Source organism: Macaca fascicularis, chromosome 5 (genome assembly GCF_037993035.2).
Source record: "Macaca fascicularis isolate 582-1 chromosome 5, T2T-MFA8v1.1".
NCBI classification, from domain to species: domain Eukaryota; kingdom Metazoa; phylum Chordata; class Mammalia; order Primates; family Cercopithecidae; genus Macaca; species Macaca fascicularis.
Window position 1 is genome coordinate 156,805,646 of NC_088379.1, and position 144,179 is coordinate 156,949,824.

Sequence of the window (144,179 nt, forward strand, 5' to 3'; positions counted from 1 at the left end):
GAGGAACAGGGGGAGTGGAGGAGAGCAGCCTTGCTTTGCTGCTAGAGACCAGCAAGGGCCATTCAGTAAACAAAGCAAAGTAAAGCAAATGACAACAGCAAAGCAAGATGTGAAAGGGAGAAGGGAGGATTTCTGTGGAGTCTCTGGCAGGTTGAGGTGCTGCCTTGCCCAGAGAAAGGCTGTAAGGTGCTGGCATTTCCATGATGCTAAACAGGTGGGGACTGTCACAGGAGAGGCCGCAGACTGCCCTGAGCCTTGGGCGATTGGCCCTTCTCATCACGGTCCTCTTCAGTCATTACCACTGCCTCGTTAGCTTCAGCAGACCTCTGGCTTCAAAAGTGGGAGTTAGCTTGAATCACAGATGTTGGAGAGAACAGAAGATGGGCAGTGTGGAGAAACACCTAGGGAAATACACCTGAGAATCCCACTGCCATCCTCCCCAAGCCTGAATCTGTCTCCTTGCTCAATCATGTAAGGGAATGTTCCACCTACTTCATCGTTTGGCTTTGAGAACTTCCTGTCCTGCTTTCTTTGAGAACACTCCAGGCTTCCTCTTGTTCTTTTGTTCTTTGTATCTCCCCTAATTTCCCAGGCATTCCCATACCTCAATGCTTCTCAGAACATGGTTCCCCAGCCCTAAGCTGCCCTGAGAATCCTGACTGGAAGCTTCCTGCTCATCCGTTTGAGGACCCGTTACTTCAGTGGACTGTTCTGAAGAAAAAAGAGAAAGCAACAGGGTTTACTGCCTATCAGTGTAGAGTTACAGAGCAATTCCAATCAGCCTGTGGTGTGGCACAGTTCTTCCTATGGGTGGCTGTGCAGCAAAGCAAGACTCTCCATGGAGACAACTGCAAGGGATGAGGAGGAGGCCAAGGGAATCCAAGACCTTCCTGACTTCCTTTGCCTTTTTTTTAGCTTCTCAGAGGCTTTTAGGGAGAAGTCCTGTCCCTGCTTTTCAGATAATTCAGTAGCTGTTCTTAGATGGCCACCTTAAAATAAAAAAGAAAGGTGATGGTTCTCCACATTTATGTAGTGTTTTACAGTTCTGAGAGCACTTTTTATCTCCCTACCTAAACTGTATCACTTTAGGCCTAGGATGGAAATTAACAGGAGGAATCACAAAATTTAGTTATTCCAATCACAAATTTCAGGTGAGAATGTTTGTCTTGTCCTGGTCGGAGCTAATGTTGACCTCTCTGTTAGCATATTTTAGATCGGATTCCAGTGCACCTTTTTGCATGTAGAACTGAATGAATTCTGTGCTATTAGCCTGATGCAACCATTGGCTTGCTCCCCACACCAACCCTAACCCCTGTCAGTTCCCATTGAAGCTGGTGATTTCACAGAATTCTGCACCCAAATGTGACATGCACTTCTTTCTTCTCTCTCTCTCTCCTGTTGCCCCCTTAGCTCTCTTCTCTTTCTTTCCCTCCTTTTTCTTCTCTTCCCTTTCCTTTCCATTTCCTTCCCTTTCTCTCTCTGTTTCTGTCTGTCTTCCTCTCTGCTAGATATTGTTTCCTGTCAATCAGCATTCATCAGCAATTGCACGTATACCCTTCTTCGTATCTCAGGGGCTGGAAACCTGGAGTTCATATTTCTCAGGCTTCCTTGATTCCAGGAAGGTAGAGAATAGGATCTTCTTCCTCTGGCAGGAAGAGGTATGGCAAAGATATGGGCTGTACTGGATATGAGTTTTTGTAGCAGACTCCATATTCTACTGTCAGTCACAACTTCAGGGCCAAGAGGCAGCTATGAAGCCAGCAGAGTTTTCCTGCAGTTTTCTGACCCTGAGATATTAGTATATCCCAACTTCATAATCTCTGGATCATGAGATTACAGGTTACAGGTTTCAGGTTACAGTGGTGTAACCTGAAAACTAGTGGCAACTCCTCTAAATTACCTTCCTGTAGCACAGCCAATAATTTTGCTGACATTTTATCCTCTTCCTGCATTGCTTAAAAGTCAGCCTTTATGCATAAAATACTTAGAGTAATGGTTCTCAAAGACTGGCCCTGGACCAGCATTATCATCGTCATCATCATCATCCGGGAACCTGTTAGAAATGCACATTATTGGGCCCCATACCAGACCTACTGAATCAAAAGCCCTAGGGATGGTGCCAAGCAATCCAGGTTAACAAACCCTACAGGCGATTCTGATGTAAACTAGAGTTTGAGAACCACTGACCTATTGAGATGTTTATTTTCTTATCATAAACCGTGACTGATATACACACACCTTCTCAATGTGTGCTGCTTTTTGTGTGATTATAAAATACTATGTTTCATGTAGAAAATTTAGAAAACTACAAAAAGTGTGAACAAGAAACCAACCCCCACAAAATCTCACACTGAAAGTTAACTGGGCCAAGCATGATGGCTCACGCCTGTAATCCCAGCACTTTGGGAGGCCGAGGCAGGTGGATCACGAGGTCAGGAGTTCAAGACCAGCCTGGTCAAGATGGTGAAACCCCGTCTCTACTAAAACTACAAAAATGAGCCTGGTGCAGTGGCAGGTGTCTGTATTCCCAGCTACTTGGGAGGCTGAGGCAAGAGAATTGCTTGAACCTGGGCAACAGAGGTTGTAGTGAGCCAAGATTGCGCCACTGCACTCCAGCCTGGGCAACAGAGTAAGACTCTGTCTCAAAAAAAAAGAAAGTTAACTATTATTACCCTTATTTTGCTTCTAGCCATTTCTCCATGTATACACATTTATACATATAGTTACATAACTGGTTCATCAGTTTTTATCTGATTTTTTCCCCCACATAACATTATATTAGGAGCATTTCTCTGTGCCATTATATACTCTTATTTAAAATTTACTTAATGTTCCATGTTATGTAAGTACCATAATTAATTACCTACTTTTCCAATGATAAATATTCATGTTATTTCTGGGGTTTGCTGGTATAAGTGAATGCTACACTAGATATCCTTATATAAAATATTTCTCCAATCCTGATTGCTCCATTAGCATCAAAGGATAAATGAGGATATGGAAGAGAAGAGAGATTTAGGCAGGACAGTGCTGGACCCTTTCAGAGCAGTGGCTCCTTGTGTGTAGGGGTAAGCAGAGAACTCATGAAACTTACCAGTTAGGAATCAAGGTGGGAAAGAAGAGAGGAACTTAAGAAAGGTGCTTTCTATTTCTGAGCTTAAATAACAGTTGTGAGAGTAGAGGCATCTCAGAAGGAAGGACAAACAAAATGAAGCAAAGCAAGTGATTCTTCTTTTGACACCCTAGATATTCACCCAAAAGGTAGTAGCATTTGAGGCCAGTGCACACTTGTTGTTTACGAAGACACAAAGACTTCAGTTTTTTCCCCCCGATTCAAGACATCAGCCTGGGGAGGCTGAGTCCATTCTCATGTTATGGTGGCATTTCCATCTATGATAGATGGGCTGAGGTCACCCCAAAAAGTCCAAGCCTTGTTGTGCTAAATCCCTATCAACCTCAATGGGGACGGCACCAGGATTAAGAAGCCAAAGAAGGGACCCAGAGCCAGCAAATGAGACATGCCGTTTTATTGGGAGCTTACATACAGGGGAGAGAGTGCAGCGGTGGAGATCTGTGCAGAAGAACCACATCCACTTGCAAAAAGCATGCAGTTTATACAGTATTTTCACTTTGGACTCTCCCCCTAAAAACCTCCACCTGGCAATTTTCATTTAACCCCAAACTCAGGGCCTGAATCCTCTGTAAGGCCAGTGTTTCACAGGCTGGGCTGGGGGCTCAGATGTTTTTCATAGATAAGGAATTAATTTCTTAACACACATTCAGGTGCATCTGCCATACAGGGTCACTCTCAGGGTATGCTGAAGTCGCTGCTGTCAGGTGAATTTATTGTACGCTCCACCCCAAAATGCCCTTGAATGGCCCTCATGTTCTTATCATCTATTTTTCTGCAATTTCCCTGGGGCCAGGCACGCAGAGGAACATTGCGGCCAGATGCCACGCTGCAATACAAACTACAGAAACAAAAAGTCCTTCCGTGTGCTGAGAGTTGATCCTGGATGCCCATAGCAGTCCCACTGTGGAGGAGAGGGGCTGGCTCTCCACAGACCCAACAATCTGTTTTGTTCTGGAGAGAGGCCACCATCTGTGCCCAGTTGGTGAAGAGGTTTGCTGCACATCATCTATGGGCATAAGATGAGATGTTTAGTGGGTACAAAAAAGGGCAAGTCATAACCATTTAACAAGACACAGGAAGTCGTGTCATTGAAAGGGCACTGCCCTTGGCAAGGACCTGGTACCTGGTTTACAATATCAATGGATTGGCTCCCCTCTGCGACATGTGGTGGGAGGCCGGAGCAAGACACCAGGGACCCAATGTTTCACAGTAAGAGGGTAATCGTCCCCTTGCCCAAGGAAGGACCAGGACTCACCATTCTAGAAGTACAAGAGGGAATAGGGTGCAAAATAGGTGTGACCTGTGTATCCTGTTCCAGTCCCTTCCCCCATGGAGTGGGAAAAGTGAACCATCATGGGCTAATTTGTCATTTCTAGAGCCACATAATGATGTGCTCCCTAGACGGTAGGTCCTGAGGCAAGGGCAATAGCAGGTTGTCTCCAATTCCATGCTAGTGCAAAGTCATGTTAGGAATGGGGTCCTGTCCCTCCTGTATGTGGGAATCTATGGAGGTCCAGCAGCGTCTGTCAAAGACTGCTTCAGCTCAGGTGGCAGGGCCAAGCACTGAATGGAGCTCAGTGCTCAAGGGGCTACCAGTCAATGTGCTCCCCTGTTGGAGGCATGCATGCCATGTGGCCACAGTCTGCATCCAGGGATTCCCAGACCTCAGTCTCTGGAAGGTATCCTGTAGCCAACCTGCCACGGGATACTGGGCAAGCACCAGCACTGGGACCCCCTCTGCAATGTCCTCCACCTGTTGCAAGGCACAATATGCAGTGCAGAACCACTGCTCCATGACGCTATCATCCACCTTCAGCCTCCTGCCATAATTGGGACCCGAATCCTAAAGGCACATATTCATTTCCTTGCCCTTGCCACAGGCCCTACATAAACCCCTCAGGGTAACCAGCTATATCCAATTCACAAGGCTGTACCTGCACAAGAGTCCCCGCATCCTGTGTTTCACTGCAACTTTAGTTTATTCAAAGGCCTCATCCTTCCTTGTGGACCCATCCCAGTGGGCCCCCTTTTTGACTAAGTGGTATGGGGGCCTAAGACATTGGGCCAAACGGGGAATAAAAGACCATAGAAGGCCTAGGAAGATTTGCAGCTGCTTTGGTGTGCTACGACATGGGTAGACCTGCACCCTATCCATAACGGCAGATGGAATGACTTTAGTCTTACCCAACAAGATGACATCCAAGTATTTGACTGCCAAGCCTAGACCCTGGACTTTGTCTGTACCAACCCGATTGAGACAGCAGAGTGTGGGCTGTAGTTTGTAAACTGGAAAAAGACTCAGAAGTTAACTATCTCTGGGGCAGATGGTAAAGGTCCATTATTCTCTTTCCCAGGTGAATGCAAATTGGCCTTGACGCTCTGGGGCAATGGGAATGCTTAAGAAGGCACTGGCTAAATCGATAACAAAATGGTACAGGCCAAGTACCTCTCCTACCCTCATCTGTAGGGAGATGATACTCAGAGGAGGAACAGCTGCATACGCTCTGGGAAGACCACCTTATTTAGTTTCCAGTAATCCACTGCCATTCTCTGTGTCCATCAGGCTTCCACACAAGCCATACAGTGATACTGTATGGGCTGTGCACTGGCCTTATAATGCCTACCCAGGCCAACTCCTCAACAGTCCTGTGATTATATCACATCCCTCTGCCCCAAGGCAGGTGGTATTGCTTCAGGACTACTTTTTGCTGCAGGGCTGGCAACTGTGCTGGTGCCCATTTCACGTTCCCCTGATCACATGCTTCACTGCCCCAACTCTCAGTCAGAATTCCCTGGCAGTTGTTTGGGGGCTCATAAGATATCCATTCCCAAGATGTATTCTGGGATTGGAGCTATGTATATTAGTAGGGTTTTGGTGGCAGTCTCTCAACTGGTAATACTAATTTAACCTGTTTGACTTTCATGGCCCCCTGGCCCCATAACCATCTATTGTTATCACAGGCCCTTGGAACACATGAATGTTACCATATGTATTAGTCCATTCTCACATTGCTATAAAGAAATACCTGAGACTGGGTAATTTATGAGGAAAAGAGGTTTAACTGGCTCATGGTTCTGCAAGCAGTATAGGAAGCATAGAAGCTTCTGCTTCTGAGGAGGCCTCAGGAAACTTCCAATCATGGCAGAAGGCAAACAGGGAGTGAGATATCTCACATGGCAGGCGCAGGAGCAAGAGGAGAGGGGCAGGTGCCATACACTTTTAAACAACAAGATCCCATGAGAACTCAACGATGCCAAGGACAGTACCAAGAGGATGGTGCTAAACCATTCATGAGAAATCCACTTCCATGATCCAATAACCTCCCCCCAGGCCCCACCTACAACATTGAGGATTACATTTCAACATGAGATTTGGTGGGTATATAGATCCAAACTATATCACCATATATGAGAGTGCATTGGCACCAGTATCCATGAGGCATGCACAGTTTGTTATTTTTAGGTGACCAAAATATAGCTCTACATGTGGCCTCTGGTCCCTGGACAGCCTGGTCATTATTGCTCTTATTGGGATCCTGGGGCTTTGGCCTGCATCCTAGTTAAAGAGGTTGGTGCTTGCCATCTCTCTGTAGGAGGGGCAGTGGGATGCACCTGAGGCTCCTTAGTGGAGCTGTTCCAACTTGAGCTTCTGCCCCAGTCTGACCAGAACAGCATTAGACTTTTTATCTGTTTTCACAGCAGATGTCCCTGCCCCTAAGAGGTTGTGCCACATTTGATGGTGGGTCACTGTGATGGGCCCCATTGCTGTTTCCTTTCCTTTCATTCCAGCAGTGTGTACCCTTCACCCATGTAGCACCCCACCCCTGCCACCATTTCCTCCAACTCAGTGTCTTGGGCCACAAGAGACACTGGCTGTGCTACCAAGGGGCTCAGGATAGACACTAGTGTGCCATACCATTGACTGGTGCCAACTATAAGATGGTATCTTTCATGCCAGCACTGAAAAGCTCATCATTGGGACCTCTGTAATGCCCAGCATAGACAACATGCTTCATCCCTAATTCCTAGAGGATGTCCTGCAATTCTTCCACAGTTTGTCATTGCAAAGGAGATGTGGGAACATCTCCCATACTTGGCAAAGCTGCCTTGCAGCCTACAATCACCCAGCCAACGGCACAGCCTGATCCACATTACCAGCACCACAGAGGTGCTGCCTTGAGACCCAGTGGTCTATAATGGATGCCATTTCACTCACGGAGTATACAACACCCTCTGCCCCCATGTCCCAGAGACAAAGAAGCCACTCCACAGTCACCTCTCTCCCTTTCTGCCTGAATCTATTTTCCATTTCCACCAGTTCCACAGCTGTGTGGTCCCACATGGTGGTGCACTGTGGTCTTCCAGGCAGAGGCAAGTCCTGCAGGGCTACCTGCTATGGGCACACTTGGTTTGCTTTTATCTTGGTGGTGACCATCAGATGCACAGAGGGGATGGGAACCTCTAAAAGTTCATCCCAGTCTTCACTCTCCTCCCCACTAGAGCTCTCCACAGGGTCTCAGGCCTTAGGGTCTCAGGAGGATTTAGTCATGATAGCTCAGACTCATTGATGTGGCAGCTGGTGACTGTTCAAGTGGGCTACCTGACAATCCAGGGTCTCCATCTTGTCATCCTGTGCCTGCAGGACAGTAAGATCCCCAATGTTTCAGCCTGAGCTAACCTGGCATCTCTTTCCAATTGCGGTTCATCCTGTAACTGACAAACACTTGCCTGCAATGTGAACTGAGCTTCAGTGGCTACTCTGCAGAGCAACCAGCCAATTGCAGCTGCCACCACTTGGGCATCTAACCCTTGTTTAGTCAGATCCATCTCCTGTAACAACTCTTCCAGATCCTTCAGAATTTTGGGGCATCCCTGTGCTCACATGTTGGACCCCATCCATCATGGATAGTGGCTTTCAGGTCCCACATAGATGTGGACAGCCAGCTCAGAATTTCTGCTGTGGATTCCCCTTCCCTGATCCCATCATGTTGGTGCTCACAGGATTTTCTCCAGCCTTCTGGATAGCTCACCAATTGTGCTGAATCCCTATCAACTCCAATGAGGATGGCACCAGGTTCAAGAGGACAAATTAGACACCCAGAGACAGCAACTGAGATATGGGGTTATTGGGGGTTCACATGCAGGGGAGAGAGTCCAGTGGTGGCAGGCTGGCAGGAGAACTGCTGGTCCAGTGGTGGTGGGCTGGACTGAAGAACCACACAGCCCAGTGGCAGCAGCCTGGACAGGAGAACTGCATGGCCCAGTGACAGAAAGCTGGGCAGAAGAACCACAACCACTTGCAAAAAGCATGCAGTTTATATAGCATTTTCACTTAGCACCCTTCCCCTAACAGTCTCCACCTGGCAATCTTCATCCAACCCTAAACTCAGAGCCTTGATTCTCTGTACAGTCCATGTTCCACAGGATGGGCTGGGGGCTCAGCTGTTCCTCATAGATATGGAATGAATCCCCTCCAAACACACATTCAGGTGTGTTAGCCATACGGGATCATTCTCAGGGTATGCGCAAGTCATTGCTATCAGAGGTGTTTACCATACATGTCTGGGCACATTATAAGTGTTTCGGCAATACTTGCTGACTGAATAAAAATAAATTAAAAAAAATAGATGGATAGAATATTTCTGAAAACCCAGGCATATATAATATTAGCTCAAATGTCCCAGATTTAGTGATTCCCTATAAAATCCCTGCCTAGAAATGAATCCACTTCCCAGCCTGCATGGCACAAATAGGCATTCTTCCCTCTTCTGCTCTTGCCAGTTAACAAATATTTATCATCTGCCACATGTCTAGCACTATTCTTGTGCAGGAAATAACAAAGTTCTCACTGCCTTCAAGGAGCTTATAGTTTATTTTTTACTTTTTATTTTTAATTGACAAAAAAATTGTGCATATTTAAGGGATAAAATGTGATGATGTGATGTTTTGATCAATGTATACACTGTATTAGAAAGACTCAGTCAAGCCAATTAATATATCCATTTTCTCACCAACTTATTTTTTGTGGTGAAAATGTTAAAAATCTATTCTTTTAGCAGTTTTGAAACATGTAATACATTATTATTAATTGTGGTCACCATGCAGTGCAATAGATCACTAAAGCTTGTTACTCCAGCCTGAGACTTTGTACCCTTTGATCAACATCTTTTTCCATCTCTATCACTCTCCCCTAGCCTCTGGTAACCACCTTTCTACTCTATTTCTTCATGGAATATCTTTTTCTATCCTTTCACTTTCAGTCTATTCGTATCCCTAGAGGTGAGATGAGTTTTTCTGGGCAGCATAGAGTTGGGCCTTATATTTTTATCCATTCAGCCACTCAATATCTTTTGATTGGATAATTTAATCCACTTACATTCAAAGTAGTTATTGACATGTAAGAGCTTATGATTGCCATTTTGTTAAATTTTTTTCTGGTTGATTTGTAGATCTTTTGTTTTCTCTTTCCTTGTGGTTTGACGATTTTCTGTAGTGGTATGTCTTAAATTCTTTTTAACTTTTGTGTATTTACTAAAGGTTTTGCTTTGTGGTTACCATGAGACTAACATAAAACATCTTATACTAATAACAGGTTATTTTAAGCTGATAATAATTTTGATCACTTGCACAAATTTTACACTTTTACTCCCTCCTAATTTGTTTTTGGTCACATATTTTGTGTCTTTTATAATTTGTGTCCCTGAACAAATTACTGTAGCTATAGTTGTTTTTAATAGTTGTCTTTTAACCTTCATCCTAGAGACATAATTGATTTTCAGATGACTATTATAGTATGAGTGTTCTGAGTTTGACCATATATTTACTTTTACCAATGAGTTTATATTTTTATATATTTTTATGTTACTACTTAGCAACTCTCCCCCTTTTTAAGTCTGAGAAAGTGATTATCTCCTTTTCATTTTTGAAGAGTGGGATTTCCAAGTATAGTATTCTTGGTTGGCAGGCTTATTTGTTTTCTAATCTTTCAGCTTTTTGAATATATCATCCCATTCCTTTCTGGCCTGCAGGATTTCTGCTGAAAACCCTCAGAGAGTCTTGTTAGAGTCTCCTTATATGTAACTGTCGTGTGTGTCTGTGTGAAGAGACCACCAAACAGGCTTTGTGTGAGCAACAAGGCTTCGTATTTCACCTGGGTGCAGGTGGGCTGAGTCCAAAAAAGGAGTCAGGGAAGGGAGATAGGGGTGGGGCCATTTTATAGGATTTGAGTAGGTAGTGGAAAATTACAGTCAAAGGGGGTTGTTCTCTGGCGGTTAGGGCAGGGGCAGGTCACAAGGTGCTCAGCGGGGGAGCTTCTGAGCCAGGAGGAATTTCACAAGGTAATGTCATCAGTTAAGGCAGAAATTGGCCATTTTCACTTTCTTTTGTGATTCTTCAGTTACTTCAGGCCATCTGGATGTATACATGCAGGCTTGGGCTCAGAAGCCTGACAGTAACTGTCACTTTTCTCTTGCAGCTTTCAATATTCTCTCTTTGTCTTTATGTGTCTTGATGTGAGTCTCTTTGGACTCATTCTATTAGGTGTATGTTGAGTTTATTGGATTTAGGTTTTTATTTCCTTCCCCAGAAGTAGGAAGTTTTTGCCATTATTTGTTTGAATATGTGCTCTGTCCCTTTCTCTTTCTCCTCATCTTTTGATACTCTGATAATGCACATGTCATTCCACCTGATGATGTCCCATAGTCCCTTAGGTCGTCTTCACTTGTTTTCATTCTTTTTTCTCCTCATATTATATGATTTTCTATAACCCATCTTTATGTTCACTACTTCTTTCTTCTGCTTGATCTAGTCATTGTTAAAGCCTTCTATTGAATTTTTGAATTCAGTTATTCTTCAGCTCGATGATTTCGGTTTGTTTGCTGCTGCTGCTTCTTCTTCTTCTTCTTCTTCTTCTTCTTCTTCTTCTTCTTCTTCTTCTTCTTCTTCCTTAACATTTTTCTAACTCTCTGTTGAAGTTGTCAGTTTTTTCACACATTGTTCTTACCCTAGTGAACATCTTTATGACTGTCCTTTTGAATTCCCTGTCAGGTAAATCACATATCTCCATTCCATTGAGTCAGTTTCTGGAGATTTATCTTGTTGTTTTATTCATAACATGTTTTCTTCATTTTCCTGTTTTTTCATTTTCCTTCACTCTCTGCATTGGTCTCTGCACATTAGATTTAAAAAACTACCTTCTCTAATCTTGTTATACTGCTCTCTTGTGGGAGCTGCTCCTGCCCCATTTGCCTGGCCAGACATTCCAGGTGCCTCTAAACTGTTCGTGCATGTCCCCAACCCGATGTTTTTGTTCTTAGTGGCTTCCAAGAAATTAAAGTGTCAGGTTGGCGTGGTGGCACACACCTGTAGTCCTAGCTACTTGCAGGGCTGAGGCGGGGGGATCACCTGAGCCCGGGAGGTTGAGGTTGCAGTGGGCGATGACCATGATCATGCCACTGCATTCCAGCTTGGGTGACAGCATGAGACCCTGTTTTTTTTTTTTTTTTTAAAAAAATAGGGAATTAATGTGTCAAGTTGTGCTATTGTCTTAAGAGAGGTGGGATAGAAGCCAGTCCTTTGAGATGCAGATGGAGACATTTGGGTGTTAGATGTGTGTTCTAGTTCCTTCTTCCTTTGCAGAGAAACTGAGAGCTAGAGTTTATCTCCACTCATTCTACTCTACATCAGGGAAAGAGTCTGAAGCAGATGCTTGTACTCTTGATCAGACTACTCACTTTGAGATGACTGCTGAACATTTACAAGTTTAAAAGTCACCTTTTTGTTCTCAGTGGTCTAGGACACTCGGGAGTGCAGAGTCTGTCAACTCCCATAGTGAGGTGATTTAGGAGCTAGTCCTTCAGGTGAAAGCTGTAAAAGTTGGGGCATGCAGAAATTGCTTCCAGGGAGAGTCTGCAGATTTGAATTCATTTCTGGAGCAAGCCAGGGAAGAAGGTGTGGGGAGTTTCCACTCTCCTGTTTGAGCAAGCAGAAGTTTCACACCTTCCTAGCAAGGGGAGACTTCTGGTCTTATCACTGAAACAAGCCAGAGAGGAAGGTGCAGGGAGTACTCACACCCTCTTTCAGGCATGGAGAGGTCCCCCAACATCCTCCCAATGACAGATTCCAAGACTTCAACTTTAGAGTAAGCCAGGGAAGATGGCACAGGGAGGGCTGTCATTCTTGCCAGTACAGTTCTCCAACCTCTTTCTACAGAGAGATAGCAGGGCTGGGATTTTCACTGGAGCAAGCTGGGGAAGCAAGTGCAGAAGGTGCTCACTCTCCTGTTCAAGAAAGAAGAAGTCTCAGACCCTCCTTGCAGAGGGAGCATCCTGGCCTGGAGTTATATGCAGCAAGCCAGGGAAGAAGCCACCAGGGAATGCTCACTTTCCCTTTCGGGCATGGAGAGGTCCACCAGCCTCCCTTTAACAGAGATTGTAGAGATTTGCAGCTTATTTTTTTGAAGACAGACAATAGATATCTATAGTTCTATGAGAAAATTAAAAGAGTTTAGCTTGACACGCAATGACCAGGTTTAACCAAACTCAGACCTGGCTGCTTGCTGCTTGGAAGCCAAAACACGAGAAGCAAGATGGAATGGAGGAAAGCAGTTTTATTCAAATGCTAGCCATTGAAAAGAATGGCTGGACTTAGGTCTCAAAGAACCATCTCCAATTTTTAGACTGAGTGAAGGGGGTTGAGAAGGGAAACTTGGTATGCAAAGCATGTGGGAGTGTGCAGGATGGAGGCTGGCATATCTTTCTCCAATGGCTATCTTGAGTTGTTGTCCACCTGAAGTGTGGACTGGAACCATTTTGACAATGGTTGGGTTGTAGATTAACCACCTTGGGGCAATTTCTAGTTGAGGGAGACTTCCGCAACTGGATCTCTATGCCTGCTTTATTTCAAGATTAGCCCCTGGAACTTCTAAGCAAGTGCATTATTAGACAAGCAAATATGGTGCAAGGGAGTGTCTGGAATAGAAAGAGGAAGAAAGGTTTTCTTGAGATTAAGAAGAGAGAAAATGAAACTTCAAAATACATTTTGAGGTTAAGATATTGAGTTACATATAATGTGAAGAGTGTATGCTACTTTCGTCATTTTATAGTTCCAGCTATAGCAGTGGAGGCTTACCGGGGGATGGTAGATGGCCTGTCTTAGATTCATTTGCAAACCAATAGTCCAGGCTCAGCATAGATTTCTAATCACACCCAGCAGAGGGTGTGGCAGGTCTGGATAGGGTTTATTTTTTAATTAAAAAAAAAAATTTTTTTTGAGACAGGGCTTTGCTCTGGAGTGCAGTGGTGCAGTCATGGTTCACTGCAGCCTTGACCTCCTGGGCTCAAGTGATCCTCAGCCTCCCAAGTAGTTAGGACTACACACATGAACCACCACACCTGGTTAATTTTTTATTTTTATTTTTTGTAGAGACGAGATCTTGCTATGTTGCTAAGGCTAGTCTCAAACTCCTGGCCTCAAGCAATCCTCCCACCTTGGCCTCCCAAAGTGCTGGGATAACAGGTATGAACCACTGAGCTCGGCCAGTTTTATGCCCTGAGAGGCTTCACGTGTTAGTGTCCTGATTCTAGTGATGAGGAGTAGTGGTTAGCACTTGTCATGACTTGATTAGGAATGAAATAATATAGTGACTATATAGTAACCAATGTAATCAAAAACAGTTTCCTCAAAAATACCTGGCTGGGGTGGAAGCTAGCTTCTTCTCTCATGCTGATTCTGGTGTAGGAAAGTTTAAATTTCTCCCCTGAAGTTTCGATAATTTGAATCTATAAAACAAATTGATAATAGATGAAAGAAAAAAGGCATACACATTTATTGACATGCATATGGGCATGAGAATCATACACAAAATATGAGGCTTAAAGGTCGGGGGTTGATGATTGAAGTTTTTATGCCATCCTGAGATTACGGAAAAAATAGAGGCTTGGAGCATGGCAAGACAGGTTACAAGAGGGAGAGAAGAGAAAAAGGCTAGCATAAGACCACTAGCCTGGCTAGTGAGGATGGTCTTGTCATGCAGATAAACCTCACAGGTAGCAACCCTTAAAGAATAGATAGATAGTAACCTGTAATAACAGCTTCTCTGTCAGACCTTCAAAGGTGTCAGACTCTGAGTCTGACTCTCTCTCTTTCTCTCTCTCCCCATCAGTTAATCTTTCCTAGATCTGGACAAGGGGTTACCTCAGAAAAGGCCTATTTACATGTCCTAGTTACTTCACTTTATTTCCTCCACAGATGCAAATCTCCTTTTCCCCCAAAAGGGAGGAAATTGCAAGGCTATTCTTGTGCTTGCAGCCTCTCTGAATAGCCATATCAAATTATGCCAAAGAAGTATATTTGGCTGGGCTCAGTGGCTCATGCCTGTAATTCCAGAACTTTGGGAGGTCAAGGTGGGTAGATCACTTGAGGTCAGGAGTTCGAGACCAGCCTGACCAATATGGTGAAACCCCTTGTCTACTAAAAATACAAAAATTAGGAGGGCGTGGTGGCGGGCACCTGTAATCCCAGCTACTCGGGAGGCTGAGGCAGAAGAATCGCTTGAACCCAGGAGGTGGAGGTTGCAGTGAGTCAAGATCATACCATTGCATTCCAGCCTGGGAGATAGAGCAAGAGTGATACTCTGTCTTAAAAAAATAAAAAATAAAAGAAATATAAATATTTTTTGTTTCCTTCACTGGTCAATTAGTAGAGGCTGTTTAAATCACTGTCTTGAGAAGAATTCTTCAATGGGAATTCCAATTTCAGAAGGAGTTAGAAGCAAGCTAAAGAAAAGCGAGTGATTCTTCTTTTTTTTTTTTTTTTTTTTTTTTAGATGGAGTTTCACTCTTGTTGCCCAGGCTGGAGTGCAATGGTGCAATCTCAGCTCACTGCAACCTCTGCCTTCCAGGTTCAAGCGATTCTCCTGCCTCAGCCTCCCAAGTAGCTGGGATTACAGGCACATGCCACCACGCCTGGCTAATTTTTGTATTTTTAGTAGAGACGGGGTGTCATCATATTGGTCAGGCTGGTCTTGAACTCCTGACCTCAGGTGATCCGCCCGCCTCAGCCTCCCAAAGTGCTGGGATTACAGGCGTGAGCCACCGCGCCCAGCCGCAAGTGATTATTCTTTTGGCACCCTTGGAATCAAAGAACAGTATGTTCTGAAGCAAATCATGCTTGTGTTTTCTGAGGACACAAGGACTTCACCTAACTTCTTTTTTGATCTGATCTGAGCCATTTGCCAATGAGAAAGGCAACTGAATGGTGATGTCTTCCATGAGTCCAGTAATAAGTATGCTTGCGTCCATCTGTGATGGTGCTTAGTCCTATCCAGGCCCAAATCCACAATGGGGCATAACTTTTCAGTAACTGCCTGAGGCTTAGGAAATTAAGTATTATACTAAAATGTCCAAAACACAGGAGCATGAACCTGTAGTGGATGGTAAGACTTAGTGGCTTCCAAATGCAGCGTAGATTAGAAGGACTGCTGGACTACTGGATAGCATAATCCTCAGAGTCTAGGTTTGTTTGTTTGTTTGTTTGTTTGTTTTTTGGAACACTCACAAACTGCACGAACTTGAGAAGGTCAGTTTCTTTCCTAAGCATCAGTTTCTCCATTTATTTTTAAAAAAAAAAAAAAGCCCAATAATTTCTGTTCTTCCTACTTCACAGGGATTTCATGACAATCAAATGAGCTCATACTTGGGAGAGCACTCCACTCGGTGCTAGACAAGAACAAGCTATCATCGTTAGTTCGCTGGTGACAGGGAAAGCTGCTACTTCCTTTCCCTACCTTCTTTTTTCTTTTTCTTTCTTTCTTTCTTTTTTTTTTTTTTTAACAGAGGTAGTCATTTATGCACCAGAAAGAACAGTTAAATTCCTGTGCTGTGTGCTTCTCTTAGTGAAATGATTTAGAGCCATGTGTAAATAGCACATAAATTTATTATGACTCAGGTCCAAACTGGGGAATGTGTCTGTATATACACACACATGCAATGACCTCTCAACATCTAACCATGAAAAATATTGCAGCCTTGTAAAAAACAAAGCCACCCTCTTGCTGACTCCTGACAGCTAAAATGTCCTTAAAATAAATGGGAAAGAAAGTTTACTCCACACACCTGTGCAATGGAGTTTTTATGAATCAGACAAATTTTGAGTCTCGCAGGTAACGTCAGACCCGAGAGTGATGTTTACACTCCTGGTATTTCAAGCCTAACTACTTGCTGCTGATTCACCCAGATGGCTCTCCAGGCACAAGGATGTGGAACCTCTATTTATTTACTCCGAAGAAACAAACAAACAAAAGGTTGACCGTTGGACCAAGATAATCAAAAAGTTTTTAATAGAGTCAATGAAGGAGCAAGGCAAATGCTTGGAGCCATAAACAGGTGGCACAAATCATTTTTAGTCTTGTTAGAGAATGCGGAGCGGGCTGCTGCAGGGAGATGATTTCCTGCCTAATTAATCTGCATGTTGCCACCCTGGAACTTATTCATTTGGGGGCATGAATCCCATCTGTAAGGCCAGTTGTTAGAATTGGTGAGAAAAGACTTTCTTTTTTCCTTATTTATTAGAGGAGAGAGGAAGAGAGAGAGAGAGCTCATGTAGTTATATTTCAGCTTGAAGCAAATCAAATACTCTGAGTCTTCAGTATTTGAAAGCAGCCAAATGGCTGATGCAGGATGGCCTGTTCCTTTCGTATTTATGAAGGAATTTATATGTATGTGTGTATATATATCACGTTTCCTTCATAAATGTATATATTACAAAAACCATGTACATACTACAAAAACCATGTATATACTACATTATATATATGTGTGTGTGTATATATACACACATATATAGACACATTTTTATATATACATATGTATACATTTATATATACATATATATAAAAAACTTTTTTGTTTTTAGTGGCAACATCTTAATCGGACAGAGCTGCCAGTCACTAAGGGTGAAGTGAGATGTTTTGATTAGCCACTCAGGCAATGCACTACTCTCAATAATGTCTTTGTGAAAGTTAGAAAAGGCACCCTTGCTCAAGACATTTTACTTCTATTTTCTGGGAAATTGTCATACTACATTGAATATGTTAGAGTAAGACACTTTACTCCCACCTGCCAGAAAGCTGTCATTATACAAACTGAAACCTACAGTGTCTTCAATGCGAAGACTATCTTTTTAGATGCATTGCTCTTGCGTACCACATGGCCTAAACAATTGTGCACCCGGCACCACCACTGATGCAGCATTTAGCAAGCTGCTGGGGAAGGCTGGCTGGCTTATAAGGTCCCTGCCCTCAGGCAGCTCAGTCTAGCTGGGAAGACAGACATTAGTCAAAATAATCATCCAAATACATGTACGATGACAAAATGGGGAAGTGCTTTGAAGCAAACCTTCGGGATGCTAGAAGTGTTCTCAAATGCGACGATAAATGTGTATCTAGTGTTTAAAATAGTTCTTGGCGACACGGTGAGTGCTCAACTGATGTTTATAGGAGGAAAATTTCACAAATTACAACCATCCACAAAATGGAGGTGTGTGGAAATAGAGCTTTCTTTGTACAACTGATTTTAATATTTGATTCCAAGATCCACCAAGCGGACAGTATCAAACAGTGATGTTTGGGTAAATCAGTTTAATCTAGTGACTTCTGGTCAAATTCAATCCCCATGCTCTTGCAAGCTCTGTCTGTAGCCAGTTTAAGTCTTCAGAGAGAGACAGATGATTCCCTCACTCTTCGTAGTTGGGTCACAGGCGGCCCGTGGCTGCTCCTTCCCTCACCCCTCCAGGCAGCCTATTCAAACTGGGATGCCAATGTGCCTGCTTATATGTGGGCCTCTTTCTGAATGCTGAAACCCTTGTTGGTCCCCTCCAAGCCATTTTTAAGGTAGGGCCCATCACGACCAAGGGCAGCCAGCTGCTGTTCCTCCAGCTTGTCCTGTGCCCATGTGTAGGGTGGGTCTTTGGTGCTTCCCCTCCCAAGCTGCAGCCAGGGGACAGATTGGTTTAATGCTCTACTGTCACCATCTTGAAATTCATAATCATTTTATATTTGAATTTGTCTTTTGTGAAGTAGTGCACACACCTGAGCAGAGGAGAGGTGTGCATAATGCATGTTGCCATTTCTTCCTGTCCCATTTGCACATAGCATTTGTATTAATGCCTTGTATTGACCAACCACTTAAGTGAAAATGGTGACATAGAAGGAAAGAGAAAGAGAGAGACTTTTGTCTTCAGTCCTTCCTTAACTCATCAGTTAGTCAAAGGTAGAGAATGTCAGTAGAATGTGTATATGTCACAAAGGGAAATAAAGACAGCATCTCCCCTGTTCTGGAAAGGACAAAATACATATGCACACTCAAGCTATGAAATACAAATTGTGCAATGTCAGGGCTTCTGCATATGAGTTAAATGCTCTTAAATTTGCATTGAAAGCTGGCATTGCACAATATAAATAGAATGGTAAAATTCAGGCTAATAATTTTAAATTCTAATTTTTCTTTACTTAGAACAACATTAAATAGCAAATAAAAAGCTCCATGACAAGTTGAGCGAGAGAGAAAGACTGCAGAAGAAAGTGAAAAGCTTTCAATTTTATGCTTTGTCCTGCTTTTTGAACAAGGAGCCTTACGTTTTCGTTGCACTATGTCCTGCAAATGATGTAGCTGGCCTTGCTCAAGCTCCACACGTTGGGTAGAGCTCCTTCCCTGCTTTTCCCACACCCAGCAAAATGCAAGGAGGTGGGGAGGGAGGGCAAAAGTTACACAGCTTTGTGCACTTTATTTTACTTTTTTCCTAAAACTACAACCCTTTGTGTCTTCCCAGCATGTGTTTCTAGCTCCTCCAAAGGCAAAGCATTGACAGCCAGGTTTAGTTGTCTCTTTACACTTCTGGGAAAACGGCTGTGGCCTCTAGCTGGGAGCCGTGTCTTCTGAACGTAGTAAGAGTCTGGTCTTAGCTTTCGGGCTGGCCTGCCTCCACAGCTATTTATTACAGTTCACACTTAGTTGGGGCTTTTGGGAAAGAGGGAGAAGCTGGAGCCAACAAGAATGCAGAAGGGAGAATGCAGGAAGACAGGGCACAGTGCTTCTGCATCTCTCCTGATGTGGACGGTAGAAACTTCCGGCCGGGCGCGGTGGCACAAGCCTGTAATCCCAGCACTTTGGGAGGCCGAGACGGGCAGATCACGAGGTCGGGAGATCAAGACTCATCCTGGCTAACACGGTGAAACCCCGTCTCTACTAAAAAATACAAAAAACTAGCCGGGCGAGGTGGCGGCGCCTGTAGTCCCAGCTACTCGGGAGGCTGAGGCAGGAGAATGGCGTGAACCCGGGAGGCGGAGCTTGCAGTGAGCTGAGATCCAGCCACTGCACTCCAGCCTGGGCGGCAGAGCGAGACTCCGTCTCAAAAAAAAAAAAAAAAAAAAAAAAAAAAAAGAAGAAACTTCCTGAGCACCTTCTGCGTAGGGCATGGCTCTGTTGGGGCTCAGAAAACAGTACCCCAAAAGGAAGGCCTCAGCAGCAGCCTCAGAAGCAAACGTTTCTCTCTGACCTTCTCCTGCCCTCCTCTCAGTCCCGTTTTCTCCTAAGGTCAGCCACTGAAACTAGAATCCCTCTTTCTCGAGGCAGGTTATAGAAACCAGAACCCCTTTTCCCCAAAGCCAGCCATAAAATCTGAAAATATTATCTGTGAAAACTGACCATGAAGAACGTATCTGACCTACCTGGTTTGACTGTGGGTCACAAGACCCCCATTCCAGAGAGGCCCTGCCCCACACCCAGAAGGCAGGAATGCTTTAGAGAGGCCGAGAAGAATCTAGACAGGTCTTGCTGGGTTTTCTGACTCAGTCTATTAATATTAGACCATCCCCACTTTTGTCAAATCAGACTCCTACCTGGCTGTCCACACTCTGTTAAGCCTAAACATAAAAACAGACAATCTCCCCCGTGTCTTGGGGTCTTCATTCTGAAGCCTCCGTGGACACACATTGAATGAATTAGTATGCTTTCTCTCCTATTACTTGGTTGGCCTCATGTCAGTGAGTTTTCAGTGAACGCAGTCCCCTCGTTAGTGGGCTGCCGTGTCAGGCAGGCAAGCGCAGTGGACTCTAGGAAGGAAGAGGCAAGGACCTTTGGGGAAGGAGCATCACTCAGCGGCAGAGACAGGAAGCCGCAGAGCGGGGTTTTTCAGTCCTCTGCTCCACAGTGCACAGGTTTCAGAATCCTTCCTGAGAATTCTCCATTACCACCACACTTTTTAATTTTAGGAAATCAGCATGTTTTATTCATTAAAAAGATAAAATATCTTTGTGCAAGGGAGGCCCCAGAGGAGAGCAGTGCTCAGAGTGGCTAATGGATTTCTTTATAATGCGGTTTAATGCAACAAGGCAACTCATGTCTTTATGGTTGGGAGAGTTTTCTCCTTGGATGGGGAACGAGGGGCTGAGAGCCTGAGACCGGGCGTACTCCAGAATCCACACCCAGTCCCTGGCTGGAGGCAGCCGCTCTTTGCCTGAGCTACAGTCCTGAGGCTGAGCCATTACCCTGAGTGACCCATCCCTGAGAGACCAAGAGGCAGTGGGGCTGAGCCATGCTTTAGATGTCACCCCTCAGTCCCAGAAGGGATACCCTGCAGGTCACCAAACAAGAGTCGAATTGTTCTCTGTGAAAAAGTCAACCTCTTGAGCATGAAAAAGCCCTAGCACTGGTGGTAGAAACCAGCTGAAGCAGGGGTGGCTAAGCCTTCTGTGAGGAGGAAATTCTTTTTATTTTCTAGAATCTGCGATTCCGGAGGAGACTGTGGAGGGAAGGCCTCCTCTTCTGAGAGTGGGGTGGTGAAATAAGGATCCTGTGAAGCCGAGGCTCTTCTCACTGGGAGCCCTGACTAATCAAGAACAGCCAGGGCAGCAGCTCCGTCTGTGGCCAGCAGAAATCTTTCTGATGCCCCCTGGCTTAGAGGAAAGAGAAACTGTGGGATTATAGCTATCCCAGAAAAAAAGCAAAATTCATCTTTTTCACTTTCATCTGTGGGTCAGAAAATAGACAGTGAGGGCTGAACGTCCTTCCACAACGGGTTGGCCAGGATAGCGTCTGGTGTCTAAGGGCCAGAGGCAGGTGAGGGGAGTGGAGGCTGAGAGCGGCTCTGAGGGAGGAGGGCCCCACTGTTGGCGGCTGCTTCCCCTCCTCGTATTTTCTCCCTCTTCTCTCTGTTTCGATCTACTAATACTTCCGCGTTTCTGTTTCTCCTCCTAGCCTGGCTTTTCTACTCTTGGAGAGGCACTCAAAGAAGGCTCACAGCAGGTGAGCAGAAGGCAAGAGATACGAAAGGAAGCCAGGCGGTGGGGTAATCAGGAGGTCATGTTGTGGAGCCAGAGGTCAGAGCACGTTGAGGTCAGTGTTTCTGGTATGGGGGATCCTATCTCTGCTAGAGCATAAAGACACAGAAGATGTTTTCTGAAATCGTTCTTTCCTCCAGAGCTTTCTAGTCTGGTTGAAAACAAAGCTATGAAAAAGCTCCTAGAGGAGAAAATAATTTCACCTTCCACTTTACAATTTCAGCTTTTATTTTAGATTCAGGGGGTACATGTGCACATTTGTGACATGGGTATACTGCGTGATGCCGAGGTTTGGGATATGATTGATCTGTGATATCATCACCCAGGTAGTGAATATAGTACCCAATAGTTTGTTTTCAAACACTTTCTCCCCTCCCTCCCTCCCACCTGTACTAGTTCCCAGTATCTATCATTGCCATCTTTATGTCCATGAGTACACAATGTTTAGCTCCTACTTATAAGTAAGAACACGCAGTATTTGGATTTCTGTTCCTGAGTTAATTCGTTGAGGTTGATGGCCTTCAGCTGCATCCATTGGATTTCCTAGGTTTTCTTCTAGGATTCATATAGGACATGATTTTGTTCTTTTTATGGCTGCATAGTTTCCATGGTGTATATGTACCAGTTCTTTATCCAGTTCACCATTAATGGACACCTAGGTTAATTCCATGCCCTTGCTATTGTGAATAGCGCTGCAATGAACTTGCGAAGTGCATGTGCATTTTTGGAAGAACGATTTATTTTCTTTTGGATATATACCTAGTAATGGGATTTCTGGGTCAAATGGTAGTTCTGTTTTATGTTTTCTGAGAAATCTTCAAACTGCTTTCCACAGTGGCTGAACTAATTTACCTTCCCACCAGCAGTGTATGTGGTTCCTTTTCTCTGCAGCCTCACCAGCATCTGTTGTCTTTTTGACTTTTTAATAACAGCCATTCTGACTGGTGTGAAATGATATGTCATTGTGGTTTTGATTCACACTTCTCTGATTGTTAGTGATACTGAACATTTTTTTCATATATTTGTTGGCTGCTTGTATGTCTTCTTTTGAGAAGTGTCTGCTCATGTCTTTTGCCCTTTAATGGGGTTGTTTGGTTTTTGTTTGTTCAATTGTTTAAGTTTCTTATAGATTCTGAATATCAGATCTTTGTGGGATGCATAGTTTGCAAATATTTTCTACCATTCTGTGGGTTGTCTATTTACTCTGTTGATGGTATTGTTTTGTTTTGTTTGTTTGTTTTGCTGTGCAGAAGCTCTTTAGTTTAATTAGGTCTCACTTGTTAATTTTGTCTTTGTTGCAATGGCTTTTGAGGACTTAGTCATAAATTTTTTCCCAAGGCCAATGTCCAAAATGGTGTTTCCCAGGTTTTCTTCTAGGATTCTTATAGTTTGAGGTCTTACCTTTAAATCTTGAGTCCATCTTGAGTTAATACAGTGCAAGGTAGAGGTCCAGTTTCATTCTTTTGCATGTGGCTAATCAGCTATACCAGCACCATTTATTGAATAGGGAGTCCTTTCCACATTCCTTATTTCTATCAACTTTGTCAAAGGTCACATGGCTATAGGTGTGCAGCTTTATTTCTGGGTTCTCTGTTCTGTTTCACTGGGTTTTGTAGCAGTGCAATGCTGTTTTGGTTACCATAGCCTTATAATATAGTTGGAAGTTGGGTAATGTGAAGCCTCCAGCTTTTTTCTTTTTTCTTAGAATGCTTTGGCTATTGAGGCTCTTTTTTTGTTCCATATGAAGGGATAGTTTTTTCTAGTTCTGTGAAAAATGATATTGATAGTTTGATAGGAATAACATTGAATCTGTGGTTGCTTTGGGCAGTATGGCCATTTTAACAATATGAATTCTTCCAACCCATGAGCATGGAACATTTTTCCATTTGTTTGTGTCATCTCTGATTTCTTTCAGCAGTGTTTTGTAGCTCTTCTCATAGAGATCTTTAATCTCCTTGGTTAGATGTATTCCTGGGCAGTTTTTTATGTGTATGGTTATGGAAATGGAATTGCATTCTTGATCTGGTTCTCAGCTTAAACATTATAGGTGTATAGAAATGCTACTGATTTTTTTACATTGATTTTGTATCCTGAACTTTACTGAATTTGTTCATCAGTTCAGGAGGCTTTTGACGGGGTCTTTAAAGTTTTCTAGTTATAGAGTCATATCATCAAACTTATTTCTTTCTCTTGAGTGATTGCTCTAGCTAGGACTTCCTGTCTTTGCTTTACCCTTTGCACAGTTTTTTGCTTTCTGTTCTCTACCTTGTCTTCTTTTTTAAGCGTAGATAGTTGTTGGGGCTGGAAAACTAGACTTGGGAGCCAAGGCAGTGGCTAAGTTGCATAAAGAAAAGACACAGATATCTAATGAAGTAAATCTATAAAGACAATACGAAAAAAACTGAGGATGATAATAATGGTTGTTATAGATTCAGAATCCAATATATTCAAAGAACTTTCTATATATCACCTCATTTAATCATCTCAATAATTTTTGACCCCATTAGGGGCCAAGAAGAAATCATGTGCCCAAGTAGAGAAAGAATAAAAGGAGAAACCAAAGAGAATAAGAGAAATCAAGATGTGGGGTATAAGAAGGTGAATGCCTAGAATATGTGCCACTTCTCTCTTTTTCAGGCCTGTGACAGGCATGTTAATCAGTCACAGCGTCCTAGATGTAACTTGAATTTTCTTCTCCACACAACACTCCAAGCAACCATTACTAACTGGTAGAAGCAAGCACTCAATTTTAAATGTATTTGCTATGCTTAGTGTTCTAAGAAAATCAGACAAAGTTCTAAAAGGGGAAAGGTTGGGAGATGCCAGCTGCTTCAGAGGGCCATGCTGAATAGCCCTGATTGTCCGGGTAGTACCTGGTAGTACCTGCAGTGAGGGTGTTTTCTGTCAAGGGGCGGGAGGGTAGTGGGATCCGTGCTGCGAGAGGTTAAGAAGGTAAAGGAAAGAGAAGTAGAGGCTGCGGGTGCTGGCCACCTGTTCCTTGAATTTGCAAGCAAAATAGGTTCAAAAGTTGCTCTGACAGGTAGTAGGGTCCAGCAAGAGAGAGGAACTGGGTATTCATGACAGAGGCCATAAGGAGAGAGAAGCTGAGAAGCCTAGAGACCACAAATGTGAAAATGCTTCAAAGACTATGAAGTGCTTTACAAACATGCAGAAAAGAACATAAAATAGTAAAACATTTGACTCTTACCTTTTCCTAATTAAAAATAATAGGTGGATAAACCATTTTCTCCCAATGTCATACACATCAGGTACTTAGTCTCCATTGAACTGATAGGATCAATGGCATTAAGCAGCCAGGATGTGGGATGTGTGTTCCAAAGGCCTGTTTCTTATTGTCTCAGTTGTCATTTTTATATTTTAAGGACAGATCTTGCTGTGAGTAATTGGAAAGCGTGGGCTCTCTCATAACCACGGTTCCATCACTGCCTCTCAACTTGACCACGAAGTCCATACAGACCCCGCTCCACCTTGGCTCCTTCAGAGCTCAGCTTCGATGTACTCCCCAAATTGCTGCAACCACCTCCTCCCTGTCCTGCTGGTAAATAACACCCGCCTCCCACCCACCCGAGGCATTTTTTCACAAACACTATCACTACAAAATATTTCTACTAAATGCTCACAAAACAAACAAAATCCATCTGCTATTACTTTCAGAAAATCGTGCCACAAACAGGCTTCCCACATCACACTCTACAGCTGTGTTATCTTGTAGTTAAGGTGAGTTTCAGCATCATTCAGCCACAGACAGGAGGGGAGAAATTGTTTTAAGGTCCCACTAACATGGATGATATTTTCCTCGAGACACATCCTCCAGGAGTTACCACGACATTTTTCCTACCCATGCTCTGTGTTGAATAACAAAAGCTACAATTTATTGTGCAGCTAATTTGTGCCAAATACTTACAAAAGTTATTTCGAATCCTTCTAAGTTGAGCAGGGGAGGATCCTGTGGTAGACATAGAGAGATGTTACTCAGGATTTGTTCACCAGCAGGGGGGTGCAGCCAGCAAATGACCTCAAGCTGTCAGCAACTTTTGGGTCTTCCTCAGTTGCAGAGGACTGCCTGTCTTTCTCAGGGCAGCCTGCATCCTTGTAATTGCCCAGCCATTGTAGCCCGAAGTGGAACATTCCATCAGACAATTCTCATGCCCCAAAGCTCTGGGGTCAAGGCTTTGTTTGGTCTTCATCAAAGTTCAGCTTCTTCCTCTGCCCAATCTTGTGTCTTCCTGCTTTTTTTCAAAAGTTCCGATCCCTAGTAAACATCTTTTACTGCAAACTCAGTGTTTGCTTTGAATTCTGTTCCCAGTCTATAAAAGGAGATAGCACCTCCTATGGTTATTATAAAGACAAAACAAGATCATGCATAGTAGAGTGCTTTTCACCATGTCTGGGATATAGAACACACTCAGTAAATAATTGGCCATGTCCAAAGTCACACAGCTAGAAATTGTCAGATCCAGGACTCCAACCTCTCTGCCTAACCCCTTGGCCCCAAGGTTGGTTTGGAACTCTCTCGTGATACTTCTCTTCTGCTGCTTTGTTTCATGGTTATTTGCCTGTTATTATATCCCTGCCATCTAGCTGCTAAGTTCTTGGAACAGAGATTATGCTGTATCCACCTGCGACCCCAAGGCCTAGCAGGGGCCTTACACAGTGGGTGATGCTCCATTGTTGTTTAATGAGTGAATGACTGTATGCCTGACTAAATTGCCAACTCTTTTAAACTTCCTGTGGGGCCTGGAAAAAAAAATTAGATCATTTAAGATGCCCAGGTTTTACTTGGTGTTTCTGGGTTTCCCAGTCTTCCCTACGCCTATTTTATGGGAACCTCTAAACTAATAAACCTAAACACCAACCTGAACAGGACAAGGGAGTGACTGTGTTGGACCAGGTTGCAGGGTTTTGAGTGAGAGGCTAGAGCTGGAATCACACTGGGGAACTGCCATGTGCACAGCCCAGACCCCTCTGGGGCTGTTGGCCGGGCAGGGGACACTGAGCTGGCCCTGCTGCTGCTCTCAGCATGGGCCCCTGTTCTGGGGTAAGGGATAGGCAGAGAAACCTCCCTACCCTAGCAACTTCTGTCTATCAAAACAGGCTTCCTGATGGGTTTTCTCACTCACTTTCATGAGCCAAGTACTTGGATGTAAGACTAAAAGGATTTGTCCAAATTCTGAAAACTTGGATGTAATAGTTTCTACAGAACACTCTGGCAGAATAATCTGAAAAAGTCTTTCTTAGTAGAAAGTAACACCAGCATATCATGAAACAAGTCCGCTTGGGTGAGCCAATCTCCTTTCTGATCTTCCCAGGATTCTTCCTTGCCACGAGAAGAGCTGGGAATTCACTGCAAGGTGGGCCTAGTCCCAGAGTACGTAAAACTGTTTTTCCTTTGTCTACTTCCTCCACTCCTTTTCACTGTGAGGGAGATTTTAAACAGAATTCTTTGCTGTTTAATTACCTTCGAGCAGAATTAAATCTTTAAAGAGGAACCCAGAGAGGAAAATGCTTAACCTAAAGGTTTTAAGGGTGGAATTGGAGACCATATGACACTGTCCCATCCCAGCAACTGCCTCCACTGTGTGTTAAAGGCAGGTCTTCCTCACAATGTCTCTGCCATGCTCTCTGCCAAGGACCGTGGCAGTGTGGGATGCCACATGTTTAAGTAAAGGTGATAATCTAGGTTCTATTGGGCCAAAACACCACATGATTGGATGAGATAGGTAGAGGAAACAGAGCAGGAGAAATTAAGACATACACTACGAAGAAATGGAGGAAAAATTTTTTTTTCCGATGAGAATTGAAGTAAGATGGAACTAATGGGGCAGAAAGCAGTTTGGATTGGCAAGAACTCTCAGGCTAGTTAGAATGCCTCCTCAAGGAGGTGGGAGGTAAGGTAGAGATGCTGGATGGGTCTGGGTTTCTTTTTGTTTGTTTGTTTAAAACATTTCTCCCCTCAATTATAAGTAGTACATGCCTATTGTAGAAATTTTGTAAAACAGATAATTATCGAGATGAAAGTTAAAAGCCATATATGAAGATTCTACTGCCTAGAGTCAGCCATTCTTGACATTTTGGAATGTTCCCGAATGGTCTTTAGAAATTATACACACGTGTATTAATTTTTTTCCCAGAAATGTTTTGGTTTAATAGACTGTCCATGTTAGTATGTAAATCATAGTAAATTTCATATCTACTATCTTTTGATTTCCAGGCCTGCTCTAACAATGTGACATGATGTGTCCTTCTAGACATGGGCAATATTAATGATGACATGTGAGTTTGCATTTGTATGGTGGCTGTATTTAACATAGTTGCTGAAATCTTTCCTAATTCTGATAGTCCATATGGAAATTTTCAAGGATTTTCCACATCAAGAAATCACAGTACTTGTGAATAATGCCAGTGCTGTCTCTTCTTTTTTAGTCCATTTACCTCTGAATTTTTTTCTTGATGTACTCTGTTGGGTAAGATCTCCTGTAGAACAATGTTGAATAGAACTTGGGACAAAGGACCAGGTACCCTGTAAAGCTTCTAATGTTTTAAAAGTGTAAAATTAAAGAGTTGTTCATAATAAAAACTGTTCACCAACTATAAATGAAAAATATTTTTCAAAACTTGATGACAAACATCTACCAAAAATCTAATGAGAATATTCTACTTTTGACACATATTGCCCATGTCTAGGAGGATAAATGCATATTAATAATTGAATATGTATGTGAATGCATATTAGTTAGGAAACCTAGAAATCAAAAGGTAATGAATATGATATCAATATTATGCACATATTAAAATGGGCATCCTTCTAAATCAAAGCCTTTCTGGAAAAAATGTAACATGTTTATGTAATTTCTTTAAGGCCAGTAGGGAACATTCTAACATGTTAAAAATGGTTGACTCAAGATACTGAAATTTATATTTATAAAAGACAAACAAGTTTTAAGACAAAAATAATTTATAGGGAAAAAGATAAAGCATGAAATAATGATCAAATGAAAAATTCACTAGGAAGATAAGGCATATATATATATATATATATATATATATATTTTTTTTTTTTTTTTTTGAGACAGAGTCTTGCTCTGTCACCCAGGCTGGAGTGCAGTGGCGCAATCTTGGCTCACTGCAAGCTCCACCTCCCGGTTCATACCATTCTCCTGCCTCAGCCTCCCGAGTAGCTGGGACTACAGGCACCCGCCACCACGCCCAGCTAATTTTTTTGTATTTTTAGTAGAGATGGGGTTTCACCATGTTAGCCAGGTTGGTCTCGATCTTCTGACCTTGTGATCCGCCCGCCTCGGTCTCTCAAAGTGCTGGGATTACAGGCATGAGCCACCGGCCAATAAGGCATATTTTTAAGAAACAATTTTATAAGCTCTGTCTTTTAGTGGGTAAACTTAATATAATTATATTTATTTTGAATATTTATATTTTTAGAAGTACATATTCAATTTTTATTCTTTTAGCGGTTACCCTTGAATTTTTAGCCTACATACTTGATTTAAGAAATCTAACATTAAATCAACACATCCACCCTCCATGGAGCAATACCAGAGCCTTAGAATGTTTTAAATCTGGTGACTCTCACTTATGATCCACGTCATTATCTAAAATTTTGGTTCTGTTTTGTTTTTAAATGCCCTGAAATTAGTCATTGTATTATGTATAGAGTTTTTGTTTTGTGTTTCTTTCGTTTCTACAGTTGGTACTTATTTGGACTTCCCTTTGTATGTACCAACTTATTTGCTCCACAATGTTTTATGTGTTCCTCTTCTACTTTATGGGTTCAATTTATTTCTAAATAAATAACTATCTTCAGTAGTTCTTTCGGCAATGACCTGTGAGTGATAAACTCTCTTTGCTTTGTTTTGCCCTCACTCTTGAGTGATGGTTTCTCTAGGTATACAATTCCTTGTTGATGATTATATTCCTGAGTACCTTGAGGATAGCATTCCACTGTATCTGGGCTCTATTTTTTCTGATGAAACATCAGTCCATTTATTGTTTCTTTTTTTTTTTTAGATATCTGTCTTCCCTATCCTCCAAATTCTTAAAATTTTTGTATCATTTTTCATCTCTTTATTTTTCACTGCTGTAAACACAACTCTTAATGGCAATGTGTTTAATTTTATAAACATGCATAATTTACTCAATTGTCTCCTTAACTGAATATTTATATTTGTTTGCTTCTTAAAATTAACTGTTCATGCTGGGACTGACATTGAGTATACATATATTTTTCCATACATTGCATATTAAAAGTTACATGCAATACAAAGTAATGAATTGAGTTAGGAGGAAGGGAAATTATTCATAAGAAAACAATAAAACAAAGTACAGGGTAAGCACAGAAAAATTAATTCTACTTTTTCCTTGAGGTAAGCAATGAACCTAAGGTGCTTAAGGGGAGATGGGAACATGGTTTAAATATGTTTTACATTGTCCATAAAATAAAATTGAATGAATCACTCAGGAGAAGCAAACTATTTTCCTAACACTGTTATAGGTGAAGAAGAGACCCATGGCATGATACTGACATGCAATTCAGTCATGGTGATTCTAAGAGGGGTTGAAACAATGTGTTTCATATATACAGCTTCCTGAGAGTCTGGCTTCCTCTATGGGTAATGTTCTAAATATTTCCTGCAGGGTCTTTTTTTTTTTTTTTTTTGAGACAGAGTCTCGCTCTCACCCAGGCTGGAGTGCAGTGGTGCCATCTCAGCTCACTGCAAGCTCCGCCTCCTGGGTTCACGCCATTCTCCCGCCTCAGCCTCCCAAGTAGCTGAGACCACAGGCGCCCGCCACCCACGCCCGGCTAATTTTTTGTATTTTTAGTAGAGATGGGGTTTCACCGTGTTAGCCAGGATGGTCTCGATCTTCTGACCTCGTGGTCCGCCTGCCTCGGGCTTCCAAAGTGCTGGGATTACAGGCGTGAGCCACCGCGCCCGGCTTCCTACAGGGTCTTAATCAGCAGACTGTGAAACTTCTGGAATTGTCTGCCAAGTTTGCATGTTGCATTTTGGGGTACAGGGATTTGGGGCTGTTGCTGTTAGTCCTGTCTGATTTTGTATAGGGATCCACTTCAGCATGAGACCTGAGTTAGCTCAGCAATTATCATATGGTGAAGCTTGTATATGCTCTGTCTCTTTCTAGATCTGCACAGGAAGCACAAAGCTCTGGTTACCACTGGAAGCCATCTCACCCCCATAAACCAGCCTTAGGATGCCACTGATGCTGGATGGCAGAATGGAGTAACAGAGAGAAGTAAGTTGTTGATGACACCATTCACTGCTGATTGTACCATGTCTGGAATCTGGTCTACATCTTGATTTCAGCTATTTCCAGATATTTTAATCGAATGTAAGCCAATGTGAATCATGTTTTTATGACTTGCATCAGTAAGCATTGTAACTGAGATGCATAAGTTGCCATTGAAGAAACTATGACTAAACGGATGTAAGAATCAGTTAGCTATAAAAATGGATGACAGACTGGGTGTGGTGGGTCATGCCTGTAATCTTAATGCTTTTGGAGGCTGAGGTAGGAGGATCACTTGAGGCCCAGAATTCAAGGTTACAGTGAATTTCGATCGTGCCACTGTACTGCCGCCTGGGCCACAGAGCAAGACTCTGTCTCAAAAAGGAAAAAGAAAAGAAAGAAATAAAAAGGAAAAGAGAAAGAAATGGATGACAGGTCATAAGAGTTGTCACATAATGTTTTCTAAGCACTAGGCAGTGGTCTTCGTATTCTATGTACGTTAATTTATCATCATAAGAACTCAGTAAGATTGGTATTATCATCCCCGTCATTATCTCATTATCGTTTCCATTTACAGAAGTAGAAAGTGAGTCACAAAGGTTAAATAACTTGGCTAAGTTCACTCAGCTGCTGAGCTCAAGCAGCCTGGCCCCAGACCCTGGGTGCTTAACCACAATACTATACGGCCTCTCAGTGAAGTGCATGGACCACCTACAGAGGTCACATTTCTTCCAACCTGGGATTTTGTGTAAACATTGGACAACACAGAGGTCATGATTTTAATCCTTGGCAAGAACCTGGAGGACAGCTATTCTGAGTTGCCAAGGAATTGGCAGATATACAACTTTAGTAGTCAGTGGGGAAGGGAGGACAGCATACGGGTTAAGAGCAGGAATTGGTACTCAGCCTGAGTTGAATCTAGCTCTGCTGCTTACCAGCATTGTGATCTAATCTGCGGGAGTTTTATTTTCTGCAGCTAAAAGGTGGGGGATAGTAATCTCCAGCTTGCAAGGTTTTATAAGGTTTAAATAAGGTGATGTGTACAGAGGATGGACTTCCTGCGGAGAGACCACAACTTAGAATGGACGGTCTCTGGCCTCTGTATGAGTGTGGGGAGGCCTGGTGGTCAGTCTCTATATAGCAGGGTATCAAGGCACAGTGCCTGATTTGGAGAGTAGAATAAAAAGCAGATGCTGCTGGGCGCGGTGACTCACGCCTGTCATCCCTGCACTTTGGGAGGCCGAGGTGGGTGGGTCACGACGTCAGGAGACCAAGACCATCCTGGCCAACATGGTAAAACCCGGTCTCTACTAAAAATACAAAAAATTAGCTGGGCGTGGTGACGTGTGCCTGTAGTCCCAGCTATCTGGGATGCTGAGGTAGAAGTATTGTTTGAACCTGGGAGGCGGAGGTTGCAGTGAGCCAAGATCACACCACTGCACTCCAGTCTGGCGACAGAACGAGACTCTGTCAAAAAAAAAAAAAAAAAAAAGGATGCTTTATTGGTATGAGACACCTGGAATAGCAAATTCACACAGACACAAAGTAGAATAGGGGTTACCAGGGACTGGGGTAAACGGGAAAAGGGAGTTTGTGTTTAATGGGCACAGTGTTTCTGTTTGGGGGGGCATGGATGGGGTGATGGTTGCACAACAATGTGAAGTATTTAATGCCACTGAAGTGTACACTTAAAAAATAAACTGACAAATTTTATGCTGTGTATATTTTACTACAATAAAAGAATGAGGAAAAAAAAAGCAAGAGCTCATGATAGTTATTGGTTGAGGGACAGTTGAGATGATGATCACTGGCTATGAACACCATGAACAGAAACTCTGGTATGAAAATTTAAAACCCATAAAAATAATGAGATTATATTTTTAGAGCACTTTTTATACATAATATCTATTTGATCACAATCATTAGTTTGCATAATAAAAAAAGTAAAAAAAATCATGAGGTAGCGAGGATAGCAAAAGGTCATTTTCCATTGCCTTGCTGTTTGGAAACATTATATTTCAACCCCCGCCATGGACTTGCTCTGTGGTGAAAGGGCTCTGACCCACACATATTACCAGGAGGCAAGAAGCTCATAACATGTGTCCCTCCAGCTCTACAGACGGAGGTGAGGCTTTCCTCGGAGGCCCCATTCAGTTCCCATAGTTCTCACTGAGCATACTGTGAAGCCTCAGCCTTAAAAATAAGAAGTGTCTAATAAAGAAAAGTGCATGACCTCCTGTGACTAACAGAAGGAAAAAAAATCCAGCTCCAAACTTTTAAAAGAAAGTGCATTTTTATAATAACAATAAAATCCTCCCAATCAAGCCTTTAAGAGGCAGACTGCATCCCCATCTTTGCCTGGGGCCCATAACTATCCTTAGCTAATCTTTCTCTGACAGATAAAGAGCTGCTATATCCGTTCTTATAGCTCAATTTTAAACTTTATTCAGAGAAGTGGGGAGAAGCAGCCCTGGATGAGAATAAAGAATGAGTGTTTGAGAGTGGGCAAGGGGAAGAGAAAGATGGGATTACTTATTTGCAGAATAGATGCTTGTAGAAAAAGCAAATCTAAGATCCAAAGCCCTGTGGTTTGTTCAGGGATACTTTAGACAAATCTTTGAGGCTGCAGGGTCATATCTAGGACAGTTATCTACAGAATTCCATATTTACTCCAATCCAGCCTTGCTGGAGGTGTACCATCAGGGAGGGTTATTCTGACAGATAGAATGGGTGCCCAAATGACTGCCTTCCGAATGAGGAGAGAACAAGAGGAGCTTTTCACAGGCTGTGACAAGTGCAAAGGTGAGAAACAAGCAGAAAGCATTTGTGAGAATTCTAAGTCCCCACCAATGGTCCCCAAGGAAAGCTATGAAATCTTCTGTGCAAGATATCTCAAAAAATAAGAAACATATTTATCAGCCCAAGATGGCTTCCATTTAACTCTGTACTAGAGGTAGATCATTCTAAAGGGCCATTCGAGTCCTACGGTGCTGTATCTCCATGAAAGTGATATTCTTAGTCAATATGGACCTTGTTAGAAGGCTCTGGGAGGGTGTCCCCCCAGCTCACATAGACCCCTTTCTCTATGACCTGCCCTTTTCTCATGGATGGGCAGAGGCAGCCATGTTTGTACTCTTTGGTTTCATCTTCCTGGCTATAGCTGATTGGACCCTGACCCAGGAAAAGCTAGTTAAATTCTTACTCCCAGGGGGTTAAGGGTATCTAGATTGGTATTGTTTGTTTGCTAGAAGTAAAATGAACTCAGAATCCTTGAAGATACCGTCATTTGTCATATCTATGGAAAAGTGAAAAAAGTGATAGAGAAAAAGAGCTAAGACTATTGGTGGTTCCTGTAATCTTTCTAGTCCTCAGTTCTAGTCCTTTTAAAAGATCTGCCTATACTTGGGTTCTATGAGCTGTGTCAATCCTTCCAGTAAATTATTATGTCTTAAACTAGTCAGAGTTGGTTTCTGTTACATGCAACTAAAATAATCTTAAGTATTTTCAGCTCAAATGTGGGGCATGAAATCTGTGTCTATACAGAAGACTATTAGACTGACATTTGTGGTATGCATCATCTCTGAGTTTGCTATCTCACGGGTAGTTTCTTATGTCAGGGATGTCCCAATCTCCTTCCATGGGGCCCACCTCCTGTTTCTTCAGATCCCATCTAGATATCTGGAGAAATCACCGAAGGACCCCAAACTAGGCGTTACCTTAATATTCTTTTCTCAACCTCTCTCCCAATCATCCAATCCCTCCTCAAATCTTTTTGGTTCTACTTCCAAAATCGATCCCAAATCTATTCACTTCTTTTTATTTGTAGAGTGGCTACCCTAAGCCATCAATGCCTTTAGTTTGGATTACTGCAATGGCTTCTGAGCTGGCCTCTGGCCTCCCTGTTCGTTCTCTCTCCTCTCCCAATACATTATCTACATGGCGGCTAGATTGATCTATTTGAAATGTAAATTAGATCATGTCACCTTCCTACCTGAAACGTCCTGTATTAGTTAGGATGCAGGCTGAGTTGATATAACAAAGAAACCAAAAATGCAATTGCTCAAGCAAAGGAAGGCAGATGATTCAGGGCAGGCAGGTGACCAAGTTGTGTACAGCCATGAAGGGAACCAGAGTCCTTCCATCTTGGTGCTCACCATGTCATAAGGTGCTACCCTGCACTCTCCAAAGTCAAAGCTGGCTCTCTAGCTAGATGCATGCACCAACCACTGAGATGAGGAAAAGAGAAAGTGGAGGGCACATGCTCAAACATTTCAAGAACTAGGTCTGGAAGCAGCATACATCACTTCTGCACACGTCTTGTTGACAGGAGCATAATCCTATGGCCACACATATATGCAAAAAAGACTGGAAAATGGACTTTCTAATCGTGTGGGCATTTGCTGGCTAAAACTCAAGCATTCTAGGACTAAAAAAAAAGGAGAGACTGGATGGGTGGGGGCAGAGAGAGACAACTAATAGTCTTTTCCACACTCCCTAATGGCTGCCCATGCTTGCACAGTGAAGTCTAAACATTTCATGATGGCCGCCAAGGGCATCTGGCCTTTCCCTATGTCCTCTTGCCGCTCTTTCCTTTGCTCGTGGGGTGACACAAGGACCTCTCTTCTTTCTGCTCCTGGAACATGCCAAGCCTGCTCTTGCCCTGGAGTATTTGCACTTGCTATTCCTTCTGCCTAGAAAGTTCTGAAATCATGTCACCCCATGCCTAGCTCCTTCTCATCCTTTGGATCTCAGCTCAAATGCACCTTCCTTGGAGAAGCCTTCCCTGCTCTTTCTGTCTGCATTGTCCAGGCTCCCATGGCTTACCCTTCTCCATCACTTTCCATCATTGTTCTTTGTTCTGTTGACTTTGTATCATTTTAAAATTTATCTGAATTTATCTTGAGTGTTTGTTCATATGGTCACTTATTTGCTTATTTATCTGTTTCCCCCACTCCTCACCTTAGAATTTGAGCTTCCAGAGAGCAAGGACTTTGTCTGAACTCTTTACCACCCTAGATCAGTACGGGGGACAGTACCTGGCTCACGGTACAGACTCAAATATTGGCTAAGTGAATCAGTGGTTAGCTTGGATCTGGTGCCAGCATTCCTAAATAGAAGCTTTTCTCTTAAATTTTGGGAATAATCTCCCATCCCTATCTTCTGTCTCCAAAAAGTGTCTTACCTTGCTGGAGACATGGCCCCTCTTTGATGGGTCCTGGTTCCTTGCTGTGGGGCCAAGTCAGTGTCATTTGTTCTATAACCTCATCACCCACTGGGCCAATTCAATCTGCTTTCCATTCCTGAGATGTCTATGAAACCTGCCTGCCACCTACATCCCTGGAAACTTGGGGAATGAATCAGTTACCTGAAATAAGGGAATAATTTTTTATAACTGATTTAATCATGTGCAGGATGACTTTCAAACTGACTTTGATTAATGGATCTTCCAAACAACACCATCTCCTAACCCCCACACAGCCCTCCACCACCTTGTCCCCTGTGCACTGGGAGGAAGTTGAAGGGTGTAGTATTTATAACAAGCAAGTTGAGTGCTAGAATTCCTGGAGAGTTACACAGGATGAGAACCTGGCCCAATAATAATAATCCTAAACGTTCTTTATATGTTATTTCTCTGCCAAAGTCATCTAGGTAGCTCCCAAAAGGACCATGCAGGAAAATTCCACTGTCAGCATGTGCCAAAAATCTTAATGAGGAAGGTTCAGGGGTTTTAATTAAAAGGGGTTCATTCAGTGGCCTTTCTGCAGTCAGAATAAAGTCTTTTCCTAATGTGTGTGCCGTGGCAGTAGATCCTGGGAAGATGATCTTGCCATCTTTAGGCCCATTTATCTAAGGAAAGCAGACTCCCAAGCCTATCCTGAGGCAGTGCTCTGCCCAAAATGAAATTCCATCCTCAAGAGCCAGCTTTGCTGAAGTATTGTCAGCTCCTGTGGAGGGAGGGTGGCAAAGGTCCTGAACACCTGGAGAAAGCCATCTGTGGGGTGTTCTTTCTCAATAGTGCTTAATACAGTATTAAGCAAAGATTTCTCTGGATCACGAATAAGTGTGGCTGTCAGTATAACTGCCACTGTTGAGTTAAATAAAAATTGAAACATCAGAAAGAGCATTTAAAAAAACCCCAGTAATCATTTTACCCATTACTTTACAAATAGGTTTCTACTTACTGATTCCTATGAGAATAAAAATGCCATAAGGGGGAGAAAAAAGCTCTTCTTTTTCAGTCAAGCTGGAGAATGAGTGTGTCAGAACACCCAGGAGAGATATTCAAGCTTCTAGCTCCATCTTAGATCTGTGGTCTGATGTCTGATGGGACCTGGGTCTCACTAGCAAGACATGGCAGGTACTTTTCAGCTGTTTTCTGATGGGAAGCTGAGCTGCGGAGTCGGGAGAGGAAGCTATGTGTACCTGCAAGTTCTGGTGGATGAGACCACAGGCGTTTGCAGATCTGCATGTTAAGCTGTTGACCTAGAGACCTGCAAAGTTCCAAGGAGCTCGTTTCTGCTCAGAGAAAACAGCTCTGATTGGCAATAGCAGCTAATGAATTCCTACTTGGAGGCAAACATTGACTTCACCTTTGAACCACAAAGAGCCTTTGGGAAGCTCAGAGCATTTTAAGGAATTCTACTTTCAAGCTGAGGATTTAGGCCAGATAACGTCAGTGGGATGATGAAAGGTCAGCATCCTAGCATCCTACAGACAGAGGACTTGAGGAGTATTGAGTCAGCAACCTGCCCCTCAAATGGGTCAGTGCTCAAGCCAGCTGCTAATCCCATTTAAAGACATTGCTAGCACTGAAGGTTCATGTGACCTCATAGATGCCATCGATGTTAGAATCAGAGGGACTTGTGACCATTTCCTCTTTTTTTTTTTTTTTTACTGAAGAAGAGGATGAGGATCAGGGAGGTGCCCATGGTCATGATCTTGTTTACAACACAGCTCAAATATTTCCTGGTCAGAAATATCCAGGACCAGCTTTGGTGATGTGACAGATAAATAGAGATAAATATTTTGTAGTGAAAATGACCAGAAGCTCTGAAAACCAGAGGCAGATGCAAGTCCACAAGAAGCATGATTGGAATGCCCCTGGCACACCTGCTGTGGAACACAAGGTGGGAGAGACTCAGGTGGACGCATTCCCCACCTCCCACTAGGAGCATCTGTCCAAGGACTGATGCCTGCCTGGCCAGAATGTCTTGATATGAACTTCCAGGCATTGAAGGGAAGGCTGATGGCCATGCAAGAAACGGAAAGGAATGCCAGTTGTAGATTGCAGGCTCATCAGTGAGCGCAGGACTGTCGCCACTCAAGCACCACTACCACCATGGCCAGATGTTGAGAAGCAAGAAGACAGAAATAAAGAGGCAGAAAGGACATGAAAACCTACCTGTTGCAGCAACAGTGAAAAGTCCAGAGAGGCTTGCTCAGAACTCTAGCCTTTGTCACTTTGTAGGTTTATAGTTATTCCTTTAGGAGGGTTTTTATTGTGCGTGTGTATATTACCAATGAATATTGAGCAAGCATTTCCTGGGTATCAATTTTGTCTAAGGCACTATGCTGGAGCAGTGAATAGGACACAATCCCAGAGAATCTCTAGACAATGCCATGTGAAAAGTGCCATAGAAGGAGTCTGAGGTGCCATAGAATGAGAGTGGGAAGGGAGTACCAATGTCTAATTGCAAGAATCGAGCACTGCTTTACAGAGAGTGACATAGGTACTCAGTCTTCTACTTCACAGGGTGAAAGAATGGGGCTTTGTGTTCTAAGCCAGGAGTCAAAAGGCAGACTTTTTCTCTAAAGAGCCAGATGGTAAATATTTTAGGCTTTGCAGGTCATAAGACCTCCGTTTCAACTACTAGTGTAGTTGCAAAAGCCACTACAGGCAATACATTAATGAACTGGTATGTCTGGGTTCCAATAAAACTTTATTTACAAAAACAGGCATCAGGTCAGAATAACCGAAAGTCATGTTTGTCAACTGGTATTCTAACCCTTTGATGAGCCAAATCCCGTTTAATGCTCACAACAACCCACTCGGGTAGGTACAGATGAAAGAGAACTTAGGCAACTTGCCCAGAGCAATACAGCTAGTAAAGGGCTGAGGCAGGATTTGAACTCAAACCATCTGCTTTCAGAGTCAAATCCCCAGCCCCTCATGCTTCCCTTATTTTTAAGATAAACTTACAAATCATCATCACAATTCCCTTATTTTTAAGATAAACTTACAAATCATCATCACAATTCCCTTATTTTTAAGATAAACTTACAAATCACATCCCCCAACCCCATTTCTTCCCTCCCTGTCCCTTCAGTCATTTCCTTGCTTCTGTGTCTTTTGTCTTTTATTTTTCAAAAACAAACAAACATATTTTTTGAACTCCTATAATTTGCCCAGCAGAGAGCCAGGCACTTTGGAGAAAACATCAACAGAAGATAACACAGAATCCCTGCATTCTGTTGGTTTATCATCCCATCAAGGACACAAGACACATAGAAAAGACTAAGAAAGTACTGGGGGAGGCAGGAAGCCTCCTTGCCGCTCTGGGGGGCTTGTCCCAGGTGGAGGGGGCTCACCTGTGCGACTCAGCTGGTCACTGTCCATCCAGTCGTCCCCAGAAAGGAGGAGGGTCATGTTTTAACTGGAGAGCCATGAAGAGGAACAGGGCTCACAGAGCCATGCTCCCTTCCTTCCCCTTCCTGTTAGGAGCCAGGCTGCCCACAAGAAGTGCTTGCTTTGCTCTCTCCTCTGTGATCATTGGCAAGGGCGGGATTTTGTGCCCCAGGGAAGAGCTGTCCCCAGGGATGCCTGTGACTGTGAATTCTGCTAGTCTAACAGCACATTTATCAACAATGAAGATGTTATTTTGGTCTCCACATGCCCTATTCTTTTGTCTTATTTCTCAATTAGTTTGTGACTTGCTGGGGATGCCTGGCATTATTAACCAGGCCTATTGAATCCCCCAACAGCTGATGCCAGAGAGCATATGAGAAGTGCCCTCTACTTCCCCTTTCTCTGCAAAAAGGACACAGGTTGCTGGTCAGAGTTTGGAGGAGGGAGAAGAGGTCTCTGTGGCCTTGGAGGGAGGTTAGGAGGCTTGGCTAGCTTCACTGAGGAAACAGACAAGTCTTCAGGGAGAAATATGGTTCAGAATGGCTAATCTTAGAGCGCATGTTCGTTGCTGTTTGGAATCAGGACCTTGAGGTCCCCACGCTTTGAAGAATTTTCCTCAGGGCCTCTTCTCGGGGAAGAAGAAAGTCTGGCTCAGAAGCTTTATATGGACACAAAGGATGATTTCAAATGTCCGGTATGTGCATTGAATGATAGAAACTTAGAATTAGAAGGAACTGTAGAGATAATTCTATCTAATTCTACAGCAGTGAATCTCAAACATGGGCTGCCTCAGAATTACCTGGGGAGTTGAAAAAACATGGATATTCAGTTGCCACCCCTGGAGATTCTGATTCAGTTCTGGGGCAGCCGTGGCGATGGTGGTGGTGGTGATGGTGGAGTGGTATTTTAATAATAAGCTTCCCAGGTGATCAGGCAATGAGGTTTGGCACACCTGGCAGGTGATCATCCAACATTCATTTCAACACTCCCAATGATTGGACTCACTGAAGTGGCATTGTCGTCTGGAAGAAATACCCAAGGTTCATTGTCTCTCACCAAGGAAATCAAGTACATGACACACAGGAAGTGGGTTTAGGAGTGGAGGTTTAATAGGCAAAAGAAAGAGAAAGGAGAATAGTTCTCTCTCCTGCGAGAGAGGGGCACCTGAGTGGGACTTCTGGCCCACTGCCAAGTGCACAGGATTTTATAGACAGGCTTGAGGAGGTGGTGTCTGATTTACAGAGGGCCCAAAGATTGGTTGGACCAGGTGGTTACATAGCATGCAAGGAAGCTGGCTGCCCCACCCTAATCTTCTGTTATGCAAATGAAGTCTTTGCCTGGCCCGTGCCATGTTGCCTGCTCCTTACTGTACACATGGTTGACAAAGAAAAGGGAAGATGTAGCTGCCGTTTTTAACATACCTAGTCCCCTTACTATTGGCACAGCTGCTGGTATTCACTTGTGCAAGCTTCTAGCTTGCCTTTCTCTATCTGCAGCTTGATTTTACAGGCTGATCTTTGTTAGAAAAGAAAATGATTTGGGGGCTGCTTTGTATTAAAAGGAAAACCTTACCTTACCTTTTTGTTTTGTTTTTCTTTCTTTCTTTCTTTCTTTCTTTCTTTCTTTCTTTCTTTCTTTCTTTCTTTCTTTCTTTCTTTCTTTCTTTCTTTCTTTCTTTCTTTCTTTTTTTTCTTTTTTTTTTGAGACAGAGCCTCCCTCTGTCGCCCAGGCTGGAGTGCAATGGTGCGATCTCAGCTCACTGCAACCTCTGCCTTCTGGGTTCAAGTGATTCTCCTGCCTCAGCCTGCCAAGTAGCTGGGATTGCAGACATGCACCACCACGCCCAGCTAATTTTTGTATTTTTAGTAGAGATGGGGTTTTGCCATGTTGGCCAGGCTGGCCTCGAACTCCTGACCTCAAGTGATCCGCCTGCCTCAGCCTCTCGACGTGCTGGGATTACAGGTGTGAGCTACCCACCGCATCCAGCCAATAATACATTTTTTAAAAGGCTGTTATTAGGAGATTCCACAAAGAGTCTCATAAACTGTTATATATGATACACAAAGCGGGCTTCGTGTCATGTTAGTTACACCAGTGATGCCAGTGCCCAGTCTGTGTGTGCATGTGGTCTCTCTCTCCTTAGACTCTTTCTTTTTTCATTCTTTCACTTTCTGTCTTTCTCTCTGCCCTTCTTCCTCTCTCCTTCCCTCCTTTCCTTTATTGTATCTCCTCTCTCTGTTGTCTCTTTTTCATTTCCTTTTTCTCTTTCCTTCTTTCTTCCTCCCTCCTTTTCTTTTTTCTTTATTCTTCTTTATTCTCTCTCTCTCTCCTGCCCTCCCTGCTGTTTCATGTGTGTGTGTGTGTGTGTGTGTGTGTGTGTGTGTGTGTTGTGTGTAGAAAGAAGAACCTAGGAGACAGAGTTTTGTTTTAAAGAGTATTACTCCTAGCATGTACATGTACTATGTTTTGGAGAGTCTTGCCTCTATCATGTATAATAGGTTGTCCAATGTAGCTTTTATTTTGTTCTTTTTGAGTTTTGAGTTTTGGCCAAGGACTCAAAGTCTGAGAGCAGGAGATGTCCAATCACCCATAGAAGAAATGTCAAGGGATTGTGAAGCAGATTTTGCAGCCCTGAGCTTATGGCCCACCTTGGGGTGTATAAGAAATCCTTAAAGATACAAAAGTCAGAGGGAGACGATTTCTTTTGAGCGAGTTGTCAGGGTGCTGGGAACCTCCCTCAACTAAAGTCAAGGGAAGATGACCTCAGGTACCTCTCAGGGGTCTGACATGAGTCTCTGGACATTTGGAGTCTCCAGGCAGATTCTGGCTCCTCATGCGTGTCTGAAAATCAAAAGCTAGAGGCCGGCTGGGCAGTTGGCCAGCGGCAGAGTGGAAAGAAGGCTGCTTGGCGAAGAGCTCACCACTCAGAGTTGTGCTTCCTGAGCAGCAGTGTTGACCACACTAAGGATATCTGACTGCCAGTCATCTTGAGGGACTCTGGTCAAGGTGACCCCTGGATGGCAGCGTGCCCCAGCAGAAGTGTGGGGGACAGAGTCGGGGACTGCCTGGTGCTGAGGATGTCGTAACAGGCAACAGTGCTCAAGTTAAGGGAAATAGAATCTCCTTGCTGTTGGCTCCAGAATCCATGTTCTGCCAGTTTCTTTTATTGCTTTTTTGTTTTGTTTTGTGTGAGATAGGGTCTCACTCTGCCATCCAGTCTGGAGTGCAGTGGCACCATCTAGGCTCGCTGCAACCTCCGCCTCCCAGGTTCAAGTGATTCTCGTGCCTCCGCCTCCAGAGTAGCGGATTTGCTGTCTTGCCCGGCTAATTTTTGAATTTTTAGTAGAGATGAGGTTTTGCCATGTTGGCCAGGCTGGTCTTGAACTCCTGGCCTTAAGTGACCCATCCGCCTCGGCCTCCCACAGTGCTGGGATTACAAGCATGAGCCACTGCGCCCGGCCATGCTCTGCCACTTTCTAACTGGGCAAGTTACATACCACCTTGTGCTTTAAAACCCCCACCTGCACTATACAAGTCTGTATCCAGGGAGCATCAGCACTAGATTACACCCATACGGGTCTTTCCAATTTTTCCCTCTAATCCTTTCTGCCCTGGGCTTAAGCCTGAGGGCCTTGAACTAGACCCTGTGAGTTGGAGGAGAAGTTAGCGAGAAAGGGGGCTTCCTCCTCACTGTGATGCTCCAGGCTCCTCCTTCTTCCCCCAGCCCTGCCCCAACAAGTTTCCCAAACTATAGCAGGCCCAAGCTGGGGGCAAGGGGGAAACATTAAATTAATACAATAGAAATCAAAAGTTGAAATACAGGCAAGAGATCGCATTGGTCTGGCCTGGAGTTGGTATCTGGGTGTGACTGGAGGAGTTGTAAGATCTGCCTGGGTGTTACCAGAGTGGAGAGGACCAGGGCCGCAGGGAGCTCAGGTCAGCAGATTTCTTCCTGCTTGCAACCAGTATATCCAATAAGCTCCTTCAATAAATGCAAGCGTAGAGACTGTTTTGAAACTGGCTTTTCTGGCAATTACTTTTAATTCTGCCCATAGGCCTTTGGAACAGAGAAATATCTTTTAACTCTTTCACTTCATGGATTGGGTAAGCAGTGATATTATTTCTGGGAGTAGTCACTTCCCCTCCATGACATGCGAATATTACTAGAAATACTGGAGTTTCTGATTTCTCTAGGAGAAACTGGGCATTTTCTGGAATGGGGAAAGATGAGACATGCTGGCCTCAATGCAAATTATCTATGAGGCAGATGTTAGAACCGTTTTGGTAGCTCTGATTTTTGACAAAATCCATTCCCAGGTTATTCTGCAAGTTGTGGGAATCTTTCTGTTTTTTTTTTTTTTTTTTTCTTTAAGTGTTTGGGCAACTCCTTATTCTTGGGCAATTTTCTAATTGTATTTATTATTATTTTGTTGTTGTCATTCCTATTTTTTTTAGGAGATCCTCCTGTGGCTTGAAACTTCTAGCTAATGTTTAAAGTTGCCCCTGAATCCCATGCCTTCCTTTTCTAACTGTTCAGGTATCTTTCATTTTGGCAAGTGGCAGTTACCAGCTGTGATTAAAATATGGAGCCAGTGCTTTAGGACTGACACAGAGGATGGTCTTCCTGCAGGACAGATGGCACCTCCGGCATTACTCAGACCAACCATCTAAGCCCATGTTGCTTTGGACGTGTGCCTGAGGTCAAGGGTCCAACCAACTCGTGAGTAGGCCCCAGGCCAGTTTACCAGATGGATGAGGATGAAAACAGCCGACAGATCACGCAGGGCCTGGAGAGAGTCTGTGCAGAGGGAGCAGTTGCAGCATTTTACTATCTCCCTAAAGAGGCCCTCATACCTAATGCAAAAATTATGGTTTACCGCGAGACTTAGGCATTTAGAGAGAAATCTCTGCCCGTTCTGTCAAATGTCCTCAGACGCAGAATCAAATGAGAGAACTGAATCTTAGCCTTTATCTGAGTTGACCATAAAAGGCTCTTTGGAGACAGAAAACTGGAAGTTTGAATAGTCTGCTAACTATCCCTGTCATGGAAAATCCTGAGGGTAGAATGAGCATGCAGACTGCGTGGACCTGGCCACTGGGACACTGGAGTGATGGCCCCAGATGGCTCTGTGGACAGATTGGGGACTATAGGGAGGGCATCCCAGGGCAGAAGAAATGGGTCTTCAAGACTGTGTTTCTTCCTGTTTTAGGACATTTTTCGCCTCTGTCTTCTGCAAAGTGTTTACGCCAAAAAAACCGTCTTTTGCACAGCTGACATTGGAGTTGTCTCTCTATGTGGCAATTGGCTGGCCCTGGATCCTGCCAGCGAAGTATCATGGAGACTCTTGCAGGGAGGCAGGGCTGGGATAATAAGAACATCACGTGCTGATCTGTGGATCTAAATTGATTTTTGTTGAACAGGCAACATGCTTACCTGGCCAGGAAAGTTGGAAACGCAAGGCTGATGATATGTGCATCCCAAACACCTAAATGAATTTCTGGGAAAAATTGCAGGCAGCCTTCAGGGTTTTATAGATGGAGAAGGGAAAGGGACCCTGTGCAGACAAGAGAGCTAGGGCAGGACCCTACTGACGGCAAAGGAAATGTAGCATGAAAGGCATGTATTCTTCCCCATTCCAGGTGACAGAAAAGAAGACAAGAAGGAGAGCTGAGGAAACTGGTAACTATGCTTTTCAGAACTAGTTCTGCCTTAGGCTGCATATCTGAGTTTGAAAGACGTGATTTCCTCCACCCAGAGAAGGTGTCTTACAACAATGTGAACCATGCAATAGGATAATCAAAGAACCATTTGATAGAAAAGTCAGGAAGCTGGTAAGCCCCAGCATCACAAGTGTTCCCTAGCTGGGCATCACCTTTATAGAAGTACGGATGCGTGGCAAGGTACTTACGTCACATTCAATGCTGCACTCCTAGCCCTGATTCTTTGGATCCTATGCAGAACTTATCAAACAAACCTCACTATTTGCTAGACATTATCCTCAGCACTTTACAATTGTCAACTCATTTGAACATTCTCATAGCAACCCTATGACATAGGTACAATGATCATTCGTGTTTTACAAATGAGAGATTAAGTAACTTCCACAAGGTCCTGTTTTCCCAGAGCACATAGCTAGTGCGATGCAGACTGGGATTTGAACCTGGCTCCATAGTCCAAATTCTCAATAATTAGGCTTTGTTTTATACCCACTGACTATAGCTAATTAGCAACGCACATGTCTTTAGGCCTTTCTCCCCTATGAGATGAAGAGCTGCTATGGACAAGAATCATGTCTGGTTTAACCTTTGTTCCTCCCAGTGAGTAATACCTGGTACCTATTTGGCAGTCAATGAATGCGTTTGCAAACCACAACCCTAGGCACCACTGGCCATGCCATTATCTCCTCCAGGGCACAGGTTGTAGAATGAACAGCTTCTGCTCTTATTTTGCACCCCAGCTACTGCTCAGATGGTTTGCCGCAGTGCTTGGGCTGTATACCCTTGACTTCTCCTGACTGTTTATTATTGCAGGAAGCAGCTTCGGGCAAACAGTTGGCTGCCAACTAGGTGACCCACCTCTCGGGTCTGTCTGTTCTGGCCACAGATAGCTGCCCATGGCAATCCACAGTGCTTCCAAAAGCACCTCCTCCCTCAGGATTTCTCTCTCCTGCCCCTGGGAAGTTGCCTAGCAACCTCCTTCTTCCCCACTCCCCATGTGCAGCTCCACTCTCCTTTTCCTCACCCCATCACCACTCCCCAAGCTCTCTTCAGTGTCATTAACTCCTGCATCTCTCTGCTTCATCATCCCATTATCAAACTTTGCAGGGACTCCATTTTCACAACAAGCTCAGCCTGACCCAGAAAGCATCCTGTCATTTTCTTGTCTTTTACAGTTTTGTAGGATTCTTCATAGCATCCTTTTAATATTAACCTCAATATCAAACTGCCAAAGAAAGAGGCAAAGGTAACATGTAAACAAAAACAAAGAGAAAAAAAAATCATGATTGGAATTTCCTAAGGGGTTTATTCAAGTTTCAGATAAATTTTCCCCCTTAAAAGAGTATTATATCATCCTGTCACATGTACCATATGATATGACATAAAGGTGACATGGCATATGATATGATTAATTAACATAATATAAAACAGTATGACATAATATAGAATAGTATAGTACAAAAAAGTAACATGGAACATTTTTACTTATGCTGGCACCATAATATATGCTTCCCCTGTTGCCCTGCTTCAGAACCTGGAAGAAAGAAGAGCTCCTGATTTTCTTTCCCTCTTGAAGGCCATCCACCTACAAGTAGCATGGTGTTGCTGGCACATTTGCCATGGTTTTGCCTGCTGTTGGCCAAGGGCATAGTCATTCCAAGCAGGCAACAGGTGATGCGTTGCCAACCCCACCTCCTGTATAGAGAAACACAAGTTATCTGAAAAATAGAGAGTCTCCCTTTTCTATATTAGGCCAGGACATCAACTTGACATCAGCCCTGAGATTTCAGTAGCAAGTGTGCATCTCTCATTTCTGGCTTTAGGCTGTATTCCATCTACTAAACAGAGAAAAATGCAGGGTACCACCACAGCCATGCTGTCAGGAGGAGTGAGCATGCAGGGCCCAGGGATTTGTTTCACCAAGAACACAACCCTCTGCCTTCTATGGCTTGTAACTGGCAGCCTCCAGAGTGCGAAGTTGCTGTAGAATAGGACTCAAAGGAGCAACAATACTATAATGGTCCCCAGTGCTGCCTGCTATCTAGAATGATCCTCAAACTTAGGAGTCCCTTTGAGTTTTCCAACCCCATGGGGCTTCAGGCTGGACCTTGTAACCTAAACAGAGCAGACTGGGAGGGAGGCATGGATACCTTTGAGATAGCACAACTAGGTGTGCCTTTGACATTTGTGGAAGTAAGCATATGAACGGGATTTTAGACCTATTCAGGATCATCATGTACAGTTGTTTAGGTTGCACACTGCACAGCCTCTACAATCAAACTGGGGTAGCTCTGGACCTTTAGAAGCTCACTGCTGTTCAGTTATAGGGAGTGTCTTTTACTCCTCCATTTCATCCTACCATTTTTTCTTTCAGATCTGTTCTACCTGAACAAATAGCCATTTGTATAACTACATTTGCATCACATTCGAATGTAAAATCAACTCAGAAACTTTTCAATCTGTATCTCTTATTTTTACTGAGGACTAGTAGAGAAGAGGTAATGCAGAATGCACTCAGACCTGAGTCCAGCCTCACCTTTCCCTGGCTAAATCTAGACTCCCAGTTCTCTTTCTCTCTGGGTGCATAGTCCCATGTCTAAATCCAGATCAGACCGCAGAAGTATAGGAGCGGGCAGCTAGGAGAACCTGACTCTCAGGTCCAAAGAGACCGCCACAATTTACTAGTAAGAGTCTATCCAAATTCCCCCTCCTCATGGTAGTTCGTTTCAATGGACTGTTATTCTTTATCTCTCAGGCTCAGAAGACTGTACTCTGTTAAAATTGCTACCTTAATCCATGCCAGGAGAGTTGGAGGGCATGGATGTGGCAAGTAGTGATTTTTGCATACAAATTTTGTATCACATGTTATAGAATTAATTATTCACTTGGCTGGGCGCAGTGGCTCACGCCTGTAATCCCAGCACTTTGGGAGGCTGAGGCAGGCGGATCACAAGGTCAGGAGATCGAGACCATCCTGGCTAACATGATGAAACTCCATCTCTACTAAAAATACAAAAAAAATTAGCCAGGTGTGGTGGCGGGCGCCGGTAGTCCCAGCTACTGGGGAGGCTGAGGCAGGAGAATGGCGTGAGCCCAGGAGGCAGAGCTTGCAATGATCTGAGATGACACCACTGCACTCCAGCCTGGGCAACGGAGCAAGACTCTGTCTCAAAAAAAAAAAAAAAAAAAAAAAAACAAAAACAAAAAAAACAAGAATTAATATTAATTATTCACTATAGTTGTTCATTCCTTCAGAATTTCTTTCAAGGTGTAAGTGTCAAGTTTTGGGAGAAACTTTGCTAAATGCCATAAGATAATGGGAAGAAATGTCTTGTCACCCTCGGGGAAGGTGGGCTTAATATGTTTTATGTTGTTATTATTATTATTATTAGGTTAATAGTAATAACTAGTACTTACTGGTGCCTGCTAAATGAAGGAGGCTTAGATAAATGGTTTATATTAATTTTCTTACTTAGTTTTCACAACAACCCTATGAAGTAGGTACTCCTTTTCCCATTACACAGATGAGAAAACCAGGGTTCACAGAGGCTAAGTAACCTCTGGTGGCTGCTAGTCATCCAGATGTCAGAGCCTAAATGCCTCTTTCCAGATGACTTAGTGTTAACTTTAATAATTCATTCTGCTCTGAAGCAATTATGTTCCTAAAGCAGAAAAATCCACATCCAATTTTATTTTCTAGATTAAGAAACTAGAAACACTGCTGATTATGAATATGGGCAGCAGCGCTGGGAATTCTACTTCCCTCAACCTTTCAAGTTCTTTAGTTACTATATTGGAGTTTTTTTCTCTATAACATGATTTTTATTTTACTTTTGAAGTTGACAAATAATAATTGTACATATTCATGGGGTACATAGTGATATTTTAATACATATATTGATCAAGGTAATTGGCATATCTATCATCTCAAACATTTATCATTTCTTTGTGTTGGGAACATTCAACATCCATCTTGCTATTTGAAACAATGTATTATTGTTAACTAATAGTTTTTAACACTATCTCATCTCCTTTGTTCTCAGGCTCCACTTAATACACTGCCTTGGTGAACAAATACATGTTTGATTCATTTAAAGATACACCAATGAACTCATTTTCCCTCATTTCTCTTTGCAGTTTACAGAATAAAGAAGGGACAATGCAGTCGCCAGGTCAGCATTAAGGGAAGGTTTGGCTGCATCGTCTGCCACTCTGCTGCTGCTGACTCTGCCAGTGAGGACAGCGCATGCTTCCTTCTACGCTTGCCTGAAGTTAGTAACTTCAGAGCCCCACAGCATTTCTGGAAGGAGTAAAATGAGCTACATGGTCCAGGTAGCTACTCCTAGGTAGAGTTCGCAATCAAAGGAATAGAAGCTGGGGAAGACAATAAAGCAGTCTTCTTCTTGAGTCATCTGTGACAGGTTTTTAAATTATTTTTATTTTTATTAGAATAGGGAGACAGAACCACCAAACTCCTATAGAAAATGAGTCTTCTGAGCACCAGTAGCTTCACTATAGACCAGTTGTGTTAAAACCTGCCTCAGAACCTACATGACCATTTGCTGTTCCCCCCGCCCCCGCCCCAGGGCAACTCCACACAGTTATAGGGGTTGAACACTGAACAACTTAAGGAGCACTACCATGTACATTATAGATAAAGATATAGATAAAGATACAGATATAGATTATTGATATAGAAAAGTTGTGTGTTTGTTCCAACAAATTTCTGGTAGATATCATCAAAGTGTCTTGATGTAGGGGTCCTTGTTCTAATTCATACAAAGGTGCCATATGGGCTTGCAGTGACTGTGTTACTCCTGGTGAAGAAGGCAGATGGCTCAGTGGCAGTGAAACCTTGAAGTGTGGGACAGCAGTAGATGGGAAGTCTGTACAGAGAGATGAAAGAGCACCTGGGTCTGAGGCCTGCTTTACCACCTCCTGACACTGCATAATTCCTCAACTTCGGATCCTTGGTTCTTGTGATAGTAATACCAATATGATAATATGATGATAGTCATACCAGTATCACAGGTTTTTTGTTGTTTGGATGAAAAACGTGTGTGTGTGTGTGTGTGTGTGTGTGTGTGTGTGTGTATGGTGCAGTCTGGCTGGCCTATTTTATGCATTTGATAAATGATAGGTATTATTATAAACCAGAAGGGTCCAAGTTGAAACTAGGGTGCTTGGCAACCTGCCACAGCAGTTCTTAGCCCCCAGATAGGCAAATGACTTACAGGTGATGAAATTGGTCAAGAAATCTAATGTAATATCAAGGTGATCTATGATCAATACCCAGAACATTCAATGCTGACATTAAAGGTTTTAATGGAGCATTTATTGTTTGCTATAATGAAATTCCATTGAGTTGCTAGAAGAAAGTGAATAGAATACAATAGGATGCTCAGACAGACAAATATCTACTGATTCATTCTTTGACTAGTTGCTTACTTTGTGATGAGCACTGGGCTAGGAAGTAGGGAAGTACAATTGAACATGTTAGTGCAGGTTAGGCTGAGGCCACAAATAGACCACATGGGCAATGCCTCAACACCATAGAAGACTGTATTTCTCATGTAGCTATTCTGAGAGGGAGCACAGGTTGAAGGATCAACTTTTCTCCCAGGTTCCCTCTGTCTGTGGCTTCTTCATCCCCAAAGACCTCACCAAGATCTGCAGCTAGCCAAAGCAAGGGGAAAGAACATGAAAAAGCAAGTGTGGAGAGTTTTTATGGGCCAGAGCAGGAAGTGACCCATATTACCTCATCTCCATTGCAGAGAACCTAGCCATGTGGCCAAACCTCACTGCAAGAGAGGTTGGGGAATATACTTTAGCTTTGTGCCCAAGGAAGGAGAGAACAAATATTGTTGAGTGGCTAGTGATGACTTCAATGGAAGGATAATTCTAGGTGATGGGACCATGTCATAAGATGACTGACATAAGATTGCTGGACATGGAGAAAGATTCTCTGAACTGTGATTGGAAATTGAGAAAGAGGGGAAGGTGGTGCTATATTCTCAATAAAGTCACTGGGAAGACTATTGATATGGTTTGGCTGTGTCCCCACCCAAATCTCATCTTGAATTTTAGCTTCCGTAATTCCCATGTGTCATGAGAGGGACCTGGTGGGAGATAATTGAATCCTGGGGAAGAGTCTTTCCCATACTGTTCTCGTGATAGTAAGTCTCATGAGATCTGATGGTTTTACAAAGGAAAGTTCCCTTACACATGCTCTCTGGCCTGCCACCATGTAAGATGTGACTTTGCTCCTCATTTTCCTTCCGTCATGAATGTAAGGCCTCCCCAGCAATGTAGAACTGTGAGTCAATTAAACCTCTTTTCTTTATAAATTATCTGGTCTCAGGTATGTCTTTATTAGCAGCATGAGAACAAACTAATACAACTATGAAGTGAAGAAGCAAAGGATGGCAGCTCCTCAAAGGGAATCAGCAGCCACATGCAGACTGGCCTGTCTATCTGTGTACTGGGTGAAAAAATGCTGTTGGCAACCCAGGGAGCATGGCACCATCAGTGGCGCTGTTTTCTGGCACTCAGGATATCTTCCTGAGCCACCTCAGACTCGTCCAAACTAAGGTCAAGTCATGTGATCCAGGTCCTGCTGAATATGCTTCAACTGTGTTTTCTACTGGGGGAACTGGGGACTCACTGATGTTGACAAGGAGCTCTACAGGGGAAATAGATGTGATAAAGCGTGGGTATATAGGTGCTCAAGGCCTCTTGATGACACATCTCTTAAACACCCATGGAAAACTGTTGGATCATCTACACCCGCACTCTGATCCTTACAGTTTATTATCTGCAGATCTGTGAAGGGCAGGATTCTAAGATGGATCCCAAGATTCCTGCTCCCTGGTGCATACACTTTGTATAGTCTCCTCCCCTTGAGAGTGTGTGGGGCTCATTAATATGGTGGGATAGTGGCTCCCTTGATTAGTTTCTGTTAAATGGCAAAGGTGCTGGGTTAGTCACTCCCATTGCTTTACATTAAGTAAGACTCCATCATAGCTGACTGGAGCGTCTCCTGCTGGGTTTGAAGAAATAATCTACTGTGTTGTGAGATGGTCGTGTGACTAGGACTCAAGGACAGCCTCTAGGAGCTGAGATGATCCTAGCGGATAGCCAGCAAGAAAACTTGCAACCCAAGTTCTAAGACAAAACAGCAACTGCAAGGAACTGAATTCCTCCAGCAAGCACGTGAGCTTGGAAGAGAAATCAAAGCCTTACATGAAGTTGCAGCCCCTGCCTTGATTTTAGAGCAGAGGACCCAGTTAATTCATGCCTGAATTCCTGACTCATGGACACTATGGTATAATAAATTAGTGTTCTTTTAAGTTGCTAAGTGTCTTAGTCTGTTTCCTGTTGCTGTAACTAAATACCCAAGACTAGATAATTTAGTTTTGAAAAGAGGTTTATTTAGCAGTATTGGAGGCTAGGAAGTTCAAGATCAGGCAGCTGAATCTGGCAAGGGCCACATGCTGTATCATAACATGGTAAATGACATCACATGGGGTGGAGGCAGCACACTGAGAGCCGACCTGGCTTTTGTAACAGAACCATTCTCGTGGTAACCCGTTAATCCATTAACTCATTAATCCACCCACGAAGGCAAAGTGGCATGACCCACATACTTCTTAAAGGCCCTACCTTTTACATTAGGGATTCCATTTCAGTGGAGGTTTTGGTGAGAACAGACATTCAAACCATAGAGCTAACTCTGAGGTCATTTTTTACACAGCCATGGCAAACGAATAGGGGCTGCTTGGATACGCTACTTAACTTTTCTAAGACTCCCATTTTTTTGTTTTTTATTAATCTTTAAAAATGGGCATTCTTTCTACATTTTTTGTTAATTTCTAAAAATGGGCATTCCTTATAGATGTAGTGCGATAATGCCGCTAAAAGTATTTTATAAATTATCAAGTTGTTAACACTGATAAAAAGGGTTTATTAATCACAGGCAGTAACATGATAAATTAACATTGACGGGAAAACAAGGAACTAAGCATTGTTTTTAAAAAGTGTATCTAATTAGTGTTTATTTTTAGAAATTGTTCTGGTCTTCCCTGCTATTTAACGTTCTATATATTTTTTCCTCCTTAGCAGAGTTAGCCAGGCCCTCTGTCTTGTACGAGATTGAGTGTGATTCTGGGGATGCAAATCAGGATGTCTCTGGGAAGAATTGCATTGTGTAGGTTATTTCTATTTAAGAAGTGGCTGCAAGAACATTCCAAATGTATTTTGCCTCCAGTCACCCCAAGTCTCTAATCTTCCTGCTGGAGCTGCCTTTGCAGTGAATGTAAGAACTGGCCTAATGATGTGAAGACAAAACCAACAGAAATTACCAATGTTATCGGGACATATTAGCGGAATGGCCTTTTAATTTGTAAAATCCTCCAAAGCTATGTTTATTTGACTGGATGTAAATATGGACATGAAGTAGTTTGGAGAATTTGTTGGGGGAAGGATAGGAAGAAAATATTCTCACTGGGCAGTCTACAGTGCTTTTAAAAAATATCAAAAAAATTAAAATCCCCATCATTGCTGTTGAAGAATGTGCCATCTTTATTAAGAATTAAAAATGTCTCAAAAACCTTGGAAAATATTTACAAAACTACTAATCAATGATTGGGAAGTGTATGCAAGCTAAATCCACATGGCCTGAGATTTTTTTGGCATTCAAGTCACTTTTTTTTTTTTTTTTTTTTTTTTGAGACCGAGTTTTGCTCTTTTTGCCCAGGCTGGAGAGCAGTGGTACAATCTAGGCTCACTGCAACCTCTGCCTCCTGGGTTCAAGCAATTCTTCTGCCTCAGCGTCCTAAGTAGCTGGGATTACAGGCGCGCACCACTACACCCAGCTAATTTTGTATTTTTAGTAGAAAAGAGGTTTCAGCAAGTTGGCCAGGCTGGTCTCAAACTTCTGACTTCAGGTGATCCACACACCTCGGCCTCCCAGAGTGCTGGGATTACAGGCAAGAGTCACTGTGCCTGGCCTCAAATCACTTTAGCACATACTACACACCTAATAGAATGACTGAACTTTAAAAGACTGACCATACCAACTGGTGGGGAGGGTGTGCAGAAACCGCAATACTCACATGCTGCCAGTAGAAATGTAAAATAAGACAACCATTTTGGAAAAACAGTTTGGCAGTTTCTTAAAAAGCTAAACACATGCCTGTTACATGATCTAGCCATTCCACTCCTAAGTATTTACCCAAGTGAAATGAATAGATATGTTCACACAAAAATTTGTATGCCAATGTTGAAAGCAGCTTTATTTGTAATAACCAAAAGCTAAAAGCAACATTCCCTCAACAGGTGAATAGATATGTCCCTCAACAGGTGAATAGATAAACAAACTATAGTATACCCATACACTGGAATACTATTCAGGGATAAAATGGAATGAGCAACTGGTACACATGACAGCATGCATGAATCTCAAAATAATTATGTTGAGTGGAAAAAGCCAGTCAAAAAAAGAGTATCTACAATGTAATTTTATTTATATAAAATTCTAGAAAATGCAAAGTAATCTATTGTAACAGAAAGTAACTTGATCGTTGCCTAGGGATCAGGGAGTGAACATAGGGGTAGGAGGAACAGGTTACAAAGGGACAAAAGGAAATGTCGGGCATGATGGATATGTTCATTGTGTTGACTGTGGTGATGATTACACAGGAGTATCTACGTGTCAAAACATCAAGACATGCTTTAAATATGTGCCGTTTATTTTATGTCAATTATACCCAATAAATACGTTAAGAAAAAATTATTTTCACACACATAATTGAAGTTTTATTCTCATAATAAAATTCTGAAGTGGTTAGGAAAGATATGATTTTCATCTTTCAGATAGGAGAACTGTGGTTCCAGTGGAAAAAAACATAAATTGCAAAGGATTTAAGTTAGGACTAGAACCTTGTCTATTCCGGGAATATGTTTGCTATCTGGAGCTGCTTCTGTGGTCTCTACCAGTTAAAAAGGATCTGGATCACCTCTACTTGAGTCCGTGTCTCTTGGGGTATTGGTTTCTCCATGGCAGCAGCTCTCAAAGTGTGATCTGTAAACCTCCTGGGGATTCCCAAGACCTTTCAGAGAGTCTGTTGAGGTCAAAACTATTTTCATAATAATACTAAGATGATATTTGCCTTTATTCATGTGTTGACACTTGCCCCAGTGGTGCAAAGGCAATAGTAGGTAAGCCTACTGGCTCCTTAGCACCCATCAGGGTAGTGGCACCAAACCATATGAAATGGTATGGCTGTGTTCCCACCCAAATCTCTTGTGGAGTTGTAGTTCCCATAATCTCTACTTGTTGTGGGAGGGACCTAGTGGGAGGTAATTGAATCACAGAGGCAGTTACCCCTATCCTGTTCTTGTGATAGTGAGTGAGTTCTCATGAGATCTGATGGTTTTATGTGGGGCTCTTCCCCATTTGCGCAGCATATCTCGCTCCTGCTGCCATATGAATAAGGACATGTTTGCTTCCCCTTCCACCATGAGTGTAAGTTTCCTGAGGCCTCCCCAGCCATGCAGAGCTGTGTGTCAATTAAACCTCTTTCCTCTGTAAATGACCCAGTCTTGGGTATTTCTTTACAGCAGTGTGAACATGAACTAATGCAATAAATTTGTTTATTGGAGAGTGGGGCACTGCTGTAAAGATACCTGAAAATGTGGAAGCAACTTGGGAAGTGGGTAACGTGCAGAAGCTTGAACAGTTTGGAGGGCTCAGAAGAAGAGAGGAAGATGTGGGAAAGTTTGGAACTTCCTAGAGACTTGTTGAATGGCTTTGACCAAAATGCTGATAGTGATGGACAATAAAGTTCAGGCTGAGGTGGTCTCAGATGGAGATGTCAAAGTTTCTGAGAACTAGAGTAAAGGTCTCTCTTGCTATGCAAAGGGACTGGCAGCATTTTGCCCCTGCCCTAGAGATTTGTGGAACTTTGAACTTGAGAGAGATGAATTAGGTTATCTGGAAGAAGAAATTTCTAAATGGCAAAGCATTCAAGAGGAAGCAGAGCATAAAAGTTTAGAAACTTTGCAGCCTGATGATGTGATAGAAAAGAAAATCCCATTTTCTGGGGAGAAATTCAAGCCAGCTGCAGAAATTTGCATGAGTAATGAACTGAATGTTAATCACCAAGAGAGTGGTGAAAATGTCTCCAGGACATGCCAGAGACCTTCATGGCAGCCTCTCCTGTCACAGGCCGGGAGGCCTAGGGAAAAATGGTTTTGTGGATCGGGCCCAGGGAGCCCCTAATGTGTATAGCCCAGGGACTTGGTGCCCTGCATCCCAGGCACTCCAGCCATGGCTAAAAGGGGCTAAGATACAGTGTGGGCAGTGGCTTCAGAGGGTGCAAGCCCCAAGCCTTGGCAGCTTCCACATGGTGCTGAGCCTGTAGGTGCATGGAAGTCAATAAATGAGGCTTCAGAACCCCCACCTAGATTTCAGAGGATATATGGAAATGCCTGTATGTCCAGGTAGAAGTTTGCTGCAGGGGTGGGGCCCTCATGGAGACCCTCTGGTAGGGCAGTGCAGAAGGGAAATGTGGAGCTGGAACTCCCACACAGAGTCCCCACTGGGGCATTGCTTAGTGGAGCTGTGAGAAGAGGGCCACCATCCTCCAGACTCCAGAGTGGTAGATTCACCAACAGCTTGCATAGTGCACCTGGAAAAACCGCAGACACTCAACACCAGCTTATGAAAGCAGCCAGAGCGGGGGAGTGGGGGATGGCTGTACCCTGCAAAGCCACAGGGGCAGAGCTACCCAAGGCTGTGGGAGCCTACCTCTTGCATCAGTGGATATAAGACATGGAGTCAAAGGAAATTATTTCAGAGCTTTAAGGTTTAATTACTGCCTCGTTGGATTTTGGAATTGCATGGGGCCTGTAGCCCCTTTGTTTTGGCCAATTCCTTCCATTTGGAATGGGTGTATTTACCCAATGCCTGTACCCCCATTGTACCTAGGAAGTAACTAACTTGCTTTTGATTTTATAGGCTCATAGGTGGAAGGGACTTGCCTTGTCTCAGAGGAGACTTTGAATTTGAACTTTTGGGTTAGTGCTGGAATTAGTTAAGACTTTGGGGAACTGTTGGGAAGGCATGATTGGCTTTGAAATGTACAGACATGAGATTTGGGATGGACCAGGGATGGAATGATATGATTTGGTTGTGTCCCCACCCAAATCTTATCTTGAATTGTAATTCCCATAAGCCCCACTTTTTTGTGGGAGGGACCTGGTGGGAGGTAATTGAATCATGGGGGCTTTTACCCCCATGCTGTTCTGGTGATAGTGAGTGTGTTCTCATGAGATCTGACAGATTTATGTGGGGCTTTTTCCCCTTTCCTTGGAACTTCTCTCTCTAGCCACCATGTGAAGAAGGACATGTTTGCTTTCCCTTCCAACATGATTATAAGTTTCCTGAGGCATTCTCAGCCATGCAGAACTGTGAGTCAATTAAACCTCTCTCATTTGTAAATTATCCAGTTTCAGGTATTTCTTCATATCAGTGTGAAAACAAACTAATACATCATACTAGTCGCCATTATATTCCTCACTGCCAGGAACTCACAGCAAAACAAACGATTATAAAAAACACCATGTTACCAAATATATTTCCATTTAAGAACAATCTTGAAGAAACAATAAGAATTATTAATTTTATTAATTCTCAACTCTTGAGAATTTCTGTTTTATATTCTGGTGACAAAATGAAAAATGTGTTATGTTGAGTACCAAATTATGATGACTGTCTCAAGAAAAATCACTTGTGTGATTGTTTGAGTTAGAAGCTGAACTAGCCACTTTTTCCCCATGAATCACCACTTTTATTTGAAAGAATTGCTGACTAATTATGACTATTTAGACTTCAGTATTTGGCAGACACCTTCTCAAAAATGAACTAGGTGAGCCTGTTACTTCAAGGGGAGCAACTAACAGTGTTGCCAATGATAACGCACAAGTTTTCAAGCAAAAGTTAGAATTTTGGGAAATATGTTGACAGTTTCCCAATACTTAAAGACTTTTCTAGTAAAATATCTGGTGATATTAGTGAGTATAATTTTACAATTTTATATAATTAAATGTGTCAATACATGGAAGACCTGCATAACCTAGTGAGCCAATATTTTCCAAATGACCAGTATTGTAAATGATATTATAAATTCATGCACAAATTAAAGAGCCTTTCAAAGTAGACCAATGGATTTTACTGTGACAGAATATGAAAAGCTCATGAATATGCTTTTAGATTCCACACTGCAACTAATCTTTAAGATATTGTCACTTACTGAGTTTTGGTGTAGTATCAGAGAAGAATATACACAACTGTACTGAAAAGGTTACTAAAATATGATCTTCCTTTTCCAATTATGTGTCTGTGTGTGAGGCTGAATTTTCTTTATACATTTCAACCAAAAATATATATACACCCACAATATATATGAGAATCCAGATGTCTTCTGTTAACCTGGACATTAAAGAGATTTGCAAAAATGTGATGTAATGCCACTCTTACTACTTTTTGTTGTTGTTTTGGAAAATATAATGATTTTTCATTAAAATACTTATTTAACCTATAATAAATTTATTATTGCTATTTTAAAGTGAATTAATAAACACATAATGATTAAATCTCTCAGTTTTAATTTTGAACATGGTAGACATTGATAAATATAAGCCACATAAACAAAACCTCTTTGAGGTCTGTGATAGGCTGAGTAATGGTCTCCTAAAATCGTCTATATCCTGATCTCCAGGACCTGCAAATGTGACTTGATATGGCAAAGGGACTTTACAGATGGGATTAAGTTAAGGATCTCAGGATGGGGAGAGTATCTCGGATGATCTGGATGGGGTTGATGTGCCTAGGGCTCTTGTGCCTCTAAGAGGGGCCAGGAGATGAGAGTAAGTGGTAGGAGAAGTGATGCCAGAAGCAGAGGTTGTGGTGATGTGAGGAAGGGATCGTGAGCCAAGGACTGCAGCTGGCCTCCAGGAGCTGAAAAGGACAAGGGACAGACTCCCTTCAGAGCTTCTAGAAGGAACCAGGCCTGTTGACACATTTGCTTCAGCCCAGTGAGACTGATTTTTGATGTCCTACCTCAAGAATTGTAAGGCACTAAATTTGCATTGCTTCATACCACTGAGTTTTTGGTAATTTGTTACAGCAGTAGCAAGAACACTAATACAGGGTCCTTGAACATTTTTAAGTGTAAAGGGGTTCTGAGACCAAAAAATCTGCAAGCCATTACTCCATGGTAACCAGAGTTGACAATGGAAGCAGACTCTAGACAGACTGGATTGGCCCCAGTACGTGCCCATGTTCCAGAGGGATTCAGTCTCCTCCAGAGTCCCATGGTGATCCTAGAGAACCTCAGAGCTCCTTCAGGACCTGGTATGTAGGAAGTGCTCCATAAATACGTATTAAATAAAGGATTAAAAAATACATGGCCCTCCTACATTTCATTACTTAAACAGGCCACTTAAGACAATAATATAATTTATGGAGCTCCTACACAGTGCTACAACTGCTAGGTGAGGGTTTTATTCCATACAATACTGTCTGTTAAGTCCAGAGTGGCCCAGGGATTGCCTGAATTATGGAATTGGCAGGTGGCAGCCCTCGTGTCAAATCTAAGTCTGGTTCTCAAGCCTATGTTCTCAACCCCATATTCTTGCCACCATGACCTCTATGGATTTGCATGAACTTGCCAAAGGTCAAATAGACACTAAGCTACAGTTGGTGCATATATACTAAATCAGATTCATTTTAAGTATCCAGAAAATAAGGCTGAACCTAATCCTAACGACAGGCTGGGTGGGCCAGGGTAGATAGGAAGGGTGAGTGGGTAATCACTATTTCCTCAGTGTCTGTTGCGATGACCACCTGCTTTTATTTCACCAGGCATCACATCTTCTGCGTTGGCAAAACTCTCAGGTAATTTATCCAAAAAGTGATTTGTTTTCATGTGGATAAGTTTCTTCCTCTAAGATTTTAAGTGAAAGAAATAGATAAGTTATAGTATGGAAACAATTGTTCCCCTGCTTGTACCTCTGTGACAAGCATTATATCTAACACAATTTACCAGAAATTGTCATTATCATTTGTCTGCTGGATGTGGTTTGGCACTTGGAATGGAGGGTTACCATGGTGCCTCTGATCTTTAGCAATTTTTCTTTTTGTTCTTTTTCACTTGGTAAATGTTTTCCTGCCTCATCCTTCACCTAAAATGAAACAGCAAAGGACTGACCAGTCCCTAAGTGACCTTTAGCAGTTTCTCCACCGTTGGATGGCTAATAAGTTAATTAAGCTTCCTGTTAATTAACTTTAATAATTAGCTTCGATATGGTCCTACCAAATGGTTATTGCCTTGGCTACGGACTGTTAACTCAGCCTGTCAATCACAATGTGGGCCCACATTGCCAAGGGGCAACCTGACCCCGTTGGGCAAGAAATAATAAGACTTTGCCAGATGCTTTTGTCTTTGGGAGAGCAGAGTTCCAGAAATGGAAGAACACTTTGTATCCAACCTCAATGTCCAAACTTCTGGCCTCCTTAAGGTATCTCTATTTTAATGAGGCATTGGCAGAGTGAGTCATCTTGTCTTAATTTAAATCCAATTCCAAAAGACAGATCTGGTTTCTTAAAAAATGTCGACAGATTTCAGAGGTTTTTTTTTCTTTTAAAGAAGGCTTTCCTGTTTTAGAAAGACTGACTCACACAGAAGCCATCAATGGTAAATCATTGTCTATGCTAGGATTGCCTTTCAAGTAGAATATTTTCTGACCCCACGTTCACTTGCCTTGTCCATGTCTGGAGACTATAACTGCCCTGCAAGAGCACAGGCAGAACAAGCCAATGAATAATGAACGTGGGCTTGAAAGCAGCACGGAGCTCTCTGGCCACAACGCCCTGCTAATAACTTTTAGCACCGCTTGATGTCAGGCGGTACGTGGAGTGGAGATGATACTTGTCAGCTAATTTGGCTTTAATACTCGGAACATTCTGACTGCTCTGAGGTTTTTCTGTAGCCAAATTGTCTTGCCTGTTAAATTTGTAATGTATTTAGGGAACTTCATTTTACATGTTTAGAAAAATGGCCTTGGAGACACGTGGTGCTTTGTCGGGAGGCCTGTGGGCCTCCGAGAACCGGCAGATGACACTGACACAGGGTGTCAGCGTTGGTGCGGGAGTCAGACGCCACTCCCCGGCTCCCTCGGAGATCTTGGGGAGGTTCTGTTCAGGGTTTCAGAAGAAAAAAAAGAATAAAAAATGCTGATATTTTTAGTTCCCACTCACTCTTTGACTATGAATAGGAATATGATTGAAATTTCCACCAGAATCTTCAAAGCTGACTTACCTTTAAAGCAAATGCCAAGGGTTTGAAAACTCATTCTAGGTGGAATAACGTTGGCATGGACACAGAAGGCTTTAAAAAAGAACCAAAGAAAACAAACCCCAGGGCTTTCAGCAGAGATGGGTTAAGGTCTCTCTCCCCCAACCCGCCCCTCTCCCATCCCCACACCTGCAGGGCAAAGGACAGCGGTGCCTTCCAGCCGTAAGGGCCTGCGCTGTGCGATCCTGAGGAGAACCAGCCTAAGTGTGGCTGGCACAAATGGCCTGGGGCCACGTCCAGCTCTAGGGTCATCAAAGCACTTACTCAAGGAATGACCTACAGGACATGCTGGGCTTGATTCAAGTATTTTCTTGTTACCTTACAGCAACAGGGACTCGGGGAAGCAGGGATAGGGAAAAGGGAAGGAGGAGAGGGGAAAAGGGATGGGAGAAACTCAGAAAATAAAAACAGGACCCAGGAGCAACATATGCTAATGGAGACCTGACTAGGGAAAGAGGCTGCTTAAAGCCCTTTGGCTTTTAGATGTCTGTTGTCATTTCTGGAACAGCTGAGTGCCAATTGCGAGAAGCCTTGTAAACTTTCATGACCTCAGTCCCTTCCGAGGAAGGCACCCAGGAGCTCATTTCAGTTGCTTGTGAAGCCTGCTAGAAACCTCTGGCCAATGTCATTTTCAAAATATATATATATATTTCCTGGCAATAAATAATGGCACCAACACTGGACACATTAATTTTCTTTTTCAGGTCACAGACAGGAGAAATCACCATATTGCATGTATTAATTTAAGAATCTGGAACATGTGAAAAGGTTCCAAAAATCATCTAGAGCCCATTATATAATTTGCCATATGGTCTAGGGTTTTACACGCTGTTAGTATCCTCAGTTCCCTTGCTCTCTTGTCCTTCCAGACCTATCCCACAAAATCCCAAACTTAGATCAGATCTGCTGTCAACATGACTTGTTCCTATATCCAGTCTGCAGGAAACGTCACCATCACGAGGCTGGGGGCCACTGGAAATCACAGCTTCTCCCTTCAGCTGAGCCTTCATTGGGGCTTTTCATTCCCTTTCCTAAGCCTTGGTCCTCAGCTGCTCCCAGTCTCCTCCATGATCCCTGCAACCGCCACCAGGCTTCTCAGGTCCCGCACTCCTCCTCGGTTCCCAGTTTCACCCTCAGCCAGTCAGAGCAGAAGCCAGGGAGATATCCCTTGTCTCCCTCAACCTGGAGTCTGCATGATCCACCAATGCTGTCTCCTAAACAGCCCTCCTACCGGCTCCCTTTACGCCATCTGTATAACCTTTGTCTGAATTCAGGTCCTTACCACCTTTTGCTAGGTGACTGCAATGGCCTCCAAATTGTTAACCCTTCCCCCTGACTCATCACTGCACCGGTGACCTCTTGAACCTTGCCTCTCATCCTTTGGTCCTGCTTTTACATGAGCCATTGCTGTAAAATGCAGCATCCAACAGCACCTCCCCTCAGCTGTCCTAAGGCTTCTCTCACCCAGGGTGTTTGGTGCCTGCTGGGAAGCCCTTCACTCAGGCACATCCACTGAACTGGGAAAAGTCAGGGATTTATTGCACCCTGACCAGTGAGGGGTGGAAGCCATGAATGCATGCTCCCCTTACACACTGGTGACCACCTCAAGCACACATCACTCCTTTATTGGTCTCCCTTCCTTTCCTGTGTCTCCCTCCCCACACCCTTTCCCTATCCCTGCGATTCCTCCCCAAAATAAAGTATCCACACCAGCCGCCAGCACTTGTGTCAGCCTTAGCATCACGTACAAATGCGATATGCATGCCTAAGTTCCTTCCCTCTAGGGCTCATGTTCTGTAAGTAGAAACAGACTCACTGTCAGATAAATGTAAAACACCATGGTCCGGGCAGGCATTTAATATGCACAGGGCTCCTACACAAGGCCTGGGGAGGGCACTGAACTCAGCCTCAGTGGGTCTGGGAAGTGTCCTCTGCTGAGTCAGAAGCTGGACGTGGTGGTGGTGGTGGAAGTGTGAACCAAAGGGTGGGGAGGATGTGCAGTTAAATGTTATTGAATGAATACATTTAATGTCTTTAGGCATCTGAATTTCTTAATAAAGAAAAAAAGCTCCAAGCTGCATGCTTTATTCCATAATATACTCTCTGACTTGCCCATATTTTAGGCTAGTTAATTCCCACATGACAAGAATGTTACACACCTCACAGAGCTGGTTACTTAGTTCGTGTGTATTGGAGTATTTTATGGCAATTTTGCAAGAGTGAAGATGACTTTAAGGAGAATAAAAACCTGGCTATCTTGTGAATCACCTTAGCATCAGGGTGTTCGCTATCAAAGGAAAGCAAAGTGGTGGCCTATTAAGATGAATAAGAAAGCTTCCCCATTTTCTTGAGGCCTCTCTCACTATGAGGGGTCAGTTTCTAGATGAATGAGTTGCTAAGTATCACTGCCATATGGGTTCAGAATGGCAGCAGGGAGATATCAGGCACCCAGCATCTGGCCAACTGGAGTTACAGGATTTCCTCTGGCAACATGGCTGTACAACAATCCGAGCTGGGACTAAAGACTCCGGCTCCCCTCACCAGCATCTGTAATCCCCTCCAGAGATGAACTCAGTTCTTACTGGTAACCTTGTTCTAAGTCTCCTCTCATTTTTCTCTCTTGAGGTCTAACTAGAAGGTTTGACAAAAGATGAGCGTAATTTATGGATACATTAGACCTTGCCACCTTAGTTTTAGTCTTCCATTCTGTGTCAAGTGGGGCTGACCTTTAAGATTGGCCAAGAATGTAGTTTCCTTTCTTTCCTTTCAAAATTTTTGTCTTGTCTCTTATTCTCACTCCATTTGGAGTCATGTTCTCTCTCACACACACATATGACTGTGTGCTATGGTTTAAATGTTTATGTCCCCCCAAAATTTGTATGTTAAAACCTAACCCCCAAAGTTATGACATGAAAAGACGGGGCCTTCGGGAGGTGATTAGGTCATGAAGGCTGTGCCCTCATGAATGGGATTAGTGCCCTTATAAAAGAGGCCTGACGGAGCTTGTTCATCCCTTCTGCCATGTGACGTCATAGCCAGAAGGCACCACCTCTGAGGAATGGGTCCTCACCAGACAGGGAATCTGCTGGTGTCTTGATCTTGGACTTCCCAGCCTCCAGAACTCTGAGCAGTAATTCTTTGTTGTTTATAAATTACTTAGTTTTAAGTATTTTGTTACTGAACAGACTAAGACACAATATTTAGACTGTCATAGATCCATGCAGTTTCAGGGTGCTGGCTGGCAGAATATTATTTGGGAAAAAACATTTTCTTTTTCATGATTTTTTTTTTTTTTTACATGGAATGTCACTCTGTCACCCAGGCTGAAGCGCATGTTGTGGCACCATCTTGGCTCACTGTGGCCTCTGCCTCCTGGGTTCAAGTGATCCTCCTGCCTCAGCCTCTCAAGTCGTTGGGATTACAGGTGCCCACCACCACACCCAGGTAGTTGTTTTGCATTTTCAGTAGAAATGGGGTGTCACCATGTTGGCCAGGCTGGTCTCGAACTCCTGACCTCAAGTGACCCACACACCTCAGTCACCCAAAGTGCTGGAATTATAGGTGTGAGCCACCATGCCCAACCTTCATGTTTTTTTCTATCCCAGTTTGCAGCTAGGTAAAGGCAATGTTGAATACCAAGCTGTGCCCTGGTTATACCTACTTAAAAAAAAAGAAAATAGTTTTATAATCTGAGTGGTGGTTATAAAATAGGTCCACAAATTCTTTGATACTCCTTCCTTCAAAAGGTGGAGGCTAATTACCCTCCCTTTGGGTGTGGTCTGTGTTTAGTGACTCACAACTTATGGATAGAATGTGGTGGAAATGATGATGTGTTACACCTTAGGCTAGGTCATAAAAGGCACTGTGGCCTTGTTCTTGCTCTCTCCCTTGGATCACTTGCTTGGGGGAAACAAGTTGCCATGTTGTGAGATGCTCAAGCAGCTGTATGGAGGAGCCCACGTGGGAAAAAACTGAGCCCCACCCCCCAACCAATATTCGCTTGCCAGGAGTGTGGCAAGCCTCCCTGGAAGCAGACTCCCCAGCACCAGTCAAGCTTTCAGAGGCTGCAGCCATGGGCAATGGCTTTGCTGCAATCTTATGAGAGACTAAGCCAGAACCACCCAGCTAAGTGGCTCCCACATTCATGACTCACAAAAACTGTGTGAGATAATCAATGTTTATTGTTTTAAGTTGCTAAGCTTTGGGGTAATTTGTTATACAGCAATAGATAATATACTCTGCACTTAAATTATTTCCCGTGAGAACTAGAGGTGAAAGGTAAGGTATCTCTGTCATGTCAGAGCGGCTAAGTCTTTTAAAGCAATGACCAAGGACACGAGTTCTTAGTTTGAGGAGCTTGGCCCTGGGGCAGATAATAGAACTTGTTTGGTTTTTGTTTACACTCCCTTCTCAGAGAATGTGCAGCAACCTACAACGAAAATATGTTCATGGAAGACATGGTAAACAGGAAAGAGAAAACCAGGACCAGATAAAAGAATGGTAGTTGTTAAGCGTAAGGGTCAACATAGTTGCAACAGTTGAACTTTAATCATGACTCCGAGCTTCCTAGTAGCCATGGTAAAAGGGAAAACTTATCAAGTTCTATAGCTCTTATTACTGGAAAGGAAGCAAAGCTTTTCCCAGCTTTAGATGTTTAAAAAAATTCTCTTGTGGACTTTAATATAGATGCTGATCTAGGTAAAAGACAAGGCTCTCATACTTTTAGAGATATTGGGTTAACAAAATTCATTTAGCTGTTACTTGTGTTCTTTAGTCGAAGAGGTGGGAGAATGACAGTGCTAAGCACTGTGATAGATTATAGAAAATAGAAGGAATTCCTCTGACCTAAGTGCTACCATGCCATTTGAAAGTGGCAAGTAAATGTATGTTAAAATATTTTTGATCTGAGCTTCTCTTTCTCTTTTACTGTTGGTATATATATAGCACAAAAGCACTTCTTGGGCAGCAATTTAAAATAGCCCAGTTTATCTCTCTGCTTGTATTCCAGGTCTTGGTTTTGAGCTATAAATTCTTGCTGCTATCTTGGACTTTTCCTGATATCTGAATCCTTCAGCACATCCCATCACATTCCACCAATTCTTGACCTTCTGTTATCCTCACCAGCCCCCCTGGGCTTTGTTCAAAGTCCTGCAGGGAGGCTGCAGAGGCGATGGAATGCACAGGCTGTGGTAGCTCAGCTGCGGGGACTGTCCAGGGGCCTAACTGGTTGTGTGAGGCTTTCAGAGAACGCTGCTCCCATGCTGGGCTTCAGAGAGAGGGCTTGCTGCAGCACAGTGGGATGGCCTCCTGCTGGTGGCCCAGGCCACAGGGATATGGAAACATGTGTCTACTCTAGAGCTGCTGGGCCTGGGTGACCTTGAGGCAAGGGAGGCACCTGGGGGCTAAAATACGAGGCACTCACTCTCCTCTCGGTCCTATTGAGCTGTTTCTTATTATGGCTGAAAATATGAACTGAAGATGCCTGGCACATGGCCGGGAATGTAGTACATTTCAATTAATGTTAGCTTCCTTCTTCCCTTTGACTTTCCTTCTACTCTATCTTTTCTTCTTCTCCTCATCTTGCTTCCTTCCTCCTTTCCTTCCCTTTCCCCTCCATTCTGCAAGCATCTGAGAGGCAGGGCTGGTATCCGTTGGGTTGTTTCTTTTGGGTCTTGGCCCTGCTGTCTCCCCTACTGGATACTCCCCATGTCCTCTCTGCGTAATGAACTACAGCCCATCCTCCCCATCTCCACAGGCTCACGCCTTTGCTGACCCCCACTTACTTGGTCAACTTCCCCTATTTTCTGCTTTCGTCGCATGGTGTCTTTCTCTTTTTAAATTCTTACCACATTGGTTATTTTATATTACTTGATTGATTACTAGATTGAAATACATTTTACATTTATTTGTACAATTACTTCCCTGAGACTGTAACACGTTTCTGGTCACTTTTACAGTCCCAGTACTCAGGACTGCGCCTGAGACATTGCAGGCACGGAATAATTATTGGTTCCACGAACCAATGAATGGATGAATGAAAAAGTCTAGTTCCATGATTTGTATCAGGCGTAAGCCAGTGAATAACAGTTTCCGTGTGATGAGGATGCATGTTTCTACCTAGTGGGCACATGTAGCAGTGAGGAAACCATGGGCATATCAGACTGCTGGATGCCAGATGCCTCGGACCCAGAGATACCACCTCCGCACAGTAATACAGGAGAGATGGCAGGGCCAGACTGAGTGACCTCATAAATAAAGCAGTGCCTTCCAGGTCTTTCTAAAACACTAGGTACCTGCATTAATTCGCTAGGGCTGCCATAATGGAATACCACAGATTGGGTAAAGTCACCGTGTTGGTTTAAGCAGCAACAGAACTTTATTTTCTCCAGTCCTGGAGGCTGAAAGTCCAAGATCAAAGTGTCAGCAGGGTGGTTTCTCCTGAGGCCTCTCCTTAGCTTGCAGATGGCGTCTTCTCCCTGTGCCTTCACGGGGTCTCCCTCTGTATTTGTCTGTGTCTGAATTACCTCTTATGGTAAGGACACCACATAAACTATATTGGTTTAGGGTCCCACACGAACAACCTCATTTCAACTTGTACCTCTTTAAAGACCCTGTCTACCAGTACAGTTGAGGTAACAGGGCTCAGGACTTCAATAACAAATTTGTGGGGTGGCAGGGGCAAGACCCAGCCTGTAGTATTACTGCTAAAGTCAAACTGCCACTTCCTGGCTGAGTGGCTTCAGACAAGGTATTCACCTCTCTGTGCCTCCATTTCCTACCTGGAGATAATAAAGCTGTCACCTCACTGAGAGATGTGAGAGTTAAAAGCCCTAATCCCCATGAAGCACTTGGGACAGTGGCATGTGGCAGTGTTCAAGAAGTGTCAGCTATTATGTTGATTACTTAGCCCTAAGGGAGTTATTTTGGGAATTGGAGTGTAAGAATTGGTCTCTGCCTTCAAGATGCTTACAGTCCTCTGATATAGAATATAAATCTAATAAATAAAAACAACAAGAGACATTTTCCATGACAGATGGTTTTTGGGTCACCACTTTGGAAGGGAAAGCCAAGAGGCAGAAGGAACAATGACGGCAACCAAACTTGAGTCTCAGCTGTGTGTCTCCACCTCCCAGCACTGCCGGGTGCTAGCAGCATCGGGCTCTGTGGTCTTCAGCGGGGCGCTGCTTGCAAGGGGGCTCAGTCCTCAGCATTTTCTGTCCTTGTAGTCACCACCCTCCACTTTCTTGAGCCAGAGCTGCCAAGGGATGTTTACCCCTCTCCCCAAAAAGTGGTCAGAACCACTTTGCACGGCTGTCCTCCCCACTCTAGAACTCCTTTGGAGATGCCTGCGTGGAACTCTCTGATCACCACCTGCTGCTGCTGTTGCCTGGGGCCCCTCAGTGACCCTCCTTGTCCCCGCCATGTCAGCAGGACATGTCTCCCTCTATTAGGACTAATGGGACCATTTCTCTCTGCGCTGGGGCTGGCCAGGAGCTGGATCATCTCTCCCACTCCTGATCATGTGCTGTGCCTGCAGAAGTAGCTCATGGCTCCTGTACATGCTAAGTTTCTATGGATATAGAAAGAGAGGAACTCTTGAGGAGAAGGGATGTTGGGGGGAAGTGGGATGGCATCATAGCTTTACTCCAACGTCACCTTCTCATTATGTCATCCTGCCGTCCTATCTCAAATGGAAGATACCATCCTTGCACTGCCTATGCCTTTGGGATGCCATAGACTTTACTATTATGTCTGTTTTCTCAGAGTGTAAGGTCCACGAGGGCAGGGATTTTCATCAGCTTTGTTGTTTGCTCTATATCCAGCTCCTAGATGAGTGCCCAACACATAATAGCACAAACATTGATGGAATGAATGAATGAACTCTGGCCCTGTGAGCTCTTGACATCCAGGAACAGACTAAGGATCAGGGACCTTCCTGCCCATGTGCAGGCTCTCACTGATTACATCAGCCAGTCGGACATGAGTGGACCACCCAGAGCCTTTTCAATCTAGTTCCATCAGTCATGAAGTTAGTGGGGCTCGCCTGAGGGATTGGCAATAGGTGGTCCATCCCAGCTGCGAAAGCAATAGCTGCAATAGCTAATGTTTATGCTATTTATATTAGACTGTTTAGAATTACTATCAACTGATCTCAAAAAATAGTAAGTACTATTATTATTCCAAAACTGAAACATGAAATGGTTATGTAAACACCCCCAAAACTGCATAACTAGTAAGTAGCAGGTCTAGAAATTGAACTCAAATTTGTCAGACTCCCAAGTTCTTGCTTTTACCGTGAGCTCTCATCTCTTTTTGGTTTTGTGGGTATTTTAAGCTGTGTCAGGGCCTGCTCACCAGATGGCTTTTTAATCTCTCTCTTGTTGCTACATTATTAATCTCTAAATTGTTCAGTGGAGAGGACTGGTACAGAAAGGAGGCGTCTACACGGGAGAGGCTTCCTGGAATTGCTGCTGATATTTCACGTGGGCCTTGGTGGGTGGCTTAGGTTTGGGTAGAGGGAGAAGAGGCAGGCACACCGGAACTGGGGAACAACACTGGAACCCATCTATATGGCAGCTGCCCTTCTGGGGATGGAGCAGACATACCCATGCTACCAGCAACACAAAACTGTGAACTGGATTTAGTCAAATATTTAGCTGGTGGTTGCTTCCTGCTTCTGTCTGCTCAGAAAGGGATTAAAAACTCCTTGTAATCTTCCATTTTCTAAGAATCCATAATGCACTGAATTTTGGATACTCTTTTTGGAAAAAGGTTGATGCTTCAGGCAGAATTCTGCAAGCAGCAACGTCCCACAGCCTGGAAGCTTTCCCTGGGCATGTTCACTCCTTAGAATGCGTCATGCTAAGCCTGGGGACAGACAGCTGCCACATGTCCTTTGAATAGGCTATGTGTAGGAGGCTGTAGAGGTTGATGTGGCTTCTCTGGAAGCTGAGAGCCAGGAACCTCTCTGGTCCTTGCATCCTTGCAGGATGGAGTAGATGGTGCTTTCAGATGAATAAAGTAGAGGGAGGCTGGAAATCTGAAAAGCTCCTCTATTCTGCCAACCATAAAGCATTTTGAACTTGCTCCACCCTTTCTATTTTCCATCTGCCTCATTATTCAGCACAGTAATATTTGGGCACTTTGAAAAGAGTGATATTTTCACATAAAGCTATTCCAAGGAGAAGGAAAAATATCCTCATTTGGCATAAACCACTCATGCAAATTAGCCTAAATAAAAATAAGACTAAAGGCAACTCAGAATATTATTGTACTTTTCCAGGCTCCTGCCAGTCACTGCTGTCAGCTGTAGCATCTCTCCATCCTGGATGACAGTGTTGAGAAGTAGGGCTTACCATTTTGGAGAAGTTGTTGGTAAAGAACCCACTCAAAAAGAATGGGTATGAAACATCCTGCACTCAGGTTGTGTTGGAACCACGCCCTTGAAGGCAACACAATGTACCAGTGATTGGATTTCCTAGAAGTACGTTCCCTCTGGATTTCCACGTTGGGCTTATCACAGACGCGTTCATCAAGGACTTGACATTCACTCTGTTTCCGGGAGACCATTTAAGTACTGTGTGTGTGTGTGTGTGTGTGTGTGTGTGTGTGTGTGTGTGTGTATTAAGGGCCAGTGCTATGCAAACTGCAAACTGCATGACAATGTTTTTTTTTTCTTCTGGAGGAGAAGAGACTATAACATCTCAAGGCCTCTGGCACAGGAAGTCTTTAGAGCAGGATAAACAAATCATTATTCTCATGCCACTGATGGCAGTGAAGCAGTTTCTCTACTTTCTCTCCATTTGCACTTCTTTCTTTTCTCTCCTTCTCCTCTCTTTACTTTTCTCCTACTCTTGGTCTCCTTCTGCCTTCTCTTCCTTCTTCTGTGGGTGTGCCTTATGTTTGCTCTGGGTTCTAAGGTCATCCAGACTTGAAGCAATATGTGGGTCCAGAATTGAGGACAAGTTCTATGGCTACCCAAGACAAAGGATGTTAGTTTTTATTATTAATTTCCTCAACCTGTGGTTGAAATGGCATCATTAGATACAGTCTCAAAGTCCCTCCCTCAGCCTAGTTGTATTTGTGAACCATTCTGAAAGGAGAATCTCAGTCTGCTATATTTATTCCAAGGTTCTATTTCAATCAGATGTTAAGACAACTGGGACAACACCCTTACTGGACTAGTCACAAAGGAGACAAACATGCCAGAACAGCCATCCCACATCTCTAATTTCAAAGGTCATGAGAATGGTGGTTGTATACACCCTACTGCAGCTTTGATTTGTTGGGGTGGAATTTGCAATGCTATATGAAATCAACAATGCTGACTTTTGAATTTCCTTTTTTCAAAATCCTCTCTCTTTTTAAAATCTTTCTCTCTCTCTCTCTCTCTGTTTTCTATTGAGACCATGATCTTGCGATCTGTTTTTCATCTGAGAAATGTTTCACTGAGGAAACATGCCAAGAGATAAATGGGGAAGTGCTGAGGTGTCCATCTATAAAGTTAGTTTTTCAGTTGAGTCAGGCAGGAGACTAAGATTTCTGAAGTGTTCTATGAGCCCCATTCCTCTGGATGTTTGGTTTATAAGGGAAGCTTCCAAATCTCTGATTTCTTTACCTGAATGCCTTTAGACTTCCTTCATTAATCATGTTCTTCCCATTCTTCCAAAACAGCCTCCTTTTCTTATTTTTCCCCTTACCTCAAACTCTCAATATTTCCAGCAGATCAGACTCCAAATCTCAGCCACATGGTTGATTTGTATAGAAGTCCCCACTATTTTGCATGCTCTTTGATCTAGTAATTCCACCTAGAGCTATTTGTTTATGCTGGCACGTGCAAATATTAGGCATAGAGGTGACCATTAGAGTACCCGTAATGAGATGAACATCAGAACAATGAGATCATTGTTGAATAAAATATGAACATTGATAAAACGGAATCGGATGCAGTCACTTCAAATGATGTAAAAGATTGATATGGAAAATATATTCAATGTATTATTTAGAAGAGATAAAAAGACAGTTATAAATAGTTTTGTCCTATTTTATTAAAAACACATACATATGGTTATTTTAGAAAAGACTATTCGTATACATCAAAGTGGAAACAATGGTTGTCTCTGAATAATAGGATTAGAGGAAATTTTTATCTTACTAATTTTTTTGCTGATCTATTTTTTGATTTTTAACTTTTTTGTTTATGTATATCTTCATATATATATATAGTATAATTTAAATTTTATTTTCTTCTCTTATTATAGTTTGTCAAGAAGTCAGAACTAAACTAGGGAGGGGATTAAAGAACTTGTAGAGAGTTCAAAATTAAGCCACAAATGGTGGTTTGAAGAGGGTTCAAAGGTTAGCCACAAAAATGGTTTGGGTATGATGGAAAGTAGAAATGGGACTGGGAAGAAGGGAAGAGAAGGATAAAAGATACAGACTAAAGAGGCCACGTCATTAGTTCTACCAGAGGTTTTAGGGGAGATTTGATCAATCCATGGGTCTACAAAGGCTCTTTCCCACAGCAGGGGAATCAGTCTTTCTACAGCAACCAAAAAATAGAAGTGACTTCAAAGTCTGGTACAGGGAATAGTAGGAGAAATTTTCTTTTAGAAACAGTGGAAGGGGAGACTTGAAGAGTTGTGGAAGCTGGGAGATTTCCATGTGCCTGCAATGATTTGTTACTTTGGAAACAGAATAGAATCAGTGTTAAAAGCCAGATTTCTGAAAGGACAAGAGGTGTAGACCATAGAAAATTACCAGAGGCCACTGCCAGGAAATTACTCTAACATTAAACAAAGTTCACCAGGGAAACCCACATAAGCTGAGTTATAAGCTTCTTTTTAGGTGTGAAAGTCAGTGTTCTCAGATCAATCCATACCTGTGACAGAACCCTGGCCCAGACGGTCCTCAGAACACCAAAGGTGGCCAGGTCAATGGCCTTCATTTTTTTTTCAAGATTAGGAGATGTTTGGAGGAGTTTGTCAAAGAGCCATCAAACTGGTGACATTACTAGAGAACTTGGATCATAGAGAGAGAAAGTTTAAAAGAGAATTGCAATTATTTCATCTACTATTAGGAAGAAGGAATGAGATAACATAACCTAATTGTTTGACACTCTTTCAAATAGGAAAAATATTAATAAAAAATACAGTCAAGAGACAATTTAAATTAAATCATTTAGTGACATTGGAAAAACACCAGAAGAGAACTCAAATATGATAGTGTCAGAAAAAAAATTTTTTTTGGTGGAGAAGTAAAATCTCTACCCATTGGAACCTAACTAATTCCAATCCTAAATTAATCAGAATTTATACTTAAGGAAAAATGTGGAACATATACCCCTAGCAGAGAATTCTTAACAGAATAAACCATCAGTCGGATCTGGTATGGCGATTCCTACATGTTTGTTTATTTATTTGTGTTTAAAAGCTATGAGTATCTTGAAAATCAGCCTTATTGCCCACACCTACAATTTAGAATGACAGCCCCAAGTGTTGCTAGATTATAAGTCATCCAAAAAATATTCCTTCATGCTCAGTGTAATCCTCTTAGAATGGCAGGAACAACCAATGTTATAGTTGAGGAAGAATTTTCAAACACGGGGGTAGATGATCAAAGAGGTTTTATGTGATTGTTTTTCTTTTTGGATAAAGCTTCCTTTGACAAGAAAAATAAACCAGAATATACTTCATTCATTAATTTATTCATGTATGTAATCACTCAACAAGTGGTTACTGAACTCATGATATGTGCCAGGCGCAGTATTGGTTGTGAATGATAAGGAGAAACGTCCAGGTCCTGCTCTCAGGAAGTTTGCAGTCTAACCAAAGACACCTACGGATTGGGTGCTTTCATGAAATGTACTACCAATATTAAATGCGCTGAAAAGTCAAATAGAGCTGATTTCATCCATTTCTCTAAATTAATATTTTTATCCATTCTGCAATGTCTTTGCAATATATATTTTTTCTTTTTTTAAAGTTTTCTTCCTGGTATCTGGTACGCAGCTAAACAGGATCAGTTTCTGAATATGGATTAATTTCCCAGAGAGTTGTGTTGGCTTCCCTTTGCCCCTCCAGGTCCTCTCTCTACCCTTCTCCATCCAGCTCTGCCTGGGAGGCTGGTCTGTGTGCCCTCTGGCTTTGGGTTGGGTTCAGCCAGTGAGAGGGGTGGCGGGAGATGAATGGGTGAGGGGATACTGTGATTGGGGGTTTTATTTCCCCACTGCCTCCCTACCTTTATCGCTCTACAAAGACTCAAGTGGGAAACCCTCTCCAAACACCACCCTCATGTCTGAAGGTGGAATAGTTGCCTGCTATTGCGAGTAAGGGGCACTGCACTCTCCCTTTTGGTTTCCTAAATCCAACTGACATTTTTGTAAATAGTCCCTCTATTAAACCCTCCTCAAATTACCTGGCTTAAGGGTACCATCTATTTCATGCCTTCTTGATAGAGAGTAGGGAAAGCCTTCTTCATTAAAGGAAAAAACAAAATATCTATTCTAGATTATTTCTGGGACCAGCATTAATGGAATGCTTAGAGAAAGCCTTAATTTAAGTAAGCCTTGTTCATAATTATTCCGTTCTGATATGTAAATCAGTAGTACTTTGTGAGACATAATCAGATCGTAGATTTTAAAACCTTTCTTATTTCTTTTGCTACCTAGGAAACCACAGACATGCTAACTCCATGTCATTGCTAAATTCCCAACATTAACGTAGTCCCTTGCCCCAGAGCTGGGAACAACGGTCTTCCATATTCAGGTTCAACCTGATGTGAGTTCCCAGGACAGGTCCTGACATCAGATATCAGGGACTTGGCATCAAGACTCACTGGTTTCTAGCCTGGCTGCAACCTGGTCTTCCTCTCCTTACCCCCGTGTCTCTCTGTCCATTCTCTCTGGGACTCAAAAATCCTACTTTAATCAATACATTGCCCAGGAATTCTGCAGCCCATGGGTGCAGCAATGGGTCCTGGGTCTCTGCTAACCAACCACCTGTGCTAGCTGCTAGTGTGACTGGGATAGGGCCTGGTCTGCACTTCCCATCCTGCCTTTGTACTGCACCATACCCACACTGAGCATAGGAGTTATGGCACTTCCAAAAATGCCAACTCACTTGTTTACTGAGTGCCTATTCTGTTCTAGGAACTGTTCTGGGTTCTGGGGAGGTTGGTTTCATATTACATTTAAAAAGTAGGAATAAGTGAATAAATTCTACTCTTAGAAGCAAAAGGAAAGGAGATAGCTTATCCACTTAAGCCTTAGCTTTCATTCATCATGTGGGTTTCTTTTCTTCCTTTTCCTTTGAATACACATCTATCACATCCCTTTTGTTTTCTTTTAAAGACAGTTTGCTTTCCCTTCATAGATAAGTAAAGCAATTATATATTTTAATGATTGTATCAAAAAATCTGATTCTACTGCAGTTCTAGAAGTAGTGTTTACTTTCAAAGACCATAAGTCTAAAATCATCAAAACTCCACTTTCAAACGCTCATAATTTAGATTGAGAGATATATTCAGTATTTTGCCCACTTCTATATAATGAGGATATTTCTGTCTTTTCGCTAGCTACACAAACTGGCCCTGACTTGCTGATATGTGTTTAACAAATTCTTCTGAATAAAATAGCCTGTACAACAGCTTTAGTGACAGGTTGCTGTCCACTTAACAGATTTTCAAGTTTTATTTACTAAAGCTGTTTGGGAAAGTTTTTATGTACAGTTTGGGCGACAGTTCTTTTTGTTTCTTAATTCCACTACTAATGATTTGGTGTGTATAACCATTTCTTTTCTTTTCAAAGGTGAGGACACATGGTGAGTAGAGGGCTTGCTGGCAATTGGTTCACAAGCTGAGGAGGGCACAAAGGCCAGATATTTCGTCTGAAGAGTTCACAGGCTATTAAAAACATTAACAAGGTTTTACTGCCTTGCCTAGGATGGAAATAATTGCTTTCAAGTGAACTGGCATTAAAGTGAACACGTCAAGACTACCCACTTGGAAGCTACAGGAGACAGAAACAGAAAACACGACCCTGGTTCATGTTCCATTACTTTAATCGCTAAACACCACTCCGTTTAAGCTAAAGAGATATAATGGTACATTTGACAGATGCCTTCACATCAAGAGGAGATAGGGCCCTGAAAGTTGCATGTTGAACCTTTCTTACCTTCTACGAGGATGTCACTCAAAATCTCTTCTCAATCCCTCTTCACTGGCTGATTACACAATACAGAGTCATTCCTAGTGCAACCCAACCCTCTCCCAGGTGAACCTTGCTTTACACAAAACACCTGTGTGTAAATAACCTGGTAATCATTCAAGTTGTATTCTAAATGCACCACAGAGATCTCACATTTTAAGGAACACTGAAATAAATGCTTCTGTGAGGCAGAATAGCTCTTTTGTAATGTAAACAATATAAGCCTAGATAAAGCTTCCAATTTACCTAAGTTTAGATTTTTGCATATTGGGTTTCATTAAAGCAGCACATATCTGTAAAAGAAAATATTTTAAGCCTCAGCCCTTTGCCAATCATAATGGTTTTTTAAAATCTCATTACAATAAAACCCATTAGTTTGAATAATTAAATACCAAAAAATGCTTTCCGCATGTGCTGAAATTTCTGATTTTAATAGAAAAAACAAACAGAATGACTGTTTTTAAGTTTCTAGCTCAATCTTATTTTAAAATGACAAACAGTGTAATGACTAACAAAATATGGCCATGATCTACCTTTAGGACAATAGAGGACAAATAAAAAGGAATAGAACCAGCTGTGCCCAGTGGTTCACGCTTGTAATCCCAGCACTTTGGGAGGCTGAGGCGGGTGGATCACTTGAGGTCAGGAGTTCAAGACCAGTCTGGCCAACATGGTGAAACCCCATCTCTACTAAAAATACAAAAATTAGCCAGGTTTGGTGGTGTTTGCCTGTAATCCCAGCTACCTGGGAGGCTGAGGCAGAACTGCTGGAACCTAGGAGGTGGAGGCTTCAGTGAACCGAGATAGCACCACTGCACTCCAGTCTGGGTGATGGAGCGAGACTCCTTCAAAAAAAAAAAAAAAAAAAAAAAAAAGGAATAGAACCAGGTCTGAGCGCTAAAACCTTGGAGAAGGTACAGTAGCAGCTAAGCAGGAAATGTGTTATTGTTACAGCTTGACAACTATGCAGGTCCACAAAGGAATGGAAGCTGAGAAATGTGGAGTAACATGTTCAATGTCACATGGGTTCTAAGCAGAGAAGTCAGAATTCAAACTCAGATTTCTGCATCTGAAATAAATGCGCTTAACCCCTCTGCCTACCATTTGATTGAACCTTACATTGTAGATGTTTGAACATTTTGATTGACAAGGATGGATTTTCAAATGGTTTAACTGAAAACCTCTCTCCACCACACAGAAATAAAAGTGGGAAAAGGTAGCCATGGCCCAAGGTGACCTGAGTCTGTTTTATAGGACCAGAAAGAGCCCCAGGCTGTTTTTTCTCTTCTGCCCCACACGTTTCCAGGCTACACCCACCCACTTTTGGATGTACTTGCACAGTTCCCTTTTTATTCAGGAATCTTTAGAGGGCACCATCTGTTCACCAGACCCTGTGTGACGCACTGGAGCCACCACCCTGAGTACAACTTAGTCCCTGACCTTGAGAAGTCCGCATTCTTACCCTTCAGGAAACAAAGCAAGAGTATAGAAATTGCACGAGCAGAAAATCATTTCAGGGATGGATCCAGCTGCCTTTGCACATGTGAGAATGGCCGTGACAACTTAGCATACCCCTCAAAGAGGGGGTGAATGGAGGGCACCTGAGCCCCACTGCCTGTCCCTCCCCATCCTGTGTCCTCTCTAGGACCTGCTGATTGCCACTGTCTCTTCATCCCAGAAGCTAAAGAAAGTTGCATAGGACATGGGGTGGAGGAAGGAAATCAAAAGTCTAGAACCCACACAGAATGCTGGTCATTCTTCATCTCTCATTTGTCACTCTAAAAACCTGTCATTTCACGGCTCAAGTGAAGCCACGTTTCACTGCAGTTTATTCCCTCAGAAGCTGAAGCTCCATGCTCTGGTTTCTATCCCACATACTGTATTTAATTTTAGCAAAAATCCCAGTAAATAAAATAATTTGGAACAATACGGAAGTTTATGAGATTTAGCTTACATACCCATATACTCATGCATTTATTACAGAGAGTTTATTAAAGTGAGTTGATATTTCATATAGCTTTAAAACAAACACACCAACCCAGTTTTTCTTCTAGAATATTGCCCACGGAACCGTGGGTGGCATACTCCTGTCCAGTGTACGTGATTTCACACATTTCTCATAGCCTTGAATGTTTGCTTTCAGAAGAGGATCTTTTCAAATGTTTTAGGCTGAACATTAAATTTGGTCAGTTATTGTGTTTAGTTCAGAGCAGAAAACAAACTCACTTTGAACATTGCAGTGGATTTTTGTTTAATAGAGACACATCCTTCACTTATGGCCAGCCCTTAGCACTAAGAAAACAAATTCTCATTTATCCTGCACATAAGGTGAGATGTCATTAAATTGGAAATTATTAATGACAACTAAGGGTTGGTAGTTATTAATGACATTTGTGAGAGCAGGATAAAAACAATAATTACCATAATTTGAGGTGTCATGAATAAGCAGTAATTGTAATAATGATTACTATTATAATAATGAGTGAGAAAATGATTTTAGGTTATTAAATCAGCAAGAATAAAGGAAGCCTGCACATGTATATATGTATATTTGATTGTGGAACGTTGCCAGATAAAAACAAGAGTCACTCTCTCTTTTTTTTCCACCTTGGTGTTTTTATATATATTTTTTTAAAATTTGTGTGGGTCCTTAGTAGGTGTATATATGTATGTGGTACATGAGCTGTTTTGATACAGGCATGCAATGTGAAATAAGCACATCATGGGGAAAGGGATATCCATCCCTCCACGCACTTATCCTTTGAGTTACAAACAATTCAATTACACTCTTAGTTATTTTTAAATGTACAATTAAGTTCTTATTGACTATAGCTACCCTGTTTTGCAATCAAATAGTAGGTCTTATTCTTCCTATTTTTTGTACCCATTAACCATCCTCTTCTTCCCTCCAATCCCCCAATACCCTTCCTAGCATCTAATAATCATCTTTCTACTCTCTATGTCCATGAGTTCAATTGTTTTGATTTTTAGATCCCTCAAATAAGTGAGAACATACAATGTTTGTCTTTCTGTGCCTGGCTTATTTCACTGAATATAATGATCTCCAGTTCCATCCATGTTGTAGAAAATGACAGGATCTCATTCTTTTTAAGGCTGAATAGTTCTCCACTGTGGTATATGTGGTATACCACCTCCAATGTGGTTTATGTATCACGCTTTCTTTATCCATTCATCTGTTGATGGACATTTAGGTTGCTTCCAAATCTTAGCTATTGTAAATAGTGCTGCAACAGACATGGGAGTGCACCTATCTCTTCAATACACTGATTTCCTTTCTTTTGGGTATTTACCCAACAGTAAGATTGCTGGATCATATGGTAGCTCAATTTTTAGTTTTTTGAGGAACCTCCAAACTGTTCTCCATAGTGGTTGCACTAATTTACATTCCCACCAATAGTATACAAGGGTTCCCTTTTCCTGCCACATCCTCACTAGCATTTGTTATCCCCTGTCTTTTTTATATAAGCCATTTGAATTGGGGTGAGATGACATCTCATTGTCAAAAGTCACTCTTGATTGAGGACTTAACAGGTGCCAGGCACTGTGCCAAAGATGTGGAATACATTATCTCATTTAATCCAAAGCAACTCTGCAAATGGATATTATTGTTAGCATTATTATCTCTGATACACAAATGAGAAAATGGAGGCTCAGAGCAGTGATGCAATTTGACAATGGTAAGTAAATAGCTGGTAATTGTCAAAAAAGGGGTTTAAAGCTGGTCTAGTTAACACCAAAGTCCGTGCAATTAACCAGTATTCTTTGTTAACTGAAAACCAATGAATATATCCTGTTGCATAGGACAACGCTAGCACTTGCTCCACTGCCAATTGCCCCAAGGGGATAGGTCTGACTGATAAGTCATCTTGGACGCAAGGGTCCCAGCTGACATGAGGACCTTTCCACAGACCAGTATGGTGACAACCCCACAAGGACAGGCCACATACTCCTCAATGGAGAAGCACCGAATATTTCTGTAAGGAGGAAGATGTGGTTACTCCCCTGGGTTGGTTATAAAGCCTTAAAAATGGGCCTCCTGGGGTTTTGTCAAATCCAAGTACTAATAAGGCCTGACTCTGCTTAGTTTCCAAGATCAGACTAGATGGAGTGTGATCAGGGTGGTGATATAGTTTGGATATTTGTCCCCTCTAAATCTCATGTTGAAATTTGATCCCCAGTGTTAGAGGTAGGACCTAAAGAAATGTGTCTGAATCATGGGAATGGATCCTTCATGAATGGCTTCATGACATCCTCATGGTAATGAGTGAGTTCTCACTCTGTTAGTTCCCTCAAGAACTGGTAGTAAAAAAGAGATTGGCAGCTCCCTCCTCTCTCTCTTTCTTCTTCTTTTACCATGTGATCTGCACACTCCTGCTCCCCTTTGTCTTCCACCATGAATGGAAGCTTCCTAAGGCCCTCATCAGATGGAGATGCCAGCACCATGCTTCTTCTACTTCCTGCAGAACTGTGAGCTAAATAAACCTTTTTCCTTTATGAATTACCCAGCCTTAGGTATTCCTTTATAGCAACAAAAAACAAACTAACACAGGTGGTATGGCTGCAGACCTCCTTGGGATTTTCTGATCAGAGCTATGATCTAAGTCACATCTTGACTCTCCCTACAGGCAGGCAGCAAATTCCCTGCCCTCCATCCACAATGAGGTGTATGTTCAGAAAAGGCCATGCATTTGTACATGCCTGTGTTGTGTTAAGGATGTACATAGGGGCCGGGTACAGTGGCTCATGCCTGTAATCCCAGCACTTTGGGTGGCCAAGGTGGGTGGATAGCCTGAGGTCAGGAGTTCGAGACCAGCCTGGACAACATGGTGAAACCCTGTCTCTACTAAAAATACAAAAATTAACTGGGCATGGTGGTGGGAGCCTGTAATCCCAGTTACTTGGGAGGTTGAGGCAGGAGAATCGCTTGAACCCAGGGAGGTGAAGGTTGCATTCCAGCCTGGGCAACAAGAGCAAGACTACATTTCAAAAAAAAAAAAAAAAAAAGAATGTACATAGAGCTGCAAAGTCATCATGAACATATCTATCAAAAATCAAAGTTCTGAGTCCTCTGGAGATTTGTTTTAAAAGTCACTCTCCCAGCTTCTATTTTTGAAAGATATTAGTTGGGTGTTTTTTCTTATTTGACACTGGGATAATAGGATTGTTGGCTAATATTTTATCTAACACAGACTTACCTATATATCAACAAGAGTTATCAGTTTTGCAATGAATTATAAGAAAATCACATGCACTTAATCCTAAGCTTGTAGTGAGCGTTATTTGATCCTTGATGATTCTACAGACATTTCAGGATCTCATGGTAACTTGGAGTCATCATTAAGAGCATCACTTGTCGCTGTGCAGGAAATATACAGCCATTTGAGCATCACACATAGGCTTTTGGATAAATGGGCACTCAGGGCTGACTTTGAAAAATGATTCATAAGAACTAATGAGAGCTCAAAATGGTGGAAAGTTCACTTTAATGCAGAGGAAATATGAAACTTTTGACTAGGAGCACAATAGTGTGCCTGTTCCCCTCATGAAAATGTGGTTATATTCTACAGCAAATGGGCCAAATAGGAGTGACATGTACTTCTGGGCTTCAGAGTCCATCCCCACAATTAGTTGTGCAGCATTTTCTGGTCTGGTGGAGTCGCATGGTTTCAGAATGTATGTTGGAGTTCTTTTCCTTAGAATTTATTTCCAAACTAAAGCAAGGAGGCTAATCAAAATGACTTTTGGCTGAAAGCCATAGTAACCCATAGGAAAAAGAGGATCTGCAGGATAAGGACACTTTTTTGTTTTGTTTTGTTTAATGAATTAACTCAGAGAGCCAAATGAGAGAACACACGTACCTCCCATGAGGAAAGAGGCCTGGCTTCCCTGGAGCCATGTGATGCTAAAATTAACATTCTGAATTGTAGGCCAGCAAACTCTGGTTGCAAACAGGTAGCTTCCATAAAAAACTAAACAGTAGTGAAAGACACTGAATGATCAACATTATGAAATTTGCAATTTTCCCACATCATGCATTTTGGGTTAGATTTCTTAAGTTAATATTTCATGAGCATTATTTCGATCAGATTCGTGTACATGTTTAAATAAAACAGTGCTCATGTAGACCTGTGTTAAAATGCTGCCACTCAGGCATGTGAAACAACCATGCTGTGGACTTTTTGTTTTGTGATGAGCTACACATGACAAGAAGACTTCTCTGCAGAAATGTAGTGATTTTGCACATTTTCTCATTTCTTCTTCACTGAAGTCCTCAGAGGTAGGCAGGGCAGGGATTATGTTTATGGCAAGAGTGATGTGATAAAAATAATGAGAACAAAGAGTTTCATAAAACCAGTAAAGTTCAATTTATAACCAGAGTGTCCCAGTACACCTGGCAGAAACACACTGCAGTGCTCAGCAGATAAAGTGATGTGCCACATTTGGATGAAGTTCTCATTAGCAATTCTCCTTCCTATAACAACTTCATAGATTTTACTGTTCCTTCTCTTATTTATCTCCACTAGGAACATTTTCATCAAAACTGGGTATTTGGTGCTTAAGAGTTCTCCTGACACTGCTTCTTACTCACCAAATAGAGTCATAATCCTTAGTATGTAACTTCAAAATCCTTTACACAATAACCAATTGCTTCCCCAAAGAGGATTGTGACTTTAGATGGAGAATAAGCTGCTGAAGGAAATTAACTCTCAAGAAATGAAAGTTCTGTTTCTGTGCACTTGGAGGCAGGGAAAGAAAAATCCAGAGGCTATCACCCAAATGCCAACGCATTCTTTTTTCTGCCTATAGAATTTCAGGACCAGATAGGTTATGTACAAGGTCACTCTGCCCTCTCATTCAAAGCTCACAGGCAGGAGAGAATGGATGGGACTCCTTCCCTGGAATCGTGTGGCACCTTTCAGCAAACTTGAAGGAGGTGTTGAAGAGGCTGGGGCTCTTCAAGATCTCCTTAATTCTCTAATGGAAATAGTACCCAAACCATTTCATTTACTTTCCCCTTTAGATTGTTATGCATTAGTTGAATCTCAGAGGTATTTTTTTTAGTAGAGACGGGGTTTCACCGTGTTAGCCAGGATGGTCTCGATCTCCTGACCTCGTGATCCGCCCGTCTCGGCCTCCCAAAGTGCTGGGATTACAGGCTTGAGCCACCGCGCCCGGCCCGAATCTCAGAGGTAAAGGAAGCCAGCATATGTCATTTAGTTTGGAAAAAAGAAAACACAGATACACATTTTGAAAGTGTTGTGTGTATTCACATAATTAACATGTTTTCCCTCAAGGTCGAATTAGCAAAGATGAAAGCAAATTCACAAGAGCATGAAAATGCCACATCAAGTCAGGCAAGTCCTCAATCTCCATCTGTGCTCAATCCCTACAGGGGCACCAATCGACAGGGTTGGGGGGGCGGGTGTGTGGAGGTGAAAGAGTTTGGTGACCAAGGTCACAGCTCTGAGTCCCAGCAACACAGATGGGTAAACTCCAGCAAGTCACTCATCTCTCTGACCCTAGCTTTCCTCATCTGGAACATGAGGCATGAGATGATACCTGCTGCCTCGTACTCCAAGGGATTCTTTTGAAAGACAAATTAGATGATAGATACAAATGTATTTTGTTAACAGTGCAGTTAACATCCTTGCACAAAGCAGGGTATCCAGATATCTGGAAGGAAGTGTCAAGAGATGCTCTCAGGGCTCATTCTGCCAGTGCCATGGACTCTCAGTCCAGTGCTCTTCCACTACATGACCATCAGTATGTGTCTCAGGCCCCCCTTGTTTGTTTGTTTGTTTGTTTGTAGACAGGGTCTTGCTCAGGTGCTGAGGCTGTAGTGGAGTGGCGCGATTTGAGCTCACTACTGCCTCGATTGCCCAGGTTCAAGTGATCCTCAAACCTCAGCCTCCCAAGTAGCTAGGACCACAGGTACATGCCACCACGCCCAGCTAATTTTCATATTTTTAGTAGAGATAGGGTTTCACCATGTTGTCCAGGCTTGTCTTGAACTCCTGAGCTCAAGCGGTCTGCTTGACTCAGCCTCCCAAATCGCTGGGATTACAGGCGTGAGCCACCATGCCTGGCCCTCTCAGGTCCTTTAAATCCATGATTTCATTTAAGGTAACCATCCTGGGCGGGTGGCATTCCCATAAGCAAAGCCTGAGATGGAGACTCTTGTGTAAGTGCACATGGAGACAGCACTCTCAGGAGAGGTCTCCAGAGAAGACAGGAGAGGAAGTCAAGCAAAGGTGTCATGTCCACTGAAGTCCAGGCTTAGACTGATCCCTTACATGTCTGGAGCATGAGTGACACCACAGCATAAGAGAATGGCTGGCCGTTTGTTCCCCTGTACCAGTCAATCCTTGGGTTGGGCTGCAGCCACCCCATCCACCTGCCCACAGTGAAGATGGAATGGGGGTACCATCACTTCCCAGGCATTTCAGGTGATGCAGTTCTCCAGGCAGAGGACGAATTCTCCAAAGGGGTAGCCAACCCTCAGAGCAGCTGTGGGATGTGTCTTGTGTCTTCTGTGGGCCACCAGCAACATTTACTACAGATGGGGAAATTGAGGCTCAGAGAGGGTAAGGAATTTGTCAGCCTTAGGTCTTCACTCTTGCCTTTTCTTCTGCCCGGAACTCTCTTCACCTTCCTGGTCGCTTGCCAATTCTTTTTGATTTTGTCTCTTGTTTTTTTTTGTCTTGAGACACAGCCTTGCTCTGTCACCCAGGCTGGAGTGCAGTGGCACAATCTCCGCTCACGGCAACCTCTGCCTCCTGGGTCCAAGTGATTCTCCCTGCCTCAGCCTCCTGAATAGCTGGGATTACAGACACCTGCCACCATGCCCAGCTCATTTTTATGTTTTTAGTAGAGATGGGGTTTCACCATGTTGGCCAGGCTGGGCTCAAACTCCTGACCTAAGGTGATCTGCCCCCCTCAGCCTCCCAAAGTGCTGGGATTACAGGCATGAGCCACCACACCTGGCACTTGCTAATTCTTATTGGTTTTGTAATAAATTTCAGGTTAAATATCACTCCCTCCAAAAAAATCTTCCTTCATGCACCCAGATTAGTTGAGTCCCTCTGGGTGCTCTCACAGCACCCTGTGCTTGCCCTTGGAGGCACTTATCAAAATTTTAACTTAAATAATTATTTCTGCAATCATTTATTTATATCTACCTTCTCCACTACATTGTAAACCCTATGAAGACAGGAACCATGCATGTCTTGACAGGCCCTCTTCCATCCTAACGCTACACTATCTGTAACACATGGCCTCCAGGAGCACCAAATCAAGAAACATTGCCAGAACCCTGCTGTGTAGCTCAGTGCAAATGCATAGCAGGTGTTCAACAGCACTATGTATTTGTTGGATGAATGATGGAACACAACTGGTAAGGGGAGCTCAAAACCAGGTCTCCCTATCTCAAAACTATATTCTTTTTCCACTCTGCTTTCAACCATGCACAAGTCTTGTTTATTTCTATGTAATGTTTGTACACATTTTTGAAAATCCAGTTTCAGAATTCAATTTCCTGCTATATTTATCTTACACCATAGCTTATGCCAATAACTAACCTGCTATAGAAAGTAGTGTTTTGGTTCTTTATCTTAAAACGACTTATTTCAGGTTTCAGGGTGCACTCCTTTGTAGAATTTTGCAAGTTTCAGTGAGTCAGACTGTGTCTTCCTCTCCTTCTGTCCCTTTCATAATATAAACCCTTTGATCACATCTTGCTCAGCCTTTGTGCTTTCAGGCTGAAGAGTTCCAATCATTTCAGCTTCTCCTTATACAAAAATCACATTTACCTGATCATTTTCATTCTCCTCTGGATGTTTTCCAGCTCTTTATATCTTTCTTGAGGAGAAATCCAACTTCAGCTGGGCTTTGATAATCCCCTATTGATTCTCTAGTTAGCACAGGCCTGACAGCAATTGCTTCAGACCATGGATTCTCTTCTCCAGCCCCAGCTCCTATGACCACTCCCCAGCTAGTGAACTCAGTGGTCAGCCCCTCACCTTCCACTAGTGAGAAGATTAGCTCATCCTACAGGAGCCCTCAACCTTGACTTTTGTCCTCTCAGCCTTTCCTCTGTCTTCAGGTCAAGAACTGTTCTCCCTTCTAAATCCCACTCTTTCCTGAATCCTGACAGACTTCTCCCTTTCTCTCTATGATCTCTTCATTTCCTTATGTTGCCAAAACATCAGGGATTTGGTCTAGATCCTGCTGCTCACAGTACAGAAAGCCAATCACTGAGACAATGAATATTGCCTAGAAAGGTTTTAGTCGGGTGCTGCAGCCAAGGAGATGGGAGATAAGTCTCAAGTCAATCTTCCTGACCAACTAAAATTAGAGGTTTATATAGCAGGGAACAAATGTAACTACATGAGGGGAAACAGGAATTAGGGAGGGGTGAGGAAGAAGAATAAGTCAATAGGATGCAAGTGATGGATTAGGCAGTCATGCATGACAGGTGAGGGGTCTGATCATTGTCCAGGTGCCATGATCTGGGAAGTTTTAGTTCCTTGGTGTTATCAGGGAGGCCTGAAGATTGGTTTCCTAAGAAAGGAACTCAGATAAGACAAATGTAACTTTCTCAAATTTCAAGACAAGGAGGGTCAATCTCTATGTTTATTCAAAAGAAACCATAAACATGAGTTCTGTAGGACAACTGGGTTGGTTTCACTTAGTAAGAATAATGGAAATTAGTTATTTTATCAGACAACACTCTACAATTTCAGTGGCTTAACACAATAAAGACTAATGTCTCACTTTTGCAGTCTGAAAAAGGCTAGATGGCTCTCCTTTGCTTTGGAGCTATGTATCTGGAACACGTGGTCTCTAGAGGCACCAAGTCAAGGAAAGAAGGTGCTGGAGAAGGCACATCAGCTTTTCCTAGTTCCATCAAAAGCTCTGCACATCACTCCTGCTCACAGTCCTCTGGCCTGAAATAACTACGTGGCCCTCATGTGTTTGCAGAGAAGGCTGGGAAATGTGAGTGAGTATATAGAAGTGAATACCAACTGTCTCTGCAATCTCCTTTACAAGTGCACACATTTCCTGTGACTTGAGAAAGCTTTGCCTGACCCTCTTGGACCTGAACTGCCTTTCAGGGCGAAGCTTCCCAAAGGAGTGTGTGCTTCTCCTCTGTGTGTTTCCTTATCAGTCCGTCTTTCTCTGACCCTGCATTGTGGCCTTTCCCTGCCTTGTTTTATTACAAGCCACTCTGAGGGTCGCCTTCATTTCTTCAGTTCACTGCAGGCCTTGAACACATCAGCCTTCCTTTCCTGGTGTGATTCCCTCCTCCATAACTAGATGTCCTCATCCAACTCTTCCTGGTTTCCCTGACCCCTCTGTATTCATTCCTCTTCCTGGTCCTTCCTGGTCCCTGTAGGCCAGCAGTCCCCAAGGTTTTTGGCACCAGGGACTGGTTTCATGGATGACAATTTTTCCACAGACTGGTTCAGGGGATGGTTTCAGGATGATTAAAGTGCATTACATTTATTGTGCATTTTATTTCTATTATTATTACATTGTAATGTATAATGAAATAATTTTACAATTCGTCGTAATGTAGAATCAGTAGGAGCCCTGAGCTTGTTTTCCTGCAACTAGATGGTCCCATCTGAGAGTGATGGGAGTCAGTGACAGAGCATCAGGCATTAGATTCTCATAAGGAGCACACAACCTAGATCCCTCACATGCACAGTTCACAAGAGGGCTCTTGCTCCTTTGAGAAGCTAATGCCACCATTGTTCTGATAGGAGGCAGAGTTCTGATTGTAAAGCTCACTCACCCACCATTCACCATCTGCTGTGCGGCTCAGATCCTAACAGGCCACAGACCAGTACCAGTCCGTGGCCCAGGGGTTGGGAACCCTATCTGTAAGCAGTTCCCCAAGCCCAACCATTAGCCCTATTCTTCTTTGACTGTACATTCTTTGCACTGAAGAATTCACTGATTTTCATGCCTTCAAATATTATCTCCATGCTGCCAAGCCCGGGAAAGAATATGGATTTGAAGTCAGGCAGACCAGGCCTTGTCACTTACTTTGGATAAGTTATGCAACTATCCTGAATTTCAATCTCATTTGTAAAAATAGAACTAAAAAAAAAAAAAGCATACCTACTGGGATTATAGGAAGGAGTAAATGAAAGCATCAGTGAAAGAGCTGGGCTCAAGAAAAGTACTATAGATGTTAGTTTCTCTTCTCTATCACTTCCACTTCTGCATTTCACCTGAATTTCATTCATTTGCATATATCATTCACTTATTCATTATTCCTTGGACACACCCAACACCTGCTGTTCGCCCAGTGTGGTGCCAAGCCTTGGGGATAGAGACAGGAGTAAGGAGACCCTTGGAGAACTCAATGTGAGGTGAATAGTCCCAGCATGTGCAAAAGGCAGCTCACGGAAGGGAATGTTCTCATGCATATTTAGTTCTTTTTCAGGCAAAAACTGAGATAGAAATGAGGGTTTATTAATAGTCCCTTTTTGTGTGGACAGTGATTCTTCATTCAGTCTAAAATTCAGACAGTTGTGAGTTATGTGTGGCGCATGGTGGCCCATTGGGCTGAACGGATGTTGGTGCATGGTGGCCCTTTGGGCTGAACAGATGTCCACGCAATGTAGGGTTGACCTTAAACCCCACAGCCATGGAGGCTGTTGCAGCTCATTGCAGCGCACTGTGTTTATAAGTGCTTGTTAGGCAGATTTGTGGGCTGCATCATCCTTTTTAAACCAAACCAACCCACCAAGATGGACAAGTAGCTTAAAAAATTTCCTGAAATAAAACTATAAATTGGAGATAATACTAATAATTAGGGTGATCTAATTTATCATACAAACAGGGACAATTCTGAGGTTAAAGGAGGCACTATTAATCATTATGCCAGGAAACAGGTGTGAACTGAGAATGTCCTAAGCAAACTGGGACACGTGTTCACTCCACTAATAACGCAGCACAAGCAAACAGTAAGAGAAAGCATTGCGGACACCCTTACTCCAGACACAAGCTCTTCCTCAGCCGCATTCAAGGCAAAGAACAAGCAGATCACAATAAGGTCTGTCAAGAAGCTAATCAAGATATTTTGATGTTATTAAAAAAGATATTTTAAATATGAATTTATATCACTACCATTCACAATCCATCTCATCCTTAGAGTTTCTCACTCTGGAATATTAGCATTTGCTACTCAAATGAAGCATCACATTAGCAAAGTATTTTAAAATATTGTCTTTGTCAACTTAATCCTGCCTTCCTTTTTAATTTAAATTTTACATATAGTTTGTAATGTATCTAATATATTGGAGTGTACATATACATAACAATAATAAGTAACAATAAACCATAGGTTGTATGCTCAAAACTTTTTCCTGATGGGTGTTTGATGAAAATGCGTGAATACCACTGGGCTAGAGAGTACCCCTAGAGCCAACCTAGTTGCAGTCTGGTGGCCCAGTGTTTTGGTCTCAATGTGCCAGTGTTACTCTGAACCCAGTGAGTTTAAAATGGCATCCAGCCCTTCTCCTCCAAAAGAACCCACCTTTTGACTACCTAGTTTCCCTCACTGGTATCTCCAGATTTCCAAGTTCAAGACTCGTAGAGGTTTTGACACTGCCTTCGCCAAGACCATCTCTGCCCAAAATCCAATTATTCTTGAGATCTCCGCCTCCCTCACTATCTCCAGTTCTTCCTATTTTCCCTGCCACTACTTTCCTCCAGCTTCTCATCACATTCTCTCTTTATTTATTTATTATTTTTTGAGACTGAGTCTCGCTCTATCACCTAGGCTGAAGTGCAATGGCACGATCTTGGCTCACTACAACCTCTACCTCCCAGGTTCAAGTGATTCTCGTGCAACAGCCTCCCGAGTAGCTGGGATTACAGGCGCCCACTAATTTTTGTATTATTTTAGTAGAGACAGGGTTTCACCATGTTGGCCAGGCTGGTCTTAAATTTCTGACCTCAAGTGATCTGCCCGCCTCCACCTTCCAAACTGCAGGAATTACAGGGGTGAGGCACCACACCCAGCCTCTTTTAGCTATTATAATAATGTCCTAACTGCTCTTCCTCCCTTCAAACCCTCCCTTTCCAATCCTTTCTGCGCTCTGCTACCACATTCACTTTTCTAGACTGCTAGTCTCAGTTTGTTCCCCACCCCCAACCCTAACTCAAAAAGTGCAATTGTAAGTCTCTCATTATCTTCGAATTTGAGGACTCTTGAAAATGACTTGCAAGACCTTCTATAATCTGAGCTACACTTTCCTTGATTTATTTAGTCAAAAATTATTGATTGAACATCTCCTTTTTCCCAGACACTATGTGGCTCACTAGACATATATCCATGCATAATAGAACAACAATTTATTAAGTGCCTACTATGTGACAGATGCTGTGCTGGGGAAAAAGAGAACATAGTTCCATCTCACAAGGACGTTTCAGGCTATGTTACCAGGGCTGATACTTTCTACCGTATGATATATGACTTTCCCCATTTAAATCCATCAACTACCATTCTTTATTCCTTACAAATATGCTGGATTCATTCCCTAGTTCTGCCCTGGTTCCACATCCCCATTCCCCTTGGCTTGACTCCAGCAGCCTCTCCTCTGACCACATCTGTCCACTCTTTAAGGTGCTACTCATTTCCTGTGACCTTGTGGATCTGTGCTTGGATACCAGGCCTTATTCATAAGCCCCTACAATCCTAAACCAGTCATACCATCATACATGACCCCATTCTGTTATTAGGTTGGTGCAAAAGGAATTGCAAATTTTGCCGTTACTATCAATGGCACTTAATAAATTGTTGTTCTATTATTCATGGATATATGTCTAGTGACCCACAGAGTGTCTGGGGAAAAGGAGACGTTCAATCAGTAATTTTTGACTAAATAAGTCAAGGAAAGTGTTTGCTCAGATTGTAGAAGGTCTTGCAAGTCATTTTCAAGAGTCTTCAAATTTGAAGATAATAAGAGACTTACAATTACACTTTACTATTACTTTACCATTACTATCAATGGCAAAAACCGCAGTTACTTTTGCACCAACCTAATATTTGTGTGTGACATGCACATGTAAGACCTCCCCAGCCAGCCTGCGAACCTCTTACTTTATGCTTTTGTTGCTGTGGTTGTTTGTTCCACCACAGTGCATCTACCACTGTGGATGCTCCTTAAATACTATTCAGTTACACCAAGATTAGTACAGTGGTCTCATTAGGGCAAGGGATTATGGCAGTCTTTTTTTCCAATATATTTTTCATATTATCTATAATGGGGCTAGATTACTTTTATAATGAAAAAATTTCAAATAAAAATGAGTAAAATACTTTTTTAATTTAATTGAATTGAAATCCAGAAATAATTGTTCTCATTAGGTAGCTAGACCTTGGAAGTACTAGGGCTAATTTAGACCAGATTGGAAAAATTCAAAAGTCGTTATTAGCGTCCACCAGTTCCTCCAAATATAAATTACTCTTTCTCGATGACAGGCCAAATTTTCTGGGGCACATCTAATTTTGTCCTAGTTCTGGATTTCCTAGAACATCCTCCAGGGTCAAGCCAGGAGCAGCTGTCAGAAATGCCTAATATCAGGACTTGTGTATTGCATGTTAAGCCTATAAAAACATGTATTTATATAAATTTCTAGCAGTTGCCAAATGGACCCTAAAGGACTTTTGCTTTCAGTGTCGCCTATAATGGTATCTTGGGAAAATGAACGAAACTCAAATCAGTTGCAGCAGGAGCAAGGCTGTTTGCTCTTACAGCCATCACAACAGAGAGGCATAATTTGCATAAGATGATGAATATTCTTTGGTTAACCAGCTAATGTTTTAAAGTAACAGGAAAGAAGGGTGGGCGGGTAGGTGGACCTCCTATAAAATTAACAACCAGCCTGAATTCTGCGGCATGCTTGAGAAGGTTAGGGTGACACTATGAAATGAATAGAATCCCTGCAGAGCAAATATACACTTTTCCTCAACCACAAATTCCCTCTATCTTCTGCCTCTCCGACTGACTAATTGAGCAGTGAGTTTTATTGCTTTGATCATTTATGTCATATCTTTTTATCTCTCTCTCACTTAACTCTCCCTCGTCCATGAAGGGCAGTTTTGATATCTAGCTCTGTTGAAATTTGCTGGACTGGTACAATAGACCAGGTATCTGGAGTATTAAACTGCTGATGCCATTCCCCACCTTGGTCTGCTGCAAAGAAAAAAGCATTTCACCCTACTTTTCTGATAAAGAAAGCCCAGAGCATTCAGCAGACTTTGGGTGCAGATAATAAACAGGCAAGACCGAGAAGCTTAGAGGACTGGAGTACAGGCTGTTTTTGCTCGGATGTTCTTTGCTTTAAGATCATATCATAGAAGTATGAAGGGTTAGGAATTTAAATTTCCTAGGAAATAGGCTCCAGAAGTGTTTTATTTCTCTGAAAAGGTAAGAAGAACACATTCTGGAGGGAAATTGTCCCATATGATAAATGTTCTTTCTCTTCCAGCTCCCACCTCCTCACTCCTACAGAAGAGAAAATGTTAGCAATGCTACAGTGTGCAACACTGTAAACACCTCTCCTCAGTCCGTTCCAATTGCAGAATGAACTATGGCTAGAACAAGATAATACAGGGAATTGGATGCCCAAGGATTGCAGATTTCAGCATTTTCCCCAGTGCCATCTGAGCAAAGGGGTTTCCAGGAAGCGGAGAGGCCTCCAAGCGTGAATCCAATTCAGGATAAACAAGGCAAGCTGCCAATGGTCTTCCCTTTCCCCAGCAGGGTTACATAAGCACCTTCCTAGTTTTTCAAAAATTAGAAGCGCTATTGATTTAGCGCACACCATGCTTCTGGTCATGATTTATGACCCAGAAGATGTCTGACAGCATTTAGGCTGCTTTGTGAGGTTCCAGGCCAAAAATGCAAGGAAGAAATGTGGAAGGAACTTTTCTCACTTGCAGATAAACCACTGAAAATCTCATCTCCATCATTAAATCCACCTCTGCTTTGCTTAAGGCCTTCTTTAGGTAGGGAAAAATTAAACTTCAAATTTGACCACTTTCTCTGCAAATGCCTATCTTTTTGGAACAAAAGTACAATGAGAACTGCTTTGCTCTGTTTTCTGATAGTCACCACAACTTTCTTCATTCTCCTGGTTTGAGATACTTAAGTTTTAGATGTACTACTGCTTAATTAAACAAAGTTATTAAACATCTGTTTTATGCCGACACCATGATATATTTATGAAGCTAACAAAAATGAATGTTTTAAAACTTTCATTTGTCCTTCAAAGAGCTGGTAGTATAGCAGGTCTGTGGCAGAAATGGGTTGCTGTCCAACAGATTTCATGCATACCCTCCATAATGTAGAATGTCCCAATGACAGGGACTGCATTTCCTAACCTCCTTGCATCTAAATGAAGCCATGTGACTATTTCTAGCTCCAAAAGTGAGCAGAATTGTTGGATGTCTTCCAGAACACCCCCTCCCCACCGCCTACATGCACAAGCATATGAAATTCTCTTCCTCTTCTCTCTGGGCAGAATGAACACGAGTCCCAGGGCAACCTCGGAAACCACATATTGAAAATGGTTGGCCAAGCATGGTGGCTCACGCCTGTAATCCCAGCACTTTGAGAGGCTGAGGAGAGTGGATTACCTGAGGTTAGGAGTTCAAGACCAGCCTGGCCAATGTGGTGAAACCTTATCTCTAGTAAAAATAGAAAAATTAGCTGGGCATGGTGGCAGCCATCTGTAGTCCCAGCTACTCAGGATGCTGAAGCAGAGAATTGCTTGAACCTGGGAGGCAGAGGTTGCAGTGAGCCGAGATTGCACCACTGTACTCCAGCCTGGGTTACAGAAAAAAAAAAAAAAGAAAATGGCAAAGCTTCCATCGGCCTGGGTCCCTAAATAACCATGTGGAGAAGGATACCTATTGACTTATTCACCTGCCTTATATCATTATTATATCAAGAAGAAATAAATTTCTCACCCTTACACAATTTATTCATGTACTGAGACATGAGGTTGTCCCCATAAATAATGTGCAATGATTATGTATCAGTCATACACAATGGCAGTTTACATTTTTAAGGTCTACTAATTATAGCATTTAACCTACCCTAACTAACATGAAGGGAAAAATAAATGCATTCAATAACACAGCATTGTGAACAAAGAAGAGGAATGGGAAGTGGTCAAGGTTAAAAACTGGAACAATTTTGCAGGGAAAGCTCTGTGCCAGGAGCAGTATCTTAATGTTAAAGGAGCATAATGGGCAAGGACATCAAAATGGGCAAAAAAAAAAAAAAAAAAAAAATCCTTCCCCAAAGTTCAAAAGTGTGTTTCCCAGTGTGCTAATACGTATTAGACATCAAATAAGTTGGCATAGGATTGGGTTCAACAAAGCTTTACAGATTTCTTCCTCTCAGAAGTTCCTAAAGATTTTAATATTCCACTACACGCTGGGTAAACCCAGCTTAAAGTGTTCCAATGACCGCCTGTCCTAATCAGGAAGAAAGCTAAGTCCTTATCATGGTCTACAAGAACTTACATGATCCATTCTCTGTCTTTTCTTTGAGCTTCCTTCATGCAATGCCCCATGAGAGTTTGGGTGTTGAATGACTTGTTGATCACTTATACCCAGCCCAAAGTAACATATTTTTTGAAAGCATTTTTCAAACTTACTTGATCAAGGAATCCTAATTTGAGGAACACCTAGGGGAACTAGTATTGGGTGGAACAGATTTTGGAAAACGCTGGTATAGAGAAAGCCCTGAATCTTTCCCAGTAACCTCACGTGGATTCAGAAAAACATGCAAATACAGAGGGAGATTGAGTTCAACTGATCAGGCACTGGGAATAAAGAAGTATCCTTTGCTGCTATGTGGAATATTTTACAAGCAACCTGACAAACAGATTCATAAAGGGAGTGGAAAATGGAGGGTCAAACTCTTCATGACTTCATTGCTTCTCTCCTCAACTGCAGAGATATTCATGATGGTTGTGCCAGGTCAAAGAATCCCCACTGCGTTTGGTAGCCAAGTTTCAACAGCACTTACTTGGTTTAATCGTTAAGAATTCACCAAAGATCTGACCTGCCATTTGGTTTTGAACCAACATACTCATAATTAGTGGCTTTGCTAGACAAAATGGTAGAGTTATGTTCAGCTTTGGTGAATCCCTGCTTTCCTTGTCCACTTTACATGGCTTCCTCCAGTCCTTCAAAGTAGACAGGGCTTGTCTTGCGCAGGTGTTATCCTGTGGGAAGTCTGGCATTTGTTGAGAAGTCAAGTGAGCTTCATCATTACCATTATTATCTCGAGCATTTGCTGATCACCTTCTCTGAGGCTCTGCATGCTACATATCTCCGCATAGCCACCCCTTGGTGAGGCAGGCATCTTAAGGTCAAAGACATGAGGGAACACAGCAGTTAATCATGTGCAACTCCCATCTGTTAATAAACAGTGTAAATGGGACAGAATTCATCATTTGCTTTTGGAGACACAAAGGTTAAGTGCTTTGTCCCACCCTACAAATCAAGACACCGTCAGAGCTCAGAATGGAATAGGGAGCATTGACAGGGCTCTTTGCAATCTACCAACATCTTTTTCCACAGAAGTATTAGTTGGCTAGAATACCTCCATGGAAGTCAGAAAATGGCAGTTAAAGAAAAACTTAAAGCACCCAGAGCAATCGATTGATGCTTGAAGTAAAACTACAAGAGAAAGTTCAAGTAGAAATAATCAGTTAACAGACTCCAATCTTCTCCACATTGAAAGGCAAGTTTAATTTGCTGAATTTCATCCCATCGATGCTATAAAACAAATGAGTGCCATTTAAAGAAAGGATTTCAAAGTTCTCCAATGATATCGACTCATTTACTCCTCATTTCCAGGCTTGTTAGATAAGGCAGATTGCCACCTCATCATATCTGAAAGTAGTTTGGGCAAGATCTAAAGAAAAATATTTCCTGGATGTTATTCTTTATATAACTTTTTCTTAAAGTACCAAGGGGCAGAGACAAATATATCTTAAAAATAAACCAGAATGTATTAGTTGAATGCCTCCCCCAACCCAAGCTTTTGTTCTGCAAATTTTATAGTGTTGGTTTAGTGACTTTCCTAAGAGATGTAGTCTGAATCAATGGACCTGATTCAGGAATCTCAGATCTCTGAGGTCAGAAAGTCCTGATTGACCTAGCCTTCCCAGACCTTGGATTTCAAGCTTCTAACTCAGGACAATGTCTCATTTGACTCCTTTTACCTATAAGACCCCTTCTTTCCTAGATCACTACATTATTTGGAAAGCCTAATCTTTATTATTAGAAATTGTTAGAAAGCCTAATCTTTCTTACATAATTTTCCCCATAGGCTTTAGATGTTCATCCTGTAGGTCCTTCAATTGTGGGTCTGGGCATCTGCTAATGACCCTTTAGAATTACATGGAAATAGTCTTATAAATTTAATAGTGAAAAAAATATTTAAAATTCTTATGGAAAAGTATTTTTATTATTTTATATTTGAATATAGTATATCATATTAGTAACACTGTACATTATACAAGTGAGGGTCCATTTTGTTCCTGACCATCCATGAGAGGTCATGGGAGAGGAATTCATCAAGAACAGAATGCTCAGATAGGTTAATGCTGCATTTGATTTTTTTAAGCTGCAAATATGGAGGAAAGAATATTCCTGAATGTGTTATTGCATGATTTATGATCCTCTCAATCCTAAGAAGCAAATTAAAGTCTAGCAGATGGTTCTCCAAAGCCCTGTAACTATAGTTACATGTTTTAAAAGTCAGAAACATCTTAGTGAATTGCTATTGAATTGTAGAGCTTCTCCACACCACAGAAAGGCTTCTCCACCCAGAAGAGGGTGTGGCACTGAATGGGGCAGCCAATCCCCTGCCTCAGTTCCTGGCAGGAGCTTTCCCAGATGCCTGCAGCTGCCCTTCCCAGGCTGCTTTGTGTCAAGGAACAAACCATGTAAGTAGCCTTGGTCCCATCGGATGGATGAGAATTGCTTGATATGGAGTAACTGACCACCCCAGAATGTAAGTTCACGCAGAGATGGATTTTATTTGGTTTTATTCATGGAAGTACCCCAGGCCTTTGATTTGTGCTGGCACACAGTAGGGATATAATAACCATTGAATGAATGAATGAATAGTCCTGGCAGTCTGACCTCTCAGGAGTGCCTCTGTGTGACTATCATGCCCCAGTGTGTTCCCCAAGCACTGAGAAGTGCTTCCTGGGAGGAATGGGATCATTGAACTCGTGGGCCTGAGCTCTGAAGAGTACAGGTCTGCTCCTCTCTCCAACCCAGGACTCAGCCCAGTCTTGCCCAGATTCCCATTTGAGCTTCATGCACATGATGGAAATCCATTCTTCTTAGTCTCCTGAGAACACCATTTGCTTCCCTAAGGCTAGAGATAGCTGCTGTTTGCTTTGCCAACCCATTGAACTTCCATATTCCACAAACAATGCTCAGTAGCATCTGCCTCCTCTTTGGGGTATCATAGCATGTCCTGGCCCTTCCTCGAACCCTGCTTCCCTGTGGGTACACAGCCATGCCTGTCCAACAAGCCCTGAGACAGGATCAGCTTTGAGAGAAATCATGAGCCCATTGATGCCCTGGCACTGAAGCAAACAAGGTCATCTGAGAGTTACTGACTCATCCGTATAATTGGACACTTGAACTATTTCTTTACATTGGTTGATCAATTTTTCTGAGTCAGTTCTCCTTGCTTGAGACATAAAATCCCAAGCCCTGGAAGACCCAGCTTCTCCCTTTCAATGGAGTTTTTTCAGTCTTTAGAGATTACCAAGGGTGATTTTAATCAAAATGAAAGATATCTCTTATTAAGATGGCTTTGCTGACAAATAATTAAGATGTATTACTAGCATATAGTTATCCCAGATGGCTCATTGGTGTCCATTTGAAGTAAGCATATGAAGCCCATAGTCCACACCTCAGCTCTTTAAAAGCAATTTATAACCTAACTTACCATCCTAACTACCTGAGAAGATTTTAATCCTAAACCTGTCACCAGCCATTATTTTCACGGGGTCCTGACAGTTCTACATTAAAACAGTTTATAAGTAAAAGTTAACAAGGCCTAAAGAGAGTGATTTATGTTTTACTGCGTGAAACGGTCAACTTTCTTTCCCTGGCCAAAGATAGCCCAGAGCTCTCTATGGGCTGAAGGGAGAAAATTATCTTGGAAAGATGAATGGCTTGTGCCTTTGGGCATGTGGCTGATGTGTGGTCCTGGGCCCAAGTCCCAGGCATCAAGTAAAGCTTATGGATGTGAGGAACCAAGTGCAGCACCTCCTCCCTCCCCATTCCTTTCTAGCATCACTACCCTCCTGGGTCTATGTCATCTCTCAGGTATTTGGTGGTATGAAGGAAATGTTAACTTTCCTCTTTATAAAATGTTGATGACTCAGAAATTATCCTTGATTCATCAAAACCAACAGTGAGGAGTTGTAAATCAGTCCTGTTTGCCACTGGCAATTATGAATGGGTGATTCAGAGGAGGTAGGAGAGGTGTTTACGAAATAGACCCCACATCCCAAAAAAACCATACCTTAGGGAAGACAGAGCAGCCGAATGCTTTCTCTCTTTAAACTTGAGCTCTCTTCTCCGGTGTCCTGACCAACACGCCTTCTGAGAAGCTGTCTTTTCTGTAAAGGGATATCCCGCTCCCACCCCAGTTATATTAGTTTGCCTAGGCTGCCGTAACAAAATTCTACAGACTGGGTGGCTTACACAACAGGAATTTATCTTCTCACAGTTCTGGAGACTGAAAGTCCAAGATCAATGTGTTGGCAGATGGGATTTCTTCTGAGGCCTCATTCCTTGGCTTGCGGACGGCTGCCTTCTTACTGGGTCCTCATATGGTCTTTCCTCTGCACACACACATCCCTGCTGTCTCTGTGCATTCAAATTTTCTCTTCTTATGACTCCAGTCAGATTGGATTAGAGCCCACCCTAATGGCCTCATTTTAACATAATCACTCCCTTAAAGGTCTTGTCTCCAAATAGTCACATTGAAGAAGTGGGAGTTAGGGTTCTGGGGGAGAATTTGGGGAGGATATAGTTCAGCCCATAACATCAATTGATTGCAGAAGCACTCCAGCTGAAAAATATCTACAAAGGAAGTACATTGAGGAGTTTCTCTAACTCTTGATGTGGCCAAAATAATCCCATTTTGAGGAATAAATATAACACTCTTTGCAAAAGGAAACAGAATTGCCACCTTAGAAAGGAAGCTATCAAAGAACTGAAAAACAGCTCAGCAAAACAAACTCCTTTCGAGGACGTTAATTTCATTTCCTTCCTTTGGTGCAGCACAGATCAAATCTCTGTCTCTTTTTCTTTTTTTCTTTATAAAAGAAAAAGGGGGCTTCTCCTTTCTCATTTTATTCAAAGATACCATTAAAGCAACATCCTCTCTTTGCCACAACTGCATTCCATTTTTGGTACCCAACTTTCTAAATGTGAACAGAAACTAATTTAGGGTGCTCAGTCTGAAGCTGGTATGGAAGGTATTTCTCCATCCATTATTTCAAGTTATAATAAGCCAGTGTGATTGGTGTTGCTCCCAAGAGAAGCAGGCCATAATATTTTCACTGTCACCATGATCACAGACTAAGATAAGAGGCCAACATGCTATTTTTACTCCCTATTTTTTACTCCTGGTGTTAAATACAAGGAGAACAAGTGAAAAACAAACTGCCTTGGCCCCTACCGCAAAGTACAAAACATCCAACCTTTTCCTTTTCCAAGCCGGCCACGATGTACGTCAAGGATGACACAGATACTATTGAGGTGATCCGGTGCTGAAGAGATGCCTCTTAATTGTGTTTGCAGCGCAGAGCAGAAAGCATGCCCATTCAAGGCACTTGTTGTATCATTTTTAAATCAAGGCCATCTTTTTCTCAGTGGTAAACGTGAAATGTTTTTAAAGGCCAGACTTAGCATAAAATCTATTGGTTGCCATGGATACCACTTACCACACAGGACTGCGCTCTGTGTTCAACTGTGTGATTTTCTCTATTCAAAGGTTCAGCATTGTCAAAAAACAAATTACTTTTTCTGTTGTTTATCTCAAAGTTCATTATGGGAAAGGCAATAAATAAGAAGATATTCATGTGTGGAGGGGAGCGACGTGGGGAGTCACTTGGGTGCCGTGCCTTAAAATTCAGTATTTTACTATAATTATAGCCAAATTGGCTATTGTTAGGAAATAAAATGCATTTTGATCTTTTTTGTGTATGTGAATATAAAGTAAAGCAGGTACTTGGAAGTCTGTTCCCAACAAAATTACATGGTAATAAGGCTTTTCACACCTACACAGCACTTAGTTACAAAGCTCTGAAAGAAGGAGATTAAGCCCTGATAGGTTTGAAACTTGGTACCTGAGGCTTGTGGCTTTCCTCTTTATGAGAGAAAACGTGGGTTCGGGACCTCGTGCTTGCTGAATTATTCATGCCGTCTTTCCATCATACATCTTTAGGGGTGGAACCCGTTAGGCTCCTATTATTACGCATGCGGGTCCACCCTGTCCTGACACAGCCCAGAAGCCTGCACCACTGCCCTTGGCTAATTAGTTTGAATATTTGCAGCTGGCCACGCCTTCCTCTCCTCACTTCTTCCCTCCCACCTCTGTCCTGAAGGAAAAGTGGGGGGAAAAACCCACAGGGAATTTACATAAGTAGCAAAAGGGAGTTTCTCACATAACTGGAGGGTATTCAAAGGTAATTCATTGTCAGCAAGTTCCCATTGGCTGACGCCTGGTGTATTTTGCTATAACTCCCAAGTAATCAAGGAATGCCTGGAAGATAGACTTGTTACTTATTTAAGATGCTCTTCCATCACCTCTCCAGCACTTTTTAGACTCCTTCATTTGGATGATTTGCATAACAATGAGGTAAAGGGGAGACCTTAATGAAGGCATATGTTTTTGAATGGGCTAGTGGTATTGGGTGCCTGTAATAATAGCCTGGAGGGGGCTGGAATTCTCATTTGGGTTCACGGTGAAGCAGTACTCTGATGGCTGCTAATATGCAAATTCCAACTTGTCACCACAATTATGCCTATAGCTGGTGGAATTGTCAAGGCTGCTCAGTAACAGTCGAATTGCGGCTGGGCATAACCCACTTGCAAGATGCACTGATAATTGATTTACATATTGCAAACATAAAAACAAGACCAAATAAAAGTGAGAATGCCCAAGGAAGGCTCAAGCGGTATTGGTAATCTCCTCACTGCGCACTTGCCCTTGTGGGAAACTGACTTGGCCTATCTTGGGGCTTCAGGCCTGTACCAAGGAAACAGAGGTGAGAGCCCTACAGCAGAAGTTTCACTGGCTGGAAATCGGAAGAGGTGGCCGTGAAACAGACGCAATGAACAGGGTGGTAATCTGTTTTATTCATAGATGTATCTCAGTCCCTAGACATTGTCTGGCACACGGCAAATACACAAGATATATTTGTCTTTGAGTTAAACAATAGGCAGTACTGAGAGACAGTTGTGTTGTTACTGGTGGCGAATCCACATGGGTCTGCAGCAACCTCAATTCTTGCCTCCTCAGAAGAAAGAATTCAACTGAGGGGCATAAGGCAGAAGGAGAGACCGAGGCAAGTTTTAGAGCAGGAGTGAAAGTTTATTAAAAAGTTTAGTACAGCAACGAAAGGAAGTAAAGTACACTCGGAAGAGGGCCAAGTGGGTGAATTGAGAAATCAAGTACGTGGTTTACCTTTGACTTCGGGTGTTGTATGTTGGCATGCTCCTGGGGGACTGCGTCCCTTCTCCTCTGGTTCTTCTCTTGGGGTGGGCTATCCGCATGTGCAGTGGCCTGCCAGCACTTGGGAGGGGAGCAGGCACAATGTGTTTACTGGAATTGTACGCATGCTCACTTGAGGTGTTCTCCCCTTACCAGTTCCTCCCTTACCAGTCAGAATGTCCCTAGAAAGTCATATGCCAGTTAAACTCCACCATTTTGCCTCTTCGTGCACATGCGTGAGAGCCCAGTCACCCAACTCCTGAGAGCTTATTGGGAAGCTATGACCAGTTTCAGGTTTTTCTATCTATTGGGAGACTGCCTTTCCCTGGTGCTGACTGTGACCAATTATTATTTTAGAGAAGCAGTTTAACAAGCACTTGACCATCACCTGATGGTTGCCTGACATTCCTGGTTGGGGGCCTCTCCTGCCCTGCTCATGTCTGACTAGCTACTTACTGTAGCTACCTACTGTAACAGGATCAGTTAAACATATATTTGTGGCAAGCAACAAACACCAACTTTGGTTAGCTTATGCAGAGATGGTACTTATAGCCTTGCCATGGGGAAAAGTGAAAAACCAGACAACAGGAATCAGGGCAGTTTCAGGAGTCAAGGAGGAAGAAATCAATGGAGGATAGCTTCAAGATGCTGCCACTGGGATGGGGTAGCTCCAACTTTGTTCAGTCTTTTTGTCATTCTGCCCAAGATTCAAATTTTGAGGAAGAGTATCCTTTACCTTAGTTTGGGTTATATGTCTACCTCTTAACTAGAATTTACCTGGAGCACTTGGGGCATGAGCTTGGCTAGAAACTACAAGTCCCAGCCTCCCTTGTAGCCAAGTGTAGTCAGGAGATGAAGTTCTCACCAATGGAATATGAGTTAAAGTAATATACAGCTGTTTACAGTCCTGTAACAGGACTGTACATGGAGTCCCACATGGAGAGTGGGAACTCTTCCATGCTCTATTTCCTTCCTGCTGGACAGAAATGGCAAAGCCTGGGGCAACCATGGAACCATGTGTTCAGGATGGCAGAGCTGCCCCCATAGCCTAGGTCCCTGCATGACCATGTGGAGCAGAACCTATCTACTGCCTCTGGGTTGTTAAGACAACTAATCTTTATCTTGTTTGAGACGTTACATTTTGGGATCTCTGTGTTATGGCTACTAAGCCTTCATTTTTTCTAATACTAGAGGTGGGAAGAGAAGCATCATTCCCCACCCCAGCCAAGCAATCTGTGAGGTTTCTTTCATCAGAAGAAGGAGAAATGAATATTTGGGAGCAAATACAATAAATGCCCACTGCAATAGTTGTTGTTATTGGCAACATGATCATTGTGCACAGCCTACATTCAGTGTAAGTATTCCCTGCTCCTGTTCACAGACTATCTGGTTTGAAATTTCTAACCGGAAGTGCCTCGTTCTTTGCTACTCACATACATGACTTGCCCCAAACTACCAAGTGTGGTGCAGCTCTCCTCCACTTACTGAAATGCCAATCACAGAATCCCTCATATAAGGGACTGGTGGTGAATTAAGTCACAATTTACTATAAAATGAAAGGAATTTAAATTTTGTGCCTGCCCTCTTGTCTCTGTAGCTACCACCACTTGTGATGCAGACTAATCTTTAACACTGATGAGCACATGCCCAGCCTCAATAAGCACCATTTTGTCCTAACGACTCTTAAGGAGAAGTCATTGCCAGTGAAATAAACAACTCATTAGTTTGGGGAGAGCATGATCAGCAGAAGCATGGACTCCTAATTTGTATTTTTATTTTGTGATTTATTTTCAGTCAATCAGCAAGTACTTATCGATTGCTCACTATGTGCCTATCCACGCTTTCATTTTGAGTGGAACAATGTATTGTTTTCAACCTGAGTATTGTTGTTAGTGTTTAATGAAACATATTGGATTTTTTTCCTGGTTGAAATACAGACACACACACTCATGTACTTTAACTCTTGCTGCAGTGTTAGTGGTAACTTTTCTACTTCAAGCTGGAAATCAAAAGGAAAATGGGATTTTATTTCAAATAATTTCATTCTTGAGTAAACTTTTTCTGGAATGTGCTTATTTCATTGATAATGGCTTTACTTTTTTCCCTCTTTCTTCAATTTACTTGTATTCCATTCCTGTACCAATCTGTGTGCCCACATTTTGGCATGACACAAGTTTGAGACATGTCATTATTAACTGTGCAGGTTGTTTAACCAGTTCAGGGTTCTTTTCAAATGAGAGTGAGACTTACTCATCTCTGTTCGCTTCCCACTCTCAGCCTACAAATCTTTTAGATATGGTCTTTCCTGCTTTGCCCAAGTACCTGGTTCTGATCAAGCCAGCTTTGATCATCAGTGTCTACACACAAAACCTTCTAGACTGCTCAGCCATCTCCAATCTTTAGATTTTCCTTGGCCATTGGCCTGCTGACCCACCTGAGGAACGGCTTGCTCCCCACCCCCAAAAGAAAAAGAGAATTCACTCCAATGCTTCAACATTCTAGCAGAAAGGTGCAATTCTGGCCAGAAGTAGAGAGTCAGTCCTTTAGTGTAAGAAAAACCATCTTATGAGCTTTGCTTATGCAGAGATGGGTAGAATCTCATCTAGGGAACAGGCTTCGACAAAAAGACATTATGGGTTGTTTTGGGGGGGGCGGGGTTCTTGGTTTATTGAAAAGGAATGGGTATTTGTGGTGAGGGAAGTCTGGAGCCAGAAGAAAAGTTAAGATGGAGAGTCTAATGGAGAACATTCCATGATGACAGAACTGTTTCATATCTTTGCTATCCAATATGGTGACTATTAGCCACAAGTGGCTATTGAGCACTTTTACTTTAATTTTAATTCATTTCAATTTAAATAGTCACACATAGCCAGGCACAGTGGCTCACACCTGTAATCCCAGCACTGTGGGAGGCTGAGGCAGGCAGATCACTTGAGGTCAGGAGTTCGAGAACAACCTAGCCAACATGGTGAAACCCTGTCTCTACTAAAAACACACAAAAATTTAGCCGGGCACGGAGGTGCATACCTGTAATCCCAGCCACCTGGGAGTCTGAGGCAGGAGAATTGCTTGAACCCGGGGGATGGGGGTTTTAGTAAGTCGAGATCGTGCCACTGCACACCAGCCTGGGGGACAGAGTGAGACTCTGTCTAAAACAACAACAACACAAAAATCACACATATGGCTAGTGACTACTGTTTTGGACCATGCTGGTCTACAGCCTCAGCAAATCCAAGATGAAGCCTTAGAAACAGCCAGTGAGAAACTGCCTGCAGTAAGGATGGTGAAAAGACTTTGGCTTTCTGCCCTGTGTCGTGAAGGTCTGCTCTATAGCATTGGGAATGGAAGGAGGAAGGAACATGAATGGAATACCTGGAGGGGAGAATCAGAGGCCTTGACAGGTCCTTTTAACCTTAGTATCCAAAAAGGTTGTGACTTAGACTAAGCCAATGAAAACAGAGGCTAGGCAGAGTTAGAAGTGGGCCCAGGAAGGACAATGAAGGTCTGATCTACAGGTAAATAGGGGCAAACTAGGTGAAGAATGAGGCTGGGCTTGTATTGCATGCTGTTAATATCTCTGAAGGACCAACGCCCACCTGCTGCAGTTCCACAGCAGAGTTTTGGAAGATGTAGTGGGGAGGGCGGGACTGCTGGAGACCCACACGGCAGAGGCCAGCTTCCCTGAACCCACTTTCGGGACAGAAACATTAATCCCCTGAGCGGTGGAAATAGGAGGTTACTCAACAGAGGTGACCCCTCCCTTCAGAAGCTGCCAAACATTGCCTTTGTCCCAGGAAGCCCTCCCGTGGAGTGCTCCAGTCTGTTCATTACCCCCACCCTCATCATCATCATCTTCCTCCTAGTATGGCCTGCATACTTACAGAGAGGAAATGACCAAAATGACTTAACACCCACAGGATGAACTTGCAGCTACCATGGTTGCCTGATAAATTAGAAGGCAGATCAGTCTGAGCACCCACTCATAGTACCTGAGGCTTCAGAGTAGCACAGTGCAATGCAGGCCTTTCGGGTGCTCTCCAAGTGTCTGGACCAGGGGTCCCCAAACCCTGGGCCACAGACTGGGTCAGTGGCTGGTTAGGAACTAGGTCACACAGAAGGAGGTGAGTGGCAGGCAAGCAAGCCTTACCACCTGAGCGCCATCTCCTGTCAGATCAGCAGGGCATTCAATTCTCTTAGGAGCGTGAACCCTATTGTGAACTGCGTGTGGGAGGGATCTAGGTTGCATGCTCCCTATGAGAATCTAATGCCTGAGAATCTATCACTATCTCCCATCACTCCCAGATGGGACCATCTAGTTGCAGGAAAACAAGCTCAGGGCTCCCACTGCTTCTACATTATGGTGAGTTGTATAATTATTTCACTATATATTTCAATGTAATAATAATAGCAATAAAGTTCACAATAAATGTAATGCACTTGAATCATCCTGAAACCATCCCCACTCCCAATCCTGGTCCAAGAAAAAAATCTTTTCCATGTAACCAGTCCCTGGTGCCAAAAGGGTTAGAGAATGAAAATGCCCTCCCTCAGCAGAAAGGTGGGCTATCTCCAACACAAAGGCCTTTGCTCCTCCTCCCACCTGTGAAATATCTTCGCTGGCTCTCTGCTTACAAGAGGCTAGTCTCAATGTGGGTACGCAGCTCCAGTTCCTCCTGAACCCCAGTGCTGAAAAACAGAGGGCTCAGCTCCCCAGGCTGCCAAATCTAGTACTCTCATGAACGCTACATTGGCTTAATTATTTTAATTGAAAAAAATAGGCGACTAATGATTACAGCTCTCTCAGCCAATACATAATGGAGCCATGAAGCTAAAAGAACTGAGGTCCACTGTGAGTTTTTAAAGCCTTGTTATTTCAGAATGACTCTCACGTTTGGGTTGGACCAGGGAGCTGCCACCCTTTGGGGAGGGATAGTTAACATAGTTAATGTCAATTCATTCCTTTTGCTTTCATGGAAAACCCACCCCATGGCTCTGCCCGAGTCACAAGTGTTCTGGAGTGCTTATGATTTCTTGCTCAAGAAAAATAATAATCTTTTGCATAATTCTCAGAGCAAGCAACACGACTCTCCACCACATCTGGGAAAATTCCGAGATACACAATGCATAAGATGAATAGAGGTCCCAGCAAGCAAGCCGTGATAAGGAGGTGTGTGGCATTCCACGCCAGTCTCCTGCCTGTGAAGTGACATAAAAGCCCAGTTAGTGCTGCATTAACAGCTGTATTTTTCTTGTCTACGAATTCCAGTTGTATGAAAGTGGAACGCAACAAGGAAACCCCATGTCTGCCAATAATGGAAATTGTTTGAGATTTCTGAAGAATTGGGTGAACAAGAGGGGGTTGCACTGAGGTAGCTTTGAGAGTTCATGTCTTGCCTGAAGATTTGGATACAGACGTGTTGTTCTTAACTTAGCAGCCTCAAACAGGGATGAAAGGAAATTTTGTACTTAGATGGGACAGGGGAAGTGGGGAGCATATAGAATTTGAGGCTCTGGCCGGGCGTGGTTGCTCATGCCTTTAATCCCAGCACTTTGGGAGGCTGAGGCAGGTCAATCACCTGAGGTCAGGAGTTCAAGATCAGACTGACCAACGTGGTGAAACCCCGTCCCTACTAAAAATACAAAAATTAGCCAGGCATGGTGGTGGGCACCTGTAATCCCAGCTACTCGGGAGGTTGAGGCAGGAGAATCCGTTAAACCTGGGAGGCAGAGGTTGCAGTGAGCTGAGATTGTGCCACTGCACTCCAGCCTTGGTGACAGAACAAGACTCCATCAAAAAAAAAAAAATTTTTTTTTTGAGGATCTGTGGAGATTAGAATTGGAACATGAGGGCAGATAAAAGACACAGAATTTGGCCAGCCCAGTATAAGAACCTCCTGTTAGGTTCTTTCCATCTCTGGCCAATTACTACCGCATCCTGAGTTCTGCCCAAAAGACTTTAGAAGGCCAGAGCAGAGACATATTAGTAAGAAGCTTCTACCTCTGAATCGAGGCACCTTCCACAGGGAGCCTCTCAATTGTCCTTCTACTTGCTGCTCTCTCACCTTCTAGATCTCAGGTTGTTGGGGGAGTTGTGGGGACGTGGGGCATGGACCCTCATGACCATCCATGAGGTGGGCTTAGTATATAGCATTATGTCTAGTCTTATAGATGAGGACATTGGGGCTTAAAAAAATGCAAATGCCCGAGGCTGTGATCTACCAAACGGCAGAGGCAGAATGCAGACCCAGCCTCTCAAAGCCATGCTCGGTGTCCTTCATAACCTGCCACCTCCTCTACAGATGAGCTCGGCTCTGACCTTCAGCTTGCCCTTTTGGCCCCTACCTTGCTTTGCCCTTTGACGTATCCATCTGGCTCCCAATAGCCTGCTTGTCTTAGCCTCCAGTGTCCACCCACACCCCTGCCTCTGCTTGCAGTACTGCTTGGAAAAGGCGGCTGCTGGTGTCCCCTGTTTCCAAACTCCTGACAATCTATCTGCCTGGTTTCTGACCTCAACTTCGGCCCACTCCAGGTCTGACCGTGTTGGGTTTTGGCTGTTTCTGTGCTTTAAGGTCATGTTTGCTAGAGGACTGCCCATGAAGCTGGGCCGCGTTTGGTGGGAGCTGTGCCAGACAGCAGGTCATCAGGCAATGACCACTCCAAGATGCTGGGCCAGATAGGAGAAGCAAAGTCAGAAGCTAGGGAGTGGAGCCAAAGGTGCATCAGGGGCAGGAACCCATGCATAGGTCCGCAGGGTGTCAGCCAAGGAAACATGCCAGGCAAAGGCAGATGAAATGGGGGGTTCTGGAGGTCATTCCATGAGCTCTGGCCATCTACTGTGGAGTATTCTGTGAAAACATGGCTGAGCATCTTTTACTAGTATTTCAACCATGTTACCCTGGGTGAGGAATTGGGAGCCCAGATGCAGATCAAGAGAGAGAAGCAGGATAGAGTGGTACAGATGGTTATAGTCACAGTTCCATGGGAAGAACAGAGCGCACTATGTGGGATTGTCCCTGGTTGACTGTTCCTTGGCCTTGGGGCAATTAGGACTGGTATTTATTGACCCGGGAGTGTGAGAGCCCAATAAGTGAGGCCATGTAGGGGTGTGGATTTAACTGGCTACTCAAAAAGGGGAACTAATCAGCCTCTGGCCAGTGTGCCTCAAAACTGGGTCAAGGTAGCGTCAATAAAAGCTATATTACAAATGGGTTGTGATAGACTCCTAAAGAGAGTGTTTTAGCTTTTTTTTATATATATGTTTTTGTATTTTTTATTTTATACATCTATGTGTGTGTGTGTGTGTATATATATACATATATATATATATTTTTAGACAGTGTCTCACTCTGTCACCCAGATTGGAGTGCAAAGGCACGATCTCGGCTCACTGCAACTTCCGCCTCCTGGGTATAAGCAATTCTCCTGCCTTAGTCTCCTGAGTAGCTTGGATTACAGGCACCCGCCACCACGCCTGGCTAATTTTTGTAATTTTACTAAAGATGGGATTTCACCATGTTGGCCAGGCTGGTCTCGAACTCCTGACCTCAGGTGATCTGCCCGCTTCAGCCTCTCAAAGTGCTGGGAGTACAGGCATGAGCCAACGTGTCCAACCTAGTTATATTTTTAATTACAAAAGTAGTATATAGAAGTTGAAAATTCAATAATACAGTGAAAACTGATTTTACAAATGACTCTGTGACTCAACATCACAGGGGAAACTGCTATTCATAGATAAATATACATTTTTTCAGAACATTGGCTATGCTGATAGGAAATGTGTATTCATGAACATTTATGCATATACATATTGTTTTACAGTTTATAATACAGATAAAAAATCATATCATGTATGGCATAATTCCTTTTTTTAACTCAATAATAAATTATGGGCCTTCTGCCACATTGATACCTACAGACTGACATCATTCTCTCTTAAGGGCTGCATAATATTCCATGGTTTGTCTCATTTTACTATTAATTAATATTTATGTTGCCTTCAGATTTTTACTATTACATTAACTAAGTAAACACTGTACACACTTGCGTGACTTTTCTGGGGAATAAGTTCCTCTAAGTGAAATTTCTGGATCAAAATTTGTATGCATTTGAAATTGTATTAGTAACTGTTCAATTTCTCTCTAAAAAGATAATACCAGTTTATGTTCCCACAGCAGTTTATGACTAGACATTAGACATTATTGATCTTTATTTTTCCAATCTAATTGCTGGGAAATGTGACTCTGTTTTAATTTGTATATATCTGATCACTAGGGAGGTAGGTAGGTCTTCTAAAATGTTATCTGTTTGAATAGCCTCACCTATAAATTAACTCTTCTGGTCTTTTTCCATTTTAAAACTTTATTCTTTGTATATTAAGAATATTAACTCTTGTCCATGTCAATTATAAATATTTTTATTAGCCTATCATTTGCTTTTTGTTTTGTCTATAGTGTTTTGTTCTGTATAAAAACTTTTCTGTTTTAGATAATAAAATCTGTCAGTATTTTCTTTCATGGTCTCCAGGTTTCCTGTCTTGTTTAGGAAGGTCTTCCCGATAGGGTAAATTTTTCAGGGGAGTGGGCTGGGAGAGACGATATTCCCAGCAATGATGTGATACTGATGAGGCTGAGGCTGCTGAGGGGCTGGGCAGAGGTGTTGCCACTGCAAGTCACTGTTAAGTGGCTCTTAACTTTTTGTGTGCCATATATTTCTCTGAGATTCTGATAAAAGCTATGGACCCCAGACACAATTTCGACTACGATTTCAGAGGTTTTACACACCACTTGAAGTTTATCACAGATCCCTGCTTATCTTCATCTGGTTAAGAACCCTCCCTATTGCATTGGGAAATATCCACTCTAGGAAAACATTTCAAATGATTTCTGCTGTCGAATATGGACCCTCAATTGACTCCTCCAGTAAATTTCACCTGGGAAGCTGAGTATTCTAAGGCAGCCTCTTTCTGTAACCCATTTGCCATCCTGGAAATTCATGACTCCTCCTGGCCCTGAATATAAGGACGAGCGTCATCCTAGCTTGGGACCAGCATTCTCAGCCCTTCGCAGTAGAGCAGCCTTTTTCAATGCACCCATGCATTCCCTACAGTCGCTCTGACTTCACTGGATTTCAGATCTGGGGAGATAACAGCTGAGGCTCGGAGATGGAGGTGGGTATGGGATTGTGGGGAGGGATGCTAAGGGCGGCAAGACACCATCAAGAAGATTAGAATCTGCCCGCCTTTGAAGAGCCCATGAAGAAGGACATTAAATTTAGCAGCAGTCTTACAAAGGCTCTGTTCTTGAGTCTGTCTGTTGAGTCCTGTCTGTTGAGATTTTGCCCTTTGCATATGTCCTACGATGCTATTATCTCTTGGAGATCTAAGTTGGAGTATCTTTTTCTTGTTTCATTTTCAGGAAATCTTTAATTTCAGCTTACATTCTCTATCAACACATTTCTTCAAAGGTTAGTCTTTCTAAAACCACAAAATGCTGGTTGCCTACAACCTAGTTGCTCCTCCTTCATCCGTTGGTCCGTGTCTGTATTCTCTCTTCATTGTCTGCCACAGTCAGCATTCTCCACGCTCTGAAGATGGAAGGGGAATTTTACATTTCTTTTGGTGGAAAAGTTACTTTCAACTTCAAAGATAAATGAGTTAATTTCTTCACCATATATAAGTGCCTGGTGATTCCTGCACAACACAATGAAACATTCTCCCCTGTACCTCCTCAAAATAAACACACACATTTTACATAAGACTACAGTAACCTAAGAAGAGAGCCTCCTTAACATTTTATACTATATTGTGTAAGCCAAGGGGCAAATCTGGCTAAAGTAGGTAGTATTTTTAGTGGTACAGATTCCGGAGCCCAGCCTGGACTTTGGATTAGATGCTTTGAGGGTAAGCCCTGAGAGTCCTTACGCCCAGCCTAACTTCTTCGGTGGTTTGCTGTATGTAGCCAGCCCGGCACAGGTATGAAAACTGGGATAGTTTACAATGACAAAGAGTAAGAGTATATTATATAATCATGCAAAGTAAAAGAAGCAGAGAAAGCCTCTTTTCCTTGAAATTGGGGAACAATTTATGGAAGAATGAGTATTTCAGACCAGCCTGAGTGAAGAGAGCTCATGAAGGAGCAGGTGTTGTTGGCAGCAATGGAGCCAGGGTGAGAGTCAGAAGCAGGCATGGAAAAAAGGGGAATTATACGGATATCCTGGGAGAAATGAAGAGGCCAGGCTGGCTTGCTTCAGGCTTTGTGATCCTTCACGCTTCCGGGATTCCCCACCTTTGATGAGAAAGTGCTTTCATCCTCAGAGCCATGTAATTGGACAGAGGGAAAGTGTGCATTGATAGCAATAAATTTCCCAAGCAGACCAGACAGGGTCTCCCTGGCTGGAAATCCCTACATGGAGCTATACCTTGTGCCTGAGCAACCCACCACCAGGGTCTCCAAGGCCACTCAACCCTTGTTGCACATTAGAATCACCTGGACCCTTTTTAAAAGTACCAATGCCCAGGTCCCTTCCCCAATATTCTGATTTGCTAGGTCTGGGGTGGGGCTCCAGCACAGATTTTTTGTTTTGTTTTGTTTTTGAGATGGAGTCTCGCTCTGTCGCCCAGGTTGGAGTGCAGTGGCGCGATCTTGGCTCACTGCAAGCTCTGCCTCCCGGGTTCACGCCATTCTTCTCCCTCAGCCTCCCTAGTAGCGGGGACTACAGGCACCCACCACCACGTCCGGGCTAACTTTTTGTATTTTTAGTAGAGACGGGGTTTTACCATGTTAGCCAGGATGGTCTAGATCTCCTGACCTCATGATCCACCCGCCTCGGCCTCCCAAAGTGCTGGGATTACAGGCGTGAGCCACGGCACCCGGTCCCAGCATAGGTATTTTTTGAAGTCCCCAGGTGATTCTAATGTGCTGCCACAGTTGAGAACTACTGACCTGGCCAGTTGGAACCAACTAGCTGGGAAATTGTTGTTGACTTTGAGCCTCAATTTCCTCATCTGTTCTGGGGAATGTTGCCGAGGTGATGTCGAGGGTCTCCAGGACCTCCCTTCTGTCCTCTTCTCTTCGCAGGCATCTGGTTCTCTCTCCCAGCCTCTCTACTGCTCCCTGTGGTGTTTCGCTGCCATCTTTTTTCCCCTTCGTATCTTATCTGCTATGCTTTGGTTCCTGTGGGCCCAGATCTCTGCTAAGTGACAAAGACTGCTAATTGCTTAATCAGATAAACTAATTGCTGTTAACACTACCTGACTGAATCATTCCCTTGCAAGTAAAACGCTACCTTGAGCCACTAAGATTGTGCTCCCCAAGGAGTGAAGAGCAGTCTCTACAATGTGATTTTCAGGCAGGGCTGATAGTGAATACCAGGGCCTTGCAGTTCCTCCAGGCCTACCACAGAGGGGCCATATCTTTGGACAGAGAAAGTGTAGACAGAGAAAACAGCAGAGCCCCGACCTTACTGGCTATTTGAAACTGGGCCATTACTTGGTTTCTCTGTTGTTTAGGGGGTGGCAACACTTACCTTCCAGAATTATTATTAAGGGCCCATAAAAGGATGTGGCATGTCGTAGGTGTTCTATAAATATTAGCCTCCATTTTCCTTCCAAAGCCCAGATTCAAATACAGCTTTCGATAGCTACATCTCACTTTTAACACCCAGAGTTTAACTCTGTAGTTAAGCCATGTCTCTCTCATCCTGCACTTGGGCAATTTTTTTTTTCAATTGTTTTTTTTTTTTTTGAGACAGAGTTTCGCTCTTTATTGCCCAGGCTGGAGTGCAATGGCGCAATCTTGGCTCACTGCAACCTCCACCTCCCTGGTTCAACCTGTTCTCCTGCCTTAGCCTCCCAAGTAGTTGGGATTACAGATGCCCACCACCATGCCTGGCTAATTTTTGTATTTTTGGTAGAGATGAGGTTTCACCATGTTGGCCAGGCTAGTCTCGTATTCCTGATCTTAGGTGATGTGCCCACCTCAGCCTCCCAAAATGCTGGGATTACAGGCATGAACCACCATGCCCTGCTTCAGTTATTTTTTCTTGTGGTGAATTAACACATGACATGAACTTCACTAGCTTAACCATTTTTAAGTGTATGGTTCGTAATATTAAGCACATTCAGATCATTATACAACCATCACTTCCACATTGTATTATCCAGTTCCAGAACTCTTCATTCTGCAAAACTGAAACTCAATTAAATAATACCCCTGCATTCCCTCCTCCCCTCAGCCCCTGGCAACCAATATTCCACTTTCTGTCTCTATGATTTTGACTACTCCAGGTACCTCATATAAGTGAAATCATGGTGCAGTTAATTTTTTAGATCTAAAGATTGAATTTTATATTTTTTCCTGTTAAATTCTCTCTTGCTACTTTTTTTTCCCCAGCCTTACAGCATTTCCTGAGCTTCTGGATCCTGATTTTATTGTCTGACATGGTAGCTACCCTTCCCAGGTCTGTGCCATCAGCAGAGATAGACAGAGGGCTCTCGATGTCTTCACTCAAATCATAAGTAACATTTTCGACAGAAAAGGGCAAGAGACAAAACCCTTCTGCACCCTGAGCTTCCAACATGATGCTGACAAATTAAGCAAACCTCTTTAGTTTTAATATTAGTTACAAACTAACGAAACTGTATTATCATTCAGTTCACAATTCTTAATTCTCCACTGCCACTTTCTGCAGCAGAAACTAGTTTCCTATCCCAACATCCATTCTTCTCTTCCTCCTTAGTAACAGAACTCTAATTTTTAGCTGCTGTGATCCCAGCTTCTCTTGAAACTAGAGATGGTCGTGTGCCTCATTCTGGTCAATAAGTTGTAAATAGAATTCTTTTGTGGAACTTCAGGCAAATCTCCCTAATAGTAACTGACTCAGCTAAGGGGTAGATAGCCCTGCCTCCTTCCTGGTGCTTGAATGTGGATGTAATGGCTGAGCCTCCAGCAGCCATCTTGAATCGTGAGGTGACCTTGAGGATGAAGGATAAAGGAACCTGGTCTTTACCGACCATGGGACCATATCATAGCAGCCTAGGATTGCCTATTGCCAGATTTTCTTACAGGAGAAATAAACTTTCAAATTGTTTAAGCTTTTGAATCTAATTTTAATGAATGATGAAAATAATGAACACTTTGTTTAAAATCCAAACACTCTGTCTTTCTCTGAAAGAAGACAGGGAGAAACAAAAACGAGAGAAAGAGAGACAGAAAAAAAGAAAGATAAAAAGATAAAGGAAGAGGAAGGAGGGAAGAAAGGAAGGAGGGAAGGAAGGAAACGGAGGGAATGAAGGAAGGCAGGGGAAAGAGACTTTGAGTTTTCTGATGCAAATCTGGAATTCCTCCCATATCTGGAAGAGTTCTGTGCATCTACAGCCTCTCCAACCTTTGAAAAAGAGTTTGGGAGGTCATTAGGAAAGGGAGAAAAACAAAAAGGGAAATTTGTCAGCCTGGGTTTGAGTAGACCTCCTGACGTGAAGAGCTAGAGAAGCCTCTCTTTGGAGACCTAGGCCATTTCTAACAGTTTCCTTTGAAATCACTAATTATGTTCTAAAAAAGAAGGCGTCATTGGAGCCAGAACCAGCAGCCAATTACCCACGAGAAATCACTCACTGTGTGGGCTGCCTTTTCTCTCTGTTCGCATAATTTTAAAATGCAATTTCTAGAATCATGCTAAATACTTGTAAACAGAGATTGGTTTAATTGCAAGGAGAAACAATTTCAGGGGATAAAAAGGAGTTGTTTCTCCTTGTTTTATGGATAATAGAGCAATCCGCTTTAGGTCAGACTTAGAGATGTACTTAGTCCATCTATCTCCTCACCCAAAGTCAGGTCCCTCTGCAAATCTGGTGAGAGGAACAGACTTCAGGAGAAGGTAGAGGTTGAGGCTGCTATGGGGTAGTGGAAAGAGCATAGCATTTGGCTTAGAAGACCTGGGTTCATAGTCCCAGCTCTGGCAGTTTCTAGATTGCTTCTATTATAACATTATAATAGCAAGTCACTTAGCCTTCCTGAGCCTCAGTTTTCTCATCTGAAAAGTGGGACTGCCACACAGGGTGGGAGGATTAAGGGGTAATGTACACTTGTGAAAACTATAAAGTATGCTAATGGAATGTGAGCTCCGTGAAAGTAGTGTCTCCGCTGCCTGCCGCCTTTCCTGTGTTCTGGATGGTGCCTGTAAGATTGTATCCATTATTTTGTATCAATCAAAACTGCCACATAATGAAAACTACAGAGTGGCAGGGGCCTACCACCACCCACATTTTTTCTCACAGTTCTGTGGGGTCTGGCTGATCTAGGCTGGGCCTAGCTGATCACCACCGGGCTGGTTCAGCTGGAGCAACTTAGCCAGAAAACCATGCTTCTCTCAAGACTAAGGGCTAGCTGGGGCTCATCCTTGTCATGGTGATGGCAGAAAGGCAAGAAGCAGCAAGGCCAGCATGTCTGTGCTATGTTTACTAATATCCCATCAGTCAAAGGTGGAAGACATGTGGCTGGGGCTAGGGATGGGAATTTCATTCTGCCCACACAACGGGAAGACACTGCAAAGTTACATGGCAAAGGGTGTGAAGAATTGGGCCATTAATGCTGTCTACCACAAACTGCAAGTAGCATACACATGGGTATTGAATGAATGAATGTTTTCCAAATGAATGAAGACAAATTGAAGACAGCTGAGGCTTGTAAAGCAAGTTCTCACCTTGGGCAACAAGGCTCTCTGTCTTCCAATGCCTGCAATCCTTTAACCAATGGAAGAGGGATTGGGGAAAAAGTTACTACAATCGGACAGAGCCATGTAGTAAAAATAAATGAGTCTCCAGCCTTGCCCTGTGAGCCCTGCCCAGTACCTAGAATCTTCAGCTCACTCTTAACTAACTGTTGCTGAGATTACAGTTGATCTCTAAGGCGTTACCTCAAGATGTTGAGTCCATTTAAGAACTGGAGGGACAACCAAGGTGGGAAAATATGTCTTCTTTAATCACAGGGAATCGTTTGATTGCTTCTTGAGTTGAAATTAAGACAATAAGTCACTTAAAATTATAACAATAACCCAAAGAGCCAAACACTGAAATTATTAATGGTGGCTCCATTTGACGAATTAGATTAGGGATAAGGTAGATGAAGAAGGTATTTTCTTTATATTTTATAACTTCCTGGGCTATTGGGAAAAAACTGTTTAACTATGTGCATGTTATTTTTATAATACGTTTTTGAAAAGGTTTAAAGATGCAGGCTGTGAAACTCCCTTCTTGTATGTGCTTTCAAACCCTAGAGGAATGAAGCTTTGTAGGCGGGATGACAGGCGTTGGCTATAGGAGGGAGGCCAGAGGCCTTGCCCAGAACCATCTCAAATCCTACCCTGTGGACGGCAGCTTGCCTGCTCTACTCACAAGGCCTCCATCTAAAAAAAGAAAAGGAAAGCAATCCCCCCTTCCTCATAATAACACACAGAAGAGAGCATGAATGAAATTAACATTCTTGTCTGCTCACCCAGAATAAAATGTCACTGGGTGAGTAAGAAAGCGATTACTTCCAAGGCTGAATGAGCAAACTCTTTAGGCAGATGGGGAAGTCTTGTTGTACTCTTGATTTTGGGGTTATTTCCCTTGTCTTTCCATTTCTTCCTGCCTCCTCCAGGCTTCCTGTGGACCCGGGTTTGCATAAAAAGTGTGTTTGGGGGCGCATATCCTGGGAAGGCACTGGCCTCTTTTTAGCATTTGCAATTTGGTTTTTAAATGTTGCTGTATAGCAGGAAGGCACATTAAGAAAAAGCATGTGAGTTAAGATGGATTTTTTTTTTGGAAAATGCTGTTTGCAGCTCTCATCTGAGTAAGGCTTGGGTAGCTCTGTTCTCAGAGTTTATTTCTGGTGCAGAATGATACAGGTGGAGAACGACCTGCCCGCAGTTTTACATTGCATAATGGCTGGATGGGGTCCTTTAGCTGCTGAATTGCTCTCTTATATCACAGCTGATCAGAAATCTGTTGGTTTTCTCTGGGGAAGAGTCTCAGCCCAGCCATCTCTGAAATGATGAGAGGGGAACAGATTCTGGAATTCCCGAGTTCCTTATTTATTGCTGAGACCAAAAGGTCTGTGTGTGGTTGCAACTCTGTGTGTGTGTGTGTGTGTGTGTGTGTGTGTGCTTACTTACGGTGTGTGCTGAGGTGGGGGCACTTGGGAAGAGAAAATCTCGGAGCAAAAGGACTTTTCCAAAGAAGAACATCATCTACCTTGTGCTCCTGTCATTTTGGCCACAGAGAGCAGAACAAACCATAAAAATCAAAGCTCCAGTCCCCCATAAGCTAAGACAAATGACCACATGCCTCAAAGTCACTCCAACCTTGAAACTCACAGCTTGGAAAAGTCTTCCTGTAGCATGGTAACAAGTCATCCAGACTAAAGTTGGTGACGACCCAGCAAGGACCTGCCCTCACAGATGCAGGAACTGGGAATGAGAAGAGGGTTTTGCTTCAGCCTGGATCACAGGCTCCCTGGTTCTCTCCTCTCCCTGTCTTCCTCTTGTCTTACTTTGCGAGATTTTCAGTCTATTGCAGCATCTCCCCATTAAAGTAAATAGTGCTTTCCCGGGAGCACATCTTCGATATTTCTGCAATTGTGCCATAGCCAGCTAATGTGTAATGCTGTAGTTTAATAGTCTATTAAAACACAGCGCTGCACATTAAAATCTCTACTGTATCACTGCAGATCTACTTAACAAAGGCGAGGTCCCCAGAAAGCACTATTCACTTGCGGAGAGTTGCTGCAACAGAGCAGGAGAAGTCTCTTATGGCGGAAAAATTTAAAGGGGAAATGGGATAGTAAAGGGGACCTCCCTGTATCTCCCATGGCCAAAGAGAGCAGCCCCTTTGCCTGTCTGAAAGGAGCAAAATCTGCTGGTGCTATGGATTGCATCTGGAAATTCTTGGAGTTTAATAACAAATCTCTGTAGATCAAATCTCATTACTCAGATCTTTATTTGGAAGCACTTCAGTTTCCTCTCTCTCCCTCTCAGAGAGAGACAGAGTTCAGGAAAGCTGCCCCCAGCCTGGAAAATGCACCACGGCTCCTCCCTCTAGAACAATTGCCAGGGCGGAGGAGGAATTCTTCAAACAGCTGTAAATCCTCCCACCAACATCTTCCTCCTTTAGAAAGTACAACATATCCCCACATCAAAGCCTCCCTTCAGCTGCCAAGAGAAAGAATCAATAGTGTAACAGAAAGGAAGCAACGTGAATGCAGGGTGTGTGGTGTAAACACCTCTACTGCAGATAACCCAAATATCACCTTAGAAACACGAGAATAAAACTCCTGGTGCTGAGGCTTCTGATGGGCCCTGCAAGTGAGCAGTCAAAATACCAGTAGCAGTTTGCCGCAGAGTCAGGTCCAGGAGAGAAGAATAGGGAAGACAGCAAGACAAGGATGGGACTTTGCAGGTGGGATGGTCAGAATCAAAGGCAAAGAAAAAGTAGGTGAGTCGAGAAATAAGGTTCAAAAAAGTAGAAGAGAGACACTCACTGGAATGAGCATCAGAAGCTCTGGCAATGGCCATGCTGCCATTCGATGACTTTAGGATGGGTCAGGTCAGTAACCTGGACATCCTCATCCACTAGCGAATGCAGGCCCTCTCAATTTTCCCCCAGTTCTAGTGATTCCATGAACTCCGAGCAAACCTACACAGTGGTTGTGCATGTGTGTAGGGGTACACATCTTTAATCATCTTAGTGTTTAAGCTCTCAATGTCATTTGATAATTGTTTAATTTGTTGAGTCACTATGATGCCTACAGTGTTTCCGTGTCATAGAGTTAGAGCTTGTTGGAATTCGTTGTGGACTTGTATTTTCCAAGCAAAGCCCTGAGTTATCTCAATTTGGTCATTTCAACTAGGAATTTAAGTGACCAGTTTAGGAGTATCTGTTCCTGGCTTCCTGGATGATGAACATGTGGCCACCTTCTTCCAGAGACCACGAAGAAAGCAGCCGTGGCCCGGCGCCTCCTGACTCTCACACCGAGAGTGCAGTGGCCCCAGTGCTTTTCTGCCCATGGAAGAAACAGAGGGTGTGGCCACGGTTGTTAATTTTAGTCGTTTTCTCTTCTAACCGTTCCCCAAAAGTGCCAGTTGGGGCAGGGAGTGTAAATACATGGTTCTTTATCAATGTCCAGCTCTTCTTGGATCTGTTCACATAACTGACATGCATTTTGTGAACTAACTTCCCGCCTGGCTCCCTCTTATCCTTCCAGTAGCTCACCTCCCCCATGTCACCACGTCCTCACCTACTGAACTTAAATTTAATCTAAATTGAAATCTTACTGTCATGACACATTTGGAGTTGCCTGGGATCCTATTTGGGGCAAATTGGACACAAAACATGCATAAATGAACAGATAATTCCCTGACCTTTCTCCCCTAGTTGTAGGTACAGGTGTGTCTAGGAGTAGGGAAGTAACGGAAGATGGCAAAAACAGATCTGCCTTGGTGACTTGGGGTAGAAATGGGGGGGTGAAGCTTTTACTTGACATTTAAGTGGAATGGGGTAACAGCGAAAAGAAGCGTGAGGCCTTCAGCATGTCTGAAAGCAGACTTGTATGAGGAGAAGCAAATAACTACAGGGACAATGTGATTTCTGAAGTGATGGGTAATGTTTCTCTTTAGTTTTCAATGTAATATTGAGGCACCGAGTATCTAGTCAGGAAGACCCTGTCAGGGAAGGGCCAAACCTTTACTGAGTCCTCCATTGGGCTGGTGGCTGGCTTTCATATGCATTATCTCGTTGAGTCCTTGCAATGACCCTTCCACAGGGATTATTCTGATTTTATAGGTGAAGAAACTGAGGCAGAAATGGGTTTAAGTCAGGGGTCTCCAACCCCAGGGCCAGAGACTGGTAGCAGTCTATGCCCTGTTAGGCTGCACAGGAGAAGGTGAACAGTGGCAAGCCAGCATTACCCCCTGAGCTCCACCTCCTGTCAGATCAGGGCTGGCATTAGATTCTCATGACAGCACAAGGTCTATTGTGAACTGCGCATGTGAGGGATCTAGGTTGCATGTTCCTCATGAGAATCTAATGCCTGATGATCTGAGGTGGAACAGTTTCATCCCCAAACTATCTCTCAACTCCTGGCTACTATCTATGGAAAAATTGTCTTCCATGAAACTGGTCCCTGGTGGCAAAAAGGTTGGGGACTTCTGGGTTAAGTAATGGGCCCAAGGACACACACCAGCAAGGTGCAAAAGTTAGTATTTCAATACAGTTTTCCTATCACCTTCTTATATGACATGTTGGGGCCACTTAGCCCATTAAAAACTTTGGGCCATAAAAGTATGAATAATCCAATGTCTTTGAAATTGCCTTTGCAAAGATTATGACAGAGAGAGAAGTCTAGCATGGCTGACTCCATCTTGCTTCTAATCTCACAGGCTGGCTGTCTTTGCTTATTCTTAGGCATAGACCAAGCTAACCATAGGTGGAATTTAGTTTACTGTTTAACTTTGAAGCAAGGGTGATAATAGTCCCACCTAAAACGGATTTCTTCCTGTTCAGAGGCCGGAACTGCTTCTGTAAGCCTAATGAAAGTCCACAAAATTAAGATTATGGGAGGAGCTCAAATTCTGCTAAAAGGTAGGTATATTTCTATGACCTCTTACTGTTCAGGAGTCACACAGCTAGAGGACACAAGATCTGTGACTTCTCCAATTGCTCCTACAGATGACATCTCTATTGTAGAACCTAAGATTGGTCTTTTGAGATGTTTTTCTGGCTGACCCACCCAGACTGGTGACTTATCATGATTCAACCCATCCTGTTGCCCCCAACCCAAGGGTGGATTCAGCTCATGGGGACCACGTTCCCTGTTCTTATGATTGCATCCCCAACCAATCCACAGCACCCACTTCCTAGCCTCCTGCACACCACACTATCCTTGAAAAACCCTAATCTCCAAGCCTTTGGGGAGACTGATTTGAGCAATAACTCCATCTCCTGTGTGGCTGGCCTCCCGTCAATTAAACTCTTTCTGTCCTGTGATTTCTTGGTCTCAGTGACCTGCTTTTTTCTGTGCAGAGGGAAAGAAGAACCTATCAGCAATTACATCGTCTCCCTCAAGGCAAGTAAAATCTGAGAGATGGAGATAGAAAATCCAGGAATGGCTATTGAATTAAGAAGGAGAAAGAAAGGACAAAACAAGTGTTTTTAGGAAGGTGGCAACACCTCCAGCTGGTCTAAAGGATCTATGGGGAAGCAGCTGCAGACCCAGTGCACTGCTCCAGAATCCTGCCACAACCATAAGTCTAGAAATGACCCAGATCCTCAAACAGAGGTTTCCTGTGTCCCAGGAAGAGTTGCCCACTGGCCAGTTTCCTTACTTTCAGCTCATCAGGCAAAGCGGGGAAGAAGGCAGGCTGGAGTGCCCGGAAGGACAGAGAGGAGGCATCTAGGCGGAGGGAGAAGAGATCCTTATGGGTAAAAGAGATGCATGGTTGGGCTGAGAGCCAAAGCTGATTTCCCCTCCTCTCTCCACACTACGAACTGATAATTGTGCACACATGTCTTTGTGTGAAGTGCTCCCAAATTGAAGAAGTGATAGTGACACCCTCAAACCCTGAAGAAGAGCACAGGGGAGTAACTACTGCACCCTTATCTCTGCCCCCAGCTGGGAGGCTGATGGAAGCTATTAAAGTGAACCTCTGTGAGTGGCATTTGTGGTGGCAGGGGTGGGCCTGGGGATTGGAGAGAGAAAGAAAGAGAAAGAGAAACAGAGAGAAGCAGCCTGGGAAATGCTTGCTGCTTTCCTTCTCAAAATAGTAAAGGTGGGAGGGGTGATAACTGAGAAATGCAAATGCATGATTTGGAGGATTTCATGGCTGTTGCCCAAGATAGTGCAGGGTGGGTGCCACCTGAAGACCAAGGCCTAAAACGCTCTTGGTTGCTACCTTAGATGCAAGAATTTAGAACTGTGTCTCTAAATTAGAATAATCGCATTAATGCAGTCTCCTCCCTCAGGCTCCTCTTTAGGCTTCTAACACAGCACCGGAAGAGAATTCAGGAATAAAAGATGTGAGCTCAAGTCAGCTATGTGACCTCAGAAACTCCTCTTAACAACCTCTTTAATCTAGATTGCTCATCAGCAACTTCACAGGGCCGTTACTGAAAAACAAGCACCAGTGAAGCTGAAAGCATTTTGCACGCTGTAGAATGTCACATGAATAGTGTTTATTTGTTATAACCAAAGTGTAGCCTTGGGAGGTCCAAAACACCACAGCCCAGTTTAACTGCATAGCAAGATCTTGCCCAAGCCCTCTGGCTTCCTTGTAATTAACTCTTGGGGTCCAGTGCAAAGTCCAGGAGGTCTTGGATGTCCTCTGCAGCTTTCATGGGGCTCTGCTAGGGAAAAGCCAATGAACTTACTCCCAAGAGGCCAACAGGTGGCTAACAGAGGGACCTTGAAAATGCTGTCCCCTGTATGGGTGCTCTGCTAACAAGGCCCTCTCAGGCATGAGACCCAGGAGGGGTGCGGTGGTGTTCCTGCAGCCAGGCAAGGCAGAGTGGAACATACAACATCACTCAAGGAGGCCCTGAGTTCTCTGCCAAGGAAAGAGCCTGGCCCTGTCCTTATTTGAGGAAATGGGGCTGTTCGGTTTTATACCTACCACTTTCCTCACCCGAGGATGCACACACAGTCAAATCTCAGGACCAACTGGAGAGACAGGACATCATCCGGCACCATCTTGACATCTCTGCTGGACTTGGCAGGTAGTTTAGGGCACAGACCAGCGTTCCTCATCATCAGTGGTGGCAACTGGCTTCACAAGCACTCTCCTCTGGGTGAAAGCGCCTGTGTGCTTCTCCGAGAGCTTAACTCTCAGCAGTGGGATCCTGACGCCTTGTGCTCCCGTCCTCAGCCTTCTTCAGCGGCCCTGGGTTCCTGAGATGCAAAATGTCCATGCACAGCCAACCCTGTGCCCTTGGTCCTTGCCTCCTGGGCACACTCACTGTGCTCCCTACACCTCCTTGTTGGCCATGCCCCACCCAGGTGCTCCTTTGTGTTTTTCCTTCCTCTTCTACTAAAACCTAGTATATGGAAAGAAAATGATGTCATTGATTATACTGAGACATAGATCTTATGTTCCTTTTCAGATTTCCTTGGCTGCAGCCTCCTACTCCTCTTCCTCCTCCTCCGTCTCTTTCTCTTTTTGTTAGTGTCTCCACCTGTTCTACTTTCCCCCTCCACTTTTTTTTTTTTTTTAAAGATAGTGCTATGGTTTGCATATCTCCTCTAAAAATCAGGTGGAAATTTAATTGCCATTATAACAGAATTAAGAGATAGGACTTTTAAGAGGTGACTAGGCCCCGAGGGCTCTGCCCTCCTGAACGGCTTAGATGGATGCCTTTATCATGGGGGTGGATTAGTCATTGCGGGCGTGGGCTCCTGGTTACAGGGTAATTTCAGCCCCTATTTTCTCTCTGTCTCGCGCACTTGCTCACCACGCGATGCCTTCCACCCTCATCAGATGCCAATGCTGTGCTCTTGGTCTTCTCAGCCTCCAGAGCCGTGAGCCAAATAAACTTCTATTCTTTATAAGTTACCCCGTCTGTGGTATTCTGTTATAGCAGCAGAAAATGGACTCAGACAGATGGTAAGGCAGACTTTATTCAGGATGAACCTGGTAGGTACGAAGACTACTTCGATGAGGTTTTGCAGTCGGGGAGAGAGATTGGGCTTCCTGCCCCGCCACTTTCGGAGCTGAATAAAACACCACCATGTAAGGTGTGGGATCTGGCTGCCTGAGACGAGGGACTAAATTACATAATCTGGAAGTATGGGGGAGTAGCTCCCTTTGGGAGGAAACTTGACAAACGGGAGCGGAGAGACAGGAGGGAGCCTGACAGATTCCTCTCCTTTCTCCCTCCTGTGCACTATTCTGGGAGATGAGGTGTGCTTCTTGCAGTCATTCCAGAGAAGTCCCTTGTACCAAGTAAACATATCTGCTAAGCCCCTAGCTGTCCTCCTGGCTAGTACTGCCCAGAGTGAAAGCGCCTCCTGTGGAATCACTTCTCACCTTGACCTTCCTCACCTCCCTTTGATCTTTACCACCTGTCTCCTTGCCCAGTCCCTGCTTTTCGAGAAGACAATGGCCAAGACACCTCTTTAATTTTATTGAGAGATCAAGCTCCACCCACTCTCTTACTTCTCCTCCAAGCTATTTAACACATCTCTAATCATGGCCTTTATATTTGTTAATCATTAAAGGAAGCAAAGGAGGAAGAGGAGGCATGAGTTAGGGGAGGAGGAGAGACAGGAGGTTCGTCTCTTGCTCCTAAAAGCTCACTCCATTGGCCTTCTTTTACCCTGAAGGGAAAATCTGTCATGCTTCTATCTATAGAGTTCCAGGCATTTTCGAAGCAGACAGGCTAGAAGGCAGAAATTTCGGTGAGGTGGGATTTCGGGAGAATAATTTGGCAAACCTTTTCCAGGCTGAGCGCAGCTTGAAAAAGGATCTTTTCTGTCTATTGACTAAAGACTTGCCCAGAAAGGAAAAATCATAGCCGGCATAGTTCAGCTACTTCGAAGGACTTCTGTTCTCTCTCTCTTTTAAGACAATATAATCAATGAAAGGATTTGGAAAAAATGAACTATAGAGAGCATGAGGGGTCTTGAAGTGGGTTTTCATCTGCATCACTTCCATTGCGGAGGTTTACTTTTATTTGCCTTTCGAAAGATGGGGCTGTGTCAATAGCAGTGTTCATCCCATCAGCCAGGCTGATAAGCACGGAGGTGGGCTGTCCTTTCGCCTCTCCTGCTCAAGGAGCTGGAGTTGCACATGTGGTATATGTGTTTGCAACAGGCTGCTGGGAACCAGTGATCAGCTTTCTGGCAGTATCTGGTAAATAAGAACGTCTCCAATGTGTAAATTGCAGAAATTGGCTTCTCCCACTACTCTTTTGCCAGGAAATGGGGAACGCACAGAGGAGGAACACTGAGTGCCCAGGGAACATTCATTTTCATGTTACTGTATTTAGGTGTTGTGTTTGGTGAGTTCAGGAGAGACAGCAGAGGGGGCCGGACTAGAAAGAATGGGCTGGAGGTTGACTTGGTCGAGTCCCATGGGTCAGAGAAGGCAATTTCAGCCACTAAAGAGCAAAAATGTCACAGGATCTCTATCTACTTCCACATTTATGCAGACGGAAACCGCACATGTCCCAAACTGAATTCATCCTCTTCCCTCCAAAGCCTGTTCTCTTCCGCTGGCCCTTCTGTTGTCCAAATGCTCCAATGAGTGTAAGGAACCAAAGTCATTCGTGACTCTCCCTCTTCTTTATCTATAAATCTCATTAATAAATCTTATGAGTTTTATAAGATTATAGTATTTCTGGAATCATCTATCCTCCCACCTCCACTTTTCCATCTTAGTCCAAGCACCTGTCCCCTCTTACTTGGATGACTGCAATGCCTCATTCTTGTTGTCTGCCAATCCATTCCTCAGCCTGCAAGAAAGTTCATATTTTTTAAGGCTAAAGATCATATTGTTATCCCTCTTGCTCTAAAGCCCTTGCATGTTTCCCATTGCCCTTTAAGTGTGGGCTCAAGTCTCAGAGTCCTTAACCATGATTTCCTAGGCCTTCCTCAGTGCAGTCCTGCCCTTACACACCCATTCCCGCTCTCCTCCACTGCCTCCCTGCTCCTGGGTGCCTTCAGGCCTTTCACGTGCCCACACTCATCTCAGAGCTTCTGACTATGTGGTTCCCTCTGCCTGATGTCAGGGTTCAGCACATGATACCCCAGAGTAGGGCTCCGTGGTATGCCGGGTACTTTGAACTGACAGAGATTAGAAGGACCTCAGAAACAAGGTCACTCTGACCTTCTCCTATCCTGCTTTCTCCCTCAAACACGGCACAGAAACTAGAATTCCTCGTCTCAAAGCAAGCCATAAACCTGGGAAGGTCTCAGACCTTCTCCCTTCCCTGCCGAAAGTCCTCCTGTGACAGGTGTCCTGCCCTGTACCTGGCAGAGAGGCCTGTCTTACAGAGACACAGAAAAGACTCTGGACAAACGGGCCTTGCAGACCCACCCGCCGCCTCCCAGTTCATTCCCATTAGATCAGACCCTTTTTTGTCCAGTCGTGTTTCTTCATAACCATGCACTTCTTTCTTCAGATCCTGCATAAAAATATAACTTTCTCTGGGTTTTGGGGTCTTTATTTCTGAAGCCTTCTTGTCACATAAAACTTTGTTAAGTAAGTTTGTTGTGTTTTCCTTGTGTTACAGTCTGTCTTTCATTATCAGGGTTGTCAGTCATGACCGTATGACTGATGGATGAAGACCGTATGACTGATGGATGAAGAAAAGGTATGACTTTTTCCACCCTACCCTGGGACAGCCCTTCCTTGCTCTGTTCCCTTCCATTGCACCAAGACTGGTGTCATTTATTTACCTATGTTTTTGTGTTTCTCGCTTGACTCAGCTCTATGGGGGAAGACACTATGTCTGTTTCGGTTTCCACTGCATCCTTAGCACGCAACACAATGCCTAGCATCTATTAGATGCTCTCTCTATAGCTATAGATATAGATACATAGATATAGATTATATAGAGATTATACATAGAACATATATAGAATTAATGAGATTATGGTAAATCTGCTTTGGAATTATAAAGGCTATATAATACTGATAATTTTTATTTCTGCCTTCTAGCTCAGAAAAGGCAGGATAGAATATTCTATTATCATTTAAACTTGAGTGGAACTTATTTGTATCTGTGTGTTGAGGCTTCCAGGTATTTGCATCTTAAGCTTTTTATTTATACCTGCAGAATGAAGGGATTTGTGCCACTTTAAAGGAATTTCAGGCAATAGCCAGCAGGTGGGTTCATTAAGGAAGGAACAGAACACTTTCATCACTATTTTTATTTCTTTTTTAACAGTTTGGAAACTGAAAAACAAAGAGACAAGCAGCTGTGGGCAAAGGAAGTAGGTTGGGTGGTAGGAACGGGCTTTGGATAAGTTGCCTAGCTCCCTTAGGAGCGCTCTCCTCACCTCCACACCCACCCACAGGGGAGGAGGGGCTGCCAGCCTGCTGGGAAGGCTATTTGGTAGAGTAGGAGGGGCCAGGGCTACTGGCAGACATCCTGAGTTCAAACCTGCTGTTAACCCTGGGATTTCCAGTAGTCGCTAATTTCTGCCTCAGTTTCCTTATTTGTAAAACAAAGCTCTAATCCCTAATCTCACAGGATTAGTGTGACGATTAAAGAGATAATGTATCAGAAAACTCCTGGCCAGATGCAGTGACTCATCCCCGTAATCCCAGCACTTTGAGAGGCCGAGGTAGGCAGATAGCTTGATCCCAGGAGTTCGTGACCAGCCTGGGCAACATGGAGAAACCCTGTCTCTACAAAAAATACAAAAATTAGCCAGGCATGGTGGCATGCATCTGTAGTCCCAGCTACTCAGGAGGCTGAGGTGCGAGTATCACCTGAGCCTGGGAGTTGGAGGCTGCAATGAGATTGTGGCACTGCATTCCAGCCTGGGCAACAGAGTAGGACTCTGTCTAAAAAAAAAGAGAGACAGAGAGAGAGAGGGAAGAAATGAAAAGAAAGGATGGGAAAGGAAAGGAAACCCTTCATAAACTGCAAATATAAATTAAAGGTGGTATGATTATGCCACTAAACCAATCTTCCCAAATACAAAAATTAAGTCTGACTTTCCTTCACCGTGTGCTGCCCCCACCATTGTAACTCCACGGACATGATTGTGTGTCAAGACCAACACTGAGTATCTGCATTTCTCCCAATTCCGGTGGTCTGTAAACTCATAGGATGGGTCTTAGCCATTTGATGTCCCTAGTAACCTGTAGTGTCAGATGCTCAATATGCCTTGAATAAACATTGAGTGAATAAATGTAAGGTGGGAAGCATGGAGGAGGTAAGTCTGAAGGAAAAGGTGAAAAGGGAAGAGTGGGCTAGATTTCTAGAAAAATTTACATGTTCTTGGAAATCAGGAGGAACAATTAGAGGCACTGGATTAACTGGAGTGCACCTCCTTAAGTCTGTTGGCTCAAATGTCAACTCCCAGAATTCACTTGGAGTAGAGTGAGTTTCAGGGATGCTTAATTCAGCAAGGCTGAATTCAGCTTTGGAGGTCTTTCCTTAGTGGCGGGGAAAGAGTGCCCTGCTGAGCCACAGGGAGCAGTGATATATTAGAAATACCTAGATTTGGGAACCTTTCAAAAGATGCATGTCCTTGTCTCGTGCCCAAACAAAGCTGATAGAGCCAAAATTCAATGAAACAGTTCTTCCTAGTCCCTGGAAAAAAGCAAAACATCTATCCATCTATCAAAAATCTGCTAGGTCCCTGCTGTGTGCTGTACTAGGTGCTGGAGTGCTGTAAAAGGAAACACACTTGAGGCCGATCGCAAGACTTCTCTTCCACTTGGAGGAAGCTCACAGGGGAGCCAGCACTGATGCAGGTCCAGGCCTGGGGAAAGCATATGCCCCTGAGACCCATCAAGCCTGTCCCTGCCATCTCTCTCCACCGTTCTAGCTTCACCCTAGCTTGTGGGTACCATGGGTACCTACTTCCAGGAACCCAGGGAACTCCTTTTGACCTTGCTGGGAAACTACAAATCACCAAACAGGAGCTTAGCTGTGCAGCCAACATTTGGAGTTGGAGCTACCCAATAGCTTTCTGGAGTCAACAAATAAGGAAATCATTTCTTTAGGATCAAAAAAAAAGAGTTATTTTGTTTTAGTAAAGGGTAATGGCACTCCATTGCGAATGGAAACTGTTCTCCCCTTGGTTTGAGCGGAGCCCATTTGTCAGCACTGCTTGAGGCCTGCGAAGTGACGATGTGGGTATTTTTCTCGAATAAAGAATGATCTGAGGACATCTTCCCCACTGGGTCCCTCTTACTCATGTGACTTCCAAGTTTTCAGGTGGTAAAGTTGGAGGCAGAGAGAGCATGCCCCTGAATTGGACAGCAGAGTGTCCTTCAACTGATAGAAGATCACTTCAGGGCAGGTGGAGCAGCCACAGAAGAAAATGGTAATTACCCAACTGCTCCTGTGCCTCATTTTGAATCTGTCCTGCTCTTCAGCTCTTTCTGCACATAAAGGAAGAGGCTCCTTGTCATTTGAAAAGATTGCACCAAAGTGGCAGTGTTGACAGAGCCTTCCCTGTCAGAGCCACTTTCTCAATACCTTTAATTAGCAAGGGCTGCCAAGGGCCCCCTGCCAGCCCAACACAGGCCTGGATGACACCTGAGTGAGGTTGCCACAGTCCCAGCCAAGCCCCTTCAAGCTCCATTTTTAGATGTGCTACAACCAGCTAGCTTTCAGCGAGTTCCCCTCCCGCCCCTTTGCCCAATGCTGGTCAGCTGGGCTGCTTGACTGTGAAGCCTTTCTTTCCAGGCCATGGGGAAAGAACCAAAGGAAGCTGCTTTCTCTCATGCGTGCAGTATTTTTGAACAAAGAGGCCTGTATGCACTGCAACAACAGCGTCTCTAGATCCTGAGCATGGGCCCCGCTTGGCGGAGGGTCAGCAGTGTGGTGGAGGGCATGCATTGGAATACAGATTGCCACCAAGCCTCTGGGGCCATGCCCATCATGTGTCTGGGTCTGGCTCTGACAACCCGACACTGAGCTGCCAACAGCTTGCAGGCCTGTTTGCTGCAAGGCCAGCATCCTGTTTGGTGATTTGATGAGAGTCCCAGGCTCTCTTTGCATATCAGAACGCTGGTCTCTGTGCACCTCGCATGGGATGACTGCATCTGGACAACTGAGATGTTCCTTGCCATTGATCAAATGCTCAGCAAGCTCAGAAAATACAGCTGGAAACTCCTTGGAGCCCTCCGCCTGCTGCTCTTCATTCACAGCTTCTCCCTGCAAAGTGGGGCTTTATTATTCTTGGAGAGACGCAGCTATCTCTTACAAGGTACTGTCTTGCAATAGGGCTGAAATACCTCAGATTCTGATAAATATAAGAAATATTGAATGCCCCCTCCCTTTATGTTCTAAACAGTTACCACCCCTACAATCATAACTAGTGATGTCACTGTGGGACCGGTGTGGCTGAAATGTATACTTGCCCTTTTAACCCAGCTTTAATGCTTTTGTACAAGCTATTTGCAAAGTTACATAGACTCTTTAGTGTGAAGATTGGCTGTTTACTTGTATCTCACACACAGCAAAATCGAAAGCAGCACAAGTGTGTTGCTTTTCTACAATATCCGTGCATCCTTCATGCTCTCTCGGTCCTCACGTCCACTGACCTCTCCCTCTTCTCCCCATTCATCGGGCTCTGCCTGCCCTCTCTCCCTTCATTCTGGACTCAGTGGCTCATTCAGTCTCACCAGACACTCACAAAGCAGAATTCCAACCTGTCAACCTTTGTCTTGCTCTGTCTCTGAGACTGAGCACTCCCAGGGAAATGGACTCTCCTACATAGGCCAGGGCACTACAAGTTCATGGTCCCTGGCCTTTGCTGGGCCTCAGGGCTGCCCATCTCACCTTCACCTCTCCTGGAAGAGCTTCCTCTCATCTGCCTTAGGTGACCATTCCAAACCTTCTAGCACTCTCCCCAAAGCTCCTACTCAACCTTCTGTCTCATACTCAGCAGATAAACCTGTCTCCAACATCAAGACCATCAGGCCCAATGTCCCTCAACTTTCTACCCGCTTCCTACCAACACGTCTGCACCCACCCCATCCTCACCTTCAGTCTCTGAGGTATCTTCCTCTTTCTGTGTCCTTTGCTCTATCCTTTGATGTCTACTACAGACTTTGATAGTAATTTTTAAAAATTGTTTTCATCTCCCTTGACTATACTTGAGTTTGGTGCCCTGTATCTCCCTCTCACTGTTGCTCAGCTTCCCTCCTCCCATTCTCTTCCAAACTTCCTGCTGCCTACACGTCCGTTCGCCCTTTCAGCTCTCTGGAATCTGGTTTCTGTTCCCACCCACCACACTCCTAAAACTGCTGTCACTAAGGTGACCACCAACTTCCCTGATAACAAATGGAATAGACTCGTTTCAATCCTTTCCTGACTAGACTTTCTGTGGCATTTGAAAACATGGTTTACCTTCTTTGAAGCTTCCTGAGCCCTGAACTTCCATATGTTACGTTCTCGATTCTGCACTGCCCGTCTGCAGGGGCCCGTCTGCCCGGCCCGTGCCTGCTGTGCGCCTGTTGGTGTTCCCCAGGATTCTCTTCTAACTCACTGTTCCTCTTGCGCTGCCACACACACTCCCTGGAGAAACTCATCCTCTCTCGTGGGACATGCAAATTACTCTCAAATCCCTGTCTCCAATGGAACTCTTTGCCCTAGTTTCTCCCATAGGCAACACAAAGCCAGCACTCCCAAATGGCAGTGGGAACACAGTCATTTTCCTGTTAAACTGCCCACTCTCCCCACCTTGCTGGGCACCGCTGCAGGGGTGGGGGTGCTGCTACTGCACTCCCCCCTCACTACATTCAACCACTTAATTGCCATGTCCTCCCAAATCTCTCTCCTAAGTATCTCCTAAAGGTCTCCTTCTCTGTCTGCTATCCTGCCTCCATCCACAGCTGCCTGGAGCCTTGCCCTATTTGCAGGCCTTACCATCTTCTTCCTAGCTGTGGAGTGTCCCCTCTGAATGGTGAAACTGGTCTTGCCAAGTCTCTGCTTCAAACCTTTTCATCGTCCCTCTACCACCACCTTAAGTCTGGACTCTATGCAGATCGTGGGAGGTCTCCTGGGGCCAGAGCTGCTGCTCCTTCTCCGAAGCTTTGTGCTTTCTGCTCCTGTAGTGCCAAATCACCGGTGCTGGCTCTGGTTTTCTCCTCAGCCCAAAGTGGCCTGTCCTCCTCCTCCCTGCCCGCTCATCTCTTCACTTGGCGGACCCTTATTCATCCTTAACACCAGGTAAGTTGTACCCTCTTCATCATTCCTCCCTGACCATCTTGTAAATGCTCCTATACTGCCCTGAGCTTATCCCCTATGTTATGGGTTGAATTCTGTTCCCAAAATTAGTACATTGAAGTCCTAACCCCAGAACCTCAGACTGACCTTATTTGGAAATAGAATCATTGCACATGCAATTAGTTAAGATGAGGTCTTACTGGAGGAGAGTGGGCCCTAATCCAATATGACTGGTGTTCTTATAAAAAGGAGAAATTAGGACACAGACCCACACAGACCTGCAAAAGCACCATGGGAAGATAAAGCCAGAGAAGGGGTAATGCTTCCACAAGCCAAGGAACACCAGAGATGGCCCACAAACCTCCAAAAGTTGTGGGGGGCCTGGAACAGAGCCTTCCCTGGCAGCCCTTAGAAGGAACCTCTAGCCTGCAGAAATGGGAGACAATATACTCCTATTGTGAAGCCACCAGCATGTGGTACTCTGTGACAGCAGCCCTAGGAAACGGACACACCCATCATTGTGCTTCTGTGTTGTATTGTAATGACCTACCTGTCCATGTTCACCACTCCCCATTGTGAACTTCTTAAGGGCAGAAAAGGTGTCTTATTTATCCTTGTAGCTCTAGTGCCCAAAATAGTGTGCAAAACATGAAAAACTCAGTAAATGTTTGATGAATGAATTAATGAAAGCACAACATCCCCAGAAAGTCAGACAAATCACAGACTAACAAGTGTAACTGATTTGCCGTACCTCAGCACCCTACATTTCTTTGTTGAATCTGTCCATATCTTCCTGTCCTTTATGGGTGGGTGTGTTGGTTATTCTCCACTTGTCCTTCCAGAGGAATTTTCTGCTTATTTTCTGGCTATGGCTATCGTCTTCCGGGAAGCCATTTTGTAAGGTTCCAAATCTTGGTAGGTTCTGGCCACCCTGCTCTGTCCCTTTGTCCCTTCAAGCCTAAGGATGGCTAGGACTCCTCACTGTTGCTAGTCCCAGGGGCTTCATTCCTTGGTGTCCTCTTAATTCTGCCCACTCCTATGCAAACAGTTTCTTCATTCAATGCTGGTGAGCCATCTGTTTCCTGCTGGGACCCTACAGTTGGTAGGCAGGTGGGTGGGGATAGAGATGATAACCATGGTTCAAAAATAATCACATTTTAAAAAATGATCTTCTAAATCCCATTGCTTAATTCCCTTCCACTTCTGTTTTTAAAGCACCACATACCTAGCATTTTTACATAAAGCCTGCTATTTGACCTATGCATTTGCTATGCATTTGACTAAACATAGAAAATGTTTCATTTAATTTGACATTTTGCTGAACACCTGTGATGGGCCAGGCACAGTGATGGGGATTGAGGATCTAAAGAGGAAAAGATCTCATGTCTGCTAAAAAAGACTCAGAATCCAGTAAGATGACAGACACACCACCAACAGAGCACAGGGTCTATGGGAGCAGTGTGGAGGGTGCTTTGCCAGCCTTGGGGTGGGTCCCACAGATAAACCCTGAAATGTGGTTTATCTCCTTCCCAATCTAGACACCTTGGAGCTACACTGGTCCTTCTACTTTTATTGTTTTTCACAGAATCATCTTCACATTTTTTCATCAGAGAGATGCCTTCTGTCAGCCAAATGCTCATAGAACGCTCATTTAAGATGTTTTGGGGTCAAACTTCCACCTTATATTTTCTCTTTTCCCAACATGATAGGTCTCTTATGTTGGAAAAGACTTTATATGATCACTTGGACCAGTAATTGCTAATTCTGGATGGTTACCAGAGGGTTCTTTAAAAACAGTAAATCCTGAGCCTTGTTGCCATTCTATCGAATCAAAACCCAAAGGGAGGAGGGGGCTGGGGAGAAGGGGGTCAGAGTTTTTTTTTCAAGACCCTGTGATGATTCTGATATTCAGTCTGCTTGGGAACCATTGGTCTGGGTTAGCTTCTTTTTACAGCAACTATAATTTAGGACAGGGTTTTGTTTTTGTTTTTTTTCTAAGAGTGGTTCCTCGGCACCTGAGTGTGGCATACTGGCATAAGGATAGACATACAGATCAGTAGAAAGAGTGCAGAAATCAGCCTTGATATTTACAGTGAATTGATTTTCTACAAGGGAGTCAGGACTATCTAAAGGGAACATTCTTTTCAACAAGTGGTGCTGGAATAATAGGTTGTTTATATGCAACAGAATGAAATTGGACCCCTCCACCTCACATCATATAGAAAAATTAACTCAAAATGGATCAGTAACCTAAACGTAAGAGCTAAAACTATACAACTCTTAGGAAAAATCACAGACATAAATCTTCGTGTCTTGTGAATTAGGCAGTGGTTTCTTAGATATAATACAAAGGGCTCAAGAATCAAAAGAGAAATAGATAAATTGGACTTCACCAAAATTAAAAGCTCTTGTCCATCAAAAGATACTATCAAGAGAGTTAAAAGATAACTCACAGAATGAGATAAAACATTTGCAAATAATGTATCTGATATGAGACTAATATCCAGAATATATAAAGAGCACCTAAAACTCAGTAACAACAAAAAAACACACAACCCAATTTAAAAAAAAATGGGCAAAGCTTGAATAAACTTTTCTCCAAAGAAGATACACAAATGGACAATAAGCAGATGAAAAGATGTTCAACATAACTAGTCATTAAGAAAATGTATATCAAAATTAAGGAGGGATATTCCCTTCCCACCTTCTAGGGTAGCTATAATGAAAGAGATGGACAATAACAAGTGCTAATGAGGATGCAAGGAAGTTGAAACCTTCATACATTGCTGGTGGGAATGCAAAATGTTTCAACTGCTGCAGAAGACAGTTTGAGTAGCTCCTCAAAAAGTTAAGCATAGAGTTACCAAATGACCTGGCAATTTCCACTCTCTTGGCTATATACCACTGAACTGGAAACACAAGTCCATACAAAAACTAACTCAAAATGTTCATATTAGCATTATTTATAATATCCAAAAAGTGGAAACAATCTAAATGTCTGTCACCTGATGAATGGATAAATAAAATGCAGTATAGATCCATACAATGAAGTATTATGCAGTCATAAAAAAGAATGATGCACTGATCCATGGTACAGTATGGATAAACCTTGACAACATTATGCTCGGTGAAAGAAGCAAGTCACAAAAGACCATATATTATATGATTCCATTATTAGGAAATATTCAGAATAGACACATGCATGGAGACCAGAAAGCAGTTTAGTAGTTTCCAAGGACTTAGGGGAAGGAGCAATGGGAAGTGACTGTTAATGAATATGAGTTTCTTCTTAGAGTGATAAAAATGTTCTGGAATCAGATAGTGGTGATGGTTGCATAACTTTGTGAATATACTAAAAACCACTGGATCATACACTTAAAAACGTGAATTTTATGACATGAAATATATCTCAGTTTTTTAAAATGAATTAATTTTCTTCAAAATTACCTGGGCATTTGGGGCCTGGGGATCTGTGTTTGAAATAAGTCCCCAAGATGATTTTTAGGCACACTGAGATTGGAAAACCACAGCCATAACTATCTCCTTTGTATCACTTCATACCCTCTGAAAATTCTAAATATTTAAAATCTGTTGGGGGGGAAAAAAAGCTAAACAAAACAAACAAGTCAAAAATAGACAACCCAGGGCATAGAAAGTGACCATTCATTGAACAAATGTTTAACTGCTGCTTGCTGTGAAGCAGAGTAGGCTGGGCTCAGTGAGGTAGACACAAATCCCATTGTAAAAGCGTTAGAGTCCAGGAGGAAGGCAAACATGCAAACAAATGGTTGCAATACAACAAGACAACTGTGACATCTGCTTCAATGGAGGTGTGTCCAGAGCAGAGCAAGGTTGATCAGGAGCTGCAAAGTCAGTTCAGTGGAGCCAAAGGATGAGGCAGTATTTGAATTGAGGCTCAAGAGCTGGAGACCGAGGAGGGTGGGAGATAGTATGAGACACGGGCAGGAGGAACAGCAGGTGCAAAACTACAGACCTTTAGGAGTACTTGGTGTATTAAAGCAACTGCAAGAGGCTGAAACAAAATGCCCAAGGGGAGGAGGTGGGAGAGGAAGCAGAGATTTACATTTTGTGTGCATTGAGAAGCCACTGGAGAATTTAGAAAAACTCTGCACCACTCCTGATTTGGGAAGATGAGTCTGACGGCAGGGTTGGGGATTGAAGGACACCAGGTGGCTGGAAGGCTGGTGGGAAGACGGCTTTGTCTCAAGTGCTGAAGCTCCAGACTAGGACAGTAGAAGGGAGAGGAGGAGAGAGACTGATTCTATACCTGTTTAGGAAGAAGAGCATATAGTCCCTGGGGACAGACTGAATGCACCATAGTACCTTTAGCAGCACCCCCTGCCTCTACTCACTAGATAGGAGTAGCACTTCCCTGGGTTGTGAAAACAAAAATATCCCAGAGATTGTCTGGAGGGCAAAATCCAGGGGGACAGAATCTGTTCTAGTGGAGAACATTGGCCTAGATTAACTGAATCCTGCAGTGGAATATGGTCCCATTGCCTGCAAGGTGAACCTTTTGTGTGAGGTGCATTTGCGTGCCTACATGATAGGGAGCTGGGATTCCACTGAGCTCACAGATCTGCTTGTGTGACCCTTTTTGTACTTGTTTGCTAGTAAATGTCTCTGTGTGAGGCAGAATCTGATCTGAGGCTTGCTTTGATTATGAGGTTGTTAGGAGCAGACCTGTAGCCCTTCCCTTCCTCTAACAATTGGAAGATCCCATTAGTTACCAAATAGATCGTAATTGTGAACCACCAGCCTGACTTTGGTCAGTTTGTAGCTGAGTTGTCAAAGGTGATTTGTCATTTTCTGGCTGGACCAGTGATGCCATTCCTGAAACAGGGGATCCCACGGGAGTGCCTACGGCCAAGGGTAGGAGGGAGGATGCAGTGGAGCCAGCCCTGACATCAGGAACTTTTAGAACATACAGAATGGATTTCTTCTGGGTTTCCCAAGTGATTGGTTTACAAGAATTATCACCCCAAAATTATGGGCTGTGATGACCACAAAACAGCCCAAGCATAGTTCTGCCCAGCTTTGAGGCAAGCAGATCTCCTCAACAGAGAGCTCCACTCTGATAGCCATGGTGCGTAGGTAACAGTCTCAGAATGTCTGAGCAGGCCAGGACCTTAGAGAGAGCTCTCCTGTCACCATTCACAACAGTTCTGCACCCCACGTCAGTTCTAGGTCTGGAATCTGTCCATCTCTCTGCCCTCACTACCACCGTCCTGGTCCAAGTTACCATGCTCTGCTGCTTGGACTTCTGTAATAGCCACCCAACTGATGCTCTAGTTCCTTTTCTCTTCCCCTGTACCCTGTTCTCCATACGGCCACCAGAATAATTATTCGTGAGTAAATCTATCTTATCATCTCCTGACAAAATTCCTTCAGCGGCCTCCCCTTGCATTTAGAATAGTTCCCCTCTCCTTACAGGTTTTATAAAGCCCTTCAAAGTCTGGCCCCGAACCTCATTCAACTCTTGCCTCTCCATTGAACTCCAGCCACTGGGGCTTCCTTTTTGTTTCTAGAATATGCTTAGATCTTTTCCACCACAGAGCTTTAGATGTTAATGGTCCCTTTTCCAGGTCTTTCTGCGCCTGGCTTATTCTCACCCATGAGGCTTAGCTCAGACGATACTCTTTCAGAGAGGCCCCGCCTGCCTTCCCTTTCTACAGCAGCTCCTGGTGTCCCTGCCCACACTGTCACAGCACCTTCTTGCTCCATTACCACCACTTTCTCCACAGCAATTGTTTTTGTGATGATTGATTGATTGCTTCCTGCTTCTAAAAGACAAGATTCTTGCAAGCAAGAGATTGCCCTGGCCTTGGTCAGCATTTCATCTTTGGTGCCTAGCGTAGGGCCTGAAGTGTCCCAGGTGATAAATTGATACTTGGTGAAGAGATGAATGAACTAAAGTTTCATTTGTGCCAGAGTAAATCCGTCCAAGTTGTTACGTGCACAATGATGGCCAAAACGAGATCTTTTTGTATCCCTGTCTTCTTTATCAATCAAGAGCTTTGTCTTCACTGAGCACTGTAAGGGCCTAATTACAAGTCTCTACTCACGTGGACCCCTGCTCTCTCACCAGAGTGGAGATGTCTGTGCTTACAGGCAGGTCCTGGATCATGTAGTTGGACTTCTCAAAACTGTTGCTTCTGTTCTCCTTTTCTTTCTTTTCTGTCTTCCCTCCCTCTTTTTCTCTCTGGCTTGTTCCTGAAAAATTAGGTGTTAATTGAATAGTTTAACATCAAATTCTTCTTCCTGTTAACTTGCAGAGTAGCTTTAAAAGCCTGGTAATTCTGTTCTAAAGGCTCTGATTGGCCACACTTTAGCCGTTGGCCTCTTTATGAAATGATTAGTGATCAGTAAACAAACACTTACACAGAACAGTTAAAGCACCCGCTATTTACAGGTCCCTTGTGGTGAATCCTTTTTGTAAATGGAAGAACTGTCCGGTTTATCTCCCCTGTAAATATGGATTTTCCTATTTTGGAAGCCTTGTTGGCTACACCTGCCCCATTTATATGAATCCGAGATGTGCTGCTATCACCTTTCCATCCTTTCACCTGATTATTCCATTCAGTCACTCAACATACCTTTACTGAGCACCTACTATGTGCCACAGATATTAACAAGACAGCCTCAGTGATACACCTCCTGGCAAAGGAACTAGACAAGATGATGATCACAATACGATGGGATCTGAGGAGAGGCCCTTAAGCCCCAGGAGATCAGGGAGTACTTACATGATAACCCTTGAGCTGTCTGGGGATAGATGAGTGGCAGGTAGCCAAGCAGATGGTAGGTGAGGACTCAGAAAGGGCAAAGGACCACCATGTTCAAAGGCACAGAGATCTTTCAGAATGACTTCAGCCAAGTGTGGATACGAGTGCAAAGGCGCTGAGGCTGGGGGAATAGCAGCACCGTCCTACCACACAGAGGATTCAGGCATTTATTCTTAAGGTGATGGAGAACCACTGACAGGTGTTACAGAGGACACGCGAAAGATCATGAACAAACCTGCTCTGTTAAAATATTACTTGGACAGCTCCTGTGGAGAACAGATCAAAAGAGGGGTGGGGTGAGTGGCAGGGATACCTGTTAAAGGTATCCACATGAGACATAATGAAGCTTGAGCCAGAGATTTTTATCCTTGGACACAGAAGCACTCAGACAAGGGGGTCTGTGTTAGTCAGGGTTCTCTAGAAGGACAGAACCAACAGGACCGATGTATCTATGAAGGGAGTTTATTAAGGAGTATTGACTCACATGATCACGGGTGAAGTCCCACAATAGGCTGTCTGCAAGTTGAGAAGCAAGGAAGCCAGTCCCCAAACCCCAAAAGTAGTGAAGTCGATAGTGCAGCCTTCAGTCTGTGGTGGGAGATCCAAGGGCCCCTGGCAAACCACTGGTGTTAAGTCCAAGAGTCCAAAAGCTCAAGAACTTGGAGTCTGATGTTCCAGGGCAGGAAGCACCCAGCATGGGAGAAAGAGGAAGGCTGAAACACTCAGATCAATTTGGTCCTCCCACATTAGGCCAGTGTAGTCCTTCCACATTCCTCTGTCTGCTTTTACCCTAGCTGTGCTGGCAACTGATTAGATGGTGCCCACCCAGATTGAGGGTCATTCTGCCTCTCGTAGTCCACTGACTCCAATATTAATTTCCTTTGGCAACACTTTCACAGACACACCCAGAAACAATACTTTGCATCCTTCAATCCAATCAAGTTGACACTCAATATTAACCATCACAGGGTCCTCACTGGGCTTTGGAAAATCTAGAAATTCTTGTGTGAAAATGTATTTGTGTGTGTTTTCCTGAAAAGTGAATACATAGCTTTCATCAAAATTCAGGGGGATCCATGACACTGAACTAAGGCCATGTCACACTGGGAGTGTGACAGATGATGTGTGAGGAGAGGAGAGGGAGGAGACGAGACCAAAGGCCAGGCTTCTGGCTTGGGCTATGACTGGGAAAACCATGTATCTTTTACCTAGAACCCTGGAGAAAGCAGAGTTTGAGGGTGGGGTAGGAGAGGGGGAGGAGATAAATTATTTATTCATTCAATTATTTATTGAGCCCTCACTCTGTTTCAAGAACTGTTCTAGGTGCCAAGGATTCAGCTAAATAAAGAAACATATTCCAGGAATGGTAAGCAGACAAAGAACACGTTCATGGAGGGTGGTGATAATTGCTTTGAAGAGAAATAAAGCAGGGTAAGGGGATGGAGAGTGACAGTGATGGGGGTAGTATTTTAGATAGGCTGATCAGAGAAGCTTCTGTGAGCAGCTGATATGTCTGCAGAAACCTAAGTGAAGTGAAGGAGAGAGGTTTGTGGCTGTCAGATCTGGGGCAATAGCATTTCAGGCAGAGAGAATAACCGGGCCAAAGCCCTGTGAAAAGAGCATCCTTGACTTACTGGAAGAATAGAAAGGACGCCAGCTTGGCTTGTGCAGAGTGAGTCATGAGGAATCTAAATGATGAGGCAGAGATGGGAGCTAGAGGCTAGATCACTTTAACCCCAGAGCCTTGAAGACCATAGCAATAATTATTGATTTTCTTTTAAATGCAATGAGGAAGCATGGGAAAGCACTAAGTAGGGAGAAAGATTCACTTCAGTTTGGGGCATTTGAGTTTGAAAGGGTATATGAGACATCCAGGATGTGGGGGGTTGTACAGCAGGCAATAGATAAGAACCCCACAAAGCGATGAGGACTTAGGGTACATTTATGAGAATCATCATCATAGAGGTGGTAGTGGAAATCATGGGTGTGGATGGGGTTGACCAGGAATGTTGCAGAGTGTGATGAGAAGAGGAGAAATTCCAGGACACCAGCAGTTAAGGGGTAGAGAAAAGAGGAGGAATTTATGAAGAAGCTTGAAAAGGAGTGGTGAGAGAGAAAGAAGGAGAGGTAGGCATCAAAGTAAAGGGAGAGAGGTTTTGAAGGAGGTCAGTGGTTTCAAAGGCTGCAGAGAGGGTAAAACAAGGACTAAAAAAGTATGCGTACTTGTCACAGTCTATAAGGTAGTGGATTGGATGTGGGCTAAGGAATAAGTGACTAGTGGTGAATCAGGGTAGATGTCATCCCCAAACGATAAGCCTGGTCCAGACACGAATGTGTACACTTTCTGAGCCGACCCATTGGGCTGATGGCCAAGCTGCAGGCTCAGTTAACCGGAGGACAGAACCAAAATATCTCATGCCAAGTGGTAAACTGGTGGGCAGATCAGGAGGCTGTGATCATGGGGCCTGTGTAGACTAATGGGAAAGCAAAACCAGGAAGATTTTGATAAGGGGAGCAATGGAAGAGTAGAGGTCTGAAGTTCCTGATAAGCCTGAAGTACAGGCAAGGTGGTGAAAGAGGGTGGATGGACAGCTGGGAGAAAAGGAGGCTGAGGTCCAAGTGAAATATGGGACTTATGAATTTGAAAGATGAAGCAGAGAAAAGCCAAGGGTGTGATTTTAGGAGTAGATGGGTAAAGTGGAGCAGAGGTGATGTTCACTGGCTTCAAGAAGAGAAGAAATAATTCCCTTAAGGTAGCCTTGTGACATGGCTGGGCATGGTGGCTCACACCTGTAATCTCAGCACTTTGGGAGGCTGAGGTGGGTGAATCAGCTGAGGTCAGGAGTTCAAAACCAGACTGATCAATATGGTAAAACCCTGTTTCTACTAAAAATACAAAAATTAGCAGGGTGTGGTGGAATGCACCTGTAATCTCAGCTACTCAGGAGGCTGAGACACGAGAATTGCTTGAACCCAGGAGGCAGAGGTTGCAGTGAGCTGATATTGTGCCACTGCACTCCAACCTGGGTGACAGAGTGAGACTCTGTCTCAAAAAAAAAAAAAAAAAAAAAAAAAAGAGTAGGCTAGACCACAGGATAAACCACAGCCATGGCAACCAACTGAAGGGGGTTGGCCCAACAATCAAACAAATTAATGGGTCCCAAGCAGCATTCTTTTATTTTTTAGTGGAAGGAAATAGAACAAAATAGAAATTATCAATGTATCTTTTTTGTGTGTGTGATGGAGTCTCGCTCTGTCGCCCAGGCTGGGATGCAGTGGCATGAACTCAGCTCACTGCAACCTCTGCCTCCTGGGTTCAAGCAATTCTTCTGCCTCAGCCTCCCAAGTAGCTGGGACTATAGGAGTGCACCACCACGCCTGACTAATTGGCTAATTTTTGTATTTTTAGTAGGGATGGGGTGTCACCATTTTGGCCAAGCTGGTCTCGAACTCCTGACCTTGTGATCTGCCCACCTCAGCCTCCCAAAGTGCTTGGATTACAGGCATGAGCCACAACGCCCGGCCCAATGCATCATTCTTAACAAAAAGAATGTTTTGAGAAACCTTTGTTTTAATTGTGTGTGTGTGTGTATGTGTGTGTGCATACTGGGTCAAAATGTAAAATGCATTTCTTATTGTGGGTGGTTATGAAAAAAATTGGAAGCTTAGATGACATAAGTCTCAAAGCACTTTTTGCAGGAAAGTAGAAGGGTGTGGAAGGTGAGACAGGACACCGAGGCCTCAGCCTCTTTTGGACTGAGTCACATGGGGCCCAGTAGAAGCAGTGGCCCAATGATAGACCAATGAAAATAGTGCATGCTTGGTCCAGAGATGGTGATGAAGGAGGCCATACCTCTGAGGTCCATAAACTCTAAGAACTAAGATCTCCTAGAACAAGATAAGATCATTATAAATGGTATTGTTTGGCAATGTAGGCTCGAGTCACAACACTCAGGAATCATA

General features: G+C 43.4%; 4 long non-coding RNA genes across 6 annotated transcripts; 1 reads left to right on the forward strand and 3 right to left on the reverse strand.

Annotated features, from left to right (window-relative positions):
• Positions 1-3,505: 3,505 nt before the first annotated feature.
• LOC141410346 (uncharacterized) lies at positions 3,506-100,636 on the reverse strand. The gene is made up of 2 exons (XR_012435164.1): positions 99,330-100,636; positions 3,506-4,139 (listed from the first exon to the last, which is right to left on the reverse strand). It is a non-coding gene; the product is annotated as an uncharacterized lncRNA (long non-coding RNA).
• Positions 12,723-18,379, reverse strand: LOC135970824 (uncharacterized). Its single transcript, XR_010586675.1, has 3 exons — positions 18,219-18,379; positions 13,822-13,911; positions 12,723-13,101 (listed from the first exon to the last, which is right to left on the reverse strand). It is a non-coding gene; the product is annotated as an uncharacterized lncRNA (long non-coding RNA).
• LOC135970823 (uncharacterized) lies at positions 21,381-49,495 on the forward strand. Of its 3 annotated transcripts, none has more exons than XR_010586673.1 (4): positions 21,381-21,522; positions 24,851-25,026; positions 30,642-30,752; positions 49,228-49,495. It is a non-coding gene; the product is annotated as an uncharacterized lncRNA (long non-coding RNA). The 3 variants fall into 3 exon arrangements; XR_010586674.1 differs by lacking the exon at positions 24,851-25,026 and adding an exon at positions 48,346-48,439; XR_012435297.1 differs by lacking the exon at positions 24,851-25,026.
• Positions 100,637-128,410: 27,774 nt separating the features above from the next.
• On the reverse strand, positions 128,411-132,728 carry LOC141410347 (uncharacterized). The gene is made up of 2 exons (XR_012435165.1): positions 132,592-132,728; positions 128,411-131,394 (listed from the first exon to the last, which is right to left on the reverse strand). It is a non-coding gene; the product is annotated as an uncharacterized lncRNA (long non-coding RNA).
• Positions 132,729-144,179: the final 11,451 nt, after the last annotated feature.